Consider the following 121896-nt stretch of genomic DNA (forward strand, 5'->3'; position numbering starts at 1 on the left):
CATTCTACGGCAGGATTGCCGTTACCAAAATCGGTTAAGGCCCATTCCACTAGGAAGGTGGGCTCTTCTTGGGCGGCTGCCCGAGGGGTCTCGGCTTTACAGTTGTGCCGAGCAGCGACTTGGTCGGGTTCAAACACCTTTGCAAAGTTCTATAAGTTTGATACCCTGGCTGAGGAGGACCTCCTGTTTGCTCAATCGGTGCTGCAGAGTCATCCGCACTCTCCCGCCCGTTTGGGAGCTTTGGTATAATCCCCATGGGCCTTACGGAGTCCCAGCATCCTCTAGGACGTTAGAGAAAATAAGATTTTACACCTACCGGTAAATCTATTTCTCGCAGTCCGTAGAGGATGCTGGGCGCCCGTCCCAAGTGCGGACTTCTCCTGCAAGACTAGTACAGTGGGCCTTAACAGATTTTGGACACGGCAAGACTGCCGTAGAATAAGCATGCTGGATAGTGAACCTGATCCAGCGAGAAGTTGTCTGCTTATAAGCAGGACACCCAACCTTGTTGGGATCATAAAGGACAAACAGAGTGTCTGACTTCCTGTGACGAAAAGTTCTCTTCACATAGATTTTCAAAGCCCTCACCACATCCAAGGACTTTGAGGTAATTGAGGAGTCAGTAGCCACTAACATCACAATAGGTTGGTTGATATGAAAGGCTGACACAACCTTTCGGAAGAAATTGCGGACGTGTTCGAAGCTCAGCTCTATTCTCATAGAAAATCAAGTAGGGGCTCTTCCATGACAATGCCCCCAATTCCGACACACGTCTAGCAGACGCCAAAGCCAACAGTGTGACCGCTTTCCAAGTAAGAAACTTGACGTCCACGTCCTGTAAAGGCTCGAACCAATCTGATTGCAGAAACTGCAGTACCACATTAAGATCCCAAGGTGCCATAGGCGGCACAAAGGGTGGTTGAATATGCAGAACCCCTTTCAAGAATATCTGAACTTCAGGAAGAGCAGCCAATTGTTTCTGGAAGAAAATGGACAAGGCCGAAATCTTGACCTTTATTGAGCCCAAGCATAGGCCAACATCCACACCTGCTTGCAGAAAGAGGAGAAACCGTACCAGTGGAAACTCCACCGTAGGAAACTTCTTGGATTCACACCAAGACACATACTTTTTCCAAATCCGATTGTAATGTTTTGACGTTACTCCCTTCCTAGCCTGTATCAGGGTAGGAATGACCTTTTTTGGAATGCCCTTCCGAGCTAAGATCTGGAGTTCAACCTCCATGCCGTCAAACGTAGCCACGGTAAGTCTTGATAGGTGAACGGCCCAAGGTCCTTGCGAAGAGGAAGAGGCCTCGGATCCTCCAGCAGTAATTCCAGAAGATCTGCGTACCAAGCCCTTCTTGGCCAGTCTGGAGCAATGAGGATTGCCTGAACTCCTGTTCTCTTTATGAGCTTGAGAATTCTTGGGATGAGTGGAAGTGGAGTGAACACATACACTGACTGGTACATCCACGGAGTTACCAGTGCGTCCACTGCCACTGCGTGCGGGTCTCTCGACCTGGAGCAGTACCTCTGAAGCTTCTTGTTGAGGTGAGGGGCCATCATGTCTATTTGAGGTACACCCCATCGGCTTGTTACCTCTGCGAACACCTCCGGGTGGAGGCCCCATTCTCCTGGATTGAGATCGTGTCTACTGAGGAAGTCCGCTTCCCAGTTGTCCACTCCCGGAATGAAGATTGCCGGCAACGCCACCGCGTGCTTTTCTGCCCAGAGGATGATTCTTGTTACCTCTGACATCGCAGCTCTGCTCTTCATTCCGCCCTGCTGGTTTATGTAGGACACTGCTGTGACGTTGTCCGATTGAACCTGAATGGCTTGATCTTTCAGAAGATGTGCCGCTTGTACAAGGCCGTTGTAAATGGCCCTCAGTTCCAGAACGTTTATTGGAAGGAGAGATTCCTGACTGGACCACCTTCCTTGGAAGTTTTCTCCTTGGGTGACTGCTCCCAAACCTCTGAGACTTGCATCCGTGGTTAGAAGGATCCAATTCTGAATCCCGAACCTGTGGCCTTTGAGTAGGTGAGAAGCTTGCGGCCACCACAGGAGTGAAATTCTGGCTTTCGGTAACAGGCGTATCCGTTGGTGCATGTGAAGATGTGATGCCGACCATTTGTCTAGGAGATCCAGCTGGAAGAACCTTGCATGGAATCTTCCATACTGAAGAGCCTCGTAGGATGCAACCATCTTCCCCAGAAGGCGAATGCACTGATGAACCGATACCCAGGCTGGCTTCAGAAGCTCCCGGACCATTCAACGCTTTCTCCACTGGTAGAAACACCCACTGCACTTCCGTGTCGAGTATCATCCCCAGGAAGGACAGTCTCCTTGTCGGCTCCAAATGTGACTTTGGAAGGTTCAGGACCCACCCATGATCCTGGAGTAGTCGAGTTGAGAGAGCAATACTCAACAACATCTTCTCTTTGGAAGATGCTTTTATCAGCAGATCGTCCAAATATGGAATTATGTTCACTCCCCGTCTGCGGAGGAGTAGCATCATGTCCGCCATGACCTTGGTGAACACCCTTGGTGCTGTGGAGAGGCCAAATGGCAGTGCCTGGAACGGATAGTGACAGTCCAGCAGCGCAAATCTGAGATAAGCGTGGTGAGACGGCCAGATTGGAATGTGAAGGTACGCATCCTTGATATCCAGGGATACTAGGAATTCCCCCTCCACCAGACCTGAGATCACCGCTCTCAGAGACTCCATCTTGAATTTGAATTCCCTCAAGTAGGGGTTCAATGACTTTAGGTTTAATATTGGCCTTACCGAACCGTCCGGTTTCGGTACCACAAAACAGGTTTGAGAAATAACCCTTTTGTTGTAGGTGAAGTGGAACTGGAACAATGACTTCCGTTTGAACCAATTTTTGAATGGCTTCCTGTAGGATGGCACTTTCTGTCAGCAAAGCTGGTAAACCAGATTTGAAGAATCTGTGAGGTGGGAGTTCTTGAAACTCCAGTCTGTATCCCTGGGCAACAATTTCCTTTACCCAGGGGTCTAGGCATGATGACGCCAAAACGTGACTGAAAGCTTTTAGTCTCGCTCCCACCTGCCCGACCTCCAGGCTGGGAGGTCCACCGTCATGCTGAAGATTTTGAGGAAGCAGAACCTGGTTTCTGTTCCCGGGAACCTGATGGTGCAGGTTTTCTGGACTTTCCCTGACCTCCTCTAAAGAAGGTGGGCGGGGGTTTGGATTTTTTACATTTTGCGGTCCGAAAGGACTGCAGTGTAGGCTGCGACGTAGGATATGATTTCCTAGTCGGTAGTGTAGCAGAGGGAAGAAAAGTTGACTTACCCGCAGTTGCTGTGGAGATCCACGCATCCAGTGCGTCCGTAAACAGAGCCTGACCTGTGAAGGGTAGGTTCTCCACGCTTCTCTTGGATTCTGCATCCGCAGTCCATTGGCGTAGCCAGGGTCCTCTGCGCGCCGAGACTGCCATAGAAGTAGCCCATGCATTCAGCATGCCAAGGTCCTTCATGGCCTCCACCATGAACCCTGCAGAATCCTGTATGTGACGCAAGAACAAATCAATGTCACTCCTATCCATAGTATCCAAGTCCTCTAGCAATGTGCCTGACCACTTTACTATGGCTTTAGCAATCCACGTACAAGTAATAGTGGGCCTTAAAGCTACGCCACTAGCTGTGTATAGTGATTTGAGTGTAGTCTGAATCTTGCGGTCAGCCGGCTCTTTTAAAGCGGTTGAACCAGGAACAGGTAAAACCACCTTTTTTGACAACCTAGATACAGAAGCGTCAACTATAGGGGGGTTTTGCCACTTTTTTTCTATCCTCAGGGAAAGGGAAAGCAATGAGAACCCTTTTTGAGATCTGGAATGTTTTCTCTGGGTTTTCCCAGGATTTTTCAAACAAAGAGTTTAACTCCTTGGAAACTGGGAAGGTAAGCGAGGATTTTTCTTACTTTCTGTAAAATAAGATTCCCCCACCTGCTCAGGTACCTTCTCAGTAATGTGTAAAACATCCCTAATGGCTTCAATCATTCATTGCACCCCTTTAGCAAGGGATGCATCCCCCCCCTGCATATCCCCATCACCGTCCCCTGTATCAGAGTCGGTATCAGTGTCAGCTTGCATTATCTGGGCAAGTGTATGCTTTTGTGGGTATGTAGGTGGGGTTTTTGACGAATTAGTGGAGGCCAAATACTGCAGCGGGGTGGTCCTGCAGCGGGGAAGCAGCTCTGATGCCTGAAGAGACCGGTAACCGCCTCCCCCCCCCCCCCCAACTCCCACAGTGCAGGTTTGCTGTTGCCCAAACAGCATACCAAAAATAATAAAGTTTTAAAAGAAACTGAAGAAAACTCTCTTGAGGGCAATATTTTCTAAACTGCCTGTGGGAGGGGGCATAGAGGGGAGGAGCCAGCACACCCAGTTGAAGAAATTTAAAGTGCACTGGCTCCTTTGGATTCCATCGTACTAAGTGAACCCCAGTATCCCTTATGGATGCTAGAGAAATGTATAATAAATAATAATATTATTATTATTAAGTAGTCAGTATGACTTCTCTCTTTCATGAGTCATTTGGTGGTGTAGTAAGATAACAGGGCACATTTTTGGGTCTATGCTGCTAGGTTTAAATGAAGCAGCAAAATGGCCAAATTTGTAAACTCTGACCCAATTACATTCCCCCCATTAATGAAAGCGGTAGCCTGGGGCTACAATGATGAGTCCCATTACCCTTCCTGCAGAACTACTGTAATGGCAGACTTACAGAGCAGAAGATTCTGAGTAGGACACTGTCGAAGTAAAAAAAAATATTACATAAAGAGAACATACAAACTACACACACATAAGTCGCTATACTTGCAAATACGCGCAGCGAGCACAGCAATATATGGTAACACACGCATTTACACGGACATGCCACAGAGATGAATTCGACACTTATTTTCATACAGTACATAATTATAATAATATCAAGCGCCAGACATCATGATGATTTAAAGTTATATATAAGGAAGTAATGTCATGTATGTGTATTATTTGAACGAAACAAGATAAACCGGTCATGTTTACTACTGAAGCAACCAGATTGATGTGTAGATTCATTTGATGCTTGTTGTGAAGTTGTGGGACATTGCAGCGGATAATTATGATTAAATGTATAAAAGCTAAAATCACTCTTATTAGGACAGTGGACAGGAAGCTCAGGCCAGCCCTTTGAATGTCTTCAAGGCTGAACCTGATTACCATATACAAAGGGACTGGTGACTCATCGTAAACCCCTCCCCCAGAAACTAGATAACACATTGATCACACAGGAGCTCAGTTGCTTTTTGGTCTCAGAGGATGATGGACTTGCTGCCAGTTCAGTTCCTGTATTTATTTACAGAGAGAGAGAGACATAAGATGCATTGGAGGGAATGGTAATTGTATCGCTGGCCTGTAACTGTATGTAACTGTATGTTTTAACTGCTTACTGTGTGAGTGTAACCATAGATATACTGTACTTTGTAATATATATTGAATCCATATCCTTTTTAATAACAAATATATACATCAATGAGCTTTGGAACTCAGATAATGTGTGGGTGTATTGTTTTCTCTTATGGGATGCAGTGTTTTGCGATGTATAGCGCACATTCATGGTATATGGTAATAAGAGGTGCAGGCGTTTACAAATAAGATTTTACTTACCGGTAAATCTATTTCTCGTAGTCCGTAGAGGATGCTGGGACTCCGTAAGGACCATGGGGAATAGACGGGCTCCGCAGGAGATAGGGCACCCTTAGAAAGCTTTGGATTCTGGGTGTGCACTGGCTCCTCCCTCTATGCCCCTCCTCCAGACCTCAGTTAGGGAAACTGTGCCCAGAGGAGATGGACAGTACGAGGAAGGATTTTTGTAAACCTAAGGGCGAGATTCATACCAGCCACACCAATCACACCGTATAACTTAAGATAAACTTACCCAGTTAACAGTATGAACAACAACATAGCCACGGTATTACCGAAAACTATAACATAACCCTTATGTAAGCAATAACTATATACAAGTCATGCAGAAGAAGTCCGCACTTGGGACGGGCGCCCAACATCCTCTACGGACTACGAGAAATAGCTTTACTGGTAAGTAAAATCTTATTTTCTCTAACGTCCTTGAGGATGCTGGGACTCCGTAAGGACCATGGGGATTATACCAAAGCTCCCAAACGGGCGGGAGAGTGCGGATGACTCTGCAGCACCGATTGAGCAAACAGGAGGTCCTCCTCAGCCAGGGTATCAAACTTATAGAACTTTGCAAAAGTGTTTGTCCCCGACCAAGTAGCTGCTCGGCACAACTGTAATTGAAGCAGGGGCGCCAACCTTGTTGGCCGCATACAGAACAAACAAAGCTTCAGTCTTCGTGATCCGAGCCGTTCTGGTCACAAATTTTCAAAGCCCTGACTACATCCAGGGACTCGGAATCCTCCAAGTCCCTTGTAGCCACAGGCACGACAATAGGTTGGTTCCATTAAAAGATGAGACCACTTTTGGCAGAAAGTGAGGACGAGTCCTCAACTCTGCCCTATCCACGTGAAAAACCAAGTATGGGCTTTTATGCGATAAAGCCGCCAATTCTGAAACACGTCTCGCCGAAGCCAACGCCAACAACATGACCACTTTCCACGTGAGGTATTTCAACTCCACAGTTTTAAGTGGTTCAAACCAAGGTGACTTGAGGAAACGTAACACCACGTTAAGATCCCAAGGCACCACCGGAGGCACAAAGGGAGGCTGAATATGCAGCACCCCCTTCACAAAAGTCTGTACCTCAGGAAGAGAGGCTAATTCTCTTTGAAAGAATGGATAAGGCCGAAATCTGGACCTTTATGGACGCTAATTTTAGGTCCAAGGTCACTCCTGTTTGAAGGAAGTGAAGTAGACGGCCCAAATGGAACTCCTCCGTAGGAGCAGCTCTGGCCTCACACCAAGAAACATATTTCCGCCATATACGGTGATAATGTTGATAATGTTGCCTTAATCAGGGTAGGAATGACTTCCTCCGAAATTCCTTTTTCCGCTAGGATCCGGCGTTCAACCGCCATGCCGTCAAACGCAGCCGCGGTAAGTCTTGGAACAGACAGGGCCCCTGCTGCAGCAGGTCCTGCCTTAGAGGAAGAGGCCACGGATCTTCTGTGAGCAACTCTTGCAGTTCCGGATACCAAGTCCTCCGTGGCCAGTCTGGAACAATGAGGATTGTTCTGACCCTGCTTATTCTTACAATTCTCAACACCTTGGGTATGAGAGGAAGAGGAGGAAACACACAGACCGATCTGAACACCCAAGGTGTCACCAGAGCGTCTACCGCTACCGCCTGAGGGTCCCTTGACCTGGCGCAATACCGCTTTCGCTTTTTGTTGAGACGGGACGCCATCATGTCTATTTGAGGCAGGCCCCACCGATCCGCGATCTGTGCAAAGACTTCTTGATGAAGTCCCCACTCCCCCGGATGCAGGTCGTGCCTGCTGAGGAAGTCCGCCTCCCAGTTGTCCACTCCCGGGATGAACACCGCTGACAGCGCGCTTACATGGCCTTCCGCCCAGCGTAGAATCCTGGTCGCTTCTGCCATGGCCACTCTGCTCCTTGTTCCGCCTTGGCGGTTTATATGAGCCCCTGCCGTGACATTGTCTGACTGAATCAGAACCGGTCTTCTCCGAAGTAAGTTATCCGCTTGACGCAGGGCGTTGTATATGGCCCTCAACTCCAGGACGTTGATGTGGAGACAAGTCTCCAGGCTTAACCAGAGACCTTGGAAATTTCTTCCCAGTGCCACTGCTCCCCAGCCTCGGAGGCTTGCGTCCGTGGTCACCAGGACCCAGTCCTGAATGCCGAACCTGCGACCCTCTAGAAGGTGAGCACTGTTCAGCCACCACAGGAGACATACCCTGGTCCTGGGAGACAGGGTGATCCTTTGATGCATTTGTAAATGGTACCCGGACCACTTGTCCAAGAGGTCCCATTGAAAAGTCCTCGCATGGAATCTGCCGAAAGGGATGGCCTCGTATGAAGCCACCATCTTCCCCAGGACCCGCGTGCACTGATGCACTGAAACCTTCTTTGGTTTCAATAGGTTCCTGACCATGGTCACGAGTTCCTGAACCTTTTCGATCGGAAGAAAAACCTTTTTCTGGTCTGTGTCTAGGATCAGGCCCAGAAAGGTCAGACGCGTTGTAGGAACTAGCTGGGACTTCGGTATATTGAGAATCCAGCCGTGTAGCTGCAACGTCTTCATGGACAGAGACACGCTGTCCAGCAACTGCTCCCGAGATCTCGCCTTTATTAGGAGATCGTCCAAGTATGGGATAATTGTGACCCCCTGCCTGCGCAGGAGCACCATCATTTCCGCCATTACCTTGGTGAAAACCCTCGGGGCCGTGGAAAGACCAAACGGCAACGTCTGAAATTGGTAGTGACAGTCCTGCACTGCAAATCTCAGGAACGCCTGACGGGGGGGGGGGGGAATATTGGAACATGAAGGTATGCTTCCTTTATGTCCAGGGACACCATCCAATCCCCCCCCTCCAGGCTGGCGATGACCGCCCGGAGTGATTCCATTTTGAACTTGAACCTTTTCAAGTACAAGTTCAGAGATTTCAGGTTTAAAATGGGCCTGACCGAACCGTCCGGTTTCGGGACCACAAACAGGGTTGAATAATATCCCTCTCCCTGCTGGAGATGAGGAATTGTGACAATCACCTGTTGAACATACAATTTTTGGATTGCTGTCAACACTGACTCCCTCTCTGACGGGGAAGTCGGCAGAGCCGATTTGAAAAACCGGCGAGGAGGCAAGTCTTCGAATTCTAGCCTGTATCCCTGAGCAACAATCTCTACTGCCCAGGGATCCACCTGCGATTGAACCCAGACGTGGCTGAAAAACCAAAGACGAGTCCCCACCAGATCTGCCTCCCCCCGGGAAGCCCCAGTGTCATGCGGTAGACTTTGCAGACGCAGGGGAGGACTTCTGCTCTTGGGAACTAGTTGTGTGCAGCTTCTTTCCCCTGCCTTTTCCTCTGGTAACAAAGGACGATCCCCGCACCTTCTTGTTTTTATTGGAACGAAAGGACTGCATTTGATAATGAGGTGCCTTCTTAGTATGCTGCGGGGGGACATAAGGTAAGAAATTCGACTTACCAGCCGTAGCCGTAGAGACAAGGTCCGAGAGGCCGTCTCCAAACAACTCCTCCCCCTTGTACGGCAAGGACTCCATGTGCCGCTTAGAATCGGCATCTCCCGTCCACTGCCGGGTCCACAGGAGTCGCCTAGCAGAAATAGACACAGCAAGGTTTCAGTGCACTGATGCACTGAAACCTTCTTTGGTTTCAATAGGTTCCTGACCATGGTCACGAGTTCCTGAACCTTTTCGATCGGAAGAAAAACCTTTTTCTGGTCTGTGTCTAGGATCAGGCCCAGAAAGGTCAGACGCGTTGTAGGAACTAGCTGGGACTTCGGTATATTGAGAATCCAGCCGTGTAGCTGCAACGTCTTCATGGACAGAGACACGCTGTCCAGCAACTGCTCCCGAGATCTCGCCTTTATTAGGAGATCGTCCAAGTATGGGATAATTGTGACCCCCTGCCTGCGCAGGAGCACCATCATTTCCGCCATTACCTTGGTGAAAACCCTCGGGGCCGTGGAAAGACCAAACGGCAACGTCTGAAATTGGTAGTGACAGTCCTGCACTGCAAATCTCAGGAACGCCTGATGGGGGGGGGGGGAATATTGGAACATGAAGGTATGCTTCCTTTATGTCCAGGGACACCATCCAATCCCCCCCCTCCAGGCTGGCGATGACCGCCCGGAGTGATTCCATTTTGAACTTGAACCTTTTCAAGTACAAGTTCAGAGATTTCAGGTTTAAAATGGGCCTGACCGAACCGTCCGGTTTCGGGACCACAAACAGGGTTGAATAATATCCCTCTCCCTGCTGGAGATGAGGAATTGTGACAATCACCTGTTGAACATACAATTTTTGGATTGCTGTCAACACTGACTCCCTCTCTGACGGGGAAGTCGGCAGAGCCGATTTGAAAAACCGGCGAGGAGGCAAGTCTTCGAATTCTAGCCTGTATCCCTGAGCAACAATCTCTACTGCCCAGGGATCCACCTGCGATTGAACCCAGACGTGGCTGAAAAACCAAAGACGAGTCCCCACCAGATCTGCCTCCCCCCGGGAAGCCCCAGTGTCATGCGGTAGACTTTGCAGACGCAGGGGAGGACTTCTGCTCTTGGGAACTAGTTGTGTGCAGCTTCTTTCCCCTGCCTTTTCCTCTGGTAACAAAGGACGATCCCCGCACCTTCTTGTTTTTATTGGAACGAAAGGACTGCATTTGATAATGAGGTGCCTTCTTAGTATGCTGCGGGGGGACATAAGGTAAGAAATTCGACTTACCAGCCGTAGCCGTAGAGACAAGGTCCGAGAGGCCGTCTCCAAACAACTCCTCCCCCTTGTACGGCAAGGACTCCATGTGCCGCTTAGAATCGGCATCTCCCGTCCACTGCCGGGTCCACAGGAGTCGCCTAGCAGAAATAGACACAGCATTTATTCTGGAGCTTAATAAACAAATGTCTCTCTGAACATCTCTCATATACAAGGCACCATCTCTGATATGCTCTATGGTCATTTGAATGGCATCCCTATCGAAGGTGTCAATCTCCGCAGATAAGGAATCTGCCCATGCCACAACCGCAGTACAAACCCAGGCCGACGCCATAGCCAGTCTAGCAATAGTACCGGAGTGAGTGTAAATGTGCTTCAAGGTAATTTCCTGCCTGCGATCAGCCAGTTCCTTGAGGGAAGCCGTATCCTGAGAAGGCAGTGCCACCTTTTTGGAGAAGCGTGTCAGCGCCTTGTCCACTTTTGGTGAAGATTCCCAGCGTATCCTATCAGTTTGTGGAAAAGGATACGCCATAAGAATCCTTTTGGGAACTTGTGGTCTCCTATCTGGAGAGTCCCAAGCCTTTTCGCACAATTCACTTAATTCAAATGATGATGGAAAAGTGACTTCAGGCTTTTTCTCTTTATACATGTTGTCAAAGTCAGAAAAATATCACTATGCACACTGCCATATTTGCACCTCATATGTGTCCCTGCTGCGCATGCGTGCGCTCTCCCGTGCGTGCGCATACTCGCTGTTGCGGGCACCCGCAGGCGCACGGTATGCGCATTTACGGTAGAGATTGTATGCGTCTAGCGGGCGACTCGTTCGTTACATATTTTCACTATATAATGTATTTTAAAGATCATGGTCCCTTTGATAGATTCTGAAAGTTTAGTTAATGTAGCATGTTCCTGGACAGAGAGATCCCTCTTTGTATTGAACGAAGGGTCCAACAGGAGTCATACAGTGATGTTTAGTATCCATCGGAAGAGTATTTAATTAGCAATATTCCGGTGTTGGTTTGGAGCGGATTAATCGCTCGTGCGAATAGTTATGGACATAAGAAGTTTATGTCCATTTACTATTATTTGCACTTACTTAGCCATGCGGCGGGAAACCTAGTATCCCACCCACCTGAGCAGTTGGAAATAGCCACAGCCCACCTGTATGAATCAACCTATGACCTTTTGTTATAATGCAAAGCCGAATTCCTGTGTCCAATGAACAATAAGAATATAGGGACCATTGTACTGTATTGTGTGCAGTGTATATAAGGGTCACCGTCCCCAGGCCAGCCGGTACTCTCTCTTCAACAGTTATCGCTGATAATTGGAGGACTGGATTCCGGTTGCGCCTGCGTGTGTTCCCCGTATGGTATGTTTCTCTGTTGCCACTTTGTTACCCGTATGTAGTTAGCCATTCACACTTAGTCTCTGTATTTGTAATACGATCGTTCTCTATTGTGCATGTTACTGTCTAGATACTTTGCTAGAATTATATGTTAGTTTGTAGCGTATGACTTGTGAACTGTTTCCCCTTTTGAAGTAACTTTAGATATGTGTTAGTAAAAGGTTTTGGACCCTTAAAAAGGTAGTGTGTATTAGTTATATTGCAAGGGGTAATAGGAGCGTCTCGATCGCTCGAACAGTTTTAGTATCTATAAGGTTAAACAGCGTTGCATAACTACAGTGGTTCTAGTACAAGGTATACAGCATAAGAATATCTTTCCAGCGTGTTACATACAAGTTTTACTGATTGTTATCCAGTTAGCGTCTGCGCCGCTCGTGATCTCCTCGTGGTCCCAAGCGTCCGCTACGCTAATAGCGTAGCATTACGTTAGTCGCTCACCTATAGTGTGCCCGATACCACCAACGTATTCTCGCGAGCGTTTGTGTCGCTCGAGCGGCTCGCTCCCGATTTAGCGTCCGCTACGCTAAGAGCGTACCCTTACGGTACCTCGTACGCCAATTGCGTACTGTGTCTCTTAACCTCTTAGAGTGTTTAATAAGGTAATCAAATCAGCATTCTCAATTGAGGGCTCGTCCGTCCTCCACACATCCATCCGCACTAGCTAAAACAGACTTTATCTGTCAGCAAAGGGCGGGAACGCAGTATCCTTTCGTATCCGTATTGGTGGTGAGGGATACAGTAGTGCTGGCTAGATAAGCGTCTGTTTCGCTACGCTGTAGGAGTGCTGGGGTGGAATCCGGAACCGGAGGTAAGAACAATACGCTATTTACCTTTTAAAACTGTTTATTTCTGTTTTTGCATACGCACGCACACATCTACATTGTTACAGCTCACTTTCTTGTTGCCATTAGAAATTGATTATTAGATACATGCTGAGGAATTTGTGCTATTTAGTTAAAAATACAAAAGAAAATTGTTAAGGGTTTAAGTGTAAAGAACACACACACAGCATAACAAATACTGTGTGGTGCACTGTAAACGATTTCTGTTGAGTATTGTTTACATTGATAGAAGCGTGTTGATTGTGTCGCTGTGGGCGTATCTGCACTCTGTGCATAAGTGTCTCGGACAACGTGCAAAAGCACGTACGTGACGCAAAGGCATACGCACGTGGCGTGTTTTACGCAACGGAACGTACGCATACGCCCATTGAGACTCAAATCACACAATAACCTTGTTTAGGGTGGGCGGTATAGTATAGCCACCTGGTAAATAGCACACAGTTGTTCAGTTCAAGTTTACTAAAAGTATTAGTGAAAAGAAAACCTTTTTCTACTGCAAAACCCAGGGATTGGACTCCTACCTGTATGAAAGGAATTTCTGTACAGAAAGATTAAAAGTGTATCTGATTGAAAAGGAGTGAGTGTGGAATTTAAGGTATTATTTTTGTGAACCCACAAATCGTGATCCCGTCGGAGACCACATCAGGTGAGTGGACACTTGGTGGCGTGGGACTGGCTTGCCCGCGTTAACATTATATAAGGTAAAGGAGCAAGTAGTTTCCGCAGACAAAAGGACTGCGAGGTATTTAAGCGCAGCCCCGGGGGTTTTGCGTAGCACCCATATAGTCAAGGTAAAGCTCCGGCTGAAGGTTTCGCAGCCTAAACAACCGATTCCATTGGTCGTAAAGCGTATAAATATTTAGTTACTTATACGCAGTGCGACTGTACCGCACGTGATTGTGTGCATTTAGTTTGTTACCTTGATACCCATTAACAATTTATTGTGGGATCATAAACGCTATTTGTACATTCTAACGTGATTTGTGTAGGTATTTGTTATTTTAAGGGAGATTCGCTGTTCACTAAGCAAATCTCCAACAACCAATATTTGCTGGGGAGGGTAGCATACTCCCACACGCCCCAGTAAATAGAGGTTATCAGCAGAAGTGAGTGAAGGCACTGGTTAAACTTTCACCGTCGCCTTACCGCGGGCAAATTTGGTCTGTTTGTAAGAATTAGCTAAGACAGCAATAACTACAAACGATGGGGGCCAGTTGTTCAAAGAAGGGACGTCCAACAAGGGTTCACGTTGGTGGTTGCTGGCCCAAAGGGTCCGCACGGTATATAATGTGTGAAAAATACGGAACTCACACACAGGTATTATGCAACGAGTGGGAATGTATGACAGAGGATGATGGGGAACAGTTTCCCCGGGTAGGCAGTCTGAACCCTGAGGTATTGCAGAATTTAAGAAAAAGGATAGGTCTAATAAAATCTGCAAAGCAGAGGATCAGACATTATGATTGTTTGCTGATATGGCAACAGGAAAGTGAAATACAACAAGAATTAGCTCAAAAAGCAAATTCCTATCCTGGTAGAAATCTAATAGCAACTGCACCACCACCATATATACCGGGGGACAAAGTGGCTGCAGAGAATGACATGCGGGTTTGTGATAAGGGTGCACTTAATAAATGTATTAGTAATGACAAAATTAAGATGAAAATAAATGCAAATGTTGATACTAATGCTAACCCATGCAAGTTGTATCCTATGTTAAACTTCCCCCAGGAATACGACCAAGAAGATGAGCCCACTACGATTTCAGCTCTCTCTCTAGCGGCCACCATAAGCGATACTCCAGTAGGCATCGCCCAACCACCAAGGGAGGCATCAAAAGCCCATAGCTCAGGGACAGGTGAGGTAGTGTCTACAGGTAAGTACGGCACTGTACAATATGCTGAAACTAGTGCACCTCACACTGAAGAATCAAACCAGAGCGAAGTAGTTCAGATTAACCCTGTTAGAGTAATAGCGGTCCCCAATGGTAAGACTGACACAAATGGAGCCACACCCATTAGAAATATTGCAATGCACTGTCCCTGGTCACGAGCAGAATTAAGAACAATTTTGTCTGAATTTCCTGATCCCAGGAAAGATTTAGCCGCATGCCAAAGGTTCATTAAGGACCTAGGAAATTCCACTGAACCAAACAACAAAGATTGGAGAACACTACTGCGGGCATGTCTGCCCTCTAGTGTTGACCCTATTAAGTTTATAGCTGACTGTAAACTAGATCAGGAGGTTCCCCTTACGGATGCATATAATCAAGAAAATGTAATCAGACTCAATCTGCAACTGGGAATATATTTCCCAGCCGTAGTAAAATGGAATAAAATATTCTCCATTAAACAAATGGAAAGGGAAACTGCCCCCGAATATTTCCACAGAGCATTAGAGGAAATGGCTAAATACACTGGGATCATGGACATTGAGGCAAATATACACCATAGAGAGGTAGCGGTGTCCGTACTGATGGACGGTTTAAAGGAGGTATTAAGGAGTAGGGTACAAACTACTCAACCCAACTGGAGAGGTATGTCGGTGGCCGCCTTAAGAGAGACTGCTGCTGGGCACGACAGGAATATTACAAGACACAGGGAGTCACAGAGTGATAAACTGATGGCAATAAGTATCCAGGCCCTCACAACAAGGCCGCCTCAGTCCAGATCACAGGTCCCTGGTGGTAAGCCGCATGTGGTAAAATGTTACAACTGTAGCAGGGAAGGACATTTTGCACGTAACTGTACAAATAACTCACATAATGCACATAAAAACCCTAGACAACGACAGGACATACGAAATTGGAATCAGGGACCACAGAGACGGAGTTATGAGCCACATGCAGGGGAAACAAGAAGGTATCCCCCAAAAAGAGACTGGCAAGTCTCTGATAATACCCACTCACCCTCTCCACAGGTGATAGCCGCAACTGCAATGCAGGGGGGTCACCATATCCAATAGGGGTGTGGCCATACCTGTAATCTGCAGCCAGTAAAATTGATTGCAAATCTTGGAAGTGAACCCGAGATTGCAATAAATGTAGCTGGTAAATCATTAAACTTTCTTGTAGATACGGGGGCGGCCAAATCAGTGATAAATTCGACAGTGGGCATGATAACCACTGGTAAGACAATACCAGCCATGGGAGTAACAGGAGTAGTCCAGCACTACCCTGTTAGCAAACCAGCAGAGATTACAATAGGGCCTTTACATACCAAGCATTCCTTTTTGCTGGCTGCATCGGCACCGACTAATCTCCTGGGAAGAGACTTATTGTGTAAAATGGGGTGCGTCATTTATTGTACTCCTGAAGGTGTATTCTTGGACATACCTGAGAATCACGCTCAGGAAGTGCGAGACATGTTAGACTCCCCATCAAAATTAATGTCACATACCATTATGACAAGTAGGACTCCATCCCAAGTAGAAAAAATGACATCCCAGATACCAGAGTCACTTTGGACTAAAGATGGACAGGACACTGGATTAATGGCAAACGTAGCTCCGGTAGTTGTACAAGTAAAAGATGGTAGGATAGCTCCAAAAATCCCACAGTACCCTCTAAAGCCAGAGGTGGAGTTAGGAGTGTATCCCGTAATAGAGCGCTTGCTACAACAGGGCATTCTGGTAAGAACGTCCAGCACTGCCAATAGTCCCATCTTCCCTGTTAAAAAGAGTGGGGGGAGGGGTTACAGGCTAGTGCAGGATCTAAGGGGGATTAACAAAATAGTTGAGAGTCAGTTCCCCGTAGTGCCAAATCCAGCTGTCATCCTTATGCAAATCCCTCCCACTGCGAAATTTTTCACTGTTATTGACCTCTGCTCCGCCTTCTTTTCGGTACCTCTGCACCCTGACAGCCAATACTTGTTTGCATTCACATACAGAGGAGTCCAATACACATGGACTCGATTACCACAAGGTTTCATAGACAGTCCAAGTATATTTTCCCAGGCTTTGCATGATTGTTTACAGTCTTTCCAACCAGAGAGTGGATCAGTATTAATACAGTACGTGGATGATCTACTACTGTGTTCTGATTCAGTGGAAGCATCCCTGAAAGATACGAAACAGCTCCTGTTTCATCTTTCAGACACAGGACACAAGGTTTCCAAAGACAAGTTACAATTATGCCAAACTAAGGTAAAATATTTGGGACACTGTCTAACACAAGGACTGAGACACCTGTCCGCTGATAGAATTCAAGCAATTAGAGACATGACTCTGCCACAAACCCAGCAACAGATCAGAACATTTTTAGGAATGTGTGGGTATTGCCGTAACTGGATCCCAGGGTTTTCCATTCTAGCGTTACCTTTGCAGGAGATGGTCTCCTCAAACAAACCTGATCGGATTTCGCATACAGACGAGTCCGAGATGGCATTTGAGAGACTTAAACAGTGCCTAACGCAGGCACCAGCATTAGGTATGCCAGACTATGGGAAACCCTTTGAGCTGTACGGAACAGAAAGTGCTGGTTGCGCGGCAGGCGTCCTAACCCAAAAGCACGGTGATGCCAGCAGGCCAGTAGCATACTATAGCGCTCAGCTAGATACGGTAGCGCGATCCCTCCCCACATGCTTGCGAAGCGTTGCTGCGATAGCATTGCTAGTAACAAAAAGCGAAGATGTAGTGCTAGGTCACAACCTCACAATTCATACACCACATGCAGTGTCAGCCTTGCTAAATTCTGCCCAAACCAGGCACGTCTCATCAGCGCGGTTTACAAGATGGGAATTGGCACTAATGGCCCCCGTAAACATCACCATAAGGAGATGCAGTGCATTAAATCCTGCAACATATCTCCCAGGTGTGCCTGGAAAGGCACAAAGGGTGGAGGATGAGAGTGGTGGGGAAGGAGAATTTAATACAAAGGAGGACACACATGATTGTATGGAATATTTGACCCAAAATTTTACCGCAAGGCCTGACATCAGTGACAACCCACTGGAAGATGTAGATCTAACTTTCTACACGGACGGTAGTTGTCACAGACAGTCAGACTCGGGAGACTTGTGTACTGGATACGCAGTCGTAGATGACCAAGGCACCATAGAAGCAGAACCGCTAGGCCCACCTCACTCAGCCCAGGTTGCTGAACTGGTCGCCCTAACCAGAGCATGTGAATTGGCTAAGGGCAAATCAGCCAATATCTACACCGACTCTAGATACGCATTCGGGGTAGTCCATGATTTCGGAGCCCTATGGCGCCTCAGAAATTTCATGACGGCAGCTGGTACACCGGTAGCGCATGCAGCTCACATCAAAAGGCTTCTAACAGCGATACAGGAACCCGACAGAGTGGCTGTTATCAAGTGTAAAGCACACACATATAGTCAAGATCCAGTATCACTTGGTAAAAGCCGAGCAGACGAAGCTGCTAAGTTAGCAGCCGGTACCCCCAGACAGACAGACACCACACAACTGATGGTATTTAATACCATCAACACACAGAAGTTGTGTGAAATGCAAAATTTGTGTTCCACACAGGAAAAGGCAGTCTGGAAGGCAAAGGGATATGGCCAGGAGTCCTCAGGACTCTGGACGGATGGACATGGTAAACCGGTGGCCCCCAGAGCATATCTTCCATGTTTAGCTGAGGCAGCTCACGGGCTGACTCATCTGGGCAAGGAAGGAATGTGCAAGTTGGTAAGAGCATATTGGTGCGCCCCAGGATTTTCATCTCATGCAGGTAAGAGAGCAATGTCATGCCTTACCTGTTTGAGAAAGAACATCGGAAAGGCAATACCAACAGAACCATCTCATATCCCACCTGCAGGCGGCCCTTTCCAGGTAATACAGATTGACTTCATTCAATTACCCCCTTGTCGAAATTTGAAATATGTACTTGTTTGTATAGATGTTTTTTCAAATTGGGTCGAAGCATTTCCTGCGGCCACAAATACCGCTATGTTTACTGCTAAGAAAATTGTGCAGGAATTTGTATGTAGATATGGTATCCCTAGAATTATCGAAAGTGATAGGGGTACCCATTTTACAGGTGATGTCTTTCAAGGAATGTGTAAGTTGATGGGAATTGATAGCAAGCTGCACACTCCATACCGTCCACAGGCGAGTGCGAAGGTGGAAAGAGTGAACAGCACTATTAAAAATAAACTGAGCAAAGTTATGGCAGAGACAGGATTGACATGGCCAGAAGCTTTACCCATTGTACTGTACAGCATCAGAACCACTCCCAGGTCCCCTCTTAATCTGTCTCCCTTTGAAATCTTGTTTGGTCGACAACCGCATGTTATGATTAACCCTCAGGATGATTTGAAGTGTAACAATGAAATGACTGTAAAATACTTGATTAACATGAGTAAACAGTTAAGGAATCAAAATGATAATTTGAAGTTGGTGATTCCTGATTTACCAGATAGTAATTGTCATGACATTGAACCTGGGGATTATGTAATGATACGGAATTTTCTACGCTCAGGTTGCCTTATTGACAGATGGGAAGGACCATACCAAGTCTTATTGACTAGCACTACAGCATTGAAAGTTGCCGAGAGAGAGACTTGGGTTCATTCGTCCCATTGTAAGAAGGTTGCTGATCCAGAGAGGTCCCGTGATAAGGAACAGACGGTAGAGGAAGTTGTATCACTGGAGTGTCTGTTCCAGGAGGACTGAGGCGGCACCTGAGCATTGAAAATCACAAGATCAAAAGCAGTTGTCGATTCCCTGTTCCCTTTTATTGTTTTTCTCCACTTCCCATCCCCTCTCCCTCAATTATTTTTTCCCCCTTCTCATTCTTCTCCGTTTCCCCCTATAAGATGGACTTGCCCCAAGAGACTGTGATCCGGATTTTCCTGTTGACCATGATGTTGACCAGAGCAGTCTGTTCCGGCGAGAGTACCATGGAGGTCGAGAAAGGTTCTGGAATGGGTTCTGATGACAAAGATGGAGGCGTAGTTTTCCAAGAGCAACCTAATCAACAAGTAAAGGCGAGTATCAGAAAACGATCCGATAACATTGACAATAGAAGGAATTGTGAAGGATTGTTAGCTGAAGAAAACTGTATCTGTAGGCTCTGTGACAATGTGGTTGAGGATGGGTGCATCAAGAAATGCCAATCCAGTTTTAATATCCACATGGACCGGCACCCCTTGAGTGACTATCACTCCTTAGTGGGTAGTGTGTTAAATCAAACAGATTGTTGGGTATGCTCTCAAGTACCTCAAGGTCATAGCAAATCAGGACTAGTACCATTTCCTTTAACGATAGGGGAGGTACTTGAGCTAAAGGGTGGGAGACCGGTGGACAGGAGGTTTAATATCTCCAGTCCTCCTAGTTTGAAGCTCCACCAATATCATGTGGATAGATCCCTAATATGTTTTAACATTACCAATCCCCGAAAGCCGGGAAATTGGGAAGTGTCATGGAGTAACCAAACCATGACCTTTTCATATAGAGCAGATAGAATGCCGACAGATACAGAGCTTATACGCCACATAGCCAGTAGAGAAAAATCTTTCCGATATAGGTATACCCTAGGAAGTAGGATTACGAGAGTTGGAGAGGTATCACCAGGATACTGCGCACATATCGTACAAACTGATACGTGTACTAAACAGATGGGAGCATTAGGGTTAGGAGATTTCACATGGAAGATGTGTAATATGGTTATGTCCTACTCCGTCCCATATGTTCTCCCCGATGATGCATATTTCATATGCGGGAGGAAGGCGTATAAGTGGCTTGCCCCAAACTCTGAAGGATTGTGTTATATTGGAAAAGTACTGCCTGAGGTAATGACTGTATCACATGCCAAAATGAAAGATATACACCGTGTTGCCCAAGCTCCTTATACTCATACCCATTACGAGCACGTAGTTAAACGGCACCTGATAGAAAGAACAGAGCATCCGGCCTCTGACATGATCCATGAATCCACCGGGATTCAGTTTCTAATCGCGTTAGACATCACTCGCACCGCCAGAGGAGTGTTGAATTATAAATACATATCTGCGCTCGCAAATTTGTTAGATAATATCACAGAAATGTATGATGACACGTTTAGGTATACTGGAAGAGAACTTCAAGCTTATAAAACAGAACTGGTCCAGCATAGAATGGTTCTTAATTATCTCACAGCAGTGACAGGCGGATATTGTGTCACACTGGCAACGCAGTACGGCGTGAAATGCTGCACATATATAACGAATAGTACCGAGGATCCGGTCGAGGTCATAGACCAAAAGATGGACGATATTCTCCAATTGAAGTGGGAATTTCGCAGGAGACACAATCTCACTCTTGCTGCTGTAGGTAATAAGCTGACTGGTTGGGTGTCATGGTTGAACCCGCGAAATTGGTTCTCTGGTTTAGGAGAATGGGCTCAAGGAGTCATAATGGATGTTGGGAAGTTTCTTCTATGTATCTTAGGTGTTGTCATATCCATTGGCTTGATATTTAGATGCGGTCAGGCTTTAATAAAGTGCAAACGAAGTACCAGGGTGATGAGTTTAAGGAGTGAGGAAACTGTAATTCCAATGGATTTAATTTATGACCCAAATGTAGAAACAATGATGTGATGAAAATGCGATTTCTACGGTCCGTTTCTTTCACCTGTTTTTCTGGTTTTTCCAAGGTAAAAAGACCCACTTTTGACGAGGAATTTGATGATCCTGTATACAGACAACTGATGGATTAAAGAAGAAGTTTTGACAACCTTATACACAGATATTTGATGAACAATGCCATAGACCCCCAGTTTCCCTAGAAATTTTAAAATTACGCTAGCCCAACACTTTTGTAAGCCTATGGACATTGACAAAGCTTTTTGCCCACACGCCTTTTGGCAAAAGCACAAAGAAGACTGCATTCAACAGACCCCGAACAAGACTTCAACCGACAAATGTTCATTAACCTGACATAGAATACCACTGCATTTACCATAAGTGTTCTTTTTCTTCATCTCTACAACCTTCAGGTAATGACACACATAGTCGATAGGGAATACAGGCACAGATATCAGCAATCACATATTCCCCCATTCATGTATCATCAACTAAAATGTGCTCCCCCATTTTGTTACAACCACAGCCGAAAAGAGCTCGGTAAAGTTTGACAGCCCATCCACAGACCCGTACCACGGGATAAGAAGGAATTCAAATGTATACTTCGCAATACCTCGAAGCTTGATTTAAAACACGTACGGCACGATGATACATGACCCCCCAAACATGGATTCATACACACATGCTTCTACTATCCCACTAGGTCATACCCTCTTCACACCTTCTCCTCTCTCCTCCCTTACCCAACCATGGAAATGTATTAACCCCTGACATATATTTTTCTCGTTTTGAAATGTTTTAGGAAGTGGCAGATGTTGTTGACTGCCAAAGGGTGGACTGTCAAAGTCAGAAAAATATCACTATGCACACTGCCATATTTGCACCTCATATGTGTCCCTGCTGCGCATGCGTGCGCTCTCCCGTGCGTGCGCATACTCGCTGTTGCGGGCACCCGCAGGCGCACGGTATGCGCATTTACGGTAGAGATTGTATGCGTCTAGCGGGCGACTCGTTCGTTACATATTTTCACTATATAATGTATTTTAAAGATCATGGTCCGTTTGATAGATTCTGAAAGTTTAGTTAATGTAGCATGTTCCTGGACAGAGAGATCCCTCTTTGTATTGAACGAAGGGTCCAACAGGAGTCATACAGTGATGTTTAGTATCCATCGGAAGAGTATTTAATTAGCAATATTCCGGTGTTGGTTTGGAGCGGATTAATCGCTCGTGCGAATAGTTATGGACATAAGAAGTTTATGTCCATTTACTATTATTTGCACTTACTTAGCCATGCGGCGGGAAACCTAGTATCCCACCCACCTGAGCAGTTGGAAATAGCCACAGCCCACCTGTATGAATCAACCTATGACCTTTTGTTATAATGCGAAGCCGAATTCCTGTGTCCAATGAACAATAAGAATATAGGGACCATTGTACTGTATTGTGTGCAGTGTATATAAGGGTCACCGTCCCCAGGCCAGCCGGTACTCTCTCTTCAACAGTTATCGCTGATAATTGGAGGACTGGATTCCGGTTGCGCCTGCGTGTGTTCCCCGTATGGTATGTTTCTCTGTTGCCACTTTGTTACCCGTATGTAGTTAGCCATTCACACTTAGTCTCTGTATTTGTAATACGATCGTTCTCTATTGTGCATGTTACTGTCTAGATACTTTGCTAGAATTATATGTTAGTTTGTAGCGTATGACTTGTGAACTGTTTCCCCTTTTGAAGTAACTTTAGATATGTGTTAGTAAAAGGTTTTGGACCCTTAAAACGGTAGTGTGTATTCGTTATATTGCAAGGGGTAATAGGAGCGTCTCGATCGCTCGAACAGTTTTAGTATCTATAAGGTTAAACAGCGTTGCATAACTACAGTGGTTCTAGTACAAGGTATACAGCATAAGAATATCTTTCCAGCGTGTTACATACAAGTTTTACTGATTGTTATCCAGTTAGCGTCTGCGCCGCTCGTGATCTCCTCGTGGTCCCGAGCGTCCGCTACGCTAATAGCGTAGCATTACGTTAGTCGCTCACCTATAGTGTGCCCGATACCACCAACGTATTCTCGCGAGCGTTTGTGTCGCTCGAGCGGCTCGCTCCCGATTTAGCGTCCGCTACGCTAAGAGCGTACCCTTACGGTACCTCGTACGCCAATTGCGTACTGTGTCTCTTAACCTCTTAGAGTGTTTAATAAGGTAATCAAATCAGCATTCTCAATGTGTACCCTCGTGTCAGGGACAGGGGGTTCCTCAGTAATATGCGAAACCTCTTTAATGGCCATAATCATGTACCGAATACCTTTTGCCACCTTCGGCTGTAATTTAGCATCTTCATAGTCGACACTAGAATCAGAATCTGTGTCGGTATCTGTGTCATCGATCTGGGATATTGTGCGCTTCTGAGACCCCGACGGGCCTGGCGCCACAGGGACAGGCATGGACTGGGTACCTGACTGATCCCTAGCTTCTGCCTTGTCTAACCTTTTATGCAATAGATTGACATTTGCATTCAAGAAATTCAGCATATCCACCCATTCCGGTGTCGGCGTTGCCGACGTCGACCTGACATTCAAACACTCCCCCTCCACAGTAAGCGAGCCTTCCTCGTCAAACATGTCGACACACGCGTACCGACACACTTCACACACACAGGGAACCCCTTTTCTGAAGACAGTATCCCTGTCAAGGCCCTTTGGAGAGACAGAGAGAGAGAGTGCCAGCACACACCCCAACGCAATAACCCTGGAAACCAACACAATGTTTTTCCCCAGCAGCGCTGTGTAATATGTAAACCGCTAATTATGTGCCCCCCCCTCTCTTTTAAGCACCCTTTCACCGTGTGTAAGCAGGGGAGAGTCCGGGGAGCTTCCTCTCAGCAGTGCTGTGGAGAGAAAATGCGCTGGTGAGTGCTGAGGGAGAAGCCCCGCCCCCTCGGCGGCGGGCTTCTGTCCCGCTCAAACTTAGTAAAATATGGCGGGGGCTCTTTTATATACATGTACAGAGCTCACCTGTACATGTATATAGTTTTTTTGCCATGCAGAGGTTTATATTGCTGCCCAGGGCGCCCCCCCCCCTGCGCCCTGCACCCTAACAGTGACCGGAGTGTGTTAGGTGTATGGGAGCAATGACGCACAGCTGCAGTGCTGTGCATTACCTCAGTGAAGCTGAAGGCTTCTGCCGCCCGAGACGTCTTCTGACTTCTGTACTTCTGGCTCTGTGAGGAGAACGGCGGTGCGGCTCCGGGGGTAGACGCCCAGTAAGAACCTACGTTCACCCCCTCTGGAGCTAATGGTGTCCAGTAGCCGAGGAAGCAGAGCCTATCTTTGACAAGAAGGTCTGCTCCTCTCTCCTCAGTCCCTCGATGCAGGGAGCCTGTTGCCAGCAGTGCTCCCTGTGAAAAAGTAGAAAGAAAAATCCAAACAAAAATGCTTCAAGGCAGAGAACTCTGGAGAGCTCTCTGCAGTGCACCCATCTTGCTCTGGGCACAGTGTAAAACTGAGGTCTGGAGGAGGGGCATAGAGGGAGGAGCCAGTGCACACCCAGAATCCAAAGCTTTCTAAGGGTGCCCTATCTCCTGCAGAGCCCGTCTATTCCCCATGGTCCTTACGGAGTCCCAGCATCCTCAAGGACGTTAGAGAAAATAAGAATTTACTTACCGATAATTCTATTTCTCATAGTCCGTAGTGGATGCTGGGGACTCCGAAAGGACCATGGGGAATAGCGGCTCCGCAGGAGACTGGGCACAAAAGTAAAAAGCTTTAGGACTACCTGGTGTGCACTGGCCCCTCCCCCTATGACCCTCCTCCAAGCCTCAGTTAGGATACTGTGCCCGGACGAGCGTACACAATAAGGAAGGATTTTAAATCCCGGGTAAGACTCATACCAGCCACACCAATCACACCGTACAACTTGTGATCTGAACCCAGTTAACAGCATGATAACAGAAGGAGCCTCTGAAAAGATGGCTCACAACAACAATAACCCGATTTTTGTAACAATAACTATGTACAAGTAATGCAGACAATCCGCACTTGGGATGGGCGCCCAGCATCCACTACGGACTATGAGAAATAGAATTATCGGTAAGTAAATTCTTATTTTCTCTAACGTCCTAGTGGATGCTGGGGACTCCGAAAGGACCATGGGGATTATACCAAAGCTCCCAAACGGGCGGGAGAGTGCGGATGACTCTGCAGCACCGAATGAGAGAACTCCAGGTCCTCCTCAGCCAGGGTATCAAATTTGTAGAATTTAGCAAACGTGTTTGCCCCTGACCAAGTAGCTGCTCTGCAAAGTTGTAAAGCCGAGACCCCTCGGGCAGCCGCCCAAGATGAGCCCACTTTCCGTGTGGAATGGGCTTTTACAGATTTTGGCTGTGGCAGGCCTGCCACAGAATGTGCAAGCTGAATTGTACTACAAATCCAACGAGCAATCGTCTGCTTAGAAGCAGGAGCACCCAGCTTGTTGGGTGCATACAGGATAAACAGCGAATCAGATTTTCTGACTCCAGCCGTCCTGGAAACATATATTTTCAGGGCCCTGACTACGTCCAGCAACTTGGAATCCTCCAAGTCCCTAGTAGCCGCAGGCACCACAATAGGCTGGTTTAAGTGAAATGCTGAAACCACCTTAGGGAGAAATTGAGGACGAGTCCTCAATTCTGCCCTGTCCGTATGAAAAATTAGGTAAGGGCTTTTATAGGATAAAGCCGCCAATTCTGAGACACGCCTGGCTGAAGCCAGGGCTAACAGCATTACCACTTTCCATGTGAGATATTTTAAGTCCACAGTGGTGAGTGGTTCAAACCAATGTGATTTTAGGAATCCCAAAACTACATTGAGATCCCAAGGTGCCACTGGAGGCACAAAAGGAGGCTGTATATGCAGTACTCCCTTGACAAACGTCTGAACTTCAGGAACAGAAGCTAGTTCTTTTTGGAAGAATATTGACAGGGCCGAAATTTGAACCTTAATGGACCCTAATTTGAGGCCCATAGACAGTCCTGTTTGCAGGAAATGCAGGAATCGACCCAGTTGAAATTCCTCTGTAGGGGCCTTCCTGGCCTCGCACCACGCAACATATTTACGCCAAATACGGTGATAATGTTGTACGGTTACATCCTTCCTGGCTTTGATCAGGGTAGGGATGACTTCATCCGGAATGCCTTTTTCCTTCAGGATCCGGCGTTCAACCGCCATGCCGTCAAACGCAGCCGCGGTAAGTCTTGGAACAGACATGGTCCCTGCTGGAGCAGGTCCTTTCTTAGAGGTAGAGGCCACGGGTCTTCCGTGAGCATCTCTTGAATTTCCGGGTACCAAGTCCTTCTTGGCCAATCCGGAGCCACGAGTATAGTCTTTACTCCTCTCCTTCTTATGATTCTCAGTACTTTTGGTATGAGAGAAAGAGGAGGGAACACATACACTGACTGGTACACCCACGGTGTTACCAGAGCGTCCACAGCTATTGCCTGAGGGTCCCTTGACCTGGCGCAATATCTGTCCAGTTTTTTGTTGAGGCGGGACGCCATCATGTCCACCTTTGGTTTTTCCCAACGGTTCACAATCATGTGGAAGACTTCTGGGTGAAGTCCCCACTCCCCCGGGTGAAGATCGTGTCTGCTGAGGAAGTCTGCTTCCCAGTTGTCCACTCCCGGAATGAACACTGCTGACAGTGCTATCACATGATTTTCCGCCCAGCGAAGAATCCTTGCCACTTCCATCATTGCCCTCCTGCTTCTTGTGCCGCCCTGTCTGTTTACGTGGGCGACTGCCGTGATGTTGTCCGACTGGATCAACACCGGCTGACCCTGAAGCAGAGGTCTTGCCTGACTTAGGGCATTGTAAATGGCCCTTAGTTCCAGGATATTTATGTGAAGTGACGTTTCCATGCTTGACCACAAGCCCTGGAAATTTCTTCCCTGTGTGACTGCTCCCCAGCCTCTCAGGCTGGCATCCGTGGTCACCAGGACCCAATCCTGAATGCCGAATCTGCGGCCCTCTAGGAGATGAGCACTCTGTAACCACCACAGGAGAGACACCCTTGTCCTTGGAGACAGGTTATCCGCTGATGCATTTGAAGATGCGATCCGGACCATTTGTCCAGCAGATCCCACTGAAAAGTTCTTGCGTGGAATCTGCCGAATGGAATCGCTTCGTAAGAAGCCACCATCTTTCCCAGGACCCTTGTGCATTGATGTACTGACACTTGGCCTGGTCTTAGGAGGTTCCTGACTAGGTCGGATAACTCCCTGGCTTTCTCTTCCGGGAGAAACACCTTTTTCTGTACTGTGTCCAGAATCATCCCTAGGAACAGCAGACGTGTCGTCGGAATCAGCTGCGATTTTGGAATATTTAGAATCCAGCCGTGCTGTCGTAGTACTACTTGAGATAGTGCTACTCCGACCTCTAACTGTTCTCTGGACCTTGCCCTTATCAGGAGATCGTCCAAGTAAGGGATAATTAAGACGCCTTTTCTTCGAAGAAGAATCATCATTTCGGCCATTACCTTGGTAAAGACCCGGGGTGCCGTGGACAATCCAAACGGCAGCGTCTGAAACTGATAGTGACAGTTCTGTACCACAAACCTGAGGTACCCTTGGTGAGAAGGGCAAATTGGGACATGGAGGTAAGCATCGTTGATGTCCAGCGACACCATATAGTCCCCTTCTTCCAGGTTCGCTATCACTGCTCTGAGTGACTCCATCTTGAACTTGAACCTTTTTATGTAAGTGTTCAAGGATTTCAGATTTAAAATGGGTCTCACCGAGCCGTCCGGCTTCGGTACCACAAACAGCGTGGAATAATACCCCTTTCCCTGTTGTAGGAGGGGTACCTTGATTATCACCTGCTGGGAATACAGCTTGTGAATGGCTTCCAATACCGCCTCCCTGTCGGGGGGAGACGTTGGTAAAGCAGACTTCAGGAACCGGCGAGGGGGAGACGTCTCGAATTCCAATTTGTACCCCTGAGATACTACCTGCAGGATCCAGGGGTCCACTTGCGAGTGAGCCCACTGCGCGCTGAAATTCTTGAGACGGGCCCCCACCGTGCCTGAGTCCGCTTGTAAGGCCCCAGCGTCATGCTGAGGACTTGGCAGAAGCGGGGGAGGGCTTCTGTTCGTGGGAAGAGGCTGTCTGCTGCAGTCTTTTTCCCCTTCCTCTGCCCCGGGGCAGATATGAGTGACCTTTTGCCCGCTTGCCCTTATGGGGACGAAAGGACTGAGCCTGAAAAGACGGTATCTTTTTCTGCTGCGAGGTGACTTGGGGTAAAAAGGTGGATTTCCCAGCCGTTGCCGTGGCCACCAGGTCCGATATTGGAATCCGCATCCCCTGACCACTGTCGCGTCCATAATCCTCTTCTGGCAGAAATGGACATCGCACTTACTCTTGATGCCAGAGTGCAAATATCCCTCTGTGCATCTCGCATATATAGAAATGCATCCTTTAAATGCTCTATAGTCAATAATATATTGTCCCTGTCCAGGGTATCAATATTTTCAGTCAGGGAATCCGACCAAGCCACCCCAGCACTGCACATCCAGGCTGAGGCGATTGCTGGTCGCAGTATAATACCAGTATGTGTGTATATACTTTTAAGGATATTTTCCAGCTTCCTATCAGCTGGTTCCTTGAGGGCGGCCGTATCAGGAGACGGTAACGCCACTTGTTTTGATAAGCGTGTGAGCGCCTTATCTACCCTAGGGGGTGTTTCCCAACGCGCCCTAACCTCTGGGGGGAAAGGGTATAATGCCAATAACTTTTTAGAAATTAGCAGTTTTTTATCGGGGGAAACCCACGCTTCATCACACACCTCATTTAATTCATCTGATTCGGGAAAAACTACGGGTAGTTTTTTCACACCCCACATAATACCCTTTTTTGTGGTACTTGTAGTATCAGAAATGTTCAAAACCTCCTTCATTGCCGTGATCATGTAACGTGTGGCCCTACTGGAAAATACGTTTGTTTCCTCACCGTCGACACTGGAGTCAGTGTCCGTGTCTGTGTCTGTATCGACCTGAGGTAACGGGCGCTTTAGAGCCCCTGACGGTGTTTGAGACGCCTGTACAGGTATTAACTGATTTGCCGGCTGTCTCATGTCGTCAACAGTCTTTTGTAAAGTGCTGACACTATCACGTAATTCTTTCCATAAGACCATCCAGTCAGGTGTCGACTCCCTAGGGGGTGACATCACTAACACAGGCAATTGCTCCGCCTCCACACCATTTTCCTCCTCGTACATGTCGACACAACGTACCGACACACAGCACACACACAGGGAATGCTCTGATAGAGGACAGGACCCCACTAGCCCTTTGGGGAGACAGAGGGAGAGTTTGCCAGCACACACCAGAGCGCCATATATATACAGGGATAACCTTATATAAGTGTTTTTCCCTAATATAGCTGCTGTATATATTTATATGCCAATTTAGTGCCCCCCCTCTCTTGTTTTACCCTGTTTCTGTAGTGCAGGACTGCAGGGGAGAGTCAGGGAGCCTTCCTCCAACGGAGCTGTGAGGAAAAAATGGCGCTAGTGTGCTGAGGAGATAGGCTCCGCCCCCTTCTCGGCGGCCTTTCTCCCGCTTTTTTATGTAAAAATTGGCAGGGGTTAAATGCATCCATATAGCCCAGGAGCTATATGTGATGTATTTTTTGCCAAAAAAGGTGTTTTTATTGCGTCTCAGGGCGCCCCCCCCAGCGCCCTGCACCCTCAGTGACCGGAGTGTGAAGTGTGCTGAGAGCAATGGCGCACAGCTGCAGTGCTGTGCGCTACCTTATTGAAGACAGGACGTCTTCTGCCGCCGATTTTCCGGACCTCTTCAGTCTTCTGGCTCTGTAAGGGGGCCGGCGGCGCGGCTCTGGGACCCATCCATGGCTGGGCCTGTGATCGTCCCTCTGGAGCTAATCGGTGCAGTGAGCCTGTTGCCAGCAGGTCTCACTGAAAATAAAAAACCTACTTTAAACTTTTACACTAAGCAGCTCAGGAGAGCCCCTTAGCCTGCACCCGTCTCGTTCGGGCAAAAAAATCTAACTGAGGCTTGGAGGAGGGTCATAGGGGGAGGGGCCAGTGCACACCAGGTAGTCCTAAAGCTTTTTACTTTTGTGCCCAGTCTCCTGCGGAGCCGCTATTCCCCATGGTCCTTTCGGAGTCCCCAGCATCCACTAGGACGTTAGAGAAATATATATTAGAGTGGGCATTTTAAATATTTGTGAGAAATCAATTTGGCATTCACAACACATTGGCTATATTCACGCAACTGATCAATGATTTTCAACTGCGCAGGCTAAAAACTTGCACAGCACATGCGTCCCATGGTGTGTACAGTGTACAGAGGGCCTGATTTTAATTTGTACGCAGACCTTATGGTTTAGGTACAAATCCGATATTTGCTGATCTGCACACGTGCGGAGTGAGTGGCACTGGCCAGCGTTCCCGAAAACAAAGGGGTGTTGCCTCTGTTTTCTGGGAGTGCCAAGGCTAGGGTCTGCAATATGCAGACCCAGATTTCAGACACAGCAGCGGATCAAACATGTATCAGAATCAGCTTTATTGGCCAGGTATACTTGCATATACTAGGAATTTGTCTTTGGTTTGCTATACAACAGCCAAGTAGGTAACAGATAAGCAGGTGGGGGGCAAGTAAAGTCATACAGATAGGTATACCGTAAGGACACAAGTTAGTTACATGTACGTCTAGGAGTTCAGCAGGCGGACCGCTTGGAGAAAGAAACTTGAGGCATCTGGCGGGGATGGCCCTGTAACGCCTGCCTGGGGTCATCCCCGCCAGGATGGCCCCAGTATCCCAGTATGCAGGAGGCGCCTCTCTGGTCCCGCAGAGTGATATGAAGCTGTATCCTCCTACACAGCAGTGGATCACACGTGCATACAGTAGACGCCTCTCTGGCAGAGGCTGATTTATACCTCATGGGGCCCTAAGTGAAATACCGATTTGGGGCCTCCCTACCTCAAACAATCCATAGCACTATATCTTTGTTCTGACTTATGCCCCCTTACATTACAGATGGAGTTTCGTCTGTGCCTGGGCCTATCACCGTGTCTGGGGCGCGCACGTGTCCGTGACACGCACGCGCCCCATTCACTAGAATGAGAGAGTCTGTGTGCACTCCCGGCGGGGCTAAGCGGCGACCAATCAGAGTGTGTCCTATAGAGGTACTGTGTGCGTGCACGCTAAAAAAATGGGTGTGGCCAATTAAAATGGGACGTGATACACAGACATATACCCCCAATAGTGCAGTGCCAGATCCACAAATGCCCCCACAGTGCCAGGTATACAAATGCCCCCACAGTGCTAGATCCACAAATGCCCCCACAGTGCCAGGTATACAAATGCCCCCACAGTGCCAGATCCACAATTGCCCCCACAGTGTCAGGTAATACCTGGCACTGTGGGGGCAATTGTGGATCTGGCACTGTGGGGGCAATTGTATACCTGACAGGTATACAAATGCCCACACAGTGCCAGGTAAACAATTGCCCCCACAGTGCCAGGTATACAAATGCCCCCACAGTGCTAGATCCACAAATGCCCCCACAGTGCCAGGTATACAAATGCCCCCACAGTGCTAGATCCACAAATGCCCCCACAGTGCCAGGTATACAAATGCCCCCACAGTGCCAGATCCACAATTGCCCCCACAGTGTCAGGTAATACCTGGCACTGTGGGGGCAATTGTGGATCTGGCACTGTGGGGGCAATTGTATACCTGACAGGTATACAAATGCCCACACAGTGCCAGGTAAACAATTGCCCCCACAGTGCCAGGTATACAAATGCCCCACAGTGCCAGCCAATTTCCCCCACAGTGCCAGGTATACAATTGCCCCCACAGCAGTGTTGCTGCTGCTGCTCCTCCGGCTGTGATGTGAGGGTGTCAGGAGGAGAGCTCAGAGAGCGGGCGCGCGGCTATGTTTGGCACCGGCGTGTAGGACTGCAAACTAGCCGCCGGTTCGTGAGCCAATCAGAGCTCGCGGACCGTCAGGGGAGCTCCTGATTGGCTGCCGGTCCGCGAGCTCCGATTGGCTCACGAACCGGCGGCTGGTTTGAAGTCCGCTACACGCCGCCAGACATAGCCGCGCTGGCGCGCTCTCCTCTCCTGACAGCTGCGACACGCTGCCGCCGGACTGAGTGGAAGCGTGTCTCAGTGACACAAGCGGGGGGGCCCACTTTAGCAGACCGCTTTGGTTGCCTAGCAGTAAATCCACCTCTGCTCTCTCGCAGAGTGATCTGTTGTTATGTCCCACTGCGGTGTCTGAGATCACACACGTATGCAGGTGGCGCCTCTCCGGTCTCGCAGAGTGATCTGATGCTGCGTTCTCAGACACATTAGCATATGATAGCATCCAAGGACGCAGCAGCGATGCAAAGAACCTCCACATCTTAACCAGACCCGGCATCAAAGGACCAACTGAGACGCACGGTCTCATAAGCGCATTGGACGTTCCTGGGTGGTAACTATTCAGACGCACAGAGATGTACCACTTTACTAGTATTATGGGAGTGTCGCAGAACTGGTTGCGAAAATCAAACCGCCTACATTGGAGGCCATTCTCCGACAGGGATTCTGTAACTGGTGGTGCAAGTTTCCATGGTGCGGCCGATGGTTGCGCCTAAAAAACGTACCAAGCGGGATTGTAGCGGCTAAAGATGCACAAAGTATGTAAGTCATGTCACTCCACGTCTTGCCGCTTCTCAGTACAGAAGGCGGAGCTGCTTACTGTACTATTGGGTACATAGGCAGAGAGTATGACTTGTGTCTTTTCAAGCTACGACTTTCACAAGGTCATAGGCTAGGTAAGGAAATATTTACTTACAGCACTCTAATCACTGGAGGGAATTTCTTTTGTCACAAAACAACTGCCGAGCACTGAGTGACATCAGAGAATGTCAACGTCAATGACATCAGACATAAGGAATTATTTGGGGCGTTTCTGATCGTCTATCTCTGTCCTAAGGTAAATCAGTTTACTGTATTACTTCATGCTGTTACATTCATCTGCTTGTCAAGATAAGAGTCCATTCTCAGTCAAGCAGCTAGGAATGAGGATTAGCACTCATACACAAATGGGCATATTCAATTAATTGCTGGCTAAAATCCGTGCAGCGTGGGCAATGAAACAGCCATTTTTCTGTGCCTAATATCAGAATCAGCTTTATTGGCCAGGTATACTTGCGTATACTAGGAATTTGTCTTTGGTTTGCTATACAACAGCCAAGTAGGTAACAGATAAGCAGGTGGGGGGGGGTGGGGGGGGGGGAGTAAAGTCATACAGATATGTATACCGTAGGGACGCAAGTGAGTTACATGTACGTCTAGTCAGTCAATGTTCAGAAGTTCAGCAGGCGGACCACTTGGGGAAAGACACTTTTGAGGCTTCTGGTGGACCCGGCGGGGACGGCCCTGTAACGCCTGCCTGAAGGAAGCAAGTTAAACATGCTCAAGTTAAATATGCTGTGGCCGGGGTGTAGCTGGTCCTTTACTATCTTCGTTGCCCGCTTTTTAGCTCTGGACAAGTACAGGTCCTGGACTGAGGGAAGGTTGGCCCCGGTGATCTTCTCTATGGTTCTGACCACCTTTTGGAGCCTGCATCTGTCCCTCGCGCTGGCAAAAGCTGTACCATACCAGTATCGAGGAGCACAGTACCGACTCCAATCGCGGAGTAGAAGAGGAGCAGAAGCTTCTGTGGGACGTTGAACTTCCTTAGCTGCCTGAGGAAGAACAACCTCTGCTGCCCTTTCCAGACAGTAGCATCAGCATTGGACCCCCATTTAAGGTCCCAGGAGATTGTGGTCCCTAGGAACTTGAAGGAGTCCACTAGCAATACCACACTGTCAGCAATCATTAGCGGAGGTGCACTAGCTGACTTCCTGAAGTCCACTATCATCTTGACAGTTTTCAGGGAGTTGAGCACAAGGTTGTTGTGGATGCACCACTGGGCCAACTGGTCTACTTCCAGTCTATAGGCCGATTCGTCCCTGTCCTTGATGAGGCTGATGACGGTAGTGTCGTCGGCGAATTTGATGATCTTTACTGATTGCGCCTCTGAGGTGCAGTCATTTGTGTACAGGGAGAAGAGCAGGGGTGAGAGGACACAGCCCTGAGGGGCCCCTGTACTAATAGATCGCGCTTGCGAGGTGATTTCCCCTGCTTTCACCACCTGTGTCATATCTGTCAGGAAGTCTACTATCCAGGAACAGGTAGCTTCTGGGACCCTAGGAGAAGTAATATCAGGGATTACCGCGTGGAAACCAACTGATTCTGCCTAAACTGCGAAATCAATGTGTTTTCCCTGCGTGTGAATCGACGATTTTGCAGTTTTCTCGCTGACTTTTCCACGCAGCTGCGCCAGTGGCAAACGCAGGATTTGCATAGGGGGGTTTCCAGAACTGGGCGGAGCCAATCACGGGGGTGGGGACTGAGGTGACCCAGTATATGTTGGGTCCGTAAAACTAGTGTGTCTGTATATATATATACATATATCTACACACACACACATATATACATACACATATATATATATATATATATATATATATATATATATATATATATATATATATATTATACACACACATACATACATACATACATACATACACACATATACATAGCATATTAAACATGCATACATATATATATATATATATATATATATATATATATATATATGTACACACACACACATACAGTACACATATATATACACACATGTATGTATATATATATATATATATAATGTGTGTGTGTTTATATGTATGTATGTATGTATATATATACATGTGTATATATGTATGCACATGGATATATATGTACTATAATTAAAATAAAGTAAAGTTTTATTGCACTTACAAGTGCCACCAGGAAGACAGCAGGCTGCAGAGGACGCTAGACAACCATTAATAATACTCATGCAACTAAAAAAAAAAAAAACAAAAAAAAAAAAAATTTTTGTTTTTGTTTTTGTATAGTGGAGGGGGGTTTCTGGGTGCTCGGAAACCCCCCCTGGGTGCGCCACTGTGCGCAGCTCATGAAACTGCGAGGTTCAGTGCACCATCAGAGATTCACGCGCAGGGTAATCCCCGCTGATTGAATACGTGCGGCTGCGGCTAATTAAATATGTATTACAGAGATGCCAGTCAGCATGTACAGTAGGCTGTCATGTCCAGACTTCAGCATTTGCATATTAGTGGGAAGTGTATAAAAAAAAAAAAAAAAAAAAAAATGAAGAAAAGTGGCAGATACGGATTGTAGAAAAGGACGTTTAATAAATCAGTAACCATACATCAATGTTCTGGTCTTACCAAAATAAATATTTATCTACATAACCTCATTTACAAACTTAAGGCAACTCCCGTTCATTGTAGTTCTGTATATAAACAACAGTTTAGAATGTAATTACGTGGACCACTGACACATGACTGCCACAGAATTTGCATAGTTCCACCTTGCAACTTAATGTGGAATGTTCCAAATACCACTCTATGCTATGGTTACTTCAAGTCCCCTGCTGACATTAATAATAATAATTATATATTAGTATTATACAGAATCTGAGAACATCAATACATCACAAGAGATAGAGAGAGATAGAGATAGAGATAGAGAGATAGAGAGAGAGATAGAGAGAGAGATAGAGAGAGAGAGAGAGAGATCGCCGAGACTGTAAAGGGCTGTACTGACTGGGAGATTTCCCCAGAGATGAGTGCTGAGCGATCTACCACAGACCGCTCAGCACAGCGCGATGTGGTGAGCAAGGGGAAGTTGGACCGACATGGGGGCCGCTCATTACACCCAGCGGTGAAATGAGCGAGCTGCTAGATTGTGCCTGCATGCAGGCCAATCTAGCACCGGCGATAGCGAGGCGTGGGACCACGCATTGCTGTCGCCAACACCCCAACACACGGAACGATGTTCAGCTAATTTCTAGTCAGATTGCTTAGAAATTAGCTGAACATCGCTCCGTGTGTACCCCCTTTATTAAATCTTACACATCTTTCACTATAATATCACCAGTACAATCACAATATACATGTCATGCTGTCTGCCCCCTTAATGGTTGAAGTCTTTTTCATCCTCACCGTCCTCATCACTGAGTAACGTGGCTCCGAGGCTTTGCAGATTGGCCAGCATGCTGGATATAGATTCTACAAATAAAATAATGACAGCAGACATTAAAATGGTCACAATGCACCATCTTTACCAATGACGACAATCTGCTGGTTTGTTCTCCGTATTTACTAAAGAATAACAGCCACAAATGAATGCCCTCTGGGTGGCTCTCTGAGCTTGGGGAACTTCAAGGGGGTTTATTGGGAGGATCAGGGGGGTTACTGGTTTATTAGGAGGCATTGCTTCTGTTCGAAGCTACGAACTCCCCAAATGTTGTAATTTACCTTTAAGCCCAGGAGTGCAACCAGATCCAAAAGCCTCTCCAGGTCGGTGTCCCTTCTCAGTGCTGGTGTCTGCCAGCTGGACGGCAGCAGTCCTGTTCTTCTGGTATGTGGTCAATAATCCCTCCTGACGGAGTGTGGCCTGGAAGGATCAAGTGTACGGTTCTAAAATTTGAATAGTATTAAAATCTAAAGCTAATTGATTAGCACTTTGCAGTATAATGGGCCCTACACATTAGCCGATAACACTGAACCATATGAACGTTCTCGTTCATTAATGAACGAGAACGCGTTCATATTGTGCAGCGTGTAGGCACCAACGATGCGTGGCCCTGCGCTTGTTCATCGTTGGTGCCTGGTCGCTTATGCATGCAGGCCAATATGGACAATCTCGTCCATATTTGCATGCAGTGCTATGGAGCCGGGTGACTGGGGAAGTGAAGAAACTTCACTCCCCCCCGTCACCTCTCCCTCGCTGCCGGGTCGCCCGTCGGCCGTATCCGCCGTCGGGCAGCTCGGCGGCGGATTGCAGAGTGTGTAGGGGGCATTAGAAAGAGAAGGAGGAGGATACAGTCCAAGGAGTGATATCAAACACAGATAAAGTAGTGTATACAGGAAAATTAAACTGAGCGGAAGCCGGGCTAGTTAACTGGAGACTGTACATAGGAGATTTCAGCATATTGTCATCCAAGGAATGGAGGGATGACCATTGATGGTCTGCCACTAAAGGTAGATGTTTTTGCCATCAATGTCTGAGTTAAGCCAGGAGAAACATCGCTATAAAGCAAAAACCACAGCTAAGAGTGAAAGCAGCATTGCATACTGTAGTTGATAAGGCATCTGATCATGTGACCGGCGCTCGGTATCCCAGTGGTCACCATGCCGAAGTCGGCATGCCAACTAACAGGGATTATTCCCAAGGGGCTCCTTTGTGCTCGCCTCCCCCCCTCCGGCATTCTGCTGTCGGGATCCCGGGGTCGGTCTCCCCTACCCAACCAGTTAATAACTGTCCTTGTTTTCCCACTACCAGTCTCTGCACTGGATAGAATTCCCGCCATCCATTCTTATATTCTGGCTACCATGATCTGGCTATGATTTAGAGGGGAATTCAATTAGCCCCGAAAGCTGGCAGTATCGAGGATATTTATTCACCTGCAGAAGAAAAAAAAATCCCTGATAACAGCCATTTTCGTGGACACGAAAACACATGGATTCGGGAACTTATTTTTTTCCCCATGTGGTCGCTAAAATGACCTGAAAAAAAAAATCCCATTGCGATTAAAAAAAATAAAAAAATCACTGTAAAGTCCAGTTTTTAGTGCGCAAATTTTTTTCCGTGACTTTATGTGTTAAAGTGCAAAATATTTAATTATAGCAAAGTTAAGTAAGCAATATTATAGGGACTGCAAAGTTCCTTTAGTCCTAGATCGTACTTCTTCCTTCCCACTTGGACGTAACTGATCAGCAGCCAAGTGTCTCTGGATAGTATTTTACAATGGTGGCAATAACTAGAACTAGTATAAACGGAGAAATGAGTACATTTATATTTATTTAGCTGTAAGATGTCATCATTTCATATTTTGTCCTCAGAATGCAATTATTGAAAGTAAATCTTTACTAAAGTGAGATCTGGAGATTGTGGCTCTGGAGCAGCTGTTTGCAGTATACAGAAATAGTGTCTAACCAACATACTCACAATCATAAGGTTTTTGTCCCTGTCTGCCTCCCTTAGCTGCAGGCTCAGCTGCTCCTCGCGCAAACGAGCGCCGTCTTCTAGCGTGTGCATGGTTTCCTGGCTGCGTGTCTTCTCTCGCTGCATCTGGCGCTCAGTCTGCCGTAGAGCCACCACTGCATGGGGATAATGTGATTAGCGCCGGAGAGTCAGCGACAAGGGGCACATAATAATAAGCCATGACAGTACGAGCAGGTAGTATATGCCGTGTGGCAGAATTACCCGCTTTAGTGTGCTCTCGTCTCGCCTCGTGTAGCTGCTTCTCCATCTGAGCCAAGCGCTGAGTTGTCTTCTCCTCCACTTCACTCACTTTATGCTGCAGCTCTGAGAACGAAGCACAAAACAAGATCCGGTGCTATTCCTGTACTGGTGTTACACATAGATGGCAATGTACAACCAGCTGTACTCAGGGCAGTGGTGCTATCCCTGTACTGGTGTTACACATAGATGGCAATGTACAACCAGCTGTACTCAGGGCAGTGGTGCTATCCCTGTACTGGTGTTACACATAGATGGCAATGTACAACCAGCTGTACTCAGGGCAGTGGTGCTATTCCTGTACTGGTGTTACATATAAATGGCAATGTACAACCAGCTGTACTCAGGGCAGTGGTGCTATCCCTGTACTGGTGTTACACATATATGGCAATGTATAACCAGCTGTACTCAGGGCAGTGGTGCTATCCCTGTACTGGTGTTACACATAGATGGCAATGTACAACCAGCTGTACTCAGGGCAGTGGTGCTATCCCTGTACTGGTGTTACACATAGATGGCAATGTACAACCAGCTGTACTCAGGGCAGTGGTGCTATCCCTGTACTGGTGTTACACATAGATGGCAATGTACAACCAGCTGTACTCAGGGCAGTGGTGCTATCCCTGTACTGGTGTTACACATAGATGGGCAATGTACAACCAGCTGTACTCAGGGCAGTGGTGCTATCCCTGTACTGGTGTTACACATAGATGGCAATGTACAACCAGCTGTACTCAGGGCAGTGGTGCTATCCCTGTACTGGTGTTACACATAGATGGCAATGTACAACCAGCTGTACTCAGGGCAGTGGTGCTATCCCTGTACTGGTGTTACACATAGATGGCAATGTACAACCAGCTGTACTCAGGGCAGTGGTGCTATCCCTGTACTGGTGTTACACATAGATGGCAATGTACAACCAGCTGTACTCAGGGCCGTGGTTACAAGTATCATATATAATAAAAGGCTAACGCTTCCCTCTATGGGGGTAATTCAAGTGTTTTTCGCGCCGACGGCCACTAGATGGTGCCTGACAGAGCAATTCAAGTGTTACTCCGTTCGTCCACGCACAGCTGCTGGTGCTGAATTACTGTTGTGTTGTTCCAACATTAACGGGCTGGTAACTAGTGGCGAGAGCCTACTCCCTCCCTTGGCCCTGAAATCTCTGCATGGACAGTCTGCATGGTAAAGATCACTTATTACTAAACTATTCATGGGCAGCGTCACACATGTCCTACATGGAGCCTCCCTGTCCTCATACCTCTCTCATACTCCCCCTTCTGGCCATTCAGTTGCTCTTTCAGTTGAGCGCTGGTCTCACAGGCCTCCTGCAATCTGCGCTCCAGCTCTGCCACTTGCTCTCTCAGGGCTCCCTCCCTCTCCTCTGCCTCGTGGAGAGAATGGCGCAGGAGAGACGTAGTCTGACGGCAGTCCTCTATCTCTGCTTCCACTACACAGATGGACAAAGTGGGAGTATCAGACATGGGCGCGCTGGCTGATAGAACAGAGCCTGGAGGGATGGGTGATCTCTATGTACCAGTGTCTTACTTACATCTTTCCCTGGTCTCCGTCACCTTCCCCTCTATAATCAGAACGCCGCGCTTCAGCTCCGCACTCAGACGCTCTCTCTCCCCATTAAGGAGCTTTATCTCGGACTCCAGATCCTCGTATGATGGGCGGCAGCTGTGTGAGATAGATGTACGGGTGTAAGGGTGGTGCAAGCTGCACTCAGGGCATTATAAGACGGGTAACTTAGTGTTTGCACTTCATTCAACATGCGGGTGTAAGCAGAGGGTCAGCTGGGCTTCTGGCGGACCTCTGTTCTGGGGGACAGATGGCGCTGCACTGACACCACCGTAAGCAGTGCCAGAGTAAATACAGATGGGTCCTTTCTTACTGTTGCTGCAGTCGTGCCAATATCCCCTCTCAGCGCGCCAGGCCCCGTGCCACTAGGCCGCAAGTCTTTTTGCTCAAAATGTGCGGCTTATTCACATAACTAAAACACATCTGCGACAAAACGGCTTTACTAGGGTACACTGATCGATGGTGTGTGCGACAATTGTACATTGGTGTGCAACAGACTCTAACTCTGTGTAAAACGCGGCTCCAATGCAAACGGCTGCAGCTTCCCCACAAGGTTCCACTTTGCTTCATCTGTGAGCCTGTACATGTGCGGTTAAAGTTGCAGCCTGGCGATTCTATTATACTGGGAGTGGTGTGCTCTGCGATGCAAAGACAATTTTTTTTTACGTAAAATAGGGCAACGCTACTGCTCTTGAAGCATCTCACGCCGTATGGACGCCCAGTTAGTGCGGACATATCTGTACAAGGAGTGCACAGCATTCTATTCGGAGTATAAAACATTTTCTCGCAGGCTTCGTCCAGCTCTTAAGACAGTCCTCACCCTCTGAGACCCTTGGTTGTCTTTCCCCTGCACAGTCACAGAAGTCTGTCTCTCTATGTACTGGACTACTCACATGTCAGCTTCTGTCACCGTATTACTGGGCCGTTCCTCCTGTGCCAGCTTCACCAGAGCAAGTCTTTGTGCTACCAAACCTGACGGAGGAAATGCAGGGAGAAGTCACAGAGCCAAGAAGCGGGTAATTCACACGCACTAACAAGAACATACTGATAGAGAAGGAGCTGGACGACGCTGGTCACGGACAGATCTGTCCGAGGAACATATGCCGGAAACCACAAGGAAATAAAGGGATAATGAAAATCCTGGGGGACTGGGTAACAGCCACAGGCTAAAGCTGCCCAATCCACACAGGTGACGCTCTTAAGAAGTTTTATTTAAAGATCTTTACACAGCAAATCTTTTCTTTGAACATGGCGTAGATTTAAAAATATATTCTAAACATTTTTGTCCAAGTACTAGGTCAGTCATAGGAACATAACCAAACAAATGGTGCGGAGCGTACACACAGAGATGTGTATCGCTGCATTAGTATTCTGTTATCGGGGGTCATTCCGAGTTGTTCGCTCGTTGCCGATTTTCGCTATGCTGCGATTTGTTGCTAATTGCGCATGCGCAAAGCGCGTAGGGTGCATGCGCTTAGTTATTTTACTAAAAACTTAGTAGATTTGCTGTGGATTCTGCGGCGCTTTTCAGTCGCTCTGCTGATCGGTGAATGATTGACAGGAAAGGGGCGTTTCTGGGAGGTAACTGAGCGTTTTCCGGGAGTGTGCTAAAAAACGCAGGCGTGTCAGGGAAAAACGCGGGAGTGTCTGGAGAAACGGGGGAGTGGCTGGCTGAACGCAGGGCGTGTTTGTGACGTCAAGCCAGGAACTAAACGGACTGAGCTGATCGCAATCTGTGAGTAGGTCCGGAGCTATTCAGAAACTGCAAAGAATTATTTAGTAGCAGTTCTGCTAATCTTTCGTTCGCTATTCTGCTAAGCTAAGATACACTCCCAGAGGGCGGTGGCCTAGCGTGTGCAATGCTGCTAAAAGCAGCTAGCGAGGGAACAACTCGGAATGAGGGCCATCATACAGACCTGTGTGTGACCCAGAATCAAGCCCAACCCCTCTTTCAGGAGCCTATAAAACTGCAGCAGACATATAAGACAAGCACAGCAATCATTACGCTGCAAAAAGAGGTCACTTATCTGCAGAGAGAGGTCACTCAGAGGCTTTACACTTATACCCCTTTTCCACTAGCTCTAAAAACACGGGTAAATGCGCGGGGGCGCGCATTTACTCGTGTTTTTTTCCAGTGGAAACGGCCCCCCCTGCAAATTCCCGGATCAAGTGATCCGGGAATCCTACCCAGATAGCTTGCCGGATTGAACGTGTTCAACCCGGTAAGCTGTGTAGTGTAAACGGAAACCATGTCTATGCGACACGGCTCCCGTTCACAGTCTATGGAAGGGCAGCGCTGGGAGATCATGTGATCTCCCAGCGCCTCCCCTGACGCGTCACCAACCCAGCAATATGCCGGGTTGGTGAGCGCAGTGTAGAAGGAGGCTCTAGCACAAGTCGCAGCCGTGTCAGGCTCCCGGCTGCGACCCGTGCTAGATAGTGGAAAAGGGGTATAAACTGCAGCACAGGCACCATTCTAACTGACTGCAAATTCCTCCTTACAGATGTGTCCTCGTACATCACTGCCGCAGTCACGCCAAGCAGCCGCTCTCGGCGCGGCAGGTCCCATGAGACTCATAGTGTCGGGTATCTATTTTGTCGAATATGCATCTTAGTCGCAACGTGATGTGGCTAGGAAGCACCAGGAGACTGTGCTGATTAATGTGATGTGCCACACTTGTATATCTGTGTGCGACAGTCGCTGAATCTGTACACGCAGTGCTACAATGTAGCAGCCGCAGCTCTTTCCCAATACAAGTTCTGTTGTGCTTCATATACAGACTCGGTCACACACAATATACAAGTGTCACATTGCTCAGCACAGTCAACTGGTGCGTCCTAGATGCACTGCGTGGTGATTAAGACGCATTTTTGGCAGAAGGTGCACAGGGCTCACTCACGCCAGGCATCTCGCGCTACATGGCATATTGTATGAGGACGCATCTGTACTTGCTTATCTTATGATGTTAGTCCCATTCATTTCACTAGAACCTCCCTAGAACTGGAAACAAATACGTAAATAATATAACACACCATTAATGCAAGGTTAAGAAGGATCGAGAGTTAACAGAGATCAATATTGCCACAATCAATAACAGAATTATTACCACTCTTACCCTGTATCGTGTCCACTCTCTTGGCAGCAAATGAGACCCTCTGGCCCAGCGTCACCATCCGCTGCAGCGCCCCCCGAAGGGACGTTTCCTGTGTAGGCAGCGCCTGCACAAAGCTGCCAGTACAAGTGTTATAATAAGAATTTACTTACCGATAATTCTATTTCTCGGAGTCCGTAGTGGATGCTGGGGTTCCTGAAAGGACCATGGGGAATAGCGGCTCCGCAGGAGACAGGGCACAAAAAAGTAAAGCTTTACTAGGTCAGGTGGTGTGCACTGGCTCCTCCCCCTATGACCCTCCTCCAGACTCCAGTTAGGTACTGTGCCCGGACGAGCATACACAATAAGGGAGGCATTTTGAATCCCGGGTAAGACTCATACCAGCCACACCAATCACACCGTACAACCTGTGATCTAAACCCAGTTAACAGTATGACAACAGAAAGGGCCTCTTAAAGATGGCTCCTTAACAATAACCCGAATTAGTTAACAATAACTATGTACAAGTATTGCAGATAATCCGCACTTGGGATGGGCGCCCAGCATCCACTACGGACTCCGAGAAATAGAATTATCGGTAAGTAAATTCTTATTTTCTCTATCGTCCTAAGTGGATGCTGGGGTTCCTGAAAGGACCATGGGGATTATACCAAAGCTCCCAAACGGGCGGGAGAGTGCGGACGACTCTGCAGCACCGAATGAGAGAACTCCAGGTCCTCCTTTGCCAGGGTATCAAATTTGTAAAATTTTACAAACGTGTTCTCCCCCGACCACGTAGCTGCTCGGCAGAGTTGTAATGCCGAGACCCCTCGGGCAGCCGCCCAAGATGAGCCCACCTTCCTTGTGGAGTGGGCTTTTACAGTTTTAGGCTGTGGCAGGCCTGCCACAGAATGTGCAAGTTGAATTGTGTTACAAATCCAACGAGCAATCGACTGCTTAGAAGCAGGTGCGCCCAACTTGTTGGGTGCATACAATATAAACAGCGAGTCAGATTTTCTGACTCCAGCCGTCCTTGCAATGTATATTTTTAAGGCTCTGACAACGTCCAACAACTTGGAGTCCTCCAAGTCGCTAGTGGCCGCAGGCACCACAATAGGTTGGTTCAGATGAAATGCTGATACCACTTTAGGGAGAAAATGCGGACGAGTCCGCAGTTCTGCCCTATCCGAATGGAAGATTAGATAAGGACTTTTATAAGATAAAGCCGCCAATTCAGATACTCTCCTGGCAGAGGCCAGGGCTAGTAACATAGTCACTTTCAATGTGAGATATTTCAAATCCACCTTTTTCAATGGTTCAAACCAATGGGATTTGAGGAAATCTAAAACTACATTTAGATCCCACGGTGCCACCGGAGGCACCACAGGAGGCTGTATATGCAGTACTCCCTTGACAAAAGTCTGGACCTCAGGGACAGAAGCCAATTCTTTTTGGAAGAATATTGACAGGGCCGAAATTTGAACCTTAATGGATCCCAATTTGAGACCCATAGATAATCCTGATTGCAGGAAATGTAGGAAACGACCCAGTTGGAATTCCTCCGTCGGAACCCTCCGATCCTCGCACCACGCTACATATTTTCGCCAAATGCGGTGATAATGTTTCACGGTGACTTCCTTCCGTGCCTTAATCAAGGTAGGAATGACTTCTTCTGGAATGCCTTTCCCTTTTAGGATCTGGCGTTCAACCGCCATGCCGTCAAACGCAGCCGCGGTAAGTCTTGAAAAAGACAGGGACCCTGCTGTAGCAGGTCCCTTCTCAGAGGTAGAGGCCACGGTTCGTCCGTGAGCATCTCTTGAAGTTCCGGATACCAAGTCCTTCTCGGCCAATCCGGAACCACTAGTATTGTTCTTACTCTTCTTTGCCGTATGATCTTCAATACCTTTGGTATGAGCGGCAGAGGAGGAAACACATACACTGACTGGTACACCCAAGGAGTTACCAGTGCGTCCACAGCTATTGCCTGTGGATCTCTTGACCTGGCGCAATATTTGTCCAGTTTCTTGTTGAGGCGAGACGCCATCATGTCTACAATTGGTCTTTCCCAACGGTCTATTAACATGTTGAAGACTTCTGGATGTAGACCCCACTCTCCCGGATGAAGATCGTGTCTGCTGAGGAAGTCTGCTTCCCAGTTGTCCACGCCCGGGATGAACACTGCTGACAGTGCTATCACGTGATTCTCCGCCCAGCGAAGAATCTTGGCAGCTTCTGCCATTGCACTCCTGCTTCTTGTGCCGCCCTGCCTGTTTACATGGGCGACCGCCGTGATGTTGTCCGACTGAATCAACACCGGCTTTCCTTGCAGGAGAAGTTCCGCCTGGCTTAGAGCATTGTAGATTGCTCTTAGTTCCAGAATGTTTATGTGAAGAGACTTTTCCAGACTCGTCCATACTCCCTGGAAGTTTCTTCCTTGTGTGACTGCTCCCCAGCCTCTCAGGCTGGCGTCCGTGGTCACCAGGATCCAATCCTGAATGCCGAATCTGCGGCCTTCTAATAGGTGAGCCTTCTGCAACCACCACAGAAGTGACACCCTTGTCTTTGGTGACAGGGTTATTCGCAGGTGCATCTGCAGATGCGACCCTGACCATTTGTCCAACAGATCCCTTTGGAATATTCTTGCATGGAATCTGCCGAATGGAATTGCTTCGTAAGAAGCCACCATTTTTCCCAGGACTCTTGTGCATTGATGTACTGACACTTTTCCTGGTTTTAGGAGGTTCCTGACCAGATCGGATAACTCCTTGGCTTTTTCCTCTGGAAGGAAAACCTTTTTCTGAACCGTGTCCAGAATCATTCCTAGGAACAGCAGACGAGTTGTCGGGATTAAATGGGATTTTGGAATATTCAGAATCCACCCGTGTTGTCTTAGCACCTCTTGAGATAGTGCTAAAGCTGTATCCAGCTGTTCTCTGGACCTTGCACTTATTAGGAGATCGTCCAAGTATGGGATAACTAATACGCCTTTTCTTCGAAGAAGAATCATCATCTCGGCCATTACCTTGGTAAAGACCCGAGGCGCCGTGGACAATCCGAACGGCAGCGTCTGAAACTGATAGTGACAGTTTTGAACAATGAACCTGAGGTACCCCTGGTGTGCGGGGTAAATCGGAACGTGTAGATACGCATCCTTGATGTCCAAGGATACCATAAAGTCCCCTTCTTCCAGGTTCGCTATCACTGCTCTGAGTGACTCCATCTTGAACTTGAACTTTTTTATGTAGAGGTTCAAGGACTTCAGATTTAGAATAGGCCTTACCGAGCCATCCGGCTTCGGTACCACAAATAGAGTGGAATAATACCCCTTTCCTTGTTGTAATAGGGGTACTTTGACTATCACCTGCTGAGCGTACAGCTTGTGAATGGCTTCCAACACCCTCTCCCTTTCGGAAGAGACGGTTGGTAAGGCAGACTTCAGGAAACGATGAGGAGGATCCGTCTCTAATTCCAACCTGTACCCCTGAGATATTATCTGCAGGATCCAGGGGTCTACCTGCGAGTGAGCCCACTGCGCGCTGTAATTTTTGAGACGGCCCCCCACTGTCCCCGAGTCCGCTTGAGAGGCCCCAGCGTCATGCTGAGGTTTTTGCAGGAGCCGGGGAGGGCTTCTGTTCCTGGGAAGGAGCTGCCTGTTGGTGTCTCTTCCCTCTTCCTCTGCCTCGTGGCAGGTACGACAAGCCCTTTGCTCTCTTATTTTTGTAGGAGCGAAAAGGCTGCGGTTGAAAGGTCGGTGCCTTTCTCTGTTGGGGAGTGACTTGAGGTAAAAAAGTGGATTTCCCGGCAGTAGCCGTGGCCACCAAGTCTGATAGACCAACTCCAAATAACTCCTCCCCTTTATACGGCAAAACCTCCATGTGACGTTTTGAATCCGCATCGCCTGTCCACTGTCGTGTCCATAAGGCTCTTCTGGCTGAAATGGACATAGCACTCACCCGAGATGCCAGTGTGCAAATATCCCTCTGTGCATCACGCATATAGATAAATGCATCCTTTATTTGTTCTAACGACAGTAAAACATTGTCCCTATCTAGGGTATCAATATTTTCAATCAGGGATTCTGACCAAACTACTCCAGCACTGCACATCCAGGCAGTTGCTATAGCTGGTCGTAGTATAACACCTGCATGTGTGTATATATTCTTTTGAATAACTTCCATCTTTCTATCTGATGGATCCTTAAGTGTGGCCGTCTCAGGAGAGGGTAACGCCACTTGTTTGGATAAGCGTGTGAGCGCCTTGTCCACCTTAGGGGGTGTTTCCCAGCGCGCCCTAACCTCTGGCGGGAAAGGGTATAATGCCAATAACTTTTTTGAAATTATCAACTTTTTATCAGGAGCAACCCACGCTTCATCACACACGTCATTTAATTCTTCTGATTCAGGAAAAACTGTTTGTAGTTTTTTCACACCATACATAATACCCTGTTTTACGGTATCTGTAGTATCAGCTAAATGTAACGTCTCCTTCATTGCCAAAATCATATAACGTGTGGCCCTACTGGAAAATACGTTTGAATTTCTACCGTCGTCACTGGAATCAGTGCCCGTGTCTGGGTCTGTGTCGACCGACTGAGGCAAAGGGCGTTTTACAGCCCCTGACGGTGTTTGAGGCGCCTGGACAGGCATTAATTGATTGTCCGGCCGCCTCATGTCCTCAACTGACTGTTTAAGGGAAGATAAACCATCACGTAATTCCACAAATAAAGGCATCCATTCTGGTGTCGACCCCCTGGGGGGTGACATCTGCATATTTGGCAATTGCTCCGCCTCCACACCAATATCGTCCTCATACATGTCGACACCACGTACCGACACACACCGCAAACTCACAGGGAATGCTCTAATGAAGACAGGACCCACTAGCCCTTTTGGGGAGACAGAGGGAGAGTCTGCCAGCACACACCACAAAGCGCTATATATACAAGGGATATCCTTATATTAAGTGCTCCCTTATAGCTGCTTTAATATATATATATATATATATATAGCCATTAATGTGCCCCCCCTCTCTGTTTTACCCTGTTTCTGTAGTGCAGTGCAGGGGAGAGACCTGGGAGCCGTTCTGACCAGCGGAGCTGTGACAGAAAATGGCGCCGTGTGCTGAGGAGATAGGCCCCGCCCCTTTTTCGGCGGGTTCTTCTCCCGCTATTTTTCCAGTCAGGCAGGGGTTAAATATCTCCATATAGCCCCTATGGGCTATATGTGAGGTATTTTTAGCCTTGTATAAGGTTTATATTTGCCTCTCAGAGCGCCCCCCCCCAGCGCTCTGCACCCTCAGTGACTGCCCAGTGAAGTGTGCTGAGAGGAAAATGGCGCACAGCTGCAGTGCTGTGCGCTACCTTATGAAGACTGAGGAGTCTTCAGCCGCCGGTTTCCGGACCTCTTCACGCTTCAGCATCTGCAAGGGGGTCGGCGGCGCGGCTCCGGGACCGGACTCCACGGCTGGGCCTGTGTTCGATCCCTCTGGAGCTAATGGTGTCCAGTAGCCAAGCAGCAAATCCACTCTGCATGCAGGTGAGTTTACTACTTTCCCCCTAAGTCCCACGTTGCAGTGATCCTGTTGCCAGCAGGACTCACTGTAAAGAAAAAAACCTAAACTAAACTTTCTCTAAGCAGCTCTTTAGGAGAGCCACCTAGATTGCACCCTTCTCGTTCGGGCACAAAATCTAACTGGAGTCTGGAGGAGGGTCATAGGGGGAGGAGCCAGTGCACACCACCTGACCTAGTAAAGCTTTACTTTTTTGTGCCCTGTCTCCTGCGGAGCCGCTATTCCCCATGGTCCTTTCAGGAACCCCAGCATCCACTTAGGACGATAGAGAAATATAAACGACGGCTCAGCCACGGTCACTACAATTATTCCATGCAATACTGGGAGCAGGGCGTTACGTGTTCGTGATTACCTGATCAACGCCTCAGAAGGGATTCTACCAGAAACTGGAAAGGTGTTTCATAAACAGGAGTTTACTGTAGAGATTTGAACCCTGCCTAATAATCTGCGTGACCGGTCACCAATACCTGTGTACTTTTAAATGGTCACGCAAAACCTAATGTATGTGGGTACTGATCAGATGTAGACAACTTGGTGGTCTCCAGTTGTGGAGAAGTAATGTGTTCCTAGATGCTGTAGAGCAGGCATGTCAAACTCATGGTCATCCAGCTGTTGTGAAACTACAAGTTCCAGCATGCTTTACCAACTGATCAGTGGAAGGTATGCTGGCAAAGTATGCTGGGACTTGTAGTTTCACAACAGCTGGAGGGCTACGAGTTTGACATGCCTGCTGTAGAGCCACAGGAGGCCAACCTCCGTTACAGATAAAGGAAAGTCGCTTTCCTCCCAACACTTGTAGAGGCTGGAGAAGAATAACAGAGCATCTGCTGCTCGAGAAGGGGGCGTGCCCAGCGCTTCTGACATCACGCAGGACCGCCTCCGGAACCTTTTCATTGAAGGACGCTCACACTAGTAGTGTGCGTGGCATCCATTCACCACTGCTATGTGCTATGCAGAACAGTTTTGAATGGGACATTCCTCCCCAACTGATGGCCAATAGGGAAAATGCAGTGCCAGTGGGGTCTGCAGTCCTACCCCACCCATTATCAGGCCGATGTTCATGATCTGGCAACGTTCCCATCTCACAAGTAATACCTTTTATGTCATAGCATAACACAAGTGACTTTTATATTGATTCGTTTTGTAACGTATAGAATAAATATCTTGTTGTGAAAGAATATTGGGGAAAAAGGGGCAAAAATCTGGGAACACGATTATACCCCTAGTTACCTTTACATAAATAGACTGTGAAGAAGATCTATTAATCCAAATATTTATCCCAAAATATAATACAGCCTTAGCTCTTATTATCCCATTGCTGTTCTGACATGTACAATGTATCTGTGCGTGCAAATTCTTAGGGCGAAATTGGCTACGAGTCAGGGGATTTGGGTAATTATGGGGTGACCTTTACAACAGGTGACATTCACAGAATACAGGACAAAGGGTGCAGCGGTGTTATGGAATTGGGGAGTATGCTCCCTTTTTCATTTGTTATTTTATTACTTTTATTAATTACTATTATTTCTTGTAAAGGAGACCTGTAGTAGAGAGAGGAAGGTCTGATGGATTATCCCCGCACACTAACACTTGTGGATTCTGGGGTCTATTTACTAAGCCTTGAACAGAGATATACAGTGACCATGAAAGGCGAGATGAGATGTGCACTCTCTCTACACTATGAAAGTATTCCCCAGACCTTATGGAATCCCTGTGGCATCATAGCAACAATCCCTAAGCAACCCCTCTGAATTACAGGCACGAGTGTCATGCAATTCCATATTTTGAGCTCACCACTTCTATTGGTTATTGGGGGGTCATTCCGAGTTGTTCGCTCGCAAGCTGCTTTTAGCAGCTTTGCACACGCTAAGCCGCCGCCTACTGGGAGTGAATCTTAGCTTATCAAAATTGCGAACGAAAGATTAGCAAAATTGCGAATAGACACTTCTTAGCAGTTTCTGAGTAGCTCCAGACTTACTCGGCATCTGCGATCAGTTCAGTGCTTGTCGTTCCTGGTTTGATGTCACAAACACACCCAGCGTTTGGCCAGACACTCCTCCGTTTCTCCAGCCACTCCTGCGTTTTTTCCGGAAACGGTAGCGTTTTTTCGCACACACCCATAAAACGGCCAGTTTCCGCCCAGAAACACCCACTTCCTGTCAATCACATTACGATCACCAGAACGAAGAAAAAACCTCGTAATACCGTGAGTAAAATACCTAACTGCATAGCAAATTTACTTGGCGCAGTCGCACTGCGGACATCGCGCATGCGCATTAGCGACTAATCGCTCCGTTGCGAGAAAAAAATAACGAGCGAACAACTCGGAATGACCCCCATTGCTCCAACATGGTCCTGTACCTATGCAGTGAATGGGAGCTAGCCTGTAGCTATGCAGTGAATGGGAGCTAGCCTGTAGCGGCACCTACAGTCTGCTGATGCTTGCGTTCACATCCTGATGCATTACTATAAACACTTCTGCATATGTTGGTGCATATGCACCAACATACATCTCTTCACTTATCTCAAAATATCTCCCTAACCGACCTCTCCGCTCTGCACAAGATCTGTGTCTCTCATCCACACGCATCACTTGTTCACACTCAAAATTACAGGACTTTATCCTGCCTTCACCCACTCTGTGGAATGCCCTCCCACGCACAACAAGACTTGCCTCTAGTCTCCAAACCTTTAAACGTTCCCTGAAAATTCATCTATTCAGACAAGCCTATCAAATTCCAGACCCACCCACATAACCTTCACTGCGTCCCTATCCAATTACATCCTCTCTGTACAGTACACATAACATCACTTATCTTGTCTTTCTTTACTCTCACACCCTCCTGACACTTGGCCAACATTGCGGAGTGATCATATCATACAACCCATTAAGTACCTAGCAATCTGGTGGAGCATTATGCAATAGGTAGCATCTATCCTTGTGTATCAATGCCTATTTCCCTATAGATTGTAAGCTTGCGAGCAGGGCCTTCCTACCTCTGTCTGTCTGTTTTTACCCAGTTTTGTTCTTTTTCCTCCATGATATTAAATATTAAGCGATATGTGAGTTTACGCAGCATAGTTAATGCGGTTTCATCATAAATGTACAGAGGAACACTCATACCGGTCAATCATTTGCTTTAACTGTAGCGCAGTCTGTTCAGCTTTCTCAATTCTACTGGACAGACGGGAGGATGTAGCAACAGCGGAACCCAGCTTGTCCTGCAAACACTGCAAAGACATTGTGTTCACTATGAGAACATTAACAGAACAGCGACACACAGAGACCAACACTGGGGGTTATTCTGACCTGTTCGCTCGCTTTTTATCGCAGCTGAGCGAACGGGTACCCACTGCGCATGCGCCTTAGTGCGTCGGCGAATGCCAGATGGCCGAAGGCCGTAGCTGGGCTGCGATCGCCTCTGCCTGACTGACAGGCAGAGGCGGTCGCTGGGCGGGAGGGGGCGGATCGGCGGTGTTTGGCCGACGTTTTGTGGGCGCGGTCCGGCCAACGCAAGCGTGGCCAGACCGTGCGGGGAGTGGCTCGCAGCGGCTGCGTGACGCCATACGCAGCCGCTGCGGGCCGGGGAGTGACGAGTAGCTCCCAGCCAGCACGCTAAAGCTGCGCTGGGCGGGAGCTACTCTTGAAGCGCAAAGGCATTGCCGCTGTACGATGCCTTTGCACTTCTGCTGGGGGGACGGCACTGACATGCGGGGTGGACTAGCCCTGTGCTGGGCGTCCCCCCTGCATGTCAGTGTGAATGATCGTAGCTGTGCTAAATTTAGCACGGCTACGATCATCTCGGAATGAGGGCCATTGCCTCTTCCAAGGTGGTGTACATCACTGAGCTTAGCAGGTCTCACCCATGTGGTTACTGAGTGTATTGCAGAGGCTACAGTATAGCAGTGACTCCATGAACGGCTTACCCACCTTGTTTTGGACCCGCTCTATTTCTAGTTCAGCCGTGCGGTCTTGCATGGTATGCGAGTAGAGGGCCAACTGCTGATTACTCTCTTGCAGAGCATTTTCCAGGGAACAAATCTGGTTTGGTGCAAAAAAAATAAAAATAAATGTATTTACAACATACTTGCCTACCTGACCCTCTCCATGAGGGAGAAAATGCTCTGTTCCTGGACTTTCCTGGTAATGTATGATTGCCATCACCTGTGGTGAAACACCTTTCTTATCAATTAACTTGCTCACCACAAGTGATGGCAATCATACATTACTAGGAAAGTCCAGGAACAGAGCATTTTCTCCCTCATGGAGAGGGTCGGGTAGGCAAGTATGATTTACAACCATCTAGACCAGAGGTTCTCAAACTCGGTCCTCGAGGGCCCACACAGTGCATGTTTTGCAGGTCTCCTCACAGAATCGCAAGTGAAATAATTAGCTCCACCTGTGGACCTTTTAAAATGTGTCAGTGAGTAATTAATACACCTGTGCACCTGCTGGGTTACCTGCAAAACATGCACTGTGTGGGCTCCCGAGGACCGAGTTTGAGAACCTCTGATCTAGACCACAGGTTCTCAAACTCGGTCCTCAGGACCCCACACTGTGCATGTTTTGCAGGTCTCCTCACATAATCACATAAGTGAAATAATTAGCGCCACCTGTGGACCTTTTAAAATGTGTCCGTGAGTAATTAATACACCTGTGCACTTACTGGGTTACCTCCAAAACATGCACTGTGTGGGTCCTGAGGAACGAGTTTGAGAACCATTGATCTAGACCAGGGCTGGCCAAACCGGTCCTCGAGATCTACCAACAGTTCATGTTTTCCAGCACATCTTAATTAGTAATGACTACACCTGTGCACCAGCTAGGTGGCCTGGAAAATGTGAACTGTTGGTAGATCTCGAGGACCGGTTTGGCCAGCCCTGATCTAGACCAGTGGTTCCCAAACTTGGTCCTGAAGGACCTCCATCAATTACCGGTCACCCAGAGGTGCACAGCTGTAGTCATTACTCACTGACACATTTTAAAAGATCCACAGGTGGACCTCATTATTTTACTTGTGATTCTGTGAGGAGACCTGGAAAACAGGACCTGTTGGGGGGTTCTTGAGGACCGAGTTTGGGAACCACTGACCTATACTCATAATAAACAAACCATACACTTCCAACCCCAATGATACCTTACACAGACTACTTTCCACATTGCCCAGTGCCCACCCAGTAACCCCCCCCATGCTGACCTGTTCTCGTATCTTCCGGTCATCGCTCTCCTTGTTGATTTCTTCCGATTTCAGCTGCACCATCAAACTGAAAACTTTCTCTCTCCACCGTTTGAGCAGCATCTGGGTCTTCTGCCCGTCCGTGTGGGTGCCCTAAGTCAGGGAGCAGCTTTCAATGGGGATGGTTACAGTTTTACCAGTTTATTAGTCACATTTTGGAGAGTGATGGAGTTAAGAGTATGCTGAATTAGTCCAAACCAGACAGAATCAGGCAGAGCATTACATACATCACACATTAGATCCTATAGAAGAGGAGAAAGTTTCAGGGACCCCAGGACTTATATAATAATAAAAGAGACAGCTGTAAATTGTACTTACTGTCTTTTTACACAGATCACTTTCCTGAAGTGACAGAATGTGTGTGAGGGACAACAGGCGGGTCTGAAGGAGAGACATGGAGGTCTGCAGAGCATCTCGCTCCTTCTCCAGAATCTACATATAAACACAGAGGTAAGTACAATATACTAACATCGCATTACAGCAAGATCATCTACGGCAGGGCTAACCTGTATTGTGTTCTTGAGTTCCGTCATCTCCATCTTTTGCTCCTCCGCGTGACGATTATCTGGAACAAGCTCTCCGATGTATGTCCTCAGCTGCTGCACCAGGGAGTTCTGGCGTTCAAGCTCCAAGTGGCAATGACTATAGTATAGACAGAGAACAAGAGTCTTACAGATGTCACGTCCTCTGTATTCTGTACCACATATATTACCAATGTCCACACTACAGTAAAAGGTAACTTAGGGATCCCTCCAGGTTCAGGCATCACAGGTTCATTCTGTAGCTTCTAGCTATTCAATTATGTACTGTAAATGGTTCCCATTTCTATTGTAGAATTATAACGAATATGTCCTTACTAACTTGCCTAATGGGCCTATCGGCCTTTTATTGCAGTACGCCAGACGCCAAAATTAACCTGAGAGTAATCATAATGGATTGGCTCATTACTGGTTATGCTGGTAAATACGTTTGCTGGACAACGATCGTACCACGTGCGCATTCATTCACCAGACGACTCTTGCAGGCCTCAGTGAAACCGTCAGAGATCTCTGCATGTGTGTGTGGTCCGACTAGACACCAGTCCTGTCATTGGGCCAAGCAGGATAAGGTTTATACTAATGACCTCATCAGGGGAACCTGTAGATGGCGTGGAAGGGTCTTCCATGTGAGGGAGTCAGTTATCTCATTATTTCACACCAACCCAGTGTAACAAGTTCTCAGCACATCCAATGTAGTTTCCAAAAAAAAAATACATCTTTATTGCAATATTCCTGTGAAGGAGTAAAACCCCCACAATATGTACTGTAGGTCTGTGTTGCTCTTGTAAAAAATCTCTATCATATCCAAATAAAATATGAAATAAACCAAGACAGCCTCTGCTACAAGCATCGCACCTCAATTGTGCTTCCGCAGTTTCACTCTTGTGATTGGCTGCTTGAAGCTCCTCTGTCAGGCCTGTCACTTCCTGCGCTTTCCGCTCATGTACTTCCTGTAGCTTCATTTCCAGAATATGCACTTTGCTCCTTGCACTATCCAACTCCATCTTGTGACTCTCTGACAATAATCGAAGCTGTAATTAGATAAAAAGACTTTTATAGTCGGTTCTGTCTCAAATTGGGGTCAAAACTTGAACAGGTAATAAAAATGCTGTAGGGAACCAATCAGGTGATTGATTTCATCATTTTTAAACTGTATAATAAAATATTTGTGCTGTGCACAACATACAGCAGACACCTGCCCAGTCTCCCAGTCACCTGCCTCCTCCAGCCGTTGCTGTTCAGCTGTCTCCTCAGCCTGTCTTCTCCTCTCCTCCTCTTGTTTCCTTCTCTCCTCTGCCTGCCCAGCCTTGGTGACAACCAGCTTCAATGCCGGTACTTCCTGTGCCAGCCTCCGCAGTTCCTCCTCTTTATCCTGGGCATCAGCTACTGCCCTCTCTAGTTTCTGCATTTCACGCATCTGATGGGCGATAATTTCCAGGGCCCGAGACTCAGTCGGTGCGACGTCAGGAAGCTGACGCTCCAGAGACCTGTAAAAAACATCAGCACATCTAGTATAGTATATAGGGGGGGGGTCATTCTGACTCGTTTGCTCGCTGCGTTTTAATGCAGCAGAGCGAACGGGTCCCTGCTGCGCAATTGCCGTAGTGCGCCGACGCAAGCCAGACAGCCGAAGGCCGTAGCAGGGATGCGATCGACTCTGCCTGATTGACAGGCAGAGGCGATCGCTGGGCATGAGGGGGCGGAACGGCGGTGTTTGGACACCGTTTCGTGGGTTTGGTCCAGCCATTGCAGGCGTGGCCGGACCGAACGGGGGGCGGGCAGCCGTTGCGGGCCAGGGAGCGATGAGTAGCTCCCGGCCAGCACGCTAAAGCTGCACTGGCCGGGAGCTACTCTTGACGTGCAAAGGCATCGCCGCTGTGCGATGCCTTTGCACTTCTGCGGGGGAAGGGGGGGGGGGGGGGAGGGCGGCACTGACATGCGGGGCGGACTAGCCCTGTGCTGGGCGTCCCTCCGCATGTTAGGGAAGAAGATTGTAGCTGTGCTAAATTTAGCACAGCTACGATCAACTCGGAATGACCCCCATAGTGTAGTACATATAGTACATATAGACACAGAGGCAGCACTGAGGTCATACATGGTACCACATGTTCATTGGATACTCAGCCCGCACAATAAACACCACTGTATAGATAGTCCAGGCTAAATCTGGCAACTAGTAGTCAACAAAGCTGGACTTGGTGCAGGCATCGGACATAATGGAAAATAAAAACAGGACGGAAAGGTGTCAGTCAATCGCCAGCTGTTCAGCACAGGACAAATCTACTGGGAGCATGTGGAATGCCTGCTTGTGAGCGAATGTTATGAATACCTGGCTCTAGCTCCATCCTCTCTGTCTGGTCTCTTTCTCAGCTCCTCGTTCTCTTGTTTCAGCTTTGACAGCTCTTTTGACAGCTCTTCCCAGGGCTCACAATTAGTCGGCGATGCCAGGGGCGGCACAGGAGGGAGAGGAGGCAACGTCTGCCGACGAGTTTCAAAGTGAGATGGAGGGATCAGCCCACTGTGACCTGATTGGGAGAATGGGTACACGTTGATGCACAGCCAAGGAGAGACACCAGATAGAACAATGATGTAAAACAAGGATTCTCAACTCCAGTCCTCAACTACCACCAACGGGTCATATGTCAGGGGTGTCCAATCATGCACAGGTGAGTTCATCTATTTTGCTTGGTCACTACAGAAATCCCCAAACCATGACCTTTTGGGAAAAGAGTTGAGGTTGAGACAGACACAGACAAGGTGCGGTTGGTGAGGTAAGAGGTGAACCAGGCAATGACGGTGCGAGAAAGGCCAATGGACTCGCGGGTGCGGTGGAGAGGAGAGGATGATCCACGGTGTCAAAGGCAGCGGAGAGGTCCAGGAGGATGAGTAGAGAAAAGGGACCCCTGGATTTGGCCAAAAGCAGGTCCCTGGTGACTTTGACCAAGGCAGTTTCAGGGGAGTGAAGTGGGCGAAAGCCAGATTGGAGAGGATCAAGGATGGGGTTGTCAGAGAGGCTGCTGGTGAGACGCCTGCTCAAGTAATTTGGAGGTGTAATTTTGGCTGGTGAGACGCCTAGACAAGCTGCTCAAGTAATTTGGAGGTGAAAGGAAGAAGACAGATGGGGCAGTTGCTAGTCGGTGAGGAAGGGTCAAGGTTGAGTTTTTAAGAATAGGCGAGACACAAGCATGTTGGAATTGCCAGGGAAAGATGCAGGAAGAGAGTGAGGTGAACTAGGTGGAAGCAGGCAGTGGGGGAGAGGGAGCAGAGGAGGCGAGAGGGGAGGGGGCAGGGAAGATAAAATGAGGGAGTGGACTTTGTTGTCCATGGTGGAGGGGAAGGAGCACAATATGGGATGTCTGGAGGGAAAGGATGGAGGGGGGAGTAGGACCAGTGGCGGACCCAGTGGAGGGTGATCGCCCCCCCCCCCCACCCCCCGAAACACAGCGACCCAGCCCCGCCCACTTGTTGTTCCTGCGGGCAGCAGAGGCGGTTGGGGGAGTTGCGTGCGACGGCCGGGACCTGGCAGGATTGAGTCCCGGCAGCTGAGACGGTGCCGGGTGGGAACACCCAGTGTGCCCCAGCTACCTGCGGCGGCAGCAGCAGCACAACTCCCTGTGCGCCGCGACCTTGTTTGCTTCTTCAGCAGCGGAGAAGTTGCTGCCGTCGCCATGTTTGACTACCCCGGAGCCCGGACTGGGAACTGCAAGGACACCCAACAGGAGAGGGGCGGGGAGAGGACGGGGAGGCGGTTGGCTGGTGTGGAGAGAGCGGCCAGAGTGCTGTGCTGGGGAGAGCCGGGGCAGGAGAGACAGGGGACCCGTCACGGCAGATGGAGGAGGAGGAGGAGGAGGAGGAGGAGGAGGAGGAGGAGGAGGAGGAGGAGGAGGAGGAGGAGGAGGAGTACTGGGTGGACGGGACTCTATCCTATTGTGTCTGTGTATGTACTGTATGGTGCATCACTAGTGTCTGTATGTGCATGGAGTGTTACTAGTCTCTGTGTGTGCTAGTAGTGTATGTATGGTGTATCACTAGTGTCTGTATGTGTGTGTTAGTAGTGTATGTATGGTGTATCACTAGTGTCTGTATGTGTGTGTTAGTAGTGTATGTATGGTGTATCACTAGTGTCTGTATGTGTGTGTTAGTAGTGTATGTATGGTGTATCATTAGTGTCTGTATGTGTGTTAGTAGTGTATGTATGGTGTATCACTAGTGTGTGTCTGTGTGTTAGTAGTGTATGTATGGTGTATCACTAGTGTGTGTCTGTGTGTTAGTATTGTATGTATGGTGTATCACTAGTGTCTGTATGTGTGCGAGTAGTGTATGTATGGTGTATCACTAGTGTCTGTATGTGTGTGAGTAGTGTATGTATGGTGTATCACTAGTGTGTGTCTGTGTGTGAGTAGTGTATGTATGGTGTATCACTAGTAACATAGTAACATAGTATCTGAGGTTGAAAAAAGACAATTGTCCATCGAGTTCAACCTATTTGTGGTCTCCTATGCATGATGATTTGACTAAAATTTCTGACTGATGCTGCTGTCAGCCATTGCATTTATCCCTATTTATAGTAACTATAATGCATGACTATGCACCATACCCCTGGATATCCTTATCCATTAGGAATTTATCTAACCCATTCTTAAAGGTGTTGACAGATTCCGCCATTACAACTCCCTCGGGCAGGGAATTCCAAACACGTATTGTCCTTACCGTGAAAAAGCCTTTACGCCGTATTGTGCGGAATCTCCTCTCCTCTAACCTGAGCGAGTGTCCACGAGTCCTCTGTGTTGATCTAACCAAAAACAGGTCCCGCGCAAGCTCTGTGTATTGTCCCCTTATATATTACATTACATTAGTGTGTGTCTGTGTGTTAGTAGTGTATGTATGGTGTATCACTAGTGTGTGTCTGTGTGTTAGTAGTGTATGTATGGTATATCACTAGTGTCTGTATATGTGTGTTAGTAGTGTATGTATAGTGCATCACTAGTGTCTGTATGTGTGTTAGTAGTGTATGTATGGTGTATCACTAGTGTGTGTCTGTGTGTTAGTATTGTATGTATGGTGTATCACTAATGTTTGTGTGTTAGTAGTGTATGTATGGTGTATCACTAGTGTCTGTGTGTGTTAGTAGTGTATGCATGATGTATCACTAGTTTCAGTAGTGTATGTATGGTGTATCACTAGTGTCTGTGTGTGTTAGTAGTGTATGTATGGTGTATCACTAGTGTATGTGTGTGTTAGTAGTGTAAGTATGGTGTATCACTAGTGTATGTATGGTGTATCACTAGTGTCTGTGTGTGTTAGTAGTGTATGTATGGTGTATCACTAGTGTATGTGTGTGTTAGTAATGAATGTATGGTGTATCACTAGTGTATGTATGGTGTATCACTAGTGTCTGTTAGTAGTGTATGTATGGTGTATCACTAGTGTATGTGTGTGTTAGTAGTGTAAGTATGGTGTATCACTAGTGTATGTATGGTGTATCACTAGTGTCTGTGTGTGTTAGTAGTGTATGTATGGTGTATCACTAGTGTATGTGTGTGTTAGTAATGAATGTATGGTGTATCACTAGTGTATGTATGGTGTATCACTAGTGTCTGTTAGTAGTGTATGTATGGTGTATCACTAGTGTATGTGTGTGTGTGTTAGTAGTGTATGTATGGTATATCCCTAGTGTCTGTGTGTTAGTAGTGTATATATGGTGTATCACTAGTGTATGTATGGTGTATCACTAGTGTCTGTGTGTGTTAGTAGTGTATGTATGTATGTATGTATGTGTGGTGTATCACTAGTGTCTGTGTGTGTTAGCAGTGCATGTATGACGTATCACTAGTGTCTGTGTGTAAGTAGTGTATGTATGGTGTATCACTAGGGCCCAGCGGACTTGACTGGAAGGGGGAGGAGTCCGGATTAATTTTACACCCCCCCCCCCCCCCACTTCTATAGAAGTCTAGATCCGCCCCTGAGCAGGACTGCAGTAGGTAGACGGCAGGGGATTTCATGTTGGATTGCCTCAATTTTGGAGGAGGAGAAGAAGAAGGCAAAGTTAGTAGCAGTGAGGGAGGATGTGAGGAAGGGGAGCAAAGGAGGGTGTTGAAAGTATTGAAGAGGCGGCGGGGATTGGAGGACTGAGAAGAGATGAATGATTGGATGAAGGACTGCTTGGCGAGGGAGAGAGCAGGTGGAGTGGATCAGTATGGGACAAGGTTGAAGAGCCATAGCTCCAGTACAGTGCAGTAGTGCTATTCAGAGGAATATTCTAAATATTCTATAAGTATGAGAGTCTATAAAGGAGGAATTTATATTACCTATTTGCAGCCCCCAAGGAGTTTCATTACCATATAAGAGTTTAAGGCCCCAGAGTTTGTTTCTCAGGTTTATTTTCCATGTCTTGAAATTCTAAGGAGACTCCATATATGTACGTTTTACTTTTCACTACAGTATGGATGCACTTGTCAATAAAATTGACAAGTTACAATTTCACATGGACACACTGTATGTATAAGGTGTGAGACGAAGAGACTACCCTGCCTGTGAGCTGGGCAATGGGAGGCCACTGAGTGACTGTTGTAGGCTACCAATCAGCCCTCTCTGCACAATAAAGTGCAGATTACCTGCACCCACCTCCATCAGGTGTGAGGGCTAAAGAAGAGGAAGACACAGCAAGATCAGCAGCGACCATTCAGTGTTACATACAGTGACCCATCATTGCTCCAGTCACTTACCCACTCCTTTGGGAGCGAGAGACACAGAAGGCGGATTTAATGCTCTCTTCTCCATCCCTCTTCAGTATACTGCAATAAATACACATCCAAGTATTAGCTTATATTTCTAAAGCAACAACATATGCCACAGCGCAGTACAGTGCAGAAACAGAACTCTCAGATTCCGGTGTGGACACTGTTATCATCGCTGCTGCGTCCTCCTGAATGCAGGTGTGCTGAGAAACCTTCAGGTTATGCAGACTGGCCGACACAGCTACGTAAACGAGCCAGATAATCTGCGTCGGCAGACACTGGCCTCAGCACTTCCTGAAAACTGGGGCAACTCCCCCCTTTTCGGGAAAGCTGGCTGGCACCAACCTCTCTCCATCCCCAAAATGGTTGCAGTCTGTAAATTAGGCTGCGGTTGTCAGGCAAAGGTTTTGTGCACGGGCAGATCGTCCACCATCAGATTAGTATGTCAACCATCGGGTTTATGTACTAACCGGAATCAGACCCAGACTCCCAGTAGCTATTTTGAAATCTGCAGCAATCCGAGATGGGGTTAACTCATTAAAAGCCAAGTTCCCCAAAAAGTCTATATAATTTTTTTTTTTTTAAAGTACTTGCGCAAAAATTTTGGGGAAAATCAAAAGATCAGAAGAGGTGAAGCCGGAAGTAGATGGGAGGGGGGATGGACTGCAAACCCTAATTCTAAACATAATAAGAGGTTCTACCATGCTAAGACCAATAGTGCCACACAGAAAAAAACAAAAAAGATAAAATGCAGGTACACACTCTAAACACTAAGAACACTGGTAAGCAGGACAATTATAATAAACTCTGTAATTTAACATGGAGTAAAATTGAGTTTCTTAACATGGTTATGGTCCAAAAAAATAAGATTTTACTCACCGGTAAATCTATTTCTCGTAGTCCGTAGTGGATGCTGGGGACTCCGTAAGGACCATGGGGAATAGACGGGCTCCGCAGGAGACTGGGCACTCTAAGAAAGATTTAGTACTATCTGGTGTGCACTGGCTCCTCCCTCTATGCCCCTACTCCAGACCTCAGTTAAGGAAACTGTGCCCGGAAGAGCTGACATTATAAGGAAAGGATTTTGGAATCCAGGGTAAGACTCATACCAGCCACACCAATCACACCGTATAACTTGTGATTAACTTACCCAGTCAACAGTATGAACAACAACAGAGCATCAACAATGGATGCCCACATAACATAACCCTTTATTAAGCAATAACTATGTACACGTATTGCAGAAATGCAAGAAGAAAACGAAAAACACCCTAAGGTGATTTTCTCAAGGCGCTGAACTAGGGGAGGTTCAACACAGCAGCTAAAAAGAAAGAGGTTGGTCAGACCTCACAAAGCAACGGCAACAAATAGAATTCTAGCGCTATAGGTCATAGATGAGATGAGAAGATCAATATACAATCGTATTTAATGCATATAAAAAATCACTAAAACATCCATGGAATTGAACACTTAAATAAAAAATAAAATAACTATACATATATAAAATGTATGATGATAATGTACCCTAGAAAAGGGTGTATGGCATAACTCCCGGACACATTCAACTGAAATTGTGGAGAAAAATGCTTGGACCTGTTCCTATGTAAATGTCCCCTTCTATATCCAATAGTACCAATAGGATAGTCTTTTGTTAGCAATAATTACCACAGAAGATCAAGGATATTTAAGCGGCTCAGCATTCCGCAGTATTGCAGTTCCTTGGTGCAGTGGAATAGATTTAAAGTTCCTCAATTGGGATGGTTTACCTCCAGCAAAGGTCCATGAGGTTCAGTAGGGGGACTTGGTTCAGGTCCTCTTTCTCCAGGTATTTGTAGGTCCAGGGAGTAGTGCAGGAGAGCAGCTCACACCAACGCGTTTCGTTGTGATCACACAACTTTTTCAAGGTGCTAACTGGGCTGTAAGTAGGGGTTTATATACCCAAACAATATGGCTGCTCATTTGCATACAAGATTGAAATTAATCAGCTCATCTCATAATATGACCAATTTCTGACAGACAAATAAATCCAACGTAGACCACATACTAGTACATTTAAAAATACCTAAATTAGTTTAATAATGTGTTTATTTCCCACATATCAAATGGTCACATGACCGTTTAGGGAATACCTCACCTAAGTAATCCCTAAAACAAGGAGTTACAACCCATTAAATTAGTAATGTGGGTTTATACTAAGGAGTGTGATCCCGTGCCACATATTCGTAGTGACCTTTTAAAGGTCCCATGGACTCGCACCTGAGGATTTCTATCTATTGATCGGAAGCAGGGTGAGGGTGGCGCGAACGGATCCCATCCCGTCGCGTCATCCAAACCCGTCCGATCACGTGCAGTGACGCGAACGAGTCACCATCACCACGTCATTAGCGCGCGCCGCGGCGCGCGTATCCTGACGCGTGAGGTATCGTTCTGGTTGTCCGGGCAACGCGTCATCACAGGCGTTTTCCCATCTCAGCCGGACGGCACTAATACCTTCTATCTTCTTGTGTTGCGTATATTGATGTCCCCGCAAGTTTGACAACCACTGTGCCAACCACAAGATGAATACATATAGTTTGATATAATGATAATAACATGTTACACCCGGATCCCACTATTCCAGTTCCGTTTGTATATTTAAATTAAAAATAGAGAAATTATAATTTTAGTTGTTTAGGCCAGACAAAGAATATAGAATGGGATATAGATAAAGTGGAATGTATTAATTAGGATAAGTTATACGTACTAGATAATAATTAGTAACACAGAATCACCAATCTATACTTATTGTCACTATACCGAATATAATTACAATATATAGAATGGTTTATTTGAACTTTCTCTCTAAATTCAACATTCTAAACAAAGGCATCATGTCATGTTGTGGTCAGAGATATTTCAGCCTACCGAGAAGGAAGCAAAAGAAAAAGGGGAAAAGAAGAGGAAAGAAGCCGGCAATAAATATATGGCGTAGAAGATTGAGGGAGGATGTTCACAAAACTGTGTTGAGTTCCACTGTTTCATTTAATCCATTCGGAAATATCGTGTTCAATTTGAACATCCAATATAACTCCTGTTTGCATAGAATGTTATACCTGTCCCCCCCCCTCTTTGTTAAATCTACTTGTTCGATCGCTGTTAAATGAAGTGAGCTGGGGTCCCCACCATGATGATCTCTAAAGTGTCGAGAGACACTATGTGTGTGGACCTTTTTAATGATATTACGGCGGTGCTCCATGAAGCGGATTTTAATGCTTCTGGTTGTACGTCCCACGTATCTTAAATCACATCCACAGGAGAGGAGGTATATGATATAAGACGAGTTGCAATTCATGAAGCTCGAGAGTTCGTAATTCTCCCCGTCTCTGACGTGGAGTTGTGTGGTTTTCTTGTACATGTGTTTGCAGGTCGTGCACCTAGTGGCTCCACATCTAAAAAACCCATTGGGTTTTGATGTCAACCAAATCTCCCCTATAGTCTGTTTAGTAGGAACTCTTTTAATAAAGCTAGGAGCAAGAATATTTTTAAGTGATTTATTCTTTTTAAAAATAAATTTCGGTTTTTGTGGTAATTGATTTCTAAGTAGTTTGTCCTGATTTAAGATACTGAAATTTTTACAGACAATCTTTTTAATCTGCATACTTTCATTATTAAATGTAGATATAAAGGCCAAACTTTCTGATTTCTCCTTCAGATCTCTTTCTTTATTTTCTAGTTTGTTGGATCTAAGTAAAGTATCTCTCTCCAAATCCGAGACTTCCCTAAGAGCTTTCTTTAATGGTGAATGGGGATAGCCCCTTTCACCAAAAATCTTCACCATAGAGTTCGCCTGTTCCAAAAATTTAGATTTTTCAGTACAATTGCGTCGTAGTCGCAATAGTTGACCCTTTGGAATATTCTTCTTCCAAGGGGGGTAATGAGCGCTCTGGTAGTGCAGATAGGAATGGGTATCCACCTCTTTGTTGTAATTGGAGGTGTGAATCTTGTTATCCCTAGCTTCCAGAGTCACATCCAGGAAGTTAGTAGTGAGGGGGTGATAGGAATAAGTAAAATGAAGATTGAAATGATTGGAATTCAAATTAGAAACAAATAACTGTGCGGATGATAAATCCCCATCCCAAATAATAAAAAGATCGTCAATATAACGGCCATAGAGGACGAGATTCGCGCCAAAGTCGCCACCCCACACATGGGTGTCCTCAAAGAGTCCCATGTAGAGGTTGGCATAACTAGGCGCAAACCTCGTCCCCATGGCCGTCCCCATAACCTGTAAATAATATTTGTCCATGAACAGAAAATAATTGTGCTGAAGTATAAAGGAAATAGCATCCACCAAAAAGGTCCTGTGTCTCTCCGAGAGGTCACCATCTGCTTTTAGTCTGACTGCTATTGCATCTCGACCAAGATCGTGTGGGATGTTAGTATAAAGGCTCTGTACGTCTAAAGTCAGAAACGCATAAGTGTCTTTCCACACGAAATCTTTTACTAGCTGCAAAAAATGAGTAGTGTCTTTAATGTGTGACCTCAAGGTAGAGACACGGGGTTGAAGGAAGGTGTCAACATAAAAAGATAGATTAGAGGACAGAGACCCTACACCAGAAATAATCGGGCGCCCCGGAGGTGAATTCAGTGATTTATGTATTTTGGGGAGGTGATAATAAATCGGAACTGTGGGGTATTTAATAAACAAAAAATTATATTCCTCCCTGGATATGACTCCATCGGCCAGGGCCTCATCCAATAAATTGTATAATTGTCTCAAATAGTGTGATGTTGGATCAAAATCAAGAATCTTATAGAATTCGGTATTGTTCAGTTGTCTATGAGCTTCAATCATGTAATCTTATTATGATTACATGATTGAAGCTCATAGACAACTGAACAATACCGAATTCTATAAGATTCTTGATTTTGATCCAACATCACACTATTTGAGACAATTATACAATTTATTGGATGAGGCCCTGGCCGATGGAGTCATATCCAGGGAGGAATATAATTTTTTGTTTATTAAATACCCCACAGTTCCGATTTATTATCACCTCCCCAAAATACATAAATCACTGAATTCACCTCCGGGGCGCCCGATTATTTCTGGTGTAGGGTCTCTGTCCTCTAATCTATCTTTTTATGTTGACACCTTCCTTCAACCCCGTGTCTCTACCTTGAGGTCACACATTAAAGACACTACTCATTTTTTGCAGCTAGTAAAAGATTTCGTGTGGAAAGACACTTATGCGTTTCTGACTTTAGACGTACAGAGCCTTTATACTAACATCCCACACGATCTTGGTCGAGATGCAATAGCAGTCAGACTAAAAGCAGATGGTGACCTCTCGGAGAGACACAGGACCTTTTTGGTGGATGCTATTTCCTTTATACTTCAGCACAATTATTTTCTGTTCATGGACAAATATTATTTACAGGTTATGGGGACGGCCATGGGGACGAGGTTTGCGCCTAGTTATGCCAACCTCTACATGGGACTCTTTGAGGACACCCATGTGTGGGGTGGCGACTTTGGCGCGAATCTCGTCCTCTATGGCCGTTATATTGACGATCTTTTTATTATTTGGGATGGGGATTTATCATCCGCACAGTTATTTGTTTCTAATTTGAATTCCAATCATTTCAATCTTCATTTTACTTATTCCTATCACCCCCTCACTACTAACTTCCTGGATGTGACTCTGGAAGCTAGGGATAACAAGATTCACACCTCCAATTACAACAAAGAGGTGGATACCCATTCCTATCTGCACTACCAGAGCGCTCATTACCCCCCTTGGAAGAAGAATATTCCAAAGGGTCAACTATTGCGACTACGACGCAATTGTACTGAAAAATCTAAATTTTTGGAACAGGCGAACTCTATGGTGAAGATTTTTGGTGAAAGGGGCTATCCCCATTCACCATTAAAGAAAGCTCTTAGGGAAGTCTCGGATTTGGAGAGAGATACTTTACTTAGATCCAACAAACTAGAAAATAAAGAAAGAGATCTGAAGGAGAAATCAGAAAGTTTGGCCTTTATATCTACATTTAATAATGAAAGTATGCAGATTAAAAAGATTGTCTGTAAAAATTTCAGTATCTTAAATCAGGACAAACTACTTAGAAATCAATTACCACAAAAACCGAAATTTATTTTTAAAAAGAATAAATCACTTAAAAATATTCTTGCTCCTAGCTTTATTAAAAGAGTTCCTACTAAACAGACTATAGGGGAGATTTGGTTGACATCAAAACCCAATGGGTTTTTTAGATGTGGAGCCACTAGGTGCACGACCTGCAAACACATGTACAAGAAAACCACACAACTCCACGTCAGAGACGGGGAGAATTACGAACTCTCGAGCTTCATGAATTGCAACTCGTCTTATATCATATACCTCCTCTCCTGTGGATGTGATTTAAGATACGTGGGACGTACAACCAGAAGCATTAAAATCCGCTTCATGGAGCACCGCCGTAATATCATTAAAAAGGTCCACACACATAGTGTCTCTCGACACTTTAGAGATCATCATGGTGGGGACCCCAGCTCACTTCATTTAACAGCGATCGAACAAGTAGATTTAACAAAGAGGGGGGGGGACAGGTATAACATTCTATGCAAACAGGAGTTATATTGGATGTTCAAATTGAACACGATATTTCCGAATGGATTAAATGAAACAGTGGAACTTAACACAGTTTTGTGAACATCCTCCCTCAATCTTCTACGCCATATATTTATTGCCGGCTTCTTTCCTCTTCTTTTCCCCTTTTTCTTTTGCTTCCTTCTCGGTAGGCTGAAATATCTCTGACCACAACATGACATGATGCCTTTGTTTAGAATGTTGAATTTAGAGAGAAAGTTCAAATAAACCATTCTATATATTGTAATTATATTCGGTATAGTGACAATAAGTATAGATTGGTGATTCTGTGTTACTAATTATTATCTAGTACGTATAACTTATCCTAATTAATACATTCCACTTTATCTATATCCCATTCTATATTCTTTGTCTGGCCTAAACAACTAAAATTATAATTTCTCTATTTTTAATTTAAATATACAAACGGAACTGGAATAGTGGGATCCGGGTGTAACATGTTATTATCATTATATCAAACTATATGTATTCATCTTGTGGTTGGCACAGTGGTTGTCAAACTTGCGGGGACATCAATATACGCAACACAAGAAGATAGAAGGTATTAGTGCCGTCCGGCTGAGATGGGAAAACGCCTGTGATGACGCGTTGCCCGGACAACCAGAACGATACCTCACGCGTCAGGATACGCGCGCCGCGGCGCGCGCTAATGACGTGGTGGTGGTGACTCGTTCGCGTCACTGCACGTGATCGGACGGGTTTGGATGACGCGACGGGATGGGATCCGTTCGCGCCACCCTCACCCTGCTTCCGATCAATAGATAGAAATCCTCAGGTGCGAGTCCATGGGACCTTTAAAAGGTCACTACGAATATGTGGCACGGGATCACACTCCTTAGTATAAACCCACATTACTAATTTAATGGGTTGTAACTCCTTGTTTTAGGGATTACTTAGGTGAGGTATTCCCTAAACGGTCATGTGACCATTTGATATGTGGGAAATAAACACATTATTAAACTAATTTAGGTATTTTTAAATGTACTAGTATGTGGTCTACGTTGGATTTATTGGTCTGTCAGAAATTGGTCATATTATGAGATGAGCTGATTAATTTCAATCTTGTATGCAAATGAGCAGCCATATTGTTTGGGTATATAAACCCCTACTTACAGCCCAGTTAGCACCTTGAAAAAGTTGTGTGATCACAACGAAACGCGTTGGTGTGAGCTGCTCTCCTGCACTACTCCCTGGACCTACAAATACCTGGAGAAAGAGGACCTGAACCAAGTCACCCTACTGAACCTCATGGACCTTTGCTGGAGGTAAACCATCCCAATTGAGGAACTTTAAATCTATTCCACTGCACCAAGGAACTGCAATACTGCGGAATGCTGAGCCGCTTAAATATCCTTGATCTTCTGTGGTAATTATTGCTAACAAAAGACTATCCTATTGGTACTATTGGATATAGAAGGGGACATTTACATAGGAACAGGTCCAAGCATTTTTCTCCACAATTTCAGTTGAATGTGTCCGGGAGTTATGCCATACACCCTTTTCTAGGGTACATTATCATCATACATTTTATATATGTATAGTTATTTTATTTTTTATTTAAGTGTTCAATTCCATGGATGTTTTAGTGATTTTTTATATGCATTAAATACGATTGTATATTGATCTTCTCATCTCATCTATGACCTATAGCGCTAGAATTCTATTTGTTGACGTATTGCAGAAAATCCGCACTTGGGACGGGCGCCCAGCATCCACTACGGACTACGAGAAATAGATTTACCGGTGAGTAAAATCTTATTTTCCCTAACGTCCTAGTGGATGCTGGGGACTCCGTAAGGACCATGGGGATTATACCAAAGCTCCCAAACGGGCGGGAGCGTGCGGATGACTCTGCAGCACCGAATGGGCAAACACAAGGTCCTCCTCAGCCAGGGTATCAAACTTGTAGAACTTACCAAATGTGTTTGTACCCGACCAAGTAGCTGCTCGGCAAAGCTGTAATGCCGAGACTCCTCGGGCAGCCGCCCAAGAAGAGCCCACCTTCCTAGTGGAATGGGCTTTCACTGATTTTGGATGCGGCAAACCAGCCACAGAATGAGCCTGCTGAATCGTGCTACAGATCCAGCGAGCAATGGTTTGCTTTGAAGCAGGAGCACCCAGCTTGTTGGAAGCATACAGGATAAACAGCGAGTCAGTCTTCCTGACTCCAGCCGTCCTGGCTACATAAATCTTCAAAGCCCTGACTACATCAAGCAACTTGGAATCCTCCAAGTCACGAGTAGCCGCAGGCACCACAATAGGTTGGTTCAAATGAAAAGATGACACCACCTTCGGCAGAAATTGCGGACGAGTCCGTAATTCTGCCCTGTCCATATGGAAAACCAGATAGGGGCTTTTACATGACAAAGCCGCCAATTCTGACACACGCCTAGCCGAAGCTAAGGCCAATAGCATGACCACCTTCCACGTGAGATACTTTAGCTCCACGGTCTTAAGTGGCTCAAACCAGTGGGATTTCAGGAAACCCAACACCACGTTGAGATCCCAAGGTGCCACTGGTGGCACAAAAGGGGGCTGAATATGCAGCACTCCCTTAACAAACGTCTGAACTTCAGGAAGAGAAGCCAGTACCTTTTGAAAGAAAATGGATAGGGCCGAAATCTGGACCTTTATGGACCCCAACTTCAGGCCCATAGTCACTCCAGACTGTAGGAAGTGCAGGAACCGACCCAGCTGGAATTCCTCTGTAGGGGCCTTCCTGGCCTCACACCAGGCAACATATTTTCGCCATATACGGTGATAGTGTCTTGCTGTCACGTCCTTCCCAGCCCTTATCAGCGTAGGAATAACTTCCTCCGGAATGCCTTTTTCCGCTGGGATCCTGCGTTCAACCACCATGCCGTCAAACGCAGCCGCGTTAAGTCTTGGAACAGACAGGGCCCCTGTTGCAATAGGTCCTGTCTGAGAGGCAGAGGCCACGGGTCCTCTGTGAGCATTTCTTGCAGTTCCGGGTACCAAGTCCTTCTTGGCCAATCCGGAACAATGAGTATTGTTCTCACTCCTCTTCTTCTTACGATTCTCAGCACCTTGGGTATGAGAGGAAGAGGAGGAAACACATAGACCGACTGGAACACCCACGGTGTTACCAGTGCGTCCACAGCTATCGCCTGAGGGTCTCTTGACCTGGCGCAATACCTTTGTAGCTTTTTGTTGAGACGGGACGCCATCATGTCTACCTGTGGCAGTTCCCATCGATTTGTAATCTGAGTGAAGACTTTGTGATGAAGTCCCCATTCTCCCGGGTGGAGGTCGTGCCTGCTGAGGAAGTCTGCTTCCCAGTTGTCCACTCCCGGAATGAACACTGCTGACAGTGCTTGCACGTGATTCTCCGCCCAACCAAGAATCCTGGTGGCTTCCGCCATCGCCACTCTGCTTCTTGTGCCACCCTGGCGGTTTACATGAGCCACTACGGTGATGTTGTCTGACTGAATCAGCACCGGTTGGTTTCGAAGCAGAGGCTCCGCTTGACTCAGGGCGTTGTATATGGCCCTTAGTTCCAGGATATTTATGTGCAGACAAGCCTCCTGACTTGACCACAACCCTTGGAAGTTTCTTCCCTGATTGACTGCACCCCACCCTCGGAGGCTCGCGTCCGTGGTCACCAGGACCCAGTCCTGTATGCCAAACCTGCGGCCCTCGAGAAGGTGAGCACTCTGTAGCCACCACAGAAGAGACACCCTGGCCCTCGGGGACAGGGTGATCAGCCAATGCATCTGAAGATGCGATCCGGACCACTTGTCCAACAGATCCCATTGAAAGATCCTTGCATGGAACCTGCCGAAGGGAATGGCTTCGTATGATGCCACCATCTTTCCCAGGACTCGCTTGCAGCGATGCACCGACACCTGTTTCGGTCTTAAGAGGTCTCTGACTAGAGTCACGAGCTCTTGAGCCTTCTCCGCCGGGAGAAATACCTTCTTCTGGTCCGTGTCCAGAATCATGCCCAGAAAAGGCAGACGCGTTGTAGGAATCAGCTGCGACTTTGGGATATTCAGAATCCAGCCGTGCTGTTGCAAACACTTCCTGAGAGTGTGCTACGCTGATTAGCAACTGCTCTCTGGACCTCGCCTTTATGAGGAGATCGTCCAAGTATGGGATAACTGTGACTCCTTGCTTTCGAAGGAGCACCATCATTTCTGCCATTACCTTGGTAAATATTCTCGGTGCCGTGGAGAGCCCAAACGGCAACGTCTGGAATTGGTAATGACAGTCCTGTACCACAAATCTGAGGTACTCCTAATGAGGTGGATACATTTATGCAGGTAAGCATCCTTGATGTCCAGAGACACCATAAAATCCCCCTCTTCCAGGCTTGCAATGACCGCTCTGAGCGATTCCATTTTGAACTTGAATCTTTTCAGATAAATGTTCAGGGCCTTTAAATTCAATATGGGTCTGACCGAACCGTCCGGTTTCGGTACCACAAACATTGTGGAATAGTATCCTCTTCCCTGTTGAAGGAGGGGAACCTTTACCACCACCTGCTGGAGATATAACTTGTGAATTGCCTCTACCACCACTTCCCGTTCCATGGGGGAAGCTGGCAGGGCCGATTTGAGGTAACGGTGAGGGGGCATCACTTCGAATTCCAGCTTGTATCCCTGAGACACAATCTGTATAGCCCAGGGATCCACCTGTGAGCGAACCCACTGGTGGCTGAAATTTCGGAGACGCGCCCCCACCGCTCCTGGCTCCTGTGGAGCCCCAGCGTCATGCGGTGGATTTAGTGGAAGCCGGGGAGGACTTCTGTTCCTGGGAACTAGCTGTATGGTGCAGCTTCTTTCCTCTACCCCTGCCTCTGGCAAGAAAGGACGCACCTCTGACCTTCTTGCTTCTCTGTGATTGAAAGGACTGCATTTGGTAATACGGTGCTTTCTTAGGCTGTGAGGGAATATATGGAAAAAAGTTTGACTTCCCAGCCGTAGCTGTGGAAACTAGGTCCGAGAGACCGTCCCCAAACAATTCCTCACCCTTGTAAGGTAACACCTCCATGTGCTTTTTGGAGTCGGCATCCTGTCCATTGCCGAGTCCACAGGACCCTTCTGGCAGAAATTGACATTGCATTTATTCTAGAACCCAGTAGGCAAATATCCCTCTGGGCATCCCTCATATACAGGACAGCGTCTTTTATATGCCCCAGGGTCAGTAAAATGGTATCCTTGTCTAAGGTATCCATTTCCTCAGACAGATTATCTGTCCATGCTGCTACAGCACTACACATCCAGGCCGACGCAATTGCCGGCCTCAGTAGAGTACCTGAATGTGTATAAACAGACTTCAGGATACTTTCCTGCTTCCTATCTGCAGGATCCTTTAGGGCGGCCGTATCCTGTGACGGCAGGGCCACCTTCTTGGATAAGCGTGTCAGAGCTTTATCTACCCTAGGGGAGGATTCCCAGCGCATCCTGTCCGTTGGCGGGAAAGGGTACGCCATAAGTAACCTTTTGGAAATCAGCACTTTCTTATGGGGGAATCCCACGCTTTCTCACATAATTCATTTAACTCATGTGAAGGGGGAAAAGTCACCTCTTGCTTTTTCTCCCCAAACATATAAACCCTCTTGTCAGGGACAGGGTTTACCTCCGATATGTGCAAAACATCCTTCATTGCTATAATCATGTAGCGGATGGCTTTAGCCATTTTAGGCTGCAATTTTGCATCGTCGTCATCGACACTGGAGTCAGAATCCGTGTCGATATCTGTGTCAACAATTTTGGATAGTGGGCGCTTCTGAGACCCTGACGGCCTCTGCGCTGTAGGATCAGGCATGGGCTTAGACCCCGGCTGTCCCAAGGCATCAGCTTTATCCAACCTTTTATGTAAGGAGTTTACATTATCATTTAACACCTTCCACATATCCATCCAATCAGGTGTCGGCGCCGTCGGCGGAGACACGTCATTCATCTGCACTTGCTCTGCCTCCACATAGCCCTCTTCGTCAAACATGTCGACACACGCGTACCGACACACCACACACACAGGGGATGCTCTATATGAGGACAGGACCCCCACAAGGCCTTTTGGAGAGACAGAGAGAGAGTATGCCAGCACACACCCCAGCGCTATATGACCCAGGAATCACACAGTAACTTAGTGTTTACCCAGTAGCTGCTGTATATATAATTAATGCGCTAAATTTATGTGCCCCCCCTCTCTTTTTACCCTTTCTACCGTGAGTCTGCAGGGGAGAGCCTGGGGAGCTTCCTCTCAGCGGAGCTGTGGAGAGAAAATGGCGCTGGCGAGTGCTGAGGAAGAAGGCCCCGCCCCCTCAGCGGCGGGCTTCTGTCCCGCGATTTTGTGTAAAATTAATGGCGGGGGCTCATGCATATAACAGTGTCCAACTGTATATATGCTGCTTTTGCCAGGAGGTACTTAATTGCTGCCCAGGGCGCCCCCCCCCCCCCCCCCCATCCTACAGTGACCGGAGTGTGTGGGTTAGTGTGGGCGCAATGGCGCACAGCTGCAGTGCTGTGCGCTACCTCATATGAAGACAGGAGTCTTTTGCCGCCGATTTTGACGTCTTCTTGCTTCAACCCGCCGGCTTCTGTCTTCTGGCTCTGCGAGGGGGACGGCGGCGTGGCTCCGGGAACGGACGACAAGGTCAGGTTCCTGTGTTCGATCCCTCTGGAGCTAATGGTGTCCAGTAGCCTAAGAAGCGCAACCTAGCCGCAGTTAGTAGGGCTGCTTCTCTCCCCTCAGTCCCACGTAGCAGAGAGTCTGTTGCCAGCAGAAGCTCTCTGAAAATAAAAAACCTAACTAAAATACTTTATTAGCAAGCTCAGGAGAGCCCACTAAAATGCACCCAGCTCTGTCCGGGCACAGATTCTAACTGAGGTCTGGAGGAGGGGCATAGAGGGAGGAGCCAGTGCACACCAGTAGTACTAAATCTTTCTTAGAGTGCCCAGTCTCCTGCGGAGCCCGTCTATTCCCCATGGTCCTTACGGAGTCCCCAGCATCCACTAGGACGTTAGAGAAATATGAGACCTCATCAGGTGGGTACCATACATTCCGAACTTGAACTTTAGGAATATTAGGGACCCATGTTAAATTGCAGAGTTTATTATAATTGTCTGTGCACCTACATTTTCTATTTTTTCTGTGAAGCCTGAAGGACATAACAGAGGATTCTGCAGGCTAACCACAGACAGACCCTAATCTGATCCCTACGAGCGAAGGCCATCGATCATACTTATTTCCAGTCCACTTTTGCAGCTACTAGTCCGAAGACAGATCCAGAGTTGGTATTTAGAGAGATAATATATTCAGTCAACATCGTGGCATAAAATAAAAAGCAAGTAATAATTTCACTTTTGCGTTTTAAAGATCGCTTTCTGTGAAGTGCCCCCCAGTCTCTTTCTGTAACGACACAGAAAACAATCACAGTTGTACATCTAATAGCCATAGGTTTGCCCACTAACAGTGGACACGGCCTATGTACAGTACAAACATATACATATTTGCTTGCGTCTGACACTTGAGCCTGCTTGGGACTGGAAAGAAGAGATGGGACAGGAAAGAGGGTGGTCTTATGTAGGCCAGCTTGGGACTGGAGAGGAGAGATGGGACAGGAAAGAGGGTGGTCTTATGTAGGCCAGCTTGGGACTGGAGAGGAGAGATAGGACAGGAAAGAGGGTGGTCTTATGTAGGCCAGCTTGGGACTGGAAAGAAGAGATGGGACAGGAAAGGAGTGTTCTTATGTAGGCCAAGCACAGTAAGAGTTTATTGGCGTAGTCATGCTTGTACACCGTCTGTTGTACTGCCCCTGATTGGCTACTATGGACAACTTTTCCACTGGTGCACTACTCAACTCTTTTCACTGCTTAATACATCTCCCCAGTATGTCTTGGTGCTTCTTAATTGAGCAAAGATGGCGCAAAAGATCTTTGAAATTAATGAATAAGTACTGACTTCTGCCATCGCATGCAACATCTTTTGGACGGCCGTGCAGCACGGTCAATCAGATAATATTCTATGTGGGGCTGTGCAGCGTAATGAAGGATGGAACAAGGTTGACATCATTTTGGTACATAATACAAAGGGCAAATTACCAAATAGTTCAGGCAGATCTAATTAAATATTCTCTATTAATAAATGAGAAAACAAAAGCCCCATGCAAAGGATACATAATAAATATAATATAATATAATATAATATATATATATATATATATATATATATATATATATATATATATATATATATATATATATATATTATACAGAATTCTCCACAATAGTGAAGAGGATAGCACTTATCCGAGATGTTGTGCTGCTTATTTGACCACGTTGTATACTCCTTGACAAAGGTCCTGGTGTGGACCGAAATGTCGGAATTCGCTCTGGAACTGTGAGATTGACTTTTTTCATTAAATATATTATCTTTTTTTGACTGGTTGGACTTGAATTCTGGAGAGTGCTATTCTCTTCACTATTGTACTATGGGTCCCACCTCAGAGTGGGTTGGATCTTGATTGGCACCCCAGTAGCTGGCTGAGCTGTGTGAGAGTGCAGGGATTTCTGAATATATATATATATATATATATATATATATATATATATATATATATATATATATATATTTCTTACACCAGTGTTTCCCAGTTTCCCAAACTGGGTGCTGGAAAGCTGACACGGGTTGGTGGTCCAAGACCATAATCAAATTATTTATGGTCAACATGATTGGCAGCCAGCAGAGCCTATCATAAAATATGTGGACAAACAGAAGCGCAACCCTGTCCGCCACCACATAACGGAACCTAAGGGTGACAGTTCAGCACAATGTACAGTGGGGCAAAAAAGTATTTGGACAGCCACCGATTGTGCAAGTTGACCCACTTAAAAAGATGAGAGGTCTGTAATTTCCATCATACACTTCAACTGTGAGAGACGAATCTGGAAAAAAAAAAAAAATAGGAAATCACATTTTATGATTTTTAAACAATTTATTTATATATTTGAAGAATCAAAAAGTTTAACTCAATACTTTGTAATATAACCTCGGTTGGCAATTACAGAGGTCAAACGTTTCCTGTAGTTCTTGACCAGGTTTGCACACAATGTAGCAGGTATTTTGGCCCACTCTTCCATGCAGATCTTCTCTAGATCTGTCATGTTTTGGGGCTGTCGCTGGGCAACAAGGACTTTCAACTCCCTCCACAGATTTTCTATTGGGTTGAAGTCTGGAGACTGGCTAGGCCACTCCAGGAACTTGAAATGCTTCTTACGGAGCCACTCCTTAGTTGCCCGGGCGGTGTGTTTGGGGTCATTGTCATGCTGGAAGACCCAGCCACGTTCCATCTTCATCTTCAAGGAGGTTTTTGCCCAAAATCTCATGATACATGGCCCCATTCATCCTCTCCTTAATACGGATCAGTCGTCATGTCCCTTTTGCAGAAAAGCAGCCCCAAAGCATGATGTTTCCACCCCCATGCTTCATAGTGGGTATGGTGTTCTTGGGATGCCATTCATCATTCTTCTCCCTCCAAACACGGCGAGTGGAGTTTATACCAAAAAGTTCGATTTTGCTCTCATCTGACCACATTACATTCTCCCAATCCTCCTCTGGATCATCCAGATGGTCACTGGCAAACTTTAGACGGGCCTGAACATGTGCTGGCTTAAGCAGGGGACCTTTCGATCCATGACAACGTAGTGTGTTACTAATTGTAACCTTTGTGACTGTGGTCCCAGCTCTCTTGAGGTCATTGACCAGGTCCCCCCCGTGTAGTTGTAGGCTGATACTTCACCGTTCTCAATATCATTGATACCCCACGAGGTGAGATCTTGCATGGAGCCCCAGGTAGAGGGAGATTGTCCGTGATCTTGTATTTCTTTTTTATTTTTTAATAATTGCGCCAACAGTTGATCTCTTATCACCGAGCTGCTTGCCTATTGTAGAGTAGCTCATACCAGCCTTGTGCAGCTCTACAATTTTGTCCCTGGCGTCCTAAGACAGCTCTCTGGTCTTGGCTATGGTGGAGAGGCAGCAATCTGACTGTTTGAGGGTGTGTACAGGTGTCTTTTATACAGATAACCAGTTCAAACAGGTGCCATTAATACAGGTAACGAGTGGAGGATAGAAGAGCTTCTTAAAGAAGAAGTAACAGGTCTGTGAAAGCCAGAAATCTTGCTGCTTTGTAGGTGTCCAAATATTTATTTTCCACAAGAATGTACAAGTAAATTGTTTAAAAATCATACAATGTGATTTCCTGGGTTTTTCTCTAACGTCCTAGTGGATGCTGGGAACTCCGTAAGGACCATGGGGAATAGCGGGCTCCGAAGGAGGCTGGGCACTCTAGAAAGATTTATGACTACCTGGTGTGCACTGGCTCCTCCCACTATGACCCTACTCCAAGCCTCAGTTAGATCTTGTGCCCGGCCGAGGTTGGATGCACACTAGGGGCTCTCCTGAGCCCTTAGAAAGAAAGTATAGATTTAGGTTTTTTTATTTTCAGTGAGACCTGCTGGCAACAGGCTCACTGCAGCGAGGGACTAAGGGGAGAAGAAGCGAACTCGCCTGCTTGCAGCCGGATTGGGCTTCTTAGGCTACTGGACACCATTAGCTCCAGAGGGATCGACCGCAGGCCCAGTCCTTGGTGTTCGGTCCCGGAGCCGCGCCGCCGTCCCCCTTACAGAGCCAGAAGCAAGAAGAGGTCCGGAAAAACGGCAGCAGAAGACATCAGTCTTCACCAAGGTAGCGCACAGCACTGCAGCTGTGCGCCATTGCTCCTCATGCACACCACACACTCCGGTCACTGAGGGTGCAGGGCGCTGGGGGGGGGGCGCCCTGAGCAGCAATATAAACACCTTGGCTGGCAAAAATACATCACATATAACCCCCAGGGCTATATGGATGTATATTAACCCCTGCCAGATTCCATAAAAATGCGGGAGAAAAGTCTACGAAAAAGGGGCGGAGCCTATCTCCTCAGCACACTGGCGCCATTTTTCCCTCACAGCTCCGTTGGAGGGAAGCTCCCTGGCTCTCCCCTGCAGTCTACACTACAGAACAGGGTTAAAACAGAGAGGGGGGGCACTAAATTTAGGCGCAGTATAAATTATATAAAAGCAGCTATAGGGGACATAACTCAGTCCCTGCATTATATAGCGCTCTGGTGTGTGCTGGCATACTCTCACTCTGTCCCCCCAAAGGGCTTTTGTGGGTCCTGTCCTCATTGGAGCATTCCTTGTGTGTGCGGTGTGTCGGTACGGCTGTGTCGACATGTTTGATGAGGAGACTTATGTGGAGGCGGAGCAGATGCCGATAAATGAGATGTCGCCCCTGTGGGCCGACACCAGAGTGGATGGATAGGTGGAAGGTATTAACCGACAGTGTCAACTCCTTACATAAAAGGCTGGATGACGTAACAGCTATGGGACAGCCGGCTTCTCAGCCCGTGCCTGCCCAGACGTCTCAAAGGCCATCAGCGCTCCCTCAGATGGCAGACACAGATGTCGACACGGAGTCTGACTCCAGTGTCGACGAGGTTGAGACATATACACAATCCACTAGGAACATCCGTTACATGATCCCGGCAATATAAAAATGTGTTACACATTTCTGACATTAACCCAAGTACCACTAAAAACAAAGGGTTTTATGTGTGGGGAGAAAAAGCAGGCAGTGTTTTGTTCCCCCATCAAATGAGTGAATGAAGTGTGAAAAAGCGTGGGTTTCCCCGATAAGAAACTGGTAATTTCTAACAAGTTACTGATGGCGTACCCTTTCCCGCCAGAGGATAAGTTACGCTGGGAGATATCCCCTAGGGTGGATAAGGCGCTCACACGTTTGTCAAGGTGGCACTGCCGTCTTAGGATACGGCCACTTTGAAGGTACCTGCTGATAAATAGCAGGAGGCTATCCTGAAGTCTGTAATTACACACTCAGGTACTAGACTGAGACCTGCAGACTGCTGCAGCGTGGTCTGTACCCCTTTCAAACAGGGATACTATTTTGCGAACATAAGACGTCGTCTTATATATGAGGGATGCACAGAGGAATATTTTGCCGGCTGGCATCCTGAATTATTGCAATGTCCATTCTGTCAGGAGGGTATTGGAGACCCGACACTGGACAGGTGATGCTGACTTTAAAAGGCACATAGAGCCTTATAAGGGTGAGGAATTGGTTGGGGATGGTCTCTGGGACCTCGTATCCACAGCAACAGCTGGGATGAAAATATTTTACCTCAGGTTTCCTCACAGCCTAAGAAACGCACTGTATTATCAGGTACAGTCCTTTCGCCTTCAAAAAAGCAGGCGGGTCAAACGAGGGAAGAGGGAAAAAGCTGCACCAGCAGCCAGTTCCCAGAATCAAAATTCTTCCCCTGCTTCCTCTGAGTCCACCGCATGACGCGGGGGCTCCACAGGCGTAGCCAGGTACGGTGGGGGGCCGCCTCAAAAATTTCAGCGATCAGTGGGCTCGCTCACAGGTGGATTCCTGGATCCTTCAAGTAGTATCTCAGGGGTACAAGCTGGAAGTCGAGGCGTCTCCCCCCCGCCGTTTACTCAAATCTGCCTTGCCGACAACTCCCTCAGGCAGGGAGGCTGTGCTAGAGGCAATTCACAAGCTGTATTCCCAGCAGGTGATAGTCAAGGTGCCCCTACTTCAACAAGGACGGGGTTACTATTCCACACTGTTTGTGGTACCGAAACCAGCCGGTTCGGTGAGACCCATTTTAAAATGGAAATCCTTGAACACTTACATAACAAAGTTCAAGATGGAATCGCTCAGGGCGGTTATTGCAAGCCTGGACGAGGGGGATTACATGGTATCCCTGGACATCAAGGATGCTTACCTGCATGTCCCTATTTACCTTCCTCACCAGGAGTACCTCAGATTGTGGTACAGGATTGCCATTACCAATTCCAGACACTACCGTTTGGACTGTCCACGGCACCGAGGGTGTTTACCAAGGTAATGGCAGAAATGATGATACTCCTTCAAAAAAAAAAAAAAAAAAAAAAAAAAAAGGGAGTTTTTATTTATCCCATACTTGGACGATCTCCTTATAAAGGCAAGGTCCAGGGAGCAGTTACTGGTCGGAGTAGCACTATCTCAGGAGGTGCTACAACAGCATGGCTGGATTCTGAACATTCCAAAGTCACAGCTGGTTCCTTCCACTCGCTTACTGTTCCTGGGGATGATTTTGGACACAGAACAGAAAAAAAAAAAAAAGGGTTTCTCCCGCAGGAGAAAGCCAAGGAGCTGTCATCTCTAGTCAGAGACCTCCTAAAACCAAAAAGGGTATCGGTGCATCGTTGCACACGAGTCCTGGAAAAAATGGTGGCTTCATACGAAGCAATTCCATTCGGCAGGTTCCATGCGAGGACCTTCCAGTGAGACCTCTTAGATAAGTGGTCGGGATCGCATCTTCAAATGCATCAAATGATAACCCTGTCTCCAAGGACCAGGGTGTCTCTACTGTGGTGGATGCAGGGTGCTCATCTTCTAGAGGGCCGCAGTTTCGGCATACAGGACTGGGTCCTGGTGACCACGGATGCCAGCCTTCAAGGCTGGGGAGCAGTCACACAGGGAAGAAACTTCCAGGGCCTATGGTCAAGTCAGGAGACTTCCCTACATATAAATTCTGGAACTGAGGGCCATTTACAATGCCCTAAGTCAGGCAAGACCCCTGCTTCAAAACCAGCCGGTACTGATACAGTCAGACAACATCACGGCAGTCGCCCATGTGACCCGACAGGGCGGCACAAGAAGCAGGATGGCAATGGCAGAAGCCACAAGGATTCTCCGATGGGCGGAAAATCACGTACTAGCACTGTCAGCAGTGTTCATTCCGGGAGTGGACAACTGGGAAGCAGACTTCCTCAGCAGACACGACCTACACCCGGGAGAGTGGGGACTTCATCCAGAAGTCTTCCTGCTGTTGGTAAACCGTTGGGAAAGGCCACAGGTGGACATGATGGCGTCCCGCCTCAACAAAAAGCTAAAGAGATATTGCGCCAGGTCAAGGGACCCTCAGGCGATAGCTGTGGACGCTCTAGTGACACCGTGGGTGTACCAGTTGGTTTATGTGTTCCCTACTCTGCCTCTCATACCAAAGGTACTGAGAATAATAAGATGGCGAGGAGTAAGAACGATACTCGTGGTTCCGGATTGGCCAAGAAGGGCTTGGTACCCGGAACTTCAGGAAATGATATCAGAGGACCCATGGCCTCTGCCGCTCAGACAGGACCTGCTTCAGCAGGGGCCCTGTCTGTTCCAAGACTTACCGCGGCTGCGTTTGACGGCATGGCGATTGAGCGCCGGATCCTGAAGGAAAAGGGTATTCCGGAAGAAGTCATTCCTGCGCTTATTAAAGCCAGGAAAGATGTTACGGCAAAGCATTATCACCGCATGTGGCGGAAATATGTTGCATGGTGCGAGGCCAAAAAGGCCCCAACAGAGGAATTTCCACTAGGTCGATTTCTACATTTCCTGCAAGCAGGAGTGAATATGGGCCTAAGTCTAGGTTCCATTAAAGTACAGATCTCGGCTCTGTCGATTTTCTTTCAAAAAGAATTAGCTTCAGTACCTGAAGTTCAGACATTGTGAAAGGAGTACTGCATATTCAGCCCCCGTTTGTGTCCCCTGTGGCACCTTGGGATCTCAACGTGGTGTTGAGTTTTCTTAAAATCACATTGGTTTGAGCCACTTAAAACCGTGGATCTAAAATATCTCACGTGGAAAGTGGTCATGTTATTGGCCTTGGCTTCAGCCAGGCGAGTGTCAGAATTGGCGGCTTTATCATGTAAAAGCCCTCATCTGATTTTCCATATGGATAGGGCAGAATTGAGGAGTCGTCCCCAATTTCTTCCTAAGGTGGTGTCAGCGTTTCACCTGAACCAGCCTATTGTGGTGCCGGCGGCTACTAGTGAATTGGAGGACTCCCAAGTTGCTAGACGTTGTCAGGGCCCTGAAAATATATGTTTCCAGGACGGCTGGAGTCAGAAACTCTGACTCGCTGTTTATCCTGTATGCACCCAACAAGCTGGGTGCTCCTGCTTCTAAGCAGTCTATTGCTCGCTGGATTTGTAGTACAATTCAGCTTGCACATTCTGTGGCAGGCATACCACAGCCAAAATCTGTAAATGCCCATTCCACAAGGAAGGTGGGCTCATCTTGGGCGGCTGCCCGAGGGGTCTCGGCTTTACAACTTTGCCGAGCAGCTACTTGGTCAGGGGCAAACACGTTTGCAAAATTCTACAAATTTGATACCCTGGCTGAGGAGGACCTGGAGTTCTCTCATTCGGTGCTACAGAGTCATCCGCACTCTCCCGCCCGTTTGGGAGCTTTGGTATAATCCCCATGGTCCTTACGGAGTTCCCAGCATCCACTAGGACGTTAGAGAAAATAAGAATTTACTCACCGGTAATTCTATTTCTCGTAGTCCGTAGTGGATGCTGGGCGCCCATCCCAAGTGCGGATTGTCTGCAATACTTGTAAATAGTTATTTTTAACTAAAGGGTTATTGTTGAGCCATCTGTTGAGAGGCTCAGTTGTTTTCATACTGTCAAACTGGATATAGTATCACGAGTTGTACGGTGTGATTGGTGTGGCTGGTAAGAGTCTTACCCGGGATTCTAAATCCTTCCTTATTATGTCTGCTCGTCCGGGCACAGTGTCCTAACTGAGGCTTGGAGTAGGGTCATAGTGGGAGGAGCCAGTGCACACCAGGTAGTCATAAATCTTTCTAGAGTGCCCAGCCTCCTTCGGAGCCCGCTATTCCCCATGGTCCTTACGGAGTTCCCAGCATCCACTACGGACTACGAGAAATAGAATTACCGGTGAGTAAATTCTTATTTTTTCAGATTCTGTCTCTCACAGTTGAAGTGTACTTATGATGGAAATTACAGACCTCTCATCTTTTTAAGTGGGTCAACTTGCACAATCGGTGGCTATCCAAATACCTTTTTGCACCACTGTATGTAATTTCACAATTTATGTTGAATTTCTCAATAGTAAACTTTTGGACTAGGAGTACCGTGAAATTAATACTGGTACTCTAGGGTGCCACGATCAGAGGCGTATCTAGGGTAGGGCGAGTGGGGCACGTGCCCTGGGCGCCTTGGCAGGCCCAGGAGAGGGGGGCGCCGCCGGCGTCCAGGGCATCATGCCCCACTCGCCCCTGTCAACACTAAATGTGAGGGGAGGAGAGCGCAGCGTCTCTCCCTCCCCTCACCGCCGCTGCCAGCACTAGCAGCGCTGCTGTGTCCGGTCTCCGGCGCTAGCCAATCAGAGCTTGCGGACCGGCTCCTGATTGGCTGCCGGTCCGCGAGCTCTGATTGGCTAGCGAACCGGCGCCAGACAGCCGCCGGAGACCTGGAGCGACGAGGGGAAGGAGAGGCGCTGCGCTGCGCTCTCCTCCCCTCACATAGCAACAAGAAGCCACCGGCCGGTAAGTGACGGGAGGGGGGTCCGGCGGCACGGGGGGGCGGTCCGGCGGCACGGGGTGGCATGTATCTGGCACCAAGTGGGGCCTGGCACTGTGGGGCATGTATCTGGCACTGTCTGTGGGGCAATGTATCTGGCACTGTGGGGCATGTAACTGGCACTGTGGGGCAATGTATCTGGCACTGTGGGGCATGTATCTGGCACTGTGGGGCATGTATCTGGCACTGTGGGGCAATGTAACTGGCACCAAATGGGGCATGTAACTGGCACCAAATGGGGCATGTAACTGGCACTGAGTGGGGCCTGGCACTGTGGGGCATATATCTGACACTGTGGGGCAATGTATCTGGCACCAAATGGGGCATGTAACTGGCACTGAGTGGGGCCTGGCACTGTGGGGCATATTTCTGGCACTGTGGGGCAATGTATCTGGCACTGTGGGGCATGTAACTGGCACCAAATGGGGCATGTAACTGGCACTGAGTGGGGCCTGGTACTGTGGGGCATGTAACTGGCACTGAGTGGGGCCTGGCACTGTGGGGCATTTAACTGGCACTGTGGGGCAATGTATCTGGCACTGTGGGGCATGTAACTGGCACCAAATGGGGCTTGTAACTGGCACTGAGTGGGGCCTGGTACTGTGGGGCATGTAACTGGCACTGAGTGGGGCATTTAACTGGAACTGTGGGGCATGTATCCGGCACTGTGGGGCATTGTATCCGGCACTGTGGGGCAATGTATCCGGCACTGTGGGGCAATGTAACTGGCACTGAGTGGGGCATGTATCTGGCACTGAGTGGGGCAATGTATCTGGCACTGAGTGGGGCAATGTATCTGGCACTGAGTGGGGCAATGTAACTGGCACTGAGTGGGGCAATGTATCCGGCACTGAGTGGGGCAATGTATCCGGCACTGAGTGGGGCAATGTATCCGGCACTGAGTGGGGCAATGTATCCGGCACTGAGTGGGGCAATGTATCCGGCACTGAGTGGGGCAATGTATCCGGCACTGAGTGGGGCAATGTAACTGGCACTGAGTGGGGCAATGTATCCGGCACTGAGTGGGGCAACGTATCCGGCACTGTGGGGCAATGTATCCGGCACTGTGGGGCAATGTATCCGGCACTGAGTGGGGCAATGTAACTGGCACTGAGTGGGGCAAAGTAACTGGCACTGAGTGGGGCAATGTATCCGGCACTGAGTGGGGCAATGTATCCGGCACTGTGGACTGTGGGGCAATGTATCCGGCACTGAGTGGGGCAATGTATCCGGCACTGAGTGGGGCAATGTAATTGGCACTGAGTGGGGCAATGTAACTGGCACTGAGTGGGGCAATGTAACTGGCACTGAGTGGGGCAATGTATCCGGCACTGTGGGGCAATGTAACTGGCACTGTGGGCCATTTTCAGTGGCCACACCCCTTCTGGAGCATGGCCACACCCCTTCTGGAGCATGGCCACACCCCTTCTGGAGCATGGCCACACCCCTTCTGGTGTGTGGCCACGCCCATGTTTTTTCGGCGCGCGCACATGATTCTTTTTGTATGTTTTTTTTTTCGGGGGGGGGGGGGGGGGGGGGCGCCATTTTCCATCTTGCCCTGGGCTCCGAAAACCCTAGTTACGCCTCTGGCCACGATTCAAGAAAGTTTGAGAACCACTGTCTCACACAATTGTTATACTGCTGTAGTCAAATATGTATGACACCTCTGTTAGGATATTGTTGGTGTATTTTCAACATGTACTGTATGTATGTATGTATGTATGTATGTATATTCTACTGTAGTATACACATACTTGCCTACCTGACCCTCTCCATGAGGGAGAAAATGCTCTGTTCCTGGACTTTCCTGGTAATGTATGATTGCCATCACCTGTGGTGAAACACCTTTCTTATCAATTACCCAGCTGACCACAGGTGATGGCAATCATACATTACCAGGAAAGTCCAGGAACAGAGCATTTTCTCCCTCATGGAGAGGGTCACGTAGGCAAGTATGAGTATACAGTATAAATTTACACATACAGCAGCAGGAATGCTCAGTGTTTCCCGGTCACACAGCAGCAGTTGGAAGCTTGTGTCATACAGCAGCAGCACGAGTGCTCAGTGTGTATGTGTCATATAGCAGCAGCAATGCTCAGTGTGTCCCTGTGTCATACAGCAGCAGGAGTAATGCTCAGTGTGTCCCTGTGTCAAACAGCAGCAGCAGGAATGCTCAGTGTGTCCCCGTGTCATACAGCAGCAGCAGGAGGAATGCTCAGTGTGTCCCCGTGTCATACAGCAGCAGCAGCAGGAGGAATGCTCAGTGTGTCCCCGTGTCATACAGCAGCAGCAGGAGGAGGAATGCTCAGTGTGTCCCCGTGTCATATAGCAGCAGCAGGAGGAATGCTCAGTGTGCCCCCGTGTCATACAGCAGCAGCAGGAGGAATGCTCAGTGTGTCCCCGTGTCATATAGCAGCAGCAGGAGGAATGCTCAGTGTGTCCCCCCGTGTCATACAGCAGCAGCAGGAGGAATGCTCAGTGTGTCCCCCCGTGTCATACAGCAGCAGCAGGAGGAATGCTCAGTGTGTCCCCGTGTCATATAGCAGCAGCAGGAGGAATGCTCAGTGTGTGTCCCCGTGTCATACAGCAGCAGCAGGAGGAATGCTCAGTGTGTCCCCGTGTCATACAGCAGCAGCAGGAGGAGGAATGCTCAGTGTGTCCCCGTGTCATACAGCAGCAGCAGGAGGAGGAATGCTCAGTGTGTCCCCGTGTCATACAGCAGCAGCAGCAGCAGGAGGAATGCTCAGTGTGTCCCCGTGTCATACAGCAGCAGCAGGAGGAATGCTCAGTGTGTCCCCGTGTCATACAGCAGCAGCAGGAGGAGGAATGCTCAGTGTGTCCCCGTGTCATATAGCAGCAGCAGGAGGAGGAATGCTCAGTGTGTCCCCGTGTCATACAGCAGCAGCAGCAGGAGGAATGCTCAGTGTGTCCCCGTGTCATACAGCAGCAGCAGCAGCAGGAATGCTCAGTGTGTCCCCGTGTCATACAGCAGCAGCAGCAGGAGGAATGCTCAGTGTGTCCCCGTGTCATACAGCAGCAGCAGGAGGAATGCTCAGTGTGTCCCCGTGTCATACAGCAGCAGCAGGAGGAATGCTCAGTGTGTCCCCGTGTCATACAGCAGCAGCAGGAGGAGGAATGCTCAGTGTGTCCCCGTGTCATACAGCAGCAGCAGGAGGAATGCTCAGTGTGTCCCCCCGTGTCATACAGCAGCAGCAGCAGGAGGAATGCTCAGTGTGTCCCCGTGTCATACAGCAGCAGCAGGAGGAATGCTCAGTGTGTCCCCGTGTCATACAGCAGCAGCAGGAGGAGGAATGCTCAGTGTGTCCCCGTGTCATACAGCAGCAGCAGGAGGAATGCTCAGTGTGTCCCCCCGTGTCATACAGCAGCAGCAGGAGGAATGCTCAGTGTGTCCCCGTGTCATACAGCAGCAGCAGGAGGAGGAATGCTCAGTGTGTCCCCGTGTCATACAGCAGCAGCAGGAGGAGGAATGCTCAGTGTCCCCCCCCGTGTCATACAGCAGCAGCAGCAGGAGGAATGCTCAGTGTGTCCCCGTGTCATACAGCAGCAGCAGCAGGAGGAATGCTCAGTGTGTCCCCGTGTCATACAGCAGCAGCAGGAGGAGGAATGCTCAGTGTGTCCCCGTGTCATACAGCAGCAGCAGCAGGAGGAATGCTCAGTGTGTCCCCGTGTCATATAGCAGCAGCAGGAGGAGGAATGCTCAGTGTGTCCCCGTGTCATACAGCAGCAGCAGCAGGAATGCTCAGTGTGTCCCCGTGTCATACAGCAGCAGCAGGAGGAATGCTCAGTGTGTCCCCGTGTCATACAGCAGCAGCAGGAGGAGGAATGCTCAGTGTGTCCCCGTGTCATACAGCAGCAGCAGCAGGAATGCTCAGTGTGTCCCCGTGTCATACAGCAGCAGCAGGAGGAATGCTCAGTGTGTCCCCGTGTCATATAGCAGCAGCAGGAGGAGGAATGCTCAGTGTGTCCCCGTGTCATACAGCAGCAGCAGCAGGAATGCTCAGTGTGTCCCCGTGTCATACAGCAGCAGCAGGAGGAATGCTCAGTGTGTCCCCGTGTCATACAGCAGCAGCAGGAGGAGGAATGCTCAGTGTGTCCCCGTGTCATACAGCAGCAGCAGCAGGAATGCTCAGTGTGTCCCCGTGTCATACAGCAGCAGCAGGAGGAATGCTCAGTGTGTCCCCCCGTGTCATACAGCAGCAGCAGGAGGAGGAATGCTCAGTGTGTCCCCGTGTCATACAGCAGCAGCAGGAGGAGGAATGCTCAGTGTGTCCCCGTGTCATATAGCAGCAGCAGGAGGAGGAATGCTCAGTGTGTCCCCGTGTCATACAGCAGCAGGAGGAGGAGGAATGCTCAGTGTGTCCCCGTGTCATACAGCAGCAGCAGCAGCAGGAATGCTCAGTGTGTCCCCGTGTCATATAGCAGCAGCAGGAGGAGGAATGCTCAGTGTGTCCCCGTGTCATACAGCAGCAGGAGGAGGAATGCTCAGTGTGTCCCCGTGTCATACAGCAGCAGCAGGAGGAATGCTCAGTGTGTCCCCGTGTCATACAGCAGCAGCAGGAGGAGGAATGCTCAGTGTGTCCCCGTGTCATACAGCAGCAGCAGGAGGAGGAATGCTCAGTGTGTCCCCGTGTCATACAGCAGCAGCAGCAGGAGGAATGCTCAGTGTGTCCCCGTGTCATACAGCAGCAGCAGCAGGAGGAATGCTCAGTGTGTCCCCGTGTCATACAGCAGCAGCAGGAGGAGGAATGCTCAGTGTGTCCCCGTGTCATACAGCAGCAGCAGCAGGAGGAATGCTCAGTGTGTCCCCGTGTCATACAGCAGCAGCAGCAGGAGGAATGCTCAGTGTGTCCCCGTGTCATACAGCAGCAGCAGGAGGAGGAATGCTCAGTGTGTCCCCGTGTCATACAGCAGCAGCAGCAGGAATGCTCAGTGTGTCCCCGTGTCATATAGCAGCAGCAGCAGGAGGAATGCTCAGTGTGTCCCCGTGTCATACAGCAGCAGCAGGAGGAATGCTCAGTGTGTCCCCGTGTCATACAGCAGCAGCAGCAGGAGGAATGCTCAGTGTGTCCCCGTGTCATACAGCAGCAGCAGGAGGAATGCTCAGTGTGTCCCCGTGTCATACAGCAGCAGCAGGAGGAGGAATGCTCAGTGTGTCCCCGTGTCATACAGCAGCAGCAGGAGGAGGAATGCTCAGTGTGTCCCCGTGTCATACAGCAGCAGCAGCAGGAATGCTCAGTGTGTGTTCCTGTGTCATACAGCAGCAGCAGGAGGAGGAATGCTCAGTGTGTCCCCGTGTCATACAGCAGCAGCAGGAGGAATGCTCAGTGTGTCCCTGTGTCATACAGCAGCAGGAGGAGGAATGCTCAGTGTGTCCCCGTGTCATATAGCAGCAGCAGGAGGAATGCTCAGTGTGTCCCCGTGTCATACAGCAGCAGCAGGAGGAGGAATGCTCAGTGTGTCCCCCCGTGTCATACAGCAGCAGCAGGAGGAGGAATGCTCAGTGTGTCCCCGTGTCATATAGCAGCAGCAGGAGGAATGCTCAGTGTGTCCCCGTGTCATACAGCAGCAGCAGCAGGAATGCTCAGTGTGTCCCCGTGTCATATAGCAGCAGCAGCAGGAGGAATGCTCAGTGTGTCCCCGTGTCATACAGCAGCAGCAGGAGGAGGAATGCTCAGTGTGTCCCCGTGTCATACAGCAGCAGCAGGAGGAGGAATGCTCAGTGTGTCCCCGTGTCATACAGCAGCAGCAGCAGGAATGCTCAGTGTGTCCCCGTGTCATATAGCAGCAGCAGGAGGAATGCTCAGTGTGTCCCCGTGTCATACAGCAGCAGCAGGAGGAGGAATGCTCAGTGTGTCCCCCCGTGTCATACAGCAGCAGCAGGAGGAGGAATGCTCAGTGTGTCCCCCCGTGTCATACAGCAGCAGCAGCAGGAGGAATGCTCAGTGTGTCCCCGTGTCATACAGCAGCAGCAGCAGGAGGAATGCTCAGTGTGTCCCCGTGTCATATAGCAGCAGCAGGAGGAGGAATGCTCAGTGTGTCCCCGTGTCATACAGCAGCAGCAGGAGGAGGAATGCTCAGTGTGTCCCCGTGTCATATAGCAGCAGCAGGAGGAGGAATGCTCAGTGTGTCCCCGTGTCATACAGCAGCAGGAGGAGGAATGCTCAGTGTGTCCCCGTGTCATACAGCAGCAGCAGGAGGAGGAATGCTCAGTGTGTCCCCGTGTCATACAGCAGCAGCAGGAGGAGGAATGCTCAGTGTGTCCCCGTGTCATACAGCAGCAGCAGGAGGAATGCTCAGTGTGTCCCCGTGTCATACAGCAGCAGCAGGAGGAGGAGGAATGCTCAGTGTGTCCCCGTGTCATATAGCAGCAGCAGGAGGAATGCTCAGTGTGTCCCCGTGTCATACAGCAGCAGCAGGAGGAGGAATGCTCAGTGTGTCCCCGTGTCATATAGCAGCAGCAGGAGGAGGAATGCTCAGTGTGTCCCCGTGTCATACAGCAGCAGCAGGAGGAATGCTCAGTGTGTCCCCGTGTCATACAGCAGCAGCAGGAGGAATGCTCAGTGTGTCCCCGTGTCATACAGCAGCAGCAGGAGGAATGCTCAGTGTGTCCCCGTGTCATATAGCAGCAGCAGGAGGAATGCTCAGTGTGTCCCTGTGTCATACAGCAGCAGCAGGAGGAATGCTCAGTGTGTCCCCGTGTCATACAGCAGCAGCAGGAGGAGGAGGAATGCTCAGTGTGTCCCCGTGTCATATAGCAGCAGCAGGAGGAATGCTCAGTGTGTCCCCGTGTCATACAGCAGCAGCAGGAGGAGGAATGCTCAGTGTGTCCCCGTGTCATACAGCAGCAGCAGGAGGAGGAATGCTCAGTGTGTCCCCGTGTCATACAGCAGCAGCAGGAGGAGGAATGCTCAGTGTGTCCCCGTGTCATACAGCAGCAGCAGGAGGAATGCTCAGTGTGTCCCCGTGTCATATAGCAGCAGCAGGAGGAGGAATGCTCAGTGTGTCCCCGTGTCATACAGCAGCAGCAGGAGGAATGCTCAGTGTGTCCCCGTGTCATACAGCAGCAGCAGGAGGAGGAATGCTCAGTGTGTCCCCGTGTCATACAGCAGCAGCAGGAGGAGGAATGCTCAGTGTGTCCCCGTGTCATACAGCAGCAGCAGGAGGAGGAATGCTCAGTGTGTGTTCCTGTGTCATACAGCAGCAGCAACAGCAGTAGGAATGCCCAGTAAGCCCCTGTGTCTCACCTTCCATCTGCTCTTCAGCACCAGTGCACCGGCCGTTCACTCCGTATGTCACCTCGCTCCTCTAGATAAGCCACAGGCGGGCTCTAGAGCCGGGAACCACAACTGAATAAGCCGCCATGATTCTCCCTCCCCTTGGCAACCAAACGAAGCCTAGTAACGGCGAGACCCTGTCACGATGTGCCATTGTCGATAAAGTTTATTGTAGAAAACGTGTCAGCAGAACACGCGAGCTGTCCTGGGGAAGTCAGTAGCTGCCAATCACAGGGCAAGTTAGGGTAACTCCGCCCCCCTCTACTAGGGAAAGGCGTGTCCAGTGCGTCCAATCACGCTGCAGTAGGCGTGGCGCAACCCACCCGGCACCTGCTGTCCTACCTAAGAGATGGGGCAATGGGCGTGTCTACATGCTATGGGCGTGTCTCAGTCCGGGAAAACGCGCCAAGTTTCAAAGGCGCGCTTCCTTCCTTTCTGGTTTCCCGCCGCCAGTAGTCACCTCCGGGCGCCTGTCAGTGAGCACCGCGCCGTCACCGCCAGTGGCTCCCTCCCCCCCGGGTGAAATCCAAGAACGTGGAAGCCACTAATACCGGGAGAGGGGCTTATCCCGCACTGGGGGGGGGAGTGGGTTTGGTAGGTCAGTGACGTAAGCGGCACCAGCTGCCGTTCCAGTCCCACATTCGGGCTTCTAACAGTGGTGACAGTGAGAGGTCACCCTATGCTTTCTGATTAACCTGCACCCCACCTAGGGGGAGGCTTGTAGGCAGACACCTCCAGTTAATGGGCAGCTGGCTCAGTGGGTAAGGTTTCGTGGAAAAGACAGCTGGCTTAGTGGGTAAGATTGGGGCATCAAATCCACCTGCTCAGTAGTTACCTTTGGTGAGTAAGGCAACTGGCTTAGTGGCTAAGTGTAAAACTGCTGGCTTGGTGGGTTTGTTAGCTGGCTCAGTGGGCAAAGGTAACCCAGGCTTAGTGAGTAGATTGATGCCTGGGTGGGTAAGGCAGCTGGTCCAGTGGGTAAGATTGGTGGGTGAGACAGTTGGCTTAGTGGGTAAGATTGCTGGCTCAGTGGGAAAGCAGTTGTCCTGTGGCGAAAAACAGCTGCCATGGTAGGGTCAGGGGTTTCCCTGACCCAGGTGCAGCCCTGTTTCCAGCTGCTTCGTATGGGCTCCGACCTCGGAACACTCGCCAACGCGCAAAGCCCACCCTCTCAAGACCTGTACACCTTCCTGCCAGACTCTCCGCGGTGCATCTATCGGCTAGGAGCCCGGCACGACCTATGTGATGTTCCCTTACCTGGGAAACCTGTAGTCCAGGCACAGATCCATGCTGAGCGAGAGCCCACTGGAGACTGGCGGGTCAACTTGGAGAGCTGCTCCAGTTCTGGTGACTATTCTAATAATATTTCTGTCTTTGTCCATTTATTTTACGTATATATTTGTTTTCTGTTTATTTTGTCTGCAAACTTATTTTAATTCATTTCATTCACCTAATTGGTCATCCTTGAACTTACGTCCCCTATTGATCATCTCTAAGGATGGACATCGGATGGCGATGTGTCCCCGATATGATGGCAGTAATTTTCCCACCAAATAGGGGTCTTGCTATGGTTGCAAGCCATCGGTTGCTGCATCCAGTGCCCATGCGATGGCTGACAGTTAATTCAGGGCCTGAGTCGGGGATGAACATAAACCCGATGGTTTACTTGCATATCTGATAGTGTGGTGCATGCGTGGGACCGGTTCTGTACATATCTAGAATGAGGCCTGTGTGATTGCACACAGTTCCCCCGAGCCTTATGGGCCCTACGCACTAAAGGGCCCTACAGACTGGGCGACCCTCCGCCGAGCTGAAGTTTCTTCACTCCCCCCATCACCTGGCTCCATAGCAATGCATACTAATATGGACAATCTCGTCCATGTTGGCCTACATGCATAAGCGATGGGGCACCAACGATTAACGAGCGCGGGGCCCCGCATCGTTCATCACTGGTGCCTACACACTAAACGATATGAACGCGTTTTCGTTCATTAATGAACAAGAACGTTCATATAGTATAGTGAGATCTGCCAGTGTGTAGGGCCCTTTAGCGATTACACTGAAAGATATGAACAATCTCGTTCATTAATGAATGAGATATCGTTCATATCTTTCAGTGTGTATGCCCCAACAATGAATGATGCGTGGCCCCGCGCTCGTTCATTGTTGGTGCTGGCTCGTTTAAACATGCAGGCCAATATGGCCAATCTCATCCATATTAGCATGCAGGTCTATGGGGCCGGTGACGGTCGTCCCCCCCCCCCAGTCACCACCCTCGCCGCTGGGGCGTTCGTTGACCGTCGGGCACCTCGCCTGTCAATCGGCAGGTGTGTAGGGCCCATTAGTTGGGGATGGACATCGGAAGACCACAATCAAATGATGGCTGGGCTTCTGTCATCGACTTTCAATGTAATGGTAACTCATATGATTTGCGCATTCACAAAAAAAGCCCCGTTTGCGCATGCTTAACCCTCTAGCGCATGCACAAAACCTCTTCAGGGTGGCCAGCCAGGGATGTATCTGTGGGCGGGACCATCGCAAACCATAAAATGTTTACCATTTGATGGTGGAAAACATTGGAATGCTGCCATTAAATGGTAAAACCACTGCCATCGCAACGAAAACATCGATGGAAGCAATGTCCATCTGTAGCCTTATTGACAGGCAGCTGACATTTCGATGTGGGTGGAGCTGGCCACCGTTGCCTAAGATGGGGGGGCACAGTGGCGAGGCCAGCATCTGTCTCCGGATGCGCATTTCCTGACCTCTGCAGTCTGAGCAGCACAGCCATCCTGCGTAACCTGTTACTTAGATGGCTTGTGTTCATGGAAGTGATTCGGTGCAGCATCGGATCACACAAGCATGCAGGAGGCGTCTATTTACACGACACCACCTGCTGCATTTGCGTGTTTCCGTACAGCAGTTGCGTCCATTTCTGAATCAGGCCCTCAGTGCACATGTGCAAAGCGCTACCTGGTTCTGCACATGTGCTCAGTGTTGCCCTCAGTGGTTATTCCATTGTATGGTTATGATGCAATGGGTAGCAGCCATCGTATTGCAGCCATTCAGTGGCAGGCTTCTGATGCACATCCCCCTACTTCTCGGTTTTCTTTTTTAATTCTCTTGTGTGTCAAACCTTTACCTGTTCTTCATGTTTTTTTTTTTTGTTTCTAGGTCTTTGTTCCTTATTCTTGACAATTTTTCTGCCATCTATTGCAGCTAATTGTTTTTTCCATTCACCCATTCATTGCAGTGTTGTACTTGAACAATTTACCGTATTTTCCTCATCCTTCGTTTTGCCCATTGCTCGTCACCTTGCTAGGTATTTTCTTTATTCCTCCGTCTCTTGACTTGCTCATCCGTTCTCTCTTCACCTGTCTCTTGTTAAAGGCGATTAGTCCACTCCATATTTTGGTTCTGAACTTATCTGGCCCTTTCTCTAACGTCCTAGTGGATGCTGGGTACTCCGTAAGGACCATGGGGAATAGACGGGCTCCGCAGGAGACTGGGCACTCTAAAGAAAGATTTAGTACTACCTGGTGTGCACTGGCTCCTCCCTCTATGCCCCTCCTCCAGACCTCAGTTAAAATCTGTACCCGGCCAGAGCTGGGTGCTTTTAGTGAGCTCTCCTGAGCTTGCTAATAAGAAAGTATTTTAGTTAGGTTTTTTTTTTATTTTCAGAGAGCTTCTGCTGGCAACAGACTCTCTGCTACGTGGGACTGAGGGGAGAGAAGCAAATCTACTAACTGCGGCTAGGTTGCGCTTCTTAGGCTACTGGACACCATTAGCTCCAGAGGGATCGAACACAGGACCTGACCTTGTCGTCCGTTCCCGGAGCTGCGCCGCCGTCCCCCTCGCAGAGCTAGAAGTCAGAAGCCGGCAGAAGCAAGAAGACATCGAAATCGGCGGCAGAAGACTCCTGTCTTCACATGAGGTAGCGCACAGCACTGCAGCTGTGCGCCATTGCGCCCACACACTCCGGTCACTGTAGGGCGCAGGGGGGGGCCCTGGGCAGCAATTAGGATACCTCTTGGCAAAAAGACACATATATACAGCTGGGCACTGTATATATGTACGAGCCCCCGCCATTTTATTACACAGACCCGGGACAGAAGCCTGCCGCTGAGGGGGCGGGGCCTTCTTCCTCAGCACTAACCAGAGCCATTTTCTTTTCACAGCTCCGCTGAGAGGAAGCTCCCCAGGCTCTCCCCTGCAGTATCAAGGTGGAAAAAGGGTAAAAAGAGGGGGGGCACATAAATTTAGGCGCAAATTATCATAAACAGCAGCTACTGGGTAAACACTAAGTTACTGTGTAATCCCTGGGTTATATAGCGCTGGGGTGTGTGCTGGCATACTCTCTCTCTCTGTCTCCCGAAAAGGCCTTGTGGGGTCCTGTCCTCAGAGCATTCCCTGTGTGTGCGGTGTGTCGGTACGTTTGTGTCGACATGTTTGACGAGGACGGTTACGTGGAGGCAGAACAAGTGCAAGTGACTGTGGTGTCGGCGCCGACACCTGATTGGATGGATATGTGGAAGGTGTTAAATGATGACGTAAGCTCCTTGCATAAAAGGTTGGATAATCAGTCAGGGTCTCAACCCGTGTCTGATTCTGCAGCTCAGAGGCCGTCGGGGTCTCAAAAGCGCCCACTATCCCAGTTGGTTGACACAGATGTCGACACGGATTCTGACTCCAGTGTCGATGACGATGAGGCAAAGTTGCAGCCTAAAATGACTAAAGCCATCCTATACATGATTATAGCAATGAAGGATGTATTGCACATATCGGAGGAAACCCTGTCCCTGACAAAAGGGTGTATATGTATGGGGAGAAAAAGCAAGAGGTGACTTTTCCCCCTTCACATGAGTTAAATGAATTATGTGAAAAAGCATGGGATTCCCCCCGATAAGAAAGTGCTGATTTCCAAAAGGTTACTTATGGCGTACCCTTTCCCGCCAATGGACAGGATGCGCTGGGAATCCTCCCCTAGGGTAGATAAAGCTCTGACACGCCTATCTAAAAAGGGGGCCCTGCTGTCACAGGATACGGCCGCCCTAAAGGATGCTGCAGATAGGAAGCAGGAAAGTATCCTGAAGTCTGTTTATGCACACTCGGGTACTATACTGAGGCCGGCTATTGCGTCGGCCTGGATGTGTAGTGCTGTAGCAGCATGGACAGATAATCTGTCTGAGGAAATGGATACCTTAGACAAGGATACCATTTTACTGACCCTGGGGCATATAAAAGACGCTGTCCTATAGATGAGGGATGCCCAGAGGGACATTTGCCTACTGGGCTCTAGAATAAATGCAATGTCAATTTCTGCCAGAAGGGTCCTGTGGACTCGGCAATGGACAGGTGATGCCGACTCCAAAAAGCACATGGAGGTGTTACCTTACAAGGGTGAGGAATTGTTTGGGGACGGTCTCTCGGACCTAGTTTCCACAGCTACGGCTGGGAAGTCAAACTTTTGCCATATATTCCCTCACAGCCTAAGAAAGCACCGTATTACCAAATGCAGTCCTTTCGATCACAGAGAAGCAAGAAGGTCAGAGGTGCGTCCTTTCTGGCCAGAGGCAGGGGTAGAGGAAAGAAGCTGCACTATTCAGCTAGTTCCCAGGAACAGAAGTCCTCCCCGGCTTCCACTAAATCCACCGCATTACGCTGGGGCTCCACAGGAGCCAGGAGCGGTGGGGGCGCATCTCCGAAATTTCAGCCACCAGTGGGTTCGCTCACAGGTGGATCCCTGGGCTATACAGATTGTGTCTCAGGGATACAAGTTGGAATTCGAAGTGATGCCCCCACACCGTTACCTCAAATCGGCCCTGCCAGCTTCCCCCATAGAAAGTGAAGTAGTGTTAGCGGCAATTCACAAGTTATATCTCCAGCAGGTGGTGGTAAAGGTTCCCCTCCTTCAACAAGGAAGAGGATACTATTCCACAATGTTTGTGGTACCGAAACCGGACGGTTCGGTCAGACCCATATTGAATTTAAAATCCCTGAACATTTATCTGAAAAGATTCAAGTTCAAAATGGAATCGCTCAGAGCGGTCATTGCAAGCCTGGAAGAGGGGGATTTTATGGTGTCTCTGGACATCAAGGATGCGTACTTGCATGTCCCCATTTTTCCACCTCATCAGGAGTACCTCAGGTTTGTGGTACAGGACTGTCATTACCAATTCCAGATGTTGCCGTTTGGCCTGTCCACGGCACCGAGAATATTTACCAAGGTGATGGCGGAAATGATGGTGCTCCTTCGGAAGCAAGGGTTTACGATTATCCCATACTTGGACGATCTCCTCATAAAGGTGAAGTCCAGGGAGCGGTTGCTGATCAGCGTAGCACTCTCTCAGGAAGTGTTGCAACAGCACGGCTGGATTCTGAATATTCCAAAGTCACAGCTGATTCCTACGACGCGTCTTCCCTTCCTGGGCATGATTCTGGACACAAACCAGAAAAAGGTGTTTCTCCCGGAGGAGAAGGCTCAGGAGCTCGTGACTCTGGTCAGAGGCCTCCTAAAACCAAAACAGGTATCGGTGCATCACTGCACGCGAGTCCTGGGAAAGATGGTGGCGTCATACGAAGCCATTCCCTTCGGCAGGTTCCATGTGAGGATCTTTCAGTGGGATCTGTTGGACAAGTGGTCCGGATCGCATCTTCAGATGCATTGGCTGATCACCCTGTCCCCCAGGGCCAGGGTGTCTCTTCTGTGGTGGCTGCAAAGTCCTCACCTCCTCGAGGGCCGTAGGTTTGGCATACAGGACTGGGTCCTGGTGACCACGGATGCAAGCCTCCGAGGATGGGGGGCAGTCACTCAAGGAAGAAACTTCCAGGGGCTGTGGTCAAGTCAGGAGACTTGTCTGCACATCAATATCCTGGAACTAAGGGCCATATACAACGCCCTGAGTCAAGCGGAGCCTCTGCTTCGGAACCAACCAGTGCTGATTCAGTCAGACAACATCACGGCAGTGGCCCATGTGAACCGCCAGGGCGGCACAAGAAGCAGGGTGGCAATGGCAGAAGCCACCAGGATTCTTCGTTGGGCGGAGAATCACGTAATAGCACTGTCAGCAGTGTTTATTCCGGGAGTGGACAACTGGGAAGCAGACTTCCTCAGCAGGCACGACCTCCACCCGGGAGAGTGGGGACTTCATCAAGAAGTCTTCACGCAGATTGCAAATCGACGGGAACTGCCACAGGTGGACATGATGGCGTCCCGTCTCAACAAAAAGCTAAAAAGATATTGCGCCAGGTCAAGGGACCCTCAGGCGATAGCTGTGGACGCACTAGTAACACCGTGGGTGTTCCAGTCGGTCTATGTGTTTCCTCCTCTTCCTCTCATACCAAAGGTGCTGAGAATTGTAAGAAAAAGAGGAGTGAGAACAATACTCATTGTTCCGGATAGGCCAAGAAGGACTTGGTACCCGGAATTGCAAGAAATGCTCACAGAGGACCCGTGGCCTCTGCCTCTCAGACTGGACCTGTTACAACAAGGGCCCTGTCTGCTCCAAGACTTACCGCGGCTGCGTTTAACGGCATGGCGGTTGAACGCCGGATCCTAGCGGAAAAAGGCATTCCGGATGAAGTTATTCCTACGCTGATAAAGGCTAGGAAGGATGTGACAGCAAAGCATTATCACCGTATATGGCGAAAATATGTTGCTTGGTGTGAGGCCAGGAAGGCCCCTACAGAGGAATTCCAGCTGGGTCGATTCCTGCACTTCCTACAGTCAGGAGTGACTATGGGCCTGAAATTAGGGTCCATAAAGGTCCAGATTTCGGCCCTATCCATTTTCTTCCAAAAAGAACTGGCTTCACTGCCTGAGGTTCAGACGTTTGTTAAGGGAGTGCTGCATATTCAGCCCCCTTTTGTGCCACCAGTGGCACCTTGGGATCTTAACGTGGTGTTGAGTTTCCTGAAATCCCACTGGTTTGAGCCACTTAAGTCCGTGGAGCTAAAATATCTCACGTGGAAAGTGGTCATGCTGTTGGCCTTAGCTTCGGCTAGGAGTGTCAGAATTGGCGGCTTTGTCATGTAAAAGCCCCTATCTGGTTTTCCATATGGATAGGGCAGAATTGCGGACTCGTCCGCAATTTCTGCCAAAGGTGGTGTCATCCTTTCATTTGAACCAACCTATTGTGGTGCCTGCGGCTACTGGTGACTTGGAGGATTCCAAGTTGCTTGACGTAGTCCGGGCTTTGAAGATTTGTGACCAGAACGGCTGGAGTCAGGAAGACTGACTCGCTGTTTGTCCTGTATGCATCCAACAAGCTGGGTGCTCCTGCTTCAAAGCAAACTATTGCTCGCTGGATCTGTGGCACGATTCAGCAGGCTCATTCTGCGGCTGGGTTGCCGCATCCTAAATCAGTGAAAGCCCATTCCACAAGAACGGTGGGCTCTTCTTGGGCGGCTGCCCGAGGGGTCTCGGCATTACAGCTTTGCCGAGCTGCTACTTGGTCGGGTTCAAACACATTTGCAAAGTTATACAAGTTTGATACCCTGGCTGAGGAGGACCTTGAGTTTGCCCATTCGGTGCTGCAGAGTCATCCGCACTCTCCCGCCCGTTTGGGAGCTTTGGTATAATCCCCATGGTCCTTACGGAGTCCCCAGCATCCACTAGGACGTTAAAGAAAATAAGATTTTACTTACCGGTAAATCTATTTCTCGTAGTCCGTAGTGGATGCTGGGCGCCCGTCCCAAGTGCGGACTTCTTCTGCAATGCTTGTATATAGTTATTGCTTACATAAGGGTTATGTTATAGTTGCATCAGGATGGATCTGATGCTCTATTGTTGTTCATACTGTTAACTGGGTAAGTTTATCACAAGTTATACGGTGTGATTGGTGTGGCTGGTATGAGTCTTGCACTGGATTCCAAAATCCTTTCCTTGTACTGTCAGCTCTTCCGGGCACAGTTTCTTTAACGGAGGTCTGGAGGAGGGACATAGAGGGAGGAGCCAGAGCACACCAGTATCCAAATTCTTTCTTAAAGTGCCCTGTCTCCTGCGAAGCCCGTCTATTCCCCATGGTCCTTACGGAGTCCCCAGCATCCACTACGGACTACGAGAAATAGATTTACCGGTGAGTAAAATCTTATTTTCTCTGACGTCCTAGTGGATGCTGGGAACTCCGTAAGGACCATGGGGAATAGCTGCTCCGCAGGAGACTGGGCACAACTAAAGAAAGCTTTATGACTACCTGGTGTGCACTGGCTCCTCCCTCTGACCCTCCTCCAGACCTCAGTTAGAATTTTGTGCCCGGCTGAGCTGGATGCACACTAGGGGCTCTCCTGAGCTCTTAGAGAGAGAGAGAGAGAGAGAGAGAGAGTTTATTTTAGGTTTTTTATTTTCAGTGAGATCTGCTGGCAACAGACTCACTGCTACGAGGGACTAAGGGGAGAGAAGCGAACCTACCTGCTTGCAGCTAGCTTGGGCTTCTAGGCTACTGGACACCATTAGCTCCAGAGGGATCGAACACAGGCCCAGCCTCTGTCGTCCGGTCCCGGAGCCGCGCCGTCGTCCCCCTTACAGAGCCAGAAGCAAGAAGAGGGTCCTGGAAATCGGCGGCAGAAGACTTCGGTCTTCATCAAGGTAGCGCACAGCACTGCAGCTGTGCGCCATTGCTTCCCATGCTCACCTCACACTCCGGTCACTGATGGGTGCAGGGCGCCAGGGGGGGGGGGCGTCCTGGGCTGCAATATTGAGTACCTTGGCTGGCAAATAACACATAATATAGTCATAGAGACTATATATGTGTGTAAAATACCCCTGCCAGATATACATAGAATAAAGCGGGAGAAGTCAGCCGAAAAAGGGGCGGGGCTATCTCCCTCAGCACACTGGCGCCATTTTCCCTCACAGCTCCGCTGGAAGGATCGCTCCCAGGCTCTCCCCTGCAGTTTCCAGACTACATAGGGTAAAAAAGAGAGGGGGGGCACTAATTTTAGGCACAATATTGTGTATACAAGCAGCTATTGGGAAAAATCACTCAGTTATAGTGTTAATCCCTGTTATATAGCGCTGTTGGTGTGTGCTGGCATACTCTCTCTGTCTCCCCAAAGGGCTTTGTGGGGTCCTGTCCTCAGTCAGAGCATTCCCTGTGTGTGTGCGGTGTGTCGGTACGGCTGTGTCGACATGTTTGATGAGGCTTATGTGGAGGCGGAGCAGGTGCCGATAAATGTGATGTCACCCCCTGCGGGGTCGACACCTGAGTGGATGGTTATGTGGACAGTGTCGACTCCTTACATAAAAGGTTTGACGACATAGCAGATGTGGGACAGCCGGCTTCTCAGCCTGTGCCTGCCCAGACGTCTCTAAAGCCATCGGGGGCTTTAAAACGCCCGCTACCTCAGATGGCAGACACAGATGTCGACACGGATACTGACTCCAGTGTCGACGATGATGAGACTAGTGTACATTCCAATATAGCCACCCGTTACATGATTACGGCAATGAAAAATGTGTTGCATATTTCTGATATTACCCCAGGTACCACAAAAAAGGGTATTATGTTTGGGGAGAAAAAACTACCAGTGGTTTTTCCCCCATCTGATGAATTAAATGAAGTGTGTGAAGAAGCGTGGGCTTCCCCCGATAAGAAACTGGTAATTTCTAAAAGGTTACTAATGGCGTACCCTTTCCCGCCAGAGGACAGGTCACGTTGGGAGACATCCCCTAGGGTGGATAAAGCGCTCACACGTCTGTCAAAAAAGGTGGCACTACCGTTTCCTGACACGGCCGCCCTAAAGGAGCCTGCAGATAGAAAGCAGGAGGCTATCCTGAAGTCTGTATATACACACTCAGGTATTATACTGAGACCGGCTATTGCTTCAGCATGGATGTGCAGTGCTGCAGCTGCGTGGTCAGATTCCCTGTCGGAAAACATTGATACCCTAGACAGGGACACTATATTGCTAACCGTAGAGCATATTAAAGACGCTGTCTTGTACATGAGAGATGCACAGAGGGATATTTGCCGGCTGGCATCTAAAATAAACGCAATGTCCATTTCTGCCAGGAGAGGATTGTGGACTCGGCAGTGGACAGGAGATGCAGATTCTAAAAGGCACATGGAAGTATTGCCTTACAAGGGTGAGGAGTTGTTTGGATATGGTGTCTCGGACCTCGTTTCCACAGCGACAGCTGGGAAGTCAGCATTTTTACCCCATGTTCCCTCACAGCCAAAGAAAGCACCGTATTATCAGGTACAGTCCTTTCGGCCCCAGAAAGGCAAGCGGGTTAGAAGCGCGTCCTTTCTGCCCAGAGGTAGAGGGAAAAAGCTGCAACATACAGCCAGTTCCCAGGAACAAAAGTCCTCCCCCGCTTCCTCTAAGTCCACCGCATGACGCTGGGGCTCCACAGGCGGAGCCAGGTACGGTGGGGGCCCGTCTCAAGAACTTCAGCGACCAGTGGGCTCGCTCACGGGTGGATCCCTGGATTCTACAAGTAGTATCTCAGGGGTACAAGCTGGAATTCGAGACGTCTCCCCCTCGCCGTTTCCTCAAATCTGCCTTGCCGACAGCTCCCCCGGACAGGGAGGCAGTGCTGGAGGCGATTCACAAGCTGTATTCTCAGCAGGTGATAATCAAGGTACCTCTCCTTCAACAAGGACGGGGTTACTATTCCACAATGTTTGTGGTACCGAAACCGGACGGTTCGGTGAGACCTATTTTGAATTTAAAATCCTTGAACACTTATATAAGAAGGTTCAAGTTCAAGATGGAATCGCTCAGGGCGGTGATTGCAAGCCTGGACGAGGTGGATTCCATGGTATCACTGGACATCAAGGATGCTTACCTGCATGTCCCCATTTACCCTCCTCACCAGGAGTACCTCAGATTTGTGGTACAGGACTGTCCTTACCAATTCCAGACGTTGCCGTTTGGTCTGTCCACGGCACCGAGGGTATTTACCAAGGTAATGGCCGAAATGATGATACTCCTTCGGAGAAAGGGAGTTTTAATTATCCCGTACTTGGACGATCTCCTTATAAAGGCGAGGTCCAGGGAACAGTTGTTGATCGGTGTAGCACTAGCTCGGGAAGTGCTACAACAGCACGGCTGGATCCTGAATATTCCAAAGTCGCAGCTGTTTCCTACAACGCGTCTACTGTTCCTGGGGATGGTTCTGGACACAGAACAGAAAAAAGTGTTTCTCCCGGAGGAGAAGGCCAAGGAGTTGTCATCTCTAGTCAGAGACCTCCTAAAATCAAAACGGGTGTCTGTGCACCACTGCACGCGAGTCCTGGGAAAGATGGTGGCTTCTTACGAAGCAATTCCATTCGGAAGGTTCCATGCAAGGATCTTTCAGTGGGATCTGTTGGACAAGTGGTCCGGATCGCATCTTCAGATGCATCGGCTGATAACCCTGTCTCCAAGGACCAGGGTGTCGCTGTTGTGGTGGCTGCAGAGTGCTCATCTTCTAGAGGGCCGCAGATTCGGCATACAGGACTGGATCCTGGTGACCACGGATGCCAGCCTTCGAGGTTGGGGGGCAGTCACACAGGGAAGAAACTTCCAGGGACTGGACAAGTCAGGAGACTTCCCTACACATAAATATTCTAGAACTAAGGGCCATTTACAATGCCCTAAGTCAGGCAAGACCCCTGCTTCAACACCAGCCGGTGCTGATCCAGTCAGACAACATCACGTCGGTCGCCCATGTAAACCGACAGGGCGGCACAAGAAGCAGGATGGCAATGGCAGAAGCCACAAGGATTCTCCGATGGGCGGAAAATCATGTGTTAGCACTGTCAGCAGTGTTCATTCCCGGAGTGGACAACTGGGAAGCAGACTTTCTCAGCAGACACTACCTCCACCCAGGAGAGTGGGGACTTCATCCAGAAGTCTTCCAAATGATTGTACACCGGTGGGAAAGGCCACAGGTGGACATGATGGCGTCCCGCCTCAACAAAAAGCTAAAAAGATATTGCGCCAGGTCAAGGGACCCTCAGGCGATAGCTGTGGACGCTCTGGTAACACCGTGGGTGTACCGGTCGGTGTACGTGTTCCCTCCTCTGCCCCTCATACCCAAGGTACTGAGACTAATAAGAAGGAGAGGAGTAAGAACTATACTCATTGTTCCGGATTGGCCAAGAAAAGCTTGGTACCCAGAACTTCAAGAAATGATCTCAGAGGACCCATGGCCTCTGCCGCTCAGACAGGACCTGCTGCAGCAGTGGCCCTGTCTGTTCCAAGACTTACCGCGGCTGCGTTTGACGGCATGGCGGTTGAACACCGGATCCTGCAGGAAAAGGGCATTCCGGAGGAAGTTATCCCTACGCTTATTAAAGCTAGGAAAGAAGTGACCGCAAACCATTATCACCGCATATGGCGGAAATATGTTGCGTGGTGTGAGGCCAGGAAGGCCCCAACGGAGGAATTTCAGCTAGGTCGATTTCTGCACTTCCTACAATCAGGGGTGACTATGGGCCTAAAATTGGGTTCCATTAAGGTCCAGATTTCGGCTCGATCGATTTTCTTCCAAAAAGAACTGGCTTCACTACTTGAAGTTCAGACATTTGTTAAGGGAGTGCTGCATATTCAGCCCCCTTTTGTGCCCCCAGTGGCACCTTGGGATCTCAACGTGGTGTTGGATTTCCTAAAGTCGCATTGGTTTGAGCCACTTAAAACCGTGGAACTAAAATATCTCGCGTGGAAAGTGGTCATGCTGTTGGCCTTGGCTTCGGCCAGGCGTGTGTCAGAATTGGCGGCTTTGTCTTGTAAAAGCCCTTATCTGATTTTCCATATGGATAGGGCGGAATTGAGGACTCGTCCCCAATTTCTCCCAAAGGTGGTTTCAGCGTTTCATTTGAACCAGCCTATTGTGGTGCCTGCGGCTACTCGTGACTTGGAGGACTCCAAGTTGCTGGACGTAGTCCGGGCCCTAAAAATCTATGTTTCCAGGACAGCTGGAGTCAGAAAGACTGACTCGCTATTTATCCTGCATGCGCCCAACAAGTTGGGTGCGCCTGCTTCAAAGCAGACTATTGCTCGCTGGATCTGTAGCACGATTCAACTTGCACGTTCTGCGGCTGGACTGCCGCATCCTAAATCTGTAAAAGCCCATTCCACGAGGAAGGTGGGCTCTTCTTGGGCGGCTGCCCGAGGGGTCTCTGCTTTACAACTTTGCCGAGCAGCTACTTGGTCGGGGTCAAACACATTTGCTAAATTCTACAAGTTTGATACCCTGGCTGAGGAGGACCTAGAGTTCGCTCTTTCGGTGCTGCAGAGTCATCCGCACTCTCCCGCCCATTTGGGAGCTTTGGTATAATCCCCATGGTCCTTACGGAGTTCCCAGCATCCACTAGGACGTCAGAGAAAATAAGATTTTACTCACCGGTAAATCTATTTCTCGTAGTCCGTAGTGGATGCTGGGCGCCCGTCCCAAGTGCGGATTGTCTGCAATACTTGTATATAGTTATTGTTTAACTAAAGGGTTATTGTTGAGCCATCTGTTGAGAGGCTCAGTTATATTTCATACTGTTAACTGGGTATAGTAACACGAGTTATACGGTGTGATTGGTGTGGCTGGTATGAGTCTTACCCGGGATTCAAAATCCTTTCCTTATTGTGTCAGCTCTTCCGGGCACAGTATCCTAACTGAGGTCTGGAGGAGGGTCATAGAGGGAGGAGCCAGTGCACACCAGGTAGTCCTAAAGCTTTCTTTAGTTGTGCCCAGTCTCCTGCGGAGCCGCTATTCCCCATGGTCCTTACGGAGTTCCCAGCATCCACTACGGACTACGAGAAATAGATTTACCGGTGAGTAAAATCTTATTTTTTCCTCTTGGGTACCTATAAACCATCTGCTCTCTTTATCCTTTTCTTGTCGCTCCTCTGTCAGTCATAATTGCCCAAAATGTATGTTTTTAATACGTTTATCTGTAGCTTTTTTAGTTCTCGTTATACGTCGTCAAAGTATCGGACTTTCATACAAATTATTTGTGGTCTCATACCGCTTTCAGACCGCCTGATGCGTGTCACACATTCTTAAAATCATTCTTTAAAACATAACTGGATTTTCTCTTACGTCCTGCAGATGCTGGGGACTCCAAAAGGACCATGGGGTATAGACGGGATCTGCAGGAGCTTGGGCACACTGAAAAGACTTAAACTGGGTGTGAACTGGCTCCTCCCTCTATGCCCCTCCTCCAGACTTCAGTTAGACTTTGTGCCCAGGACTGACTGGACACTCACTAGGGGAGCTCTCCTGAGTTTCTCTGAAAGACTTTGTTAGGTTTGTTATTTTCAGGGAGACCTGCTGGCTACAGGCTCCCTGCATCGTGGGAGTGAGGGGAGAGGAGCAGACCTACTTCTTCTTAGTTTAAGGGCTCTGCTTCTCGGCTACTGGACACCATTAGCTCCAGAGGGTTCGATCACTTGGTGCGCCTAGCTGCTCGTTCCCGGAGCCACGCCGTCACCCCCCTCACAGAAGACAGAAGTCGGGTGAGTATGAGAAGAACAGAAGACTTCAGGACGGCATAAGACTTCAGTAATCGGGTACAGTGCAGCGTTAACGCTGCGCTACATGCTCCCACACACACACTTCCTCCAGCACTCACAGGGTGCTGGGGGGGAGGCGCCCTGGGCAGCATGTTACTGAGTTTTCTTGGGCAGGCAGATGCTTGTTCGGTGCCTTTTTCGGGACCCCCGCCGGCATTTTCGTGATTTTGAATTTGGCTGGCTGAAGCGCCCCGTGAGGGGGCGGAGCTTAGCCGCGCGGCTCACAGGCGCCATTTTCTCCTCACATGCATGCAGGAGATGCTGGTCTGGGACCTCCACAAGCTCCATTAAAGTAACGGGGAGCTTATCGGGGTGGGGGGGGGGACATACAGTAGCTGGTGCATAATTGGTATTATTGGGCAGCACTGGTACATATATTTTCGTTGGTGGGATATATGGGCGCTGGGGTGTGAGCTGGCATACTCTCTCTATCCAGGCTTCCTTTTGAGCCTGTACCCTGGCTGAGGCATTGTATGTGTGTGTCGGGTCGATATTAGGTGTCGACATGTCTGAGGCTGAATGTTATTCGCCGGAGGAGGTTATTGGGGGGGGGGGGGGGCAGATCCGGGTCTGGAGTTGGCTCTGTCGACACCTGACTTGCTTGCACTGTTGAATACGATTAATTCTAATGTGACTTCTTTATCAAAGAGATTAGATAAAGCTGAATCACAGACACAGGTGTGGAAAAAAATCCATGGAGGATGCTTTGTCGCAGGTACAGACCCCTTCGGGGTCGATAAAGCGGGCGTTTACTCAAGTGGTAGATACTGATACCGACATGGATTCTGAGTCCGATGTCTACTTCACTGAGGCTCCTTTACATCCAAGATTAGTTAAGAGTATTCAGTACATGATTGTGGCTATAAAAGATGTGTTACGCATTTCTGAGGAACCTGCCGTACAGGAAACAAGGATTTGCTTGTTTAAAGAGAAAAAACCTGAGGTGCAGTTTCCCCCCTCTCATGAGATGAATACTCTTTGTGAAAAGGCTTGGGAGTCGCCGGACAAGAGGTGGCAGATTCCCAAGAGGATTTACATGGCGTATCCTTTTCCATCTATTGATAGGGGAAAATGGGAGGCGTCTCCTAATGTTGATAAAGCTTTATCTCGTTTGTCTAAGAAGGTGGCGCTTCCGTCTCCTGACACGGCAGCTCTCAAGGATCCGGCGGATCGCAAGCTGGAGACGTCTCTGAAGTCCATTTTCACTAATACGGGTGCATTGCTCAGACCTGCTGTGGCGTCGGTATGGGTGAGTAGTGCTATTGCTAAATGGGATGAGAATTTAGCTGCTGATATGGATACCCTTGATAAAGATACTGTTCTTTTGACTCTTGGTTATATCAAGGACGCTGCAGATTACCTGAAGGATGCGGCGAGGGATGTTGATGTCAAGAGCCAATGCCATATCGATTTCGGCCAGGAGGGCACTGTGGATCCATCAATGGAATGCTGATGCCGATTCAAAGAGAGCTATGGAAGCGTTACCCTTCAAAGGTAATGTCCTGTTTGGAAAAGGCTTGGCGGACCTGGTTTCTACCGCGACGGCAGGTAAGTCGTCTTTTCTTCCCTATGTTCCCACACAACACAAAAAGCCACCACATCAGCAGATGCAGTCCTTTCGTCCAAATAAATACAGGCGAGGAAAAGGTTCATCCTTTCTCGATTCAAAAGGTAGAGGAAGGGGAAAGAAGTCGCCTGCAGTGTCAGGCGCCCAGGACCAGAAGTCCGCCCCTGCCGCTACCAAGTCCACTGCATGACGCTGGAGCTTCCCTGGGAGAGTCCGTACCGGTGGGGGGCCGTCTGCAGTTCTTCAGTCGGGTCTGGGTCCAATCGGACTTGGATCCGTGGGTTCTAGAGATTGTATCTCAGGGCTACAGGCTGGAGTTTCAGGAGACGCCCCCTCGCCGGTTTTTCATGTCGACCCTGCCAGTGTCTCTTCCGGACAGGGAGGTCGTGCTGGCAGTAATACAAAAGTTGTGTCTTCAGAGGGTCATTGTTCCCGTTCCCCCGTCTCAACGGGGGGAGGGGTTCTACTCGCGCTTTTTTGTGGTGCCGAAACCGGACGGTTCGGTCAGACCGATTCTGAACCTAAAGTCCCTCAATCCATATTTGAAAGTTTTCAAGTTCAAGATGGAATCTCTGCGAGCGGTGATTGCCAGCCTAGAAGGGGGGATTTTATGGCGTCTGGACATAAAGGATGCCTACTTACACGTCCCGATTTATCCTCCGCATCAAGCTTTCCTAAGGTTTGCGGTACAGGATTCTCATTACCAATTTCAGACGTTGCCGTTTGGGCTTTCCACGGCCCCGAGGATTTTCACCAAGGTCATGGCAGAAATGATGGTTCTCCTTCGCAGGCAAGGGGTTACAATTATCCCGTACTTGCACGATTTCATGATAAAGGCGAGGTCCAAGGAACGCTTGCTGAGGAGTGTGAATTTGGTATTGCTGGTGCTCCGGCAGCACGGTGGATGCTAAATTTGCCGAAATCTCAGTTGATTCCGGCCACTCGGCTGTCTTTTCTGGGCATGATTCTGCACACGGAGTTACAAAGAGTATTTCTTCCAGAAGAAAAAGCTCTAGAACTGCAGTCGATGGTCAGGGAACTTCTGCGGCCGAAGAGTGTGTCCATCCATCACTGTCCTCGGGTTCTGGGGGAAATGGTTGCGGCGTACGAAGCCATTCCGTTTGGCAGGTTTCATGCCCGGGTGTTTCAGTGGGATTTGCTGGGCAAATGGTCCGGGTCTCACCTGCACATGCACCGGAAGATAAGTCTATCTCCCAGAGCCAGAATTTCTCTCCTGTGGTGGCTGCAAAGTTCTCACATCCTAGAAGGTCGCCGGTTCGGTATCCTGGACTGGGTACTTCTGACAACAGATGCAAGTCTCCGGGGCTGGGGTGCAGTCACCCAAGGAAGAAACAGGGATGATGATCGCTCCAGGAAGCGTGTCTCCACATAAATGTTCTCGAGTTAAGAGCTATTTACAACGGCCTGCTACAAGCAAGAAACCTTCTTCAGGGTCGACCTGTCCTGGTACAGTCAGACAACATCACAGCGGTGGCACATATAAACCGTCAAGGCGAAACAAGGAGCAGAGCGGCAATGGTGGAGGCCACAAGAATCCTTCGCTGGGTGGAACAACACGTGAGCGCCCTGTCAGCAGTCTTCCTACCGGGAGTGGACAGCTGGGAAGCAGATTTCCTCAGCAGACACGATCTCCATCCCGGAGAGTGGGCTCTTCACCAAGAGGTATTTGCAGAGGTGACAAAGCGTTGGGGAGTTCCGTTAATCGACATGATGGCGTCTCGTCTCAACAAGAAGCTCCTGAGGTATTGTTCCAGGTCAAGGGACCCCTAAACCAGTGCAGTGGACGCCCTGGTGTCTCTGTGGGTGTTCCAGTCGGTGTATGTGTTCCCTCCAATTCCTCTCATTCCAAAGGTACTAGGGATCATTCGACGAGCAAGGGTTCAGGCGATTCTCGTCGTTCCAGATTGGCCAAGAAGGGCCTGGTACCCAGATCTTCAGGAGTTACTGGTGGAAGATCCTTGGCCGCTTCCTCTAAGAGAGGACCTGTTGTTGCAGGGTCCATGCATGTTTCCAGACTTACCGCGGCTGCGTTTGACGGCATGGAAGTTGAGCGCCAGATCTTAGCTCGTAAGGGTATTCCCGGGGAAATCATTCCCACTCTCATTAAGGCTAGGAAGGAGGTTACGGCAAAACGTTATCACCGTATTTGGAGATAGTATGTTTCCTGGTGTGAGACTAAAATGGCTCCTGCGGAAGAATTTCACTTGGGTCGTTTTCTCCACTTTTTGCAGGCAGGTGTAGATGCAGGCCTGAAATTAGGCTCCATCAAATTGCAGATTTCGGCTTTGTCTGTCTTCTTTCAAAAGGAATTAGCTGTCCTCCCAGAGGTTCAGACTTTTGTGAAGGGAGTGTTGCATATCAATCCTCCGTTTGTGCCTCCTGTGGCTCCATGGGATCTTGAGGTGGTCTTACAGTTTCTCATGTCTTCCTGGTTTGAACCTTTGCGTAAGGTTGAGTTGAAGTCTCTCACTTGGAAGGTAGTCATGCTGTTGGCGCTGGCGTCTGCCAGGCGGGTGTCTGAGTTGGCGGCCTTATCTCATAAGAGCCCGTACTTGATTTTTCATTCAGATAGGGCAGAATTGCGGACTCGTCAACAATTTTTGCCGAAGGTGGTGTCTTCGTTTCACATTAACCAACCTATTGTGGTGCCGGTGGCTACGGATGCTGTGGCGGTTCCAAAGTCTCTGGATGTGGTGAGAGCTTTGAAGATCTACGTCGCCAGAACGGCTGTTGCCAGGAAAACTGAGGCGCTGTTTGTCCTGTATGCTTCTAACAAGATTGGTCATCCTGCTTCAAAACAGACTATTGCACGCTGGATTTGTAGTACGATTCAGCAGGCTCATTCTATGGCCGGGCTACCCGTGCTGAAGTCAGTAAAAGCCCATTCTACCAGAAAAGAGGGCTCCTCTTGGGCGGCTGCCCGAGGCCTCTGCTTTACAGCTTTGCCGAGCGGCCACCTGGTCAGGTGCAAACACTTTTGCGAAGTTCTGTAAGTTTGATACCCTGGCTGATGAGGACCTTGCGTTTGCTCAGTCGGTGCTGCAGAGTCGTCCGCACTCTCCCGCCCGGTCTGGAGCTTTGGTATAAACCCCATGGTCCTTTTGGAGTCCCCAGCATCCTCTAGGACGTAAGAGAAAATAGGATTTTGGTACTTACCGATAAATCCTCGTCTCCTAGTCCGTAGAGGATGCTGGGCGCCCATCCCAGTGCGGACTGTTACTGGCAATGTATTCTTGTTGGTTAACTTGGTTTATACACGGGTTGTGTATTTCTGGTTTTCAGCTTGTTGCTGTTGTTAATTCATGCTGTTATCTGGTTTACTGTTACTCCGGTTGTACGGTATGTTTGGTGTGGGCTGGTATGTTTGTAGCCCTTAGTTTACACAAAGATCCTTTCCTCGAAAATGTCTGTCTCTCCTAGGCACAGTTCCTATAACTGAGGTCTGGAGGAGGGGCATAGAGGGAGGAGCCAGTTCACACCCAGTTTAAATCTTTTCAATGTGCCCAAGCTCCTGCGGATCCCGTCTATACCCCATGGTCCTGGAGTCCCCAGCATACTCTACGGACAAGGAGAAAAGGATTTATCGGTAAGTACCAAAATCCTATTATATTTTGGATATCTGAGATTTTGTTGCTACTTTAATCTTAATTTTTTTTATTTCTCTATCGTCCTAGTGGATGCTGGGGTTCCTGAAAGGACCATGGGGAATAGCGGCTCCGCAGGAGACAGGGCACAAAAAGTAAAGCTTTAGGATCAGGTGGTGTGCACTGGCTCCTCCCCCTATGACCCTCCTCCAAGCCTCAGTTAGATTTTTGTGCCCGGCCGAGAAGGGTGCAATCTAGGTGGCTCTCCTAAAGAGCTGCTTAGAAAAGTTTAGCTTAGGTTTTTTATTTTACAGTGAGTCCTGCTGGCAACAGGATCACTGCAACGAGGGACTTAGGGGAGAAGAAGTGAACTCACCTGCGTGCAGGATGGATTGGCTTCTTTGGCTACTGGACATTAGCTCCAGAGGGACGATCACAGGTACAGCCTGGATGGTCACCGGAGCCTCGCCGCCGGCCCGCTTGCAGATGCTGAAACAAGAAGAGGTCCAGAATCGGCGGCATGAAGACTCCTCAGTCTTCTTAAGGTAGCGCACAGCACTGCAGCTGTGCGCCATTTCCTCTCAGCACACTTCACACGGCAGTCACTGAGGGTGCAGGGCGCTGGAAGGGGGGCGCCCTGGGAGGCAATGAAAACCTATTTTTGGCTAAAAATACCTCACATATAGCCTCCGGGGGCTATATGGAGATATTTAACCCCTGCCAGAATCCGTTAAGAGCGGGAGACGAGGCCGCCGAAAAAGGGGCGGGGCCTATCTCCTCAGCACACAGCGCCATTTTCCCTCACAGAAAGGCTGGAGGGAAGGCTCCCAGGCTCTCCCCTGCACTGCACTACAGAAACAGGGTTAAAACAGAGAGGGGGGGCACTAATTTGGCGTTAGAAATATATAAAAAAGATGTTATAAGGGAAAACACTTATATAAGGTTGTCCCTATATAATTATAGCGTTTTTGGTGTGTGCTGACAAACTCTCCCTCTGTCTCTCCAAAGGGCTAGTAGGTCCTGTCCTCTATCAGAGCATTCCCTGTGTGTGTGCTGTGTGTCGGTACGTGTGTGTCGACATGTATGAGGACGATGTTGGTGAGGAGGCGGAGCAATTGCCTGTAATGGTGATGTCACTCTCTAGGGAGTCGACATCGGAATGGATGGCTTATTTAGGGAATTACGTGATAATGTCAACACGCGGCAAGGTCGGTTGACGACATGAGACGGCCGACAAACAATTAGTACCGGTCCAGACGTCTCAAAAACACCGTCAGGGGTTTTAAAACGCCCGTTTACTTTAGTCGGTCGACACACACAGACAGGGACACTGAATCCAGTGTCGACGGTGAATAAACAAACGTATTCCTTATTAGGGCCACACGTTAAGGGCAATGAAGGAGGTGTTACATATTTCTGATACTACAAGTACCACAAAAGAGGGTATTATGTGGGATGTGAAAAAACTACCGTAGTTTTTCCTGAATCAGATAAATTAAATGAAGTGTGTGATGATGCGTGGGTTCCCCCCGATAGAAAATATGGGCGGTATACCCTTTCCCGCCAGAAGTTAGGGCGCGTTGGGAAACACCCCTTAGGGTGGATAAGGCGCTCACACGCTTATCAGAACAAGTGGCGGTACCGTCTATAGATAGGGCCGTCCTCAAGGAGCCAGCTGACAGGAGGCTGGAAAATATCATAAAAAGTATATACACACATACTGGTGTTATACTGCGACCAGCGATCGCCTCAGCCTGGATGTGCAGAGCTGGGGTGGCTTGGTCGGATTCCCTGACTAAAAATATTGATACCCTTGACAGGGACAGTATTTTATTGACTATAGAGCATTTAAAGGATGTATTTCTATATATGCGAGATGCACAGAGGGATATTTGCACTCTGGCATCAAGAGTAAGTGCGATGTCCATATCTGCCAGAAGATGTTTATGGACACGACAGTGGTCAGGTGATGCAGATTCCAAACGGCACAAAGGTGTATTGCCGTATAAAGGAAGAGGAGTTATTTGGGGTCGGTCCATCGGACCTGGTGGCCACGGCAACTGCTGGAAAATCCACCGTTTTTTACCCTAAGTCACATCTCTGCAGAAAAAGACACCGTCTTTTCAGCTTCAGTCCTTTCGTCCCTATAAGAGTCATATCTGCCCAGGGATAGAGGAAAGGGAAGAAGACTGCAGCAGGCAGCCCATTCCCAGGAACAGAAGCGTTCCACCGCTTCTGACAAGCTCTCAGCATGACGCTGAGACCGTACAGGACCCCTGGATCCTACAAGTAGTATCCCAGGGGTACAGATTGGAATGTCGAGACGTTTCCCCTGCGCAGGCTCCTGAAGTCTGCTTTACCAAGGTCTCCCTCCGACAAGGAGGCAGTATGGGAAAAAATTCACGAGCTGTATTCCCAGCAGGTGATAATTAAATTACCCCTCCTACAACAAGAAAAGGGGTATTATTCCACACTATATTGTGGTACTGAAGCCAGAAGGCTAGGTGAGACCTATTCTAAATCTTAAAAAATTTGAACACTTACAAAGGTTCAAATCAAGATGGAGTCACTCAGAGCAGTGATAACGAACCGGGAAGAAGGGGACTATATGGTGTCCCGAGACATCAGGGATGCTTACCTCCATGTCCCAAATTTGCCCTTATCACTAAGGGTACCTCAGGTTCGTGGTACAGAACTGTCACTATCAGTTTCAGACGCTGCCGTTTGGATTGTCCACGGCACCCCGGGTCTTTACCAAGGTAATGGCCGAAATGATGGTTCTTCTTCGAAGAAAAGGCGTCTTAATTATCCCTTACTTGGACGATCTCCTGATAAGGGCAAAGTCCAGGGAACAGTTGGAGGTCGGAGTAGCACTATCTCGGATACTGTTACAACAGCAGGGGTGGATTCTAAATATTCCAAAATCGCAGCTGATCCCGACAACAAGTCTCCTGTGCTTAGGGATGATTCTGGACACAGTCCAGAAAAAGGTGTTTCTCCCGGAAGAGAAAGCCAGGGAGTTATCCGAGCTAGTCAGGAACCTCCTAAAATCAGTGCATCATTGCACAAGGGCCATGGTAAAAAAATGGTGACTTCCTTCGAAGCAATTCCAGTCGGCAGATTTCATGCAAGAACTTTTCAGTGGGATCTGCTGGACAAATGGTCCGGATCGCATCTTCAGATGCATCAGCGGATAACCCTATATCCAAGGACAAGGGTGTCTCTCCTGTGGTGGTTACAGAGTGCTCATCTTCTAGAGGGCCGCAGATTCGGCATTCAGTTTTGGATGTTGGTGACCACGGAGGCCAGCCCGAGAGGCTGGGGAGCAGTCACACAAGGAAAAAATTTCCAGGGAGTGTGATCAAGTCTGGAGACTTTTCTCCACATAAATATAGCTAAGGGTAAATTTATAATGCTCTAAGCTTAGCAAGACCTCTGCTTCAAGGTCAGCCGGTATTGATCCAGTGGGAAAAACATCACGGCAGTCGCCCACGTAAATAGACAGGGCGGCACAAGAAGCAGGAGGGCAGTGGCAAAAACTGCAAGGACTTTTCGCTGGGCGGAAAATCATGTGATAGCACTGTCAGCAGTGTTTCATTCCGGGAATGGAAACTGGGAAGCAGACTTCCTCAGTAGGCACGACCTCCACCCGGCAGAGTGGGAACTTCATGGGGAAGTTTTCCACATAATTGTAAACCGTTGGGAATTACCAAAGGTGGACATGATGGCGTCCCGTCTGAACAAAAAACGGGACAGGTATTGCGCCAGGTTAAGAGACCCTCAGGCAATAGCTGTGGACGTTCTGGTAACACCGTGGGTGTACCAGTCGGTGTATGTGTTCCATCCTCTGCTTTTCATACCTAAGGTACTGAGAATTATAAGACGTAGAGGAGTAAGAACTATACTCATGGCTCCGGATTGGCCAAGAAGGACTTGGTACCCGGAACTTCAAGAGATGCTCACAGAGGACTTATGGCCTCTGCCGCTAAGAAGGGACTTGTTTCAGCAAGTACCATGTCTGTTCCAAGACTTACCGCAGCTGCGTTTGACGGCATGGCGGTGGAACGCCGGATCCTAAGGGAAAAGGCATTCAGGAAGAGGTCATTCCTACCCTGGTCAAAGCCAGAAAGGAGGTGACCGCACAACATTATCACCACATGTGGCGAAAATATGTTGCGTGGTGTGAGGCCAGGAAGGCCCCACGAAGAAATTTCAACTCGGTCGATTCCTGCATTTCTTGCAAACAGGAGTGTCTATGGGCCTCAAATTGGGGTCCATTAAGGTTCAAATTTCGGCCCTGTCGATTTTTCTTCCAGAAAGAATTGGCTTCAGTTCCTGAAGTCCAGAAGTTTGTCAAGGGAGTATTGCATATACAACCCCCTTTTGTGCCTCCAGTGGCACTGTGGGATCTCAACGTAGTTCTGGGATTCCTCAAAACACATTGGTTTAAAACCAGTCAAATCTGTGGATTTGAAACATCTCACATGAAAAGTGAACATGCTCTTGGACCTGGCCTGGACCAGGCGAGTGTCAAATTGGTGGTTTTTTTCTCGAAAAAGCCCATATCTGTTTGTCCATTCGGACAGGGCAGAGCTGCGGACTCGTCCCCAGTTCTCTCCCTAAGGTGGTGTCAGTGTTTCACCTGAACCAGCTTATTGTGGTGTCTTGCGCCTACTAGGGACTTGGAGGACTCCAAGTTGCTAGATGTGGTCAGGGCCCTGAAAATATAGGTTCCAGGACGGCTGGAGTCAGGAAAACTGACTTGCTGTTATCCTGTATGCACCCAACAAACTGGGTGCTCTTGCTTCTAAGCAGACTTTTGCTAGTTGGATGTGTAATACAATTCAGCTTGCACATTCTGTGGCAGGCCTGCCACAGCCAAAATATGTAAATGCCCATTCCACAAGGAAGGTGGGCTCATCTTGGGCGGCTGCCCGAGGGGTCTCGGCTTTACAACTTTGCCGAGCGGCTATTTAGTCAGGGGCAAACACGTTTGTAAAATCCTACAAATTTGATAACCTGGCTAAGGAGGACCTGGAGTTCTCTCATTCGGTGCTGCAGAGTCATCCGCACTCTCCCGCCCGTTTGGGAGCTTTGGTATAATCCCCATGGTCCTTTCAGGAACCCCAGCATCCACTAGGACGATAGAGAAAATAAGAATTTACTTACCGATAATTCTATTTCTCGGAGTCCGTAGTGGATGCTGGGCGCCCATCCCAAGTGCGGATTATCTGCAATACTTGTACATAGTTACAAAAATCGGGTTATTATTGTTGTGAGCCATCTTTCAGATGCTCCGCTGTTATCATACTGTTAACTGGGTTCAGATCACAGGTTGTACAGTGTGATTGGTGTGGCTGGTATGAGTCTTACCCGGGATTCATAAATCCTTCCTTATTGTGTACGCTCGTCCGGGCACAGTATCCTAACTGAGGCTTGGAGGAGGGTCATAGGGGGAGGAGCCAGTGCACACCACCTGATCCTAAAGCTTTACTTTTTGTGCCCTGTCTCCTGCGGAGCCGCTATTCCCCATGGTCCTTTCAGGAACCCCAGCATCCACTACGGACTCCGAGAAATAGAATTATCGGTAAGTAAATTCTTATTTTTTTTTTATCAGTTCTAGCTGTACATTTCTGCATAGTTCACCATTTCTCAGTTGCACTTATGTATCCAATGTTGAATATATGCTAGAACTCATTTGTTTCCCCACCAGGCATTTACATCAATGATGTCCACCTGCAACGGGGTCAGCGGTTAGAGTTATCCGATGGAGACCTTCTTCGCTTCCAAGAAAGACCCTCTTCATCCTCCTCTCCTGACACCTTCTTCCTATTCCAACGTGTTCGTGTACGACCGCTGGACTTCTCTGCCATCACCTCACCACGTGTTAAGAATACATTTCCCTGCTTCACCCCAGTGCTGGGCACACAAAGCCTGGGCATGGAACGCGGAGGATCTCCTCACTACACAACTGGGGCCACGGTTATCTTGAACTCCATCGGTAGCATTAGCAAGATGAAGCGTGAAAGGATGAACAGCGGTGGGCTGGTGGGTGGAACTGTTGAGTTATCCAAACCGCCAACTCCAGACCTTCCATTACCTTCCCGTACGGGCCTGGAGAGAAGGAGCAGTCGTAGGAAAGCTCAGCACAAGGTTCTCTGTGAACTGGAGGAAGATGAAGAGGAGAGGGAGGAGGAAGAGGAAGATAAAAGGAAAAGAAAAAGGGGGAGGCGGAAGGAAGATGAGCAGAGAGCTGCACAACAGATGGAGTTTGGCAGGTGATGTTTTGTTTGCCTAAACGTTACCTCCTGTGTAGCCGTAATGATTCTCTTATGCCTTAATGTTTTGTGGTGTTGGCCTATTCCCTATGCACATTGTATGGTTCCCAAGTGTATTTTTCATTTGTTTTACAGGAAGCCTCGTGGTCGTCCCAGAAAGAACCCTGCCCCTCCTTTGGTGGTGTCCCAGACTGTGTCAAGTGCGGAACCTTGTGCCTATCGATCTTGCTGCCTTCCTCAGGAAGACACGGTCAGCTGGGTGCAGTGTGACCGCTGTGATTCCTGGTACCATGTTGTGTGCATTGGGCGCAGCCTGACCTCCCTGCAGGACACAGACTTCCACTGCGGCTGCACGTGACCAGGCTTGTGAATAGTCAACTTTCTTTTAATCTCACCTTCCACTGCTCCTTGACCCAACTATCTCTTCACCCTCCTTTTTCTTGAACCCATGTATTAAGAGTTTCAGCCCGTCTCAGTTGTAGCAGGAGGTACATTTGCAACCATTTAATGCATTAGACTAAAGGCTGTAAAATGTGTCTACACGGGTTTTTAAACATGCACTGTAGGGACGTTACTGTACCTGTCAATTCCCTTCATTATTTAACCCGGTTCATGACTTTTCTTCTGTGTTTCATCATACAAATGTACAGAACTTTAGCAGTTGGACAAATTTGCAGCAAAGACCAGTCTCTAATCTTTCTACTCAAATCTGGGATCTCAAATTCTTTTTTTTTTTCCTTTTTAATATATATTGGACAAGAATATATTTTTACAGTTCATTTAAGAGAATACTAGAAATCTTTGCTTATGGTCACCCCTTTGAAAGAATGCCAATATTTTGTGCAAGGCTGGGGACAATAATGTAGCAATCTCGAACCAGTAAGCCAAATCTACATGCAGTTGGAGCTTTAAAGTTGACCTTAGGCCTGCATGTGGTACAAGCAACCCTCTTGTAGGCTGGAGAGGTATTCACAAGACTGCTGCCTATCGGTTTGCTAGGAACTAGTGATGTCGTATTGTCAGGAGGTACAAAGGTCATGTTAAATAAATAGGCTGCATACTTGTGTATCCCACAAAATTGCCTCCACTTTGTCTAGGATGGACTATATGCCTATAGGAATTGCTCTACATATAACTTGAGGTTAGAACATTAAGCACTATGGCTAGCCGGTTCTACGGTTATAATGGCCGCCTTCTGTACATGCACTGAATCTTATGATCGTTAAATTAAGGATAAATGACTAAGCATTGTGATTTTATTTTATTTTCCTCCTTTTCTTCCTCCTTTCTTTCCCTGTTCTCCCACTGTATCGGTAATCTTAAAATCATAACTGGTAACGTTTCTGAATAAAGTCCACCGCAAGCATTCATCTCGTTTGGCTGCACGTATTATTTGGTCAAACACGTCCGTTGTGAAAGGTTTTGCAACCTGGCAACGGTTTGATGACGTATAATGCTTTGTGCCTGGTTTGTTCGAAGCGGATATTAAATTGATATATTAACAATGTTGCTGTTTAAACAGTTAGTAGTGATGGTAGCAATGCTTTAATGGGAATGACCAAGATTATTTTGTGAGGAAACTTTAGTACGTTGGATTTCCTCTCTGGGTGCTTCTATTAGTGTTTAGGGGGGATTTAGGGGAAACGGTTACCCACCAATTGCTCACAGGTGCTGTTAATTGATGTTGCGTTGACATGTAAATACCGGCAACAGCACCTAATTTTGCAGCCTCCCTCGCAGCCCCTTCTAGTGTCGGACTTGCATTTTTTTGCTAGCAGCCCCACGGGGGGCTCTGTACAAAAATCCTTAAGTCTAGCGTTACTGTAAGTGCTGCAAACAGCCGCGATTACTTACCGGTAACTGGATTCCCCCTTAGTAAGTAACTGTCCATAACCCGCTATATCAGGGGTGCATAATGTGCAGCCCACTAAATTTCCAAATGGTAGCACATTACCCTTAATCTGGGTTGGGTATATATGACCCCCAGGAAAGGGGGCGTGCAATGATGGGTGGTCTTCAGTATGCCGAATGTCGGGATCCCGGCGCACAGTATACCGGCGTCGAGATCCCTACACCCGGCATACCGACAGCTATTCTCCCTCATGGGGGTCCACGACCCCCCTGGAGGGAGAATAAAATACGCGCCACCGTGCCCGCAGCGTGGCGAGCGCGCATGGGGCTCCTTTGCGCTCGCCACACTGTCGGTATGCCGGCAGTCTGGCTTCAGGCGCTGGTCGCCAGGAGACCGGCCGCCGGCATACCATACTACACCCGCAATGATACCCCTTGTGGGCTCTGTTGCGAGCTGCACTCACCACAGGAACTATTCCCACTCTATGGGTGTTGTGGATACCACGAGTGGGAATAGTCCCTGTTAGTTGGCATGCCGACTGTTGGGATTGTTAAGGGGGTAGGATCCCAGCGTCGGTATTGTGACCGCCGGTCACACAACTACATCCCCTTAATCTCATGTAGTAAGTTTAAAACCATACTTCCAAACACGTGCTACCTCTGGTCTTCCCCCTACTACGGTCTTCCCCTGATGGAAAAATTCCTCAGTGCAACTCTCTCCATATTTTTACCCACATGCAATTCTGTTCTTTCACTTTTCCCAACATTGCCCCATGTGCTACTATACTCCTTCAGACTTTGCTGCGTGCCCTCACTCGCCCCACGGACGGAGTACCAGTTACTATCCACTGCGGTCTTTAATACTGCCCAGCCTAAAGATTCCTTATCTGATCAGGAGACTTTGTTTCTGCTTCTCTTCCATGAAGGGGGCAGCGGGAGAGAGAGAGCTGCTCACACGTCCTACGCCTGAGTGTGACAGCGAGCTGGAGGGTGTAGCGTTGGGCTCCACCAGCTGTAGGCAGCCTGTTACCCATCACTAAAAAAAGAACTGAAATCTAAGTACATAAATGGTTCTTTGAGCCTATCTAGATCTATTTTTAAATGACTGGGATCACCAAACACAGAAGCGGTTATATTCCTTTCACCATGTCAGAGCTGCAGCTTTTAGGGTCTGTTGAATATCACAGAATGGAGGTTTTGCCAATAAGCTAGAACCTTTGCTCGTCATTACATTATGGTGTAGTGCCACGTGCACTGTACATCTATTTATTAAATCAGAAACGTGGTTGTCCATTCTCCCATGTGAGAGCCCTGTAATGTGCTGCTTTCTATATGGACGGCTCAACCGTACATGCCCTCTCC

At 48.4% G+C, this 121896-nt stretch overlaps 2 protein-coding genes across 6 annotated transcripts; one reads left to right on the forward strand and one right to left on the reverse strand.

Annotated features, from left to right (window-relative positions):
* Positions 1-35444: 35444 nt before the first annotated feature.
* CCHCR1 (coiled-coil alpha-helical rod protein 1) lies at positions 35445-91909 on the reverse strand. Of its 5 annotated transcripts, none has more exons than XM_063938035.1 (19): positions 91709-91909; positions 61325-61393; positions 56929-57124; positions 55819-56086; positions 55455-55630; positions 54567-54702; positions 54379-54492; positions 54022-54153; positions 52755-52865; positions 51948-52054; positions 43280-43392; positions 41057-41135; positions 40132-40262; positions 39841-40029; positions 38544-38645; positions 38286-38437; positions 36593-36731; positions 36278-36343; positions 35445-35703 (listed from the first exon to the last, which is right to left on the reverse strand). In XM_063938035.1, exons 2-19 carry the CDS (start codon positions 61377-61379, stop codon positions 35690-35692), a joined length of 2280 nt encoding a protein of 759 aa, XP_063794105.1. In that variant the 5' UTR covers positions 61380-61393; positions 91709-91909; the 3' UTR covers positions 35445-35689. The 5 variants fall into 5 exon arrangements, with proteins under 5 accessions (XP_063794105.1, XP_063794104.1, XP_063794103.1 ...); XM_063938034.1 differs by having other exon boundaries at positions 35445-35706; XM_063938033.1 differs by adding an exon at positions 76848-76904 and having other exon boundaries at positions 35445-36343; positions 91709-91908.
* Positions 91910-92156: 247 nt separating this feature from the next.
* TCF19 (transcription factor 19) lies at positions 92157-120051 on the forward strand. The gene is made up of 3 exons (XM_063938037.1): positions 92157-93085; positions 118119-118683; positions 118819-120051. Exons 1-3 carry the CDS (start codon positions 92806-92808, stop codon positions 119039-119041), a joined length of 1068 nt encoding a protein of 355 aa, XP_063794107.1. The 5' UTR covers positions 92157-92805; the 3' UTR covers positions 119042-120051.
* The last annotated feature ends 1845 nt before the right edge of the window (positions 120052-121896 follow it).

Source organism: Pseudophryne corroboree, chromosome 8 (genome assembly GCF_028390025.1).
Source record: "Pseudophryne corroboree isolate aPseCor3 chromosome 8, aPseCor3.hap2, whole genome shotgun sequence".
NCBI classification, from domain to species: domain Eukaryota; kingdom Metazoa; phylum Chordata; class Amphibia; order Anura; family Myobatrachidae; genus Pseudophryne; species Pseudophryne corroboree.

What these genes read in the sequence shown, in the direction of transcription:
- TCF19 (XM_063938037.1), top strand. Translation starts at nt 92,806, where the DNA reads ATGGTAGGGTCAGGGGTTTCCCTGACCCAGGTGCAGCCCTGTTTCCAG. An exon ending in GGAGAGCTGCTCCAGTTCTG is followed by an intron (nt 93,086 to 118,118) that starts GTGACTATTCTA and finishes TTTCCCCACCAG; the next exon opens with GCATTTACATCAATGATGTC. An exon ending in CAACAGATGGAGTTTGGCAG is followed by an intron (nt 118,684 to 118,818) that starts GTGATGTTTTGT and finishes TTTGTTTTACAG; the next exon opens with GAAGCCTCGTGGTCGTCCCA.
- CCHCR1 (XM_063938033.1), bottom strand. Translation starts at nt 61,379, where the DNA reads ATGGAGAAGAGAGCATTAAATCCGCCTTCTGTGTCTCTCGCTCCCAAA. An exon ending in TCTCGCTCCCAAAGGAGTGG is followed by an intron (nt 57,125 to 61,324) that starts GTAAGTGACTGG and finishes TCTCCCAATCAG; the next exon opens with GTCACAGTGGGCTGATCCCT. An exon ending in TTAAAGCAAATGATTGACCG is followed by an intron (nt 43,393 to 51,947) that starts GTATGAGTGTTC and finishes TTGTACTGGCAG; the next exon opens with CTTTGTGCAGGCGCTGCCTA.